General features: G+C 46.2%; 4 protein-coding genes across 9 annotated transcripts; 2 read left to right on the top strand and 2 right to left on the bottom strand.

Annotated features, from left to right (window-relative positions):
• The first annotated feature begins 6780 nt into the window (after positions 1 to 6780).
• Positions 6781 to 93810, top strand: RAD54L2 (RAD54 like 2). 2 transcript variants are annotated; one of them, XM_075831954.1, is made up of 23 exons: positions 6781 to 7184; positions 19124 to 19229; positions 71971 to 72225; positions 77264 to 77435; positions 77842 to 77993; positions 78087 to 78212; positions 78321 to 78556; positions 78652 to 78834; positions 81956 to 82089; positions 82211 to 82407; positions 82662 to 83004; positions 84027 to 84204; positions 84345 to 84563; positions 84909 to 85027; positions 86728 to 86846; positions 87282 to 87381; positions 87488 to 87693; positions 87776 to 87951; positions 88051 to 88247; positions 88340 to 88536; positions 88970 to 89059; positions 90186 to 90278; positions 90698 to 93810. In XM_075831954.1, exons 3-23 carry the CDS (start codon positions 72030 to 72032, stop codon positions 91489 to 91491), a joined length of 4227 nt encoding a protein of 1408 aa, XP_075688069.1. In that variant the 5' UTR covers positions 6781 to 7184; positions 19124 to 19229; positions 71971 to 72029; the 3' UTR covers positions 91492 to 93810. The 2 variants fall into 2 exon arrangements, with proteins under 2 accessions (XP_075688069.1, XP_075688068.1); XM_075831953.1 differs by lacking the exons at positions 6781 to 7184; positions 19124 to 19229 and adding an exon at positions 64467 to 64711.
• On the bottom strand, positions 20738 to 49024 carry RASSF1 (Ras association domain family member 1). 2 transcript variants are annotated; one of them, XM_075831961.1, is made up of 6 exons: positions 48230 to 49024; positions 32757 to 32881; positions 23252 to 23356; positions 22357 to 22651; positions 21455 to 21570; positions 20738 to 21359 (listed from the first exon to the last, which is right to left on the bottom strand). In XM_075831961.1, the coding sequence occupies exons 1-6, from the start codon at positions 48549 to 48551 to the stop codon at positions 21213 to 21215; spliced, it is 1110 nt and encodes a 369-aa protein (XP_075688076.1). In that variant the 5' UTR covers positions 48552 to 49024; the 3' UTR covers positions 20738 to 21212. The 2 variants fall into 2 exon arrangements, with proteins under 2 accessions (XP_075688076.1, XP_075688077.1); XM_075831962.1 differs by lacking the exons at positions 32757 to 32881; positions 48230 to 49024 and adding an exon at positions 26257 to 26524.
• ZMYND10 (zinc finger MYND-type containing 10) lies at positions 52193 to 61690 on the bottom strand. The gene is made up of 12 exons (XM_075831957.1): positions 61486 to 61690; positions 59038 to 59146; positions 58815 to 58931; positions 58669 to 58722; positions 57619 to 57768; positions 54853 to 54941; positions 54667 to 54767; positions 54370 to 54542; positions 54102 to 54227; positions 53618 to 53739; positions 53405 to 53530; positions 52193 to 52552 (listed from the first exon to the last, which is right to left on the bottom strand). The coding sequence occupies exons 1-12, from the start codon at positions 61575 to 61577 to the stop codon at positions 52462 to 52464; spliced, it is 1350 nt and encodes a 449-aa protein (XP_075688072.1). The 5' UTR covers positions 61578 to 61690; the 3' UTR covers positions 52193 to 52461.
• Positions 93811 to 95752: 1942 nt separating the features above from the next.
• On the top strand, positions 95753 to 120087 carry LOC142656931 (DDB1- and CUL4-associated factor 1-like). 4 transcript variants are annotated; one of them, XM_075831950.1, is made up of 24 exons: positions 95753 to 96098; positions 100910 to 101021; positions 101179 to 101255; positions 102074 to 102147; positions 102258 to 102371; positions 104932 to 105069; positions 106851 to 107321; positions 108896 to 108997; positions 109413 to 109571; positions 110247 to 110426; positions 111047 to 111256; positions 111465 to 111634; positions 113002 to 113126; positions 113222 to 114485; positions 114568 to 114766; positions 114867 to 114949; positions 115185 to 115269; positions 116354 to 116587; positions 117073 to 117166; positions 117249 to 117353; positions 117810 to 117883; positions 117966 to 118067; positions 118294 to 118561; positions 119884 to 120087. In XM_075831950.1, exons 2-24 carry the CDS (start codon positions 100912 to 100914, stop codon positions 119940 to 119942), a joined length of 4497 nt encoding a protein of 1498 aa, XP_075688065.1. In that variant the 5' UTR covers positions 95753 to 96098; positions 100910 to 100911; the 3' UTR covers positions 119943 to 120087. The 4 variants fall into 4 exon arrangements, with proteins under 4 accessions (XP_075688065.1, XP_075688063.1, XP_075688064.1 ...); XM_075831948.1 differs by lacking the exon at positions 95753 to 96098 and adding an exon at positions 99067 to 99150; XM_075831949.1 differs by lacking the exon at positions 95753 to 96098 and adding an exon at positions 99069 to 99176.
• The last annotated feature ends 8334 nt before the right edge of the window (positions 120088 to 128421 follow it).

Below are 128421 nucleotides of genomic sequence, written 5' to 3'. Positions count from 1 at the left end.
TATATTACACCCCCCTGTATATTATATATATATGTGTGTACAGAGCTGTCAGTGTATTACACCCCCCCTGTATATTATATATATGTGTACAGAGCTGTCAGTGTATTACACCCCCCCTGTATATTATATATATATGTGTACAGAGCTGTCAGTATATTACACCCCCCTGTATATTATATATATATGTGTGTACAGAGCTGTCAGCTATATTACACCCCCCTGTATATTATATATATGTGTGTACAGAGCTGTCAGTGTATTACACCCCCCTGTATATTATATATATATATTGTGTACAGAGCTGTCAGTGTATTACACCCCCCTGTATATTATATATATGTGTGTACAGAGCTGTCAGTATATTACACCCCCCTGTATATTATATATATATGTGTACAGAGCTGTCAGTATATTACACCCCCCTGTATATTATATATATATATATGTGTGTACAGAGCTGTCAGTATATTACACCCCCCTGTATATTATATATATATGTGTGTACAGAGCTGTCAGTGTATTACACCCCCCTGTATATTATATATATATGTGTGTACAGAGCTGTCAGTGTATTACACCCCCCCTGTATATTATATATATATATGTGTACAGAGCTGTCAGTGTATTACACCCCCCTGTATATTATATATATATGTGTACAGAGCTGTCAGTGTATTACACCCCCCTGTATATTATATATATATATATGTGTACAGAGCTGTCAGTGTATTACACCCCCCTGTATATTATATATATATATGTGTACAGAGCTGTCAGTATATTACACCCCCCCTGTATATTATATATATGTGTACAGAGCTGTCAGTGTATTACACCCCCCTGTATATTATATATATATATGTGTACAGAGCTGTCAGTGTATTACACCCCCCCTGTATATTATATATATGTGTGTGTACAGAGCTGTCAGTGTATTACACCCCCCTGTATATTATATATATATGTGTGTACAGAGCTGTCAGTGTATTACACCCCCCCTGTATATTATATATATATGTGTGTACAGAGCTGTCAGTGTATTACACCCCCCTGTATATTATATATATATGTGTGTACAGAGCTGTCAGTGTATTACACCCCCCCTGTATATTATATATATATGTGTGTACAGAGCTGTCAGTATATTACACCCCCCCTGTATATTATATATATATATGTGTACAGAGCTGTCAGTGTATTACACCCCCCTGTATATTATATATATATGTGTGTACAGAGCTGTCAGTATATTACACCCCCCCTGTATATTATATATATGTGTGTACAGAGCTGTCAGTATATTACACCCCCCTGTATATTATATATATGTGTGTACAGAGCTGTCAGTATATTACACCCCCCCTGTATATTATATATATATGTGTACAGAGCTGTCAGTATATTACACCCCCCTGTATATTATATATATGTGTGTACAGAGCTGTCAGTGTATTACACCCCCCTGTATATTATATATATATATATGTGTGTACAGAGCTGTCAGTATATTACACCCCCCTGTATATTATATATATGTGTGTACAGAGCTGTCAGTGTATTACACCCCCCTGTATATTATATATATATGTGTACAGAGCTGTCAGTGTATTACACCCCCCTGTATATTATATATATATATATGTGTGTGTACAGAGCTGTCAGTGTATTACACCCCCCCTGTATATTATATATATATATGTGTGTACAGAGCTGTCAGTGTATTACACCCCCCTGTATATTATATATATGTGTACAGAGCTGTCAGTATATTACACCCCCCCTGTATATTATATATATATGTGTGTACAGAGCTGTCAGTGTATTACACCCCCCTGTATATTATATATATATGTGTACAGAGCTGTCAGTGTATTACACCCCCCTGTATATTATATATATATGTGTACAGAGCTGTCAGTATATTACACCCCCCCTGTATATTATATATATATATGTGTACAGAGCTGTCAGTGTATTACACCCCCCTGTATATTATATATATATATGTGTACAGAGCTGTCAGTGTATTACACCCCCCTGTATATTATATATATATATATGTGTACAGAGCTGTCAGTATATTACACCCCCCTGTATATTATATATATATATATGTGTGTGTACAGAGCTGTCAGTGTATTACACCCCCCTGTATATTATATATATATATATATATGTGTGTGTACAGAGCTGTCAGTGTATTACACCCCCCTGTATATTATATATATATATGTGTGTACAGAGCTGTCAGTATATTACACCCCCCTGTATATTATATATATATATATGTACAGAGCTGTCAGTGTATTACACCCCCCTGTATATTATATATATATATATGTGTGTACAGAGCTGTCAGTGTATTACACCCCCCTGTATATTATATATATGTGTACAGAGCTGTCAGTGTATTACACCCCCCTGTATATTATATATATATGTGTACAGAGCTGTCAGTGTATTACACCCCCCTGTATATTATATATATATATGTGTGTACAGAGCTGTCAGTATTACACCCCCCCTGTATATTATATATATATGTGTACAGAGCTGTCAGTGTATTACACCCCCCCTGTATATTATATATATATGTGTACAGAGCTGTCAGTGTATTACACCCCCCTGTATATTATATATATGTGTGTACAGAGCTGTCAGTGTATTACACCCCCCCCCCTGTATATTATATATATATGTGTACAGAGCTGTCAGTGTATTACACCCCCCTGTATATTATATATATATGTGTACAGAGCTGTCAGTGTATTACACCCCCCCTGTATATTATATATATATGTGTACAGAGCTGTCAGTATATTACACCCCCCTGTATATTATATATATATGTGTACAGAGCTGTCAGTATATTACACCCCCCCTGTATATTATATATATATATGTGTGTACAGAGCTGTCAGTGTATTACACCCCCCTGTATATTATATATATATGTGTACAGAGCTGTCAGTATATTACACCCCCCTGTATATTATATATATATGTGTGTACAGAGCTGTCAGTGTATTACACCCCCCTGTATATTATATATATATGTGTACAGAGCTGTCAGTATATTACACCCCCCTGTATATTATATATATATGTGTGTACAGAGCTGTCAGTGTATTACACCCCCCCTGTATATTATATATATATGTGTACAGAGCTGTCAGTGTATTACACCCCCCCTGTATATTATATATATATGTGTGTACAGAGCTGTCAGTGTATTACACCCCCCCTGTATATTATATATATATGTGTGTACAGAGCTGTCAGTGTATTACACCCCCCTGTATATTATATATATATGTGTACAGAGCTGTCAGTATATTACACCCCCCTGTATATTATATATATATGTGTGTACAGAGCTGTCAGTGTATTACACCCCCCTGTATATTATATATATATGTGTACAGAGCTGTCAGTATATTACACCCCCCTGTATATTATATATATATGTGTGTACAGAGCTGTCAGTGTATTACACCCCCCCTGTATATTATATATATATGTGTACAGAGCTGTCAGTGTATTACACCCCCCTGTATATTATATATATATGTGTGTACAGAGCTGTCAGTGTATTACACCCCCCTGTATATTATATATATATGTGTGTGTACAGAGCTGTCAGTGTATTACACCCCCCTGTATATTATATATATATGTGTGTACAGAGCTGTCAGTGTATTACACCCCCCTGTATATTATATATATATGTGTACAGAGCTGTCAGTGTATTACACCCCCCTGTATATTATATATATATATATGTGTGTACAGAGCTGTCAGTGTATTACACCCCCCTGTATATTATATATATATGTGTACAGAGCTGTCAGTATATTACACCCCCCTGTATATTATATATATATGTGTACAGAGCTGTCAGTATATTACACCCCCCTGTATATTATATATATATGTGTACAGAGCTGTCAGTGTATTACACCCCCCTGTATATTATATATATATATGTGTGTACAGAGCTGTCAGTATATTACACCCCCCTGTATATTATATATATATGTGTGTACAGAGCTGTCAGTATATTACACCCCCCTGTATATTATATATATATGTGTACAGAGCTGTCAGTATATTACACCCCCCCTGTATATTATATATATATATGTGTACAGAGCTGTCAGTGTATTACACCCCCCCTGTATATTATATATATATGTGTGTACAGAGCTGTCAGTATATTACACCCCCCCCTGTATATTATATATATATGTGTACAGAGCTGTCAGTATATTACACCCCCCTGTATATTATATATATATGTGTACAGAGCTGTCAGTGTATTACACCCCCCTGTATATTATATATATATATGTGTACAGAGCTGTCAGTGTATTACACCCCCCTGTATATTATATATATATATATGTGTACAGAGCTGTCAGTGTATTACACCCCCCCTGTATATTATATATATATGTGTGTACAGAGCTGTCAGTATATTACACCCCCCCCTGTATATTATATATATATGTGTACAGAGCTGTCAGTATATTACACCCCCCCCTGTATATTATATATATATGTGTACAGAGCTGTCAGTATATTACACCCCCCCTGTATATTATATATATATATGTGTACAGAGCTGTCAGTGTATTACACCCCCCTGTATATTATATATATATGTGTGTACAGAGCTGTCAGTATATTACACCCCCCCCTGTATATTATATATATATGTGTACAGAGCTGTCAGTGTATTACACCCCCCTGTATATTATATATATATATATGTGTACAGAGCTGTCAGTGTATTACACCCCCCTGTATATTATATATATATATATATGTGTGTACAGAGCTGTCAGTATATTACACCCCCCCTGTATATTATATATATATGTGTACAGAGCTGTCAGTGTATTACACCCCCCTGTATATTATATATATATGTGTGTACAGAGCTGTCAGTGTATTACACCCCCCTGTATATTATATATATATATGTGTGTACAGAGCTGTCAGTATATTACACCCCCCTGTATATTATATATATATGTGTGTACAGAGCTGTCAGTGTATTACACCCCCCCTGTATATTATATATATATGTGTGTACAGAGCTGTCAGTATATTACACCCCCCCCTGTATATTATATATATATGTGTACAGAGCTGTCAGTGTATTACACCCCCCTGTATATTATATATATATATATGTGTACAGAGCTGTCAGTGTATTACACCCCCCTGTATATTATATATATATATATATATGTGTACAGAGCTGTCAGTATATTACACCCCCCCTGTATATTATATATATATGTGTACAGAGCTGTCAGTGTATTACACCCCCCTGTATATTATATATATGTGTACAGAGCTGTCAGTGTATTACACCCCCCTGTATATTATATATATGTGTACAGAGCTGTCAGTGTATTACACCCCCCTGTATATTATATATATATGTGTGTACAGAGCTGTCAGTGTATTACACCCCCCTGTATATTATATATATGTGTGTACAGAGCTGTCAGTGTATTACACCCCCCTGTATATTATATATATATGTGTACAGAGCTGTCAGTGTATTACACCCCCCTGTATATTATATATATATATATATGTGTGTACAGAGCTGTCAGTGTATTACACCCCCCCTGTATATTATATATATATGTGTACAGAACTGTCAGTGTATTACACCCCCCTGTATATTATATATATGTGTACAGAGCTGTCAGTATATTACACCCCCCCTGTATATTATATATATATATGTGTACAGAGCTGTCAGTGTATTACACCCCCCTGTATATTATATATATATATGTGTGTACAGAGCTGTCAGTGTATTACACCCCCCTGTATATTATATATATATGTGTGTACAGAGCTGTCAGTGTATTACACCCCCCCTGTATATTATATATATGTGTACAGAGCTGTCAGTGTATTACACCCCCCTGTATATTATATATATATGTGTACAGAGCTGTCAGTATATTACACCCCCCTGTATATTATATATATATGTGTACAGAGCTGTCAGTGTATTACACCCCCCCTGTATATTATATATATATGTGTACAGAGCTGTCAGTATATTACACCCCCCTGTATATTATATATATATATATGTGTACAGAGCTGTCAGTGTATTACACCCCCCCTGTATATTATATATATATGTGTACAGAGCTGTCAGTATATTACACCCCCCCTGTATATTATATATATATGTGTACAGAGCTGTCAGTGTATTACACCCCCCTGTATATTATATATATGTGTACAGAGCTGTCAGTGTATTACACCCCCCTGTATATTATATATATATATATATATATGTGTGTGTGTACCGAGCTGTCAGTGTATTATATTCCCCCCTGTATATTATATGGGCAGGGCGATCACGTTGTGTGGGTGTCACCTCGCTCCTCCCCCCTCCCGGGCCCTCAGCTCACCCGCGCCGGGTAAAGATGAACGGAGTGGCCTTGCGAACCCGGGCCACGCTCTGTTCGGTGTTGCTGCCGTTGCTCTCGGCTCCCTGTGATGAGAAAGGCCACAGACCTCGGGCTCTGGATCCGCTGCCGCCCATGACGGCTCTCACAGGTGATGTCACACTGCACGGTACACTCCGGGGCAGCCCCGAGGATCAACCCCCGGTACCTGCTGCCTCCTGTCAATCCGCTATCTCACTGCGTCACTTCCGGAACTAGATCGGAGCGTGATGTCTTCACAACCAATCACCGCTCAGCAAAGGGGTGGAACTTAGATCCAAAGTGAGGCTTAGATTTACAAGTGACAAGAAATGACCTCAGAGGGGGCCTGTCACATGACCCGTGTCCTATCATCTGTCATTGGCCTCATGTAATAACAGGTGATTCTGGAAACAGGCCATAGCAACCATTCAGATTCCAGCTTTCATGTTTCCTGTGCAGGTTATAAAATGAAAGGATAGATTATTGGTTGCTATGGACAACTGCTCCATGTTATATATTACACCCCTCACACATGGGGAAATTGATCAAAACCAGTGTCAGGTTGGTTTCAGAGGAGCGTCATGTCCATATTACAGCCGCCGTGTATAACACACCAACTGTGGTCTAAAGACCCGAACTAACACCTTTATATGGATCTGTGCATTATTATATAAGATCACACCACCTGTACACTGAATTGTACACTTTATGCCGGTAAGGTATGTGTGATGATGTTATGCGTCTGTGATGTCATGTGTCTGTGATGATGTGTCTGTGATGTCATGTGTCTGTGATGATGTCATGCGTCTGTGAAGATGTCATGCGTCTGTGATGATGTCATGCGTCTGTGATGATGTCAGGCGTCTGTGGTGATGTCATGCGTCTGTGATGTCAGGCGTCTGTGATGATGTCAGGAGTCTGCGATGATGTCATGCGTCTGTGATGATGTCATGCGTCTGTGATGATGTAGTGTCTGTGATGATGTCGTGACTGTGAAGATGTCAGGCGTCTGTGATGATGTCAGGCGTCTGTGATGATGTCATGAGTCTGATGATGTCGTGTCTGTGATGATGTCATGTGTCTGTGATGATGATGTGTCTGTGATGATGTTGTGTCTGTGATGATGTCAGGCGTCTGTGATGATGTCAGGCGTCTGTGATGATGTCGTGTCTGTGATGGTGTCAGGCGTCTGTGATGATGTCAGGAGTCTGTGATGATGTCAGGAGTCTGTGATGATGTCGTGTCTGTGATGATGTCGTGTCTGTGATGATGTCAGGCGTCTGTGATGATGTCAGGAGTCTGATGATGTTGTGTCTGTGATGATGTCAGGCGTCTGTGATGATGTCAGGAGTCTGTGATGATGTCAGGAGTCTGTGATGATGTCGTGTCTGTGATGATGTCAGGCGTCTGTGATGATGTCAGGAGTCTGTGATGATGTCGTGTCTGTGATGATGTCGTGTCTGTGATGGTGTCAGGCGTCTGTGATGATGTCATGTGTCTGTGATGATGTCATGTGTCTGTGATAATGTCAGGTGTCTGTGATGATGTCGGGCGTCTGTGATGATGTCGGGCGTTTGAGATGATGTCATGTGTCTGTGATGATGTCAGGAGTCTGCGATGATGTCAGGCGTCTGCGATGATGTCATGTGTCTGTGATGATGTCATGTGTCTGTGATGGTGTCAGGCGTCTGTGATGATGTCAGGAGTCTGTGATGATGTCAGGAGTCTGTGATGATGTCGTGTCTGTGATGATGTCAGGCGTCTGTGATGATGTCAGGAGTCTGTGATGATGTCGTGTCTGTGATGATGTCGTGTCTGTGATGGTGTCAGGCGTCTGTGATGATGTCATGTGTCTGTGATGATGTCAGGAGTCTGTGATGATGTCGTGTCTGTGATGATGTCGTGTCTGTGATGGTGTCAGGCGTCTGTGATGATGTCAGGCGTCTGTGATGATGTCAGGAGTCTGATGATGTTGTGTCTGTGATGGTGTCAGGCGTCTGTGATGATGTCAGGAGTCTGTGATGATGTCAGGAGTCTGTGATGATGTCGTGTCTGTGATGATGTCAGGCGTCTGTGATGATGTCAGGAGTCTGTGATGATGTCGTGTCTGTGATGATGTCGTGTCTGTGATGGTGTCAGGCGTCTGTGATGATGTCATGTGTCTGTGATGATGTCATGTGTCTGTGATAATGTCAGGTGTCTGTGATGATGTCGGGCGTCTGTGATGATGTCGGGCGTTTGAGATGATGTCATGTGTCTGTGATGATGTCAGGAGTCTGCGATGATGTCAGGCGTCTGCGATGATGTCATGTGTCTGTGATGATGTCATGTGTCTGTGATGGTGTCAGGCGTCTGTGATGATGTCAGGAGTCTGTGATGATGTCAGGAGTCTGTGATGATGTCGTGTCTGTGATGATGTCAGGCGTCTGTGATGATGTCAGGAGTCTGTGATGATGTCGTGTCTGTGATGGTGTCAGGCGTCTGTGATGATGTCATGTGTCTGTGATGATGTCATGTGTCTGTGATGATGTCATGTGTCTGTGATGATGTCAGGTGTCTGTGATGATGTCGGGCGTCTGTGATGATGTCGGGCGTTTGAGATGATGTCATGTGTCTGTGATGATGTCAGGAGTCTGCGATGATGTCAGGCGTCTGCGATGATGTCATGTGTCTGCGATGTCAGGCGTCTGCGATGATGTCATGTGTCTGTGATGATGTCATGTGTCTGTGACATCAGTGTTTGATATTTTGCAATTATCACAAACTAAAACTGATTTCCTTGCCCTTTGATTCTTAAATCACATAAGATTGTGTCATAAAACATTGCGTGTGATATGTCGCCCTGGTCTTCTAGGTTTCCCGCTGTTATATCCCGGTACACGGTGCTTGCTCCACATTGTAGTGTATGACCGATAGTGAAGGGTTAACCCCGCGGTGGCAGCCGTGCGATATAGAACGTGTGATGAAGGAGGTTTATATACATGTTATATACAGTAATGGAGGTCCAGGAGCGCTCGGCTTTCTGCTGATATAAACACCTCGTCTCCATGGTTCCCAGTTATTTTTATCCTTTATATAGACAACGCGGACGTATCCCAGAGCGCCACACAGAGCGCCGGTCCCTGCAGAACTTAACCCCTCGCAGGACCTGACCGGGCAGCCACTTATTACATGACACAAAATATTATATCCGTACGATTGTAGCACATAAAGTCTGTAAATACGAGTGCGACAAAAGAAGAAATCCTCTATTTATGTACAAATTATAATATTCAGGGTACGGGGGGGACAGTCATTATATGTATAGTTTATAATATTCAGGGGTACGGGATATATATACAGGAGGAGGTAGGGGTGATATATATACAGGAGGAGGGAGGGGTGATATATATATATCACCCCTCCCTCCTCCTGTATATATATCACCCCTCCCTCCTCCTGTATATATATCACCCCTCCCTCCTCCTGTATATATATCACCCCTCCCTCCTCCTGTATATATATATATATATATATATACATACACACAAACACAGGGGGAGGGAGAGGTGTATATATATACTAGTCCTCAATGTATTGGAAGATCATCAGAAAGTTCATTTATTCCAGTAATTCAGCTCATAAAGTGTCTTGTATATTCTATAGATTCATCACACACAGAGGGATCTCATATATTCTATAGATTCATCACACACAGAGGGATCTCGTATATTCTATAGATTCATCACACACAGAGGGATCTCGTATATTCTATAGATTCATCACACACAGAGGGATCTCGTATATTCTATAGATTCATAACACACAGAGGGATCTCGTATATTCTATAGATTCATCTCACACAGAGGGATCTCATATATTCTATAGATTCATTACACACAGAGGGATCTCCTATATTCTATAGATTCATCACACACAGAGGGATCTCGTATATTCTATAGATTCATCACACACAGAGGGATCTCGTATATTCTATAGATTCATCACACACAGAGGGATCTCATATATTCTATAGACTCATCACACACAGAGGGATCTCGTATATTCTATAGATTCATTACACACAGAGGGATCTCCTATATTCTATAGATTCATCACACACAGAGGGATCACATATATTCTATAGATTCATCTCACACAGAGGGATCTCCTATATTCTATAGATTCATCACACACAGAGGGATCTCATATATTCTATAGATTCATCACACCCAGAGGGATCTCATATATTCTATAGATTCATCACACACAGAGGGATCTCGTATATTCTATAGATTCATCACACACAGAGGGATCTCGTATATTCTATAGATTCATCACACACAGAGGGATCTCGTATATTCTATAGATTCATCACACACAGAGGGATCTCGTATATTCTATAGATTCATCACACACAGAGGGATCTCGTATATTCTATAGATTCATCACACACAGAGGGATCTCATATATTCTATAGATTCATCACACACAGGGATCTCATATATTCTATAGATTCATCACACCCAGAGGGATCTCGTATATTCTATAGATTCATCACACACAGAGGGATCTCGTATATTCTATAGATTCATCACACACAGAGGGATCTCGTATATTCTATAGATTCATCACACACAGAGGGATCTCGTATATTCTATAGATTCATCACACACAGAGGGATCTCGTATATTCTATAGATTCATCACACACAGAGGGATCTCATATATTCTATAGATTCATCACACACAGAGGGATCTCATATATTCTATAGATTCATCACACACAGAGGGATCTCGTATATTCTATAGATTCATCACACACAGAGGGATCTCGTATATTCTATAGATTCATCACACAGAGGGATCTCCTATATTCTATAGATTCATCACACACAGAGGGATCTCCTATATTCTATAGATTCATCACACACAGAGGGATCTCATATATTCTATAGATTCATCACACACAGAGGGATCTCGTATATTCTATAGATTCATCACACACAGAGGGATCTCATATATTCTATAGATTCATCACACACAGAGGGATCTCGTATATTCTATAGATTCATCACACAGAGGGATCTCCTATATTCTATAGATTCATCACACACAGAGGGATCTCCTATATTCTATAGATTCATCACACACAGAGGGATCTCATATATTCTATAGATTCATCACACACAGAGGGATCTCCTATATTCTATAGATTCATCACATACAGAGGGATCTCATATATTCTATAGATTCATCACACACAGAGGGATCTCACATATTCTATAGATTCATCACACACAGGGATCTCGTATATTCTATAGATTCATCACACAGAGGGATCTCGTATATTCTATAGATTCATCACACAGAGGGATCTCGTATATTCTATAGATTCATCACACACACACACACAGAGGGATCTCGTATATTCTATAGATTCATCACACACAGAGGGATCTCGTATATTCTATAGATTCATCACACACAGAGGGTTCTCATATATTCTATAGATTCATCACACACAGAGGGATCTCGTATATTTTATAGATTCATCACACACAGAGGGATCTCGTATATTTTATAGATTCATCACACACACACAGAGAGGGATCTCGTATATTCTATAGATTCATCACACACAGAGGGATCTCGTATATTCTATAGATTCATCACACACAGAGGGATCTCATATATTCGATAGATTCATCACACACAGAGGGATCTCGTATATTTTATAGATTCATCACACACAGAGGGATCTCGTATATTCTATAGATTCATTACACACAGAGGGATCTCATATATTCTATAGATTCATCACACACAGAGGGATCTCGTATATTCTATAGATTCATCACACACAGAGGGATCTCCTATATTCTATAGATTCATCACACACAGAGGGATCACATATATTCTATAGATTCATCACACAGAGGGATCTCGTTTATTCTATAGATTCATCACACACAGAGGGCTCTCATATATTCTATAGATTCATCACACACAGAGGGATCTCATATATTCTATAGATTCATCACACACAGAGGGATCTCATATATTCTATAGATTCATCACACACAGAGAGATCTCCTATATTCTATAGATTCATCACACACAGAGGGATCTCCTATATTCTATAGATTCATCACACACAGAGGGATCACATATATTCTATAGATTCATCACACAGAGGGATCTCCTATATTCTATAGATTCATCACACACAGAGGGATCTCCTATATTCTATAGATTCATCACACACAGAGGGATCTCGTATATTCTATAGATTCATCACACACAGAGGGATCTCGTATATTCTATAGATTCATCACACACAGAGGGATCTCCTATATTCTATAGATTCATCACACACAGAGGGATCACATATATTCTATAGATTCATCACACAGAGGGATCTCGTTTATTCTATAGATTCATCACACACAGAGGGCTCTCATATATTCTATAGATTCATCACACACAGAGGGATCTCATATATTCTATAGATTCATCACACACAGAGGGATCTCATATATTCTATAGATTCATCACACACAGAGAGATCTCATATATTCTATAGATTCATCACACACAGAGGGATCTCCTATATTCTATAGATTCATCACACACAGAGGGATCACATATATTCTATAGATTCATCACACAGAGGGATCTCCTATATTCTATAGATTCATCACACACAGAGGGATCTCCTATATTCTATAGATTCATCACACACAGAGGGATCTCGTATATTCTATAGATTCATCACACACAGAGGGATCTCGTATATTCTATAGATTCATCACACACAAAGGGATCTATTTACAGCAGTTTTCTCTTTTCATGTTAATAATTATGGGAACATTTACTGAAAACCCAAAATTTTGTGTCTCAGAAAATGAGAATATGGGGTGTTAGTTGCAGATTGTCGCCTCCTGGTGTGACCCTCTAATCAGCGAATCAACACAAAACACCTGCAAAGGTTTCCTAAGCCTTTATGCCTCATGCACACGACTGTAGCCAAGTGCACGGCCGTGATTTTCGGGTCGGCCAGCAGCGGAGCATTATTTTCTATGAGCCTGGACCGCAAAACACGGCCGTAATAAGACATGTCCGTTCTTTTTGCGGTCCAGGCTCTGCGGCAATGCACAGACCGTAGAAACCATAGAAATTAATGGGACCTCAATTCACCCATGAATTTTCGGGGGAATTGCGGCCGCAAAAGCATGTTCGTGTGCATGGGGCCTAAAATGCTCCCACAGTCGGGTTCAGTGGCTCCACAATCATGGGGAAGATGCTGACCTGACAGTCCAGAAGAGTCATTGACCCCTCCACAAGGAGGAGAAGCCACAAAAGGACATTGCTAAAGAAGCTGCTGTTCACACAGCGCTGTATCCAAGCAGATTAATGGAGGGGAAGGAAAAAGTGTGGTAGAAAAAGGTGCACAAGCAACAGGGGTAACCGCAGCCTGGGAAGGATTGTCAAGAATCTGGGGGAGATTCACGACATGGGAGAAAACTGTAACATCGACCACGTCAGAAGCGTCTTACCGGAGCGAAGGAGGAAAAGGACGGGTCTGCTGCTCGGTGTCCACAGTTCTGTTCTCAGAGGAAAGTAAATTTTGCATTTCATTTGGAAGGTCCCGGAGTCTGGAGGAAGAGTGGAGAGGTGTCATTCCAAGTGTCCTGCGCTCCAGTGTGAAGTGTCCGCAGTCAGTGATGGTTTGGGGGCCGTGTCATTGGCTGGTGCTGGTCACTGTGTTATATCAGGTCCGGAGTCAGCGCCGCGTCTAGCAGGACATTCCCAGCACTTCATGCTTCCCTCTGCTGACAGATTTATGGAGACGCTGATTTCATTTTCCAGCAGGACTTGGCACCTGCCCACACTGCCAAAAGTACCAACACCTGGTGTAATAACCACAGTATCACTGCGCCCGATTGGCCAGCAAACTCGCCCGACCTAAACTCCATAGAGAATCTACAGGGTATTGTCAGGAGGAAGATGAGACCCCAGACCCAACAATGCAGACGAGCTCAAGGCCGATATCAAAGCAACCTGGACTTCCATAACACCTCAGCAGTGCCACCGGCTGATCACCTCCATGCCATGCCGCATTGATACCACCTCAGCAGTGCCACCGGCTGATAACCTCCATGCCATGCCGCATTGATACCACCTCAGCAGTGCCACAGGCTGATCACCTCCATGCCACGCCGCATTGATAACACCTCAGAAGTGCCACAGGCTGATCACTTCCATGCCACGCCGCATTGATAACACCTCAGAAGTGCCACAGGCTGATCGCCTCCATGCCACGCCGCATTGATAACACCTCAGCAGTACCACAGGCTGATCACCTCCATGCCACGCCGCATTGATAACACCTCAGAAGTGCCACAGGCTGATCACTTCCATGCCACGCCGCATTGATAACACCTCAGAAGTGCCACAGGCTGATCGCCTCCATGCCACGCCGCATTGATAACACCTCAGCAGTGCCACAGGCTGATCGCCCCCATGCCACGCCGCATTGATAACACCTCAGCAGTGCCACAGGCTGATCGCCTCCATGCCACGCCGCATTGATTACACCTCAGCAGTGCCACAGGCTGATCGCCTCCATGCCATGCCGCATTGATACCACCTCAGCAGTGCCACAGGCTGATCACCTCCATGCCACGCCGCATTGATAACACCTCAGCAGTGCCACAGGCTGATCGCCTCCATGCCATGCCGCATTGATACCACCTCAGCAGTGCCACAGGCTGATCGCCTCCATGCCACGCCGCATTGATAACACCTCAGCAGTGCCACATGCTGATCGCCTCCATGCCACGCCGCATTGATAACACCTCGGCAGTGCCACCAGCTGATCCCCTCCATGCCACGCCACATTGATGACACCTCAGCAGTGCCACAGGCTGATCGCCTCCATGCCACGCCGCATTGATAACACCTCAGCAGTGCCACCAGCTGATCCCCTCCATGCCACGCCGCATTGATACCACCTCAGCAGTGCCACAGGCTGATCACCTTCATGTCACGCCGCATTGATATCACCTCAGCAGTGCCACAGGCTGATCGCCTCCATGCCACGCTGCAGTGATATCACCTCAGCAGTGCCACAGGCTGATCCCCTCCATGCCACACCGCATTGATACCACCTCAGCAGTGCCACAGGCTGATCACCTCCATGCCACGCCGCATTGATATCACCTCAGCAGTGCCACAGGCTGATCACCTCCATGCCATGTCGCATTGATAACCCCTTAGCAGTGCCACAGACTGATCACCCCCATGCCACGCCGCATTGATAACACCTCAGCAGTGCCACAGGCTGATCGCCCCCATGCCACGCAGCATTGATGCAGTAAATCATGCAGAGTCGGAGCCACGGCCAAGTATTGAGGGCAGATACTGGACAGACTTCTCAGTAGGACGACATTTCTGTATTAAAAATCATTTTTGGAATTGGGCTTATATAATATTCTCATTTTCTGAGACACTAAATTTTGGGTTTTCAGTAACTGTTCCCATAATCATCAACATTACAAGAAGAAACTGCTGGAAATAGATCCCTCTGTGTGTGATGAATCTATAGAATATATGAGATCCCTCTGTGTGTGATGAATCTATAGAATATATGAGATCCCTCTGTGTGTGATGAATCTATAGAATATACGAGATCCCTCTGTGTGTGATGAATCTATGGAATAGGAGATCCCTCTGTGTGTGATGAATCTATAGAATATGAGATCCCTCTGTGTGTGATGAATCTATAGAATATAGGAGATCCCTCTGTGTGTGATGAATCTATAGAATATATGAGATCCCTGTGTGTGATGAATCTATAGAATATATGAGATCCCTCTGTGTGTGATGAATCTATAGAATATAGGAGATCCCTCTGTGTGAGATGAATCTATAGAATATATGAGATCTCTCTGTGTGTGATGAATCTATAGAATATAGGAGATCCCTCTGTGTGTGATGAATCTATAGAATATATGAGATCCCTCTGTGTGTGATGAATCTATAGAATATATGAGATCCCTGTGTGTGATGAATCTATAGAATATATGAGAGCCCTCTGTGTGTGATGAATCTATAGAATATATGAGATCCCTCTGTGTGTGATGAATCTATAGAATATACGAGATCCCTCTGTGTGTGATGAATCTATAGAATATACGAGAGCCCTCTGTGTGTGATGAATCTATAGAATATAGGAGATCCCTCTGTGTGTGATGAATCTATAGAATATATGAGATCTCTCTGTGTGTGATGAATCTATAGAATATAGGAGATCCCTCTGTGTGTGATGAATCTATAGAATATATGTGATCCCTCTGTGTGTGATGAATCTATAGAATATAGGAGATGCCTCTGTGTGTGATGAATCTATAGAATATATGAGATCCCTCTGTGTGAGATGAATCTATAGAATATAGGAGATCCCTCTGTGTGTGGTGAATCTATAGAATATGAGATCCCTCTGTGTGTGATGAATCTATAGAATATACGAGATCCCTCTGTGTGTGGTGAATCTATAGAATATACGAGATCCCTGTGTGTGGTGAATCTATAGAATATGAGATCCCTCTGTGTGTGATGAATCTATAGAATATACGAGATCCCTCTGTGTGTGGTGAATCTATAGAATATACGAGATCCCTCTGTGTGTGATGAATCTATAGAATATACGAGATCCCTCTGTGTGTGATGAATCTATAGAATATATGAGATCCCTCTGTGTGTGATGAATCTATAGAATATATGAGATCCCTCTGTGTGATGAATCTATAGAATATATGAGATCCCTCTGTGTGTGATGAATCTATAGAATATATGAGATCCCTCTGTGTGTGATGAATCTATAGAATATATGAGATCCCTCTGTGTGTGATGAATCTATAGAATATACGAGATCCCTGTGTGTGGTGAATCTATAGAATATACGAGATCCCTCTGTGTGTGATGAATCTATAGAATATATGAGATCCCTCTGTGTGTGATGAATCTATAGAATATATGAGATCCCTCTGTGTGATGAATCTATAGAATATACGAGATCCCTCTGTGTGTGATGAATCTATAGAATATATGAGAGCCCTCTGTGTGTGATGAATCTATAGAATATAGGAGATCCCTCTGTGTGATGAATCTATAGAATATATGAGATCTCTCTGTGTGTGATGAATCTATAGAATATAGGAGATCCCTCTGTGTGTGATGAATCTATAGAATATATGTGATCCCTCTGTGTGTGATGAATCTATAGAATATAGGAGATGCCTCTGTGTGTGATGAATCTATAGAATATATGAGATCCCTCTGTGTGAGATGAATCTATAGAATATAGGAGATCCCTCTGTGTGTGATGAATCTATAGAATATATGAGATCCCTCTGTGTGTGGTGAATCTATAGAATATGAGATCCCTCTGTGTGTGATGAATCTATAGAATATACGAGATCCCTCTGTGTGTGGTGAATCTATAGAATATACGAGATCCCTCTGTGTGTGATGAATCTATAGAATATATGAGATCCCTCTGTGTGTGATGAATCTATAGAATATATGAGATCCCTCTGTGTGTGATGAATCTATAGAATATATGAGATCCCTCTGTGTGATGAATCTATAGAATATATGAGATCCCTCTGTGTGTGATGAATCTATAGAATATATGAGATCCCTCTGTGTGTGATGAATCTATAGAATATATGAGATCCCTCTGTGTGTGATGAATCTATAGAATATACGAGATCCCTGTGTGTGGTGAATCTATAGAATATACGAGATCCCTCTGTGTGTTATGAATCTATAGAATATACGAGAACCCTCTGTGTGTGATGAATCTATAGAATATATGAGATCCCTCTGTGTGTGATGAATCTATAGAATATACGAGATCCCTCTGTGTGAGATGAATCTATAGAATATACGAGATCCCTCTGTGTGTGATGAATCTATAGAATATACGAGATCCCTCTGTGTGTGATGAATCTATAGAATATACGAGATCCCTCTGTGTGAGATGAATCTATAGAATATATGAGATCCCTCTGTGTGTGATGAATCTATAGAATATATGAGATCCCTCTGTGTGTGATGAATCTATAGAATATACGAGACACTTTATGAGCTGAATTACTGGAGTAAATGAACTTTCTGATGATCTTCTAATTTATTGAGGACTGGTACGTAACATCCGGACATTCCGCCATGGTTTATGGTTCTGTAATTTGGTTTCAGGAGATCCGTGGTGAGGTCTGGATGTCAGATCAGGAATATGGACAGATAAATCCACGGGTACAATATGCCCTTAATAAATGGGAGGGGGAATTTATATCAGAATAAAGCTCCTGACCACCTGACATAAAACATGTATGGTCAGTAAGGGGGTCGTAGGTTTTTCTCACATTTTAGGTGCCAGTTACGGGCATGTTTGCTGATCCGCAGTACCTCTCATAGCCTGTGATGTGGGGGCGCTGTTCGTCCTTTCTGCTTCAACTTTTAAAGTTCTGAATAACTGATGTCTTTTTCGTCTCCCTAATATTTTATCTGGACATCGTTAATATTAAACTGCAGGTAAATCTATTAAGAAATCCTGCAACCCCCCAAAAAAAAAATTATTAAATGCCACCTTTTTATTTTCTTCAGGGATTAGGATTCAGATGAAATGAATAAACTTAACATGAGCTCTGCAGGAAGTGACTCACGCGAAGGCGGCTGCGTGCAATAACGAGGAATAAGTCAGCAGGAGAGGGTGAGTTGTTACTACGCATCGTTCCCCCGGGATGTTCCGCCGCCGACTGTCCTGATCTTTCTCAAACCAGTTCACAGCCTTTATCTAGAAATAATAAGATTCCTTCTACTGTAACGTGTTGCATCATTTCCTAGCGTCGTCTTACTTGTCCCAATATTGGCCGTGTGAACGAGCGCTGATAAATGAGACATCTGGTTGATCAGTGCAGATTTGCTCCTTTCACAAGATCAGATCAGTAATGTCTGGGGATGATCGCTCGTTACTCTGATCACTCGTCCTCATACATTTCCATCATGTCGGCAGCGCGTCGTTGTTTACACCGGGCAATGATCAGTAATGTCTGGGGATGATCGCTCGTTACTCCGATCACTCGTCCTCATACATTTCCATCATGTCGGCAGCGCGTCGTTGGTTACACGGGGCAATGATCAGTAATGTCTGGGGATGATCGCTCGTTACTCCGATCACTCGTCCTCATACATTTCCATCATGTCGGCAGCACGTCGTTGGTTACACCGGGCAATGATCAGTAATGTCTGGGGATGATCGCTCGTTACTCCGATCACTCGTCCTCATACATTTCAATCATGTTGGCAGCGCGTCGTTGGTTACACCGGGCAATGATCAGTAATGTCTGGGGATGATCGCTCGTTACTCCGATCACTCGTCCTCATATATTTCCATCATGTCGGCAGCGCGTCGTTGTTTACACCGGGCAATGATCAGTAATGTCTGGGGATGATCGCTCGTTACTCCGATCACTCGTCCTCATACATTTCCATCATGTCGGCAGCGCGTCGTTGGTTACACCGGGCAATGATCAGTAATGTCTGGGGATGATCGCTCGTTACTCCGATCACTCGTCCTCATACATTTTCATTATGTCGGCAGTGCGTCGTTGGTTACACCGGGCAATGATCAGTAATGTCTGGGGATGATCGCTCGTTACTCCGATCACTCGTCCTCATACATTTCCATCATGTCAGCAGCGCGTCGTTGTTTACACCGGGCAATGATCAGTAATGTCTGGGGATGATCGCTCGTTACTCCGATCACTCGTCCTCATACATTTCCATCATGTCGGCAGCGCGTCGTTGGTTACACCGGGCAATGATCAGTAATGTCTGGGGATGATCGCTCGTTACTCCGATCACTCGTCCTCATACATTTCCATCATGTCGGCAGCGCGTCGTTGTTTACACCAGGGGGTGGGATGTGCTGCCAACAACCATAATTTTTCTTGCTGCATAAACAATATGGTGTAAAAGGGCCTTTATACTCTAGTCACTTCCAGAGCTGCAGTCGCAACTCTACCGGTTGTCACTTGGTGACAGTCTTCAGGTGCATTTTTGGAAATGTACAGCATATGGTGTAAACACTACATCTCCCACAATGCACAGCAGCACAATATCTTCTGTCCAGACACTGAACCAGCAGGAGATGCAGAGATATTTGAAGTTCTGCATTCTTGGAGCCAATAGGAAACAATCAGCAACTCAAAACACAAATTAGCACAAGATTTTATTAAGTGCAAAGTAACACAAAGAAACATATAAAATCAGACGGGGACAAACATCCAGCGCAGGTACCCGGGCCCCCTCACCCGGAAGCAGCTCATTGGCTCAGCGACACCCCAGGTTCCTGCTGCTTAGAGGTCACAGCACTGCCTATGAAGGTCGTACCCAGAAGAAGCACAAGTCCAGGCTCCCTCGCAGGCCCACTTTGCGCCGGGACACTTTATTACGTCACCTTAGGGTCGTCGTTCACCCGCTTGGTGCATTGTCACCCGGACATTTGCAGCTACTCGTGTCCCATACAGACACTCGCTCTCCTCTCACTCACATGTATTCTGTGGGGGGAGGGGATCTCTGCCACCCCCCAGGCCGTAGCTCCCCCACACTCAGTCTCCAGTCACACCACGTCCTCTGGATCAGTCGTGCCGTCTTCATGCGCTCCTTTCCTTTTCGAGTTGCGCACTGCGGTTCAGCCCGGGGTACGTGACACCAGAGCCTCCTGCATCTGCTGCCGGCAGCGGGCGTAGCGTTGAACGATCTGCCGCATGTGCTCCTCCTCTTCCCGCTGGAGAATGCGCAGGAAGTTGTGCAGCTCCGGCATGCTGAACGCGTCCCACTGAGGAAGAGACGAGGGTCAGTGCAAGAAAACCACAAGATGTAGGAAGAGGAGAGAGGCGGCGCACGTGACGCCGCCACACAACACCAACTCACATTCACTTCCCCAGTTTCGTTCTCCTTCAGGATGAAGCTCAGAGTCTTCTCACACGGTCCAGAGAACAGGCGCAGCTTTAATGGGGTCTCATCATCCGAGACTTTTTTTAAGCAGACTGCAAGAAACGTCACAGCTATAAATAACGAGGAGCTAGAGGCGCGAAACCATTAAAAAGGCTTTTGTTTTTTTTAATAGTCAGTCAGTTTTTACTTTTTGAGATACAGCTGCTTTGTATCCGGTATATAGAGCAGCTGTATCCAACGCTGAGACCTGAATCCGGCAGATCAGCGGGACTGACGGGTGCAGTGACAGCGGGTCCTGCGTCTCTGACAGTTCATAACTTAGATGTGATGGATTACAGGTGGATCCTGCGTGTCAGAGACCCAGGACGCGCTGACACCGAACCCGTCATCTCGGCAGGACTGACGGGAACAGGTTTTAGCGAATACAGCAGCTCCAAATACAGGATACAAAGCAAGAGCGTCTCCAACAGTAAAGAGAATCTTTAATAAAAATGTATTTGAGAGTTGCACCAAATACACTGGTAGGTTTACATAGCGTTTAAAGGGCCGGTAACAGTTATAGCCCAGAGCTTATAATAGAGCTGGAGCGTAATAAGAGGAACACTACAGTCGCCCTCTCCCCGGCCTGACATGTCTGATAACAGGGAGCAACAGACGGTAATCAGCTGCACAGCACATGGAGAGGAGAGGCTGCCTTTACAGCGTGTATTTGAGGTCCCTTGTAGGTGAGGGGCCGTCTTTCTTGGTAATGCGCGGTGTATGCGCTGTCGGGGGCAGGGGACGGTGCCGCAGCCGCCTCCCGTATTATAGGACTGCAGCCACTAGTGACGTTTTGCTGCAAATGAAGGTTTATCGGAGGCGCCCGCGCGGACTCTCACCTTGACCCTCCTTCTCCGTCCTCTGGAACAAGGCGAATTTCCTGGGGTTATCCAGCACCGTGAATTTGCGCAGGAGCGCCTGGATGACCTCGCTGGCCGGGGTGCGGGAGCTGAGGTGCAGGTGCTTGGAAGCGTCCTTGGGGAGGTAGAAGGAGGTTCTGCGCTTCACTTGCTGGGATCGTGCGGCTGCTCTCCGCTCGTGAGCACAGGACGGCTTCTTAGCTGCCGGAACCGAAACCGGGCGGACGAGCTTCAGCTGGACCTTAATGAAGCCGGTGTAGGAGCCATCTTTATTCTGAAAACGATAGAGCAGGTTCAGGCGATTAGCGGGTTCATCGGGGTCCGATACCAGCGCCGTCCAACAACAGTGGTCCCTGGAGAGCCATCGGAAGTGTGCGAACCAATCGCTGTCACCTCTACTTGCGCGGCCCCCTCCCGGCAGCATCAGTCATCGCTTGCCCCCCCCTCCCAGCAGCGTCAGTCATCGCTTGCCCCCCCCTCCTCCCGGCAGCGTCAGTCATCGCTTGCCCCCCCCTCCTCCCGGCAGCGTCAGTCATCGCTTGCCCCCCCCCCTCCTCCCGGCAGCGTCAGTCATCGCTTGCCCCCCCCCTCCTCCCGGCAGCGTCAGTCATCGCTTGCCCCCCCCCTCCCTCCCGGCAGCGTCAGCCATCGCGTGGGCTCTCAGTCAGTGAACCCCCCCCCCCACCCACGGTCAGGCAGGCAGTGTCAGTGATCGTGTGGTCCCTCGTCAGGCAGCGTCAGTGATCGTGTGGGCTCTGTCAGTGAACCCCCCCCATCAGGCAGAGTCTCATCATGTGCCCCCCCCCCCCCCCCGTCAGGCAGCGTCGGTCGTCACGTGACGTCTATTACGGCTCGGCCCCCACGTTGGACGTACCGCGCTCATGAAGAGGTTACTCTTGATCTTGGAGTTATAATCCTTTATCATCTGCTCCGTCTCCTTCGGGCTCGGCGCCGGCGGCTGCTTCTCTGGTTTCTCATCCTGAAAAGACACGAGAGATTATGGGATGTGGCGACCCCCAGCAGCGCCCGTCTCACTATACACAGGGGCGTCTGAATTGTCGCTCTTGGGATGGGTTTTTGTTACAGTAACATCTGCGGCGACTTTCTCCTCTAGACATTTCCCGGGCACGGAGAACTTCTACGTTTTGATCTCTGCGCACATTGGGAGCGCCCGGCGCAGACGGATAATAACCAGCGCATTAACCCCGTCACGGTGGAGTAGATTCTGCTGCTACATTTTATAGTTCGGTGATAGGTCGGAGGGTCTGGGACAAGGTCTGAGGCCTCGGGATATAGAAGATAGTATGTCCGGGGAGGTCGGAGTCACTTTACGTTACGGCACTATGAGCAGTCCCCCTGTATAACGTTATTACACTATTGGCTCCTCTATGGTGAGCAGCAGAGTACAGGCCGCTACTTGGCAGCCTGCGAGTGATGGGTCTATTGCAGCCGGACCATCCCCAGTATCTTCTGCGTGTCTTGGGACGGATCTCCCCTCATGTGTAGCATTATATTAGGTTATTGCCCCTTCTGTACATTGGCCTCTCACTGGAGCGCCGCCGTACAAGGATTGACAGGTAATCCAGCGCTTTACTACTCTTACTGTAAAGAATCCCTTCCTATATAATAAAATGGACAAGGCGGATTCCCCTTCTTCGATGTTTGTTTCCAGGAGGTGAGGAGTTAATCTGCCAATAGGACCCTCTTATTGGACCGACAAGAAGACCTTTCATAGACACGGATGGAAAACAACCCAAAAACTCCAGGTCCTATCTGCTCCGGCCAGGACTGGGTGAGGAGGGCGACATTACCCTGTGACACCTCCTCTCTGTCCCACGTACCGGGGTCCACACTCCCTCCTCCTCCTGTAGATGGTGGGGGCTGGGAGCGATGAGATGCCGCCCTGTCAATGGAAACCCCTCCCTGACTCTCTGCACCCGGCCGCAGCTTAGCAGAGTCAGATTTGTGTTTGTGGTTCTCAGGACTCTGAATCCTTTACAGACAAACTCCGGAAATCTGAGAGGAAGGAAACCGCATACGGCGCTCGGCATGGACGCCACTTATTTGGTGCAATGTTCGATAGACCCACAGGGGTCACCCAACACCAGATCCACCGGGTGACAGAGATCAGAAATAATTAGGGGGCCCAGACACGTGGCGGGCACGCGGGGGCAGCGGTTTTTGGCCACATGTACAAGATGCGCAGGCAAAAAACGCATCATAAAGCCGTGATAATCTGTGGAAAAAACGCAGCTGCACGGCCGCTATAGAATATATATACACAAGCAACATAAATAAACCGTCAGACGTCCGGGGTCAGCGTGACGGAGCGTTCTGGAGAAATGACTAATAAGAACTCGGGTGACCGGGGTCCAGCGGACGTTATTTGGGCGCCCGTACACGATGCGCCAAATCTGGGGCAATGACATTGCTGCGGTTTTGTGGCAGTTACTGGTGAAGCGCACGGTGTACGGGCAGCATTACAGAAACCGGCTCCGGGCATTGAGGTGAATGTGATGCAAGAGATTCTGAATCTTTCAGTAATTAGTCACAGAAGAAGAACGTCAGCGCCGCGGAAAATGGATGTGGTGACGGCTGCCCAACCCCCGGCCTGCCCAACCCCGGCACCAGGATTCATCCATAGTAACTCCCAATATGTAATACCCAGACGATCCCCTCATAGCAGCAGCCCAGGTGCCCCCTCTTATACCCCTCCTGCCCGCTCTCATACCCGGTCTCTTCTGTTATACCCATCTGGTCACCACTTATACCCCTTCTGCTCTCTCCAATACTACCCATGCCCCCTCCTATACTGCCCATGCCCTCCTATACTGCCCATGCCCCCTCCTATACTACCCATGCCCCCTCCTATACTACCCATGCCCCCTCCTATACTACCCATGCCCCCTCCTATACTGCCCATGCCCCTCTTGCCCCCTCCTATACTGCCCATGCCCCCCCTATACTGCCCATGTCCCCTCTTGCCCCCTCCTATACTGTCCATGCCCCCCCTATACTGCCCATGTCCCCTCTTGCCTCCTCCTATACTACCCATGCCCCGCCTATACTGCCAATGCCCCTTATACTACCCATGCCCCCTCCTCCTATACTGCCCATGCCCCCTCTTATACCCATCTGGTCACCACTTATACACCCCTCCTGCCGCCGGTTGCAGATGTTTTATGGCACTAGTTGCCCCCCTGCAGATGTTTTATAGCACTAGTTGCCCCCCTGCCCCCTCTCGTGCCCCTCCTGCAGATGTTTTATAGCATTAGTTGCCCCCTGCCCCCTCTCGTGCCCCTCCTGCAGATGTTTTATAGCATTAGTTGCCCCCCTGCCCCCTCTCGTGCCCTCCAGCAGATGTTTTATAGCATTAGTTGCCCCCCTGCCCCCTCTCGTGCCCTCCTGCAGATGTTCTATAGCATTAGTTGCCCCCCTGCCCCCTCTCGTGCCCTCCAGCAGATGTTTTATAGCATTAGTTGCCCCCCTGCCCCCTCTCGTGCCCCTCCTGCAGATGTTTTACAGCATTAGTTGCCCCCCTGCCCCCTCTCGTGCCCCTCATGCAGATGTTTTATAGCATTAGTTGCCCCCCTGCCCCCTCTCGTGCCCCTCATGCAGATGTTTTATAGCATTAGTTGCCCCCCTGCCCCCTCTCGTGCCCCTCCTGCAGATGTTTTATAGCATTAGTTGCCCCCCTGCCCCCTCTCGTGCCCTCCTGCAGATGTTTTATAGCATTAGTTGCCCCTCCCGTGTACGGCGCTGCAGAATATGTTGGTGCTATAGAAATAGCGGCGATTACTGACGTAGTACAGCGGGGACATGAAGCATCTGGCGCTGGGGTTGGATGCGCCGCCGCCCGCTCCCCGCCCGTGGTCTGACCTGAGTCTTGGCCGGGGATCTCCGGGGCAGTATGGAGGTTTTTGCCGTATAGAAGAGCTCCAGCTCCGGGTCGGACTCCTCCTGGCTGCAGTATCCGCTGCTCGTGGTGCTGGTCCAGGTCCGCTCGAAGGTCGCGCTGTCTTTATCGCCTTTCCCCATCGTAGAACGACCACCGATAAACGAGCCGATAAATGATCCGGATTCCCGCAGCGTCCGCTCTGCTGCGCTCAAGTTGAATGTACACAAACTCTGCCAACTGTGCTGTGATTGGGGCGGGGGAGGGTTAACGATGACCTCACCCCCGGGCTCCACCCACATCCGGTCACAGGGCTCTCATCACCACGTGCTGCGGGATCAGGGCGGCTCTCTGCTCCCACGTGTAGGGTCCGTTCAGACATTGCGGTGCAGATAAAACTGCAACCGCATGGAAAAATGCACCAAGTCGCGGTAAAAACGCTTGAAGTTTTCGGATATGGTCTAAATGGCCCCTAAAACAACTTCTGAGGACGGGGATTAACATTTTTTTTCCACCTTTTCTTGCAGCAAAACTGCAACACAAAGCGTCTCTTGTAATTGCGTCCTTAGGCCTCATGCACACAACCGCAATTTTGATCCGTAATTACATATAATCTGCGGACACACTCATTTCTATTGGCCATGAACACCTTTCCGCATATTTACGGATTTGTGTCCGAGCCTCAGAAATGATCCGCGAGATGTATAACTTGTCCTATTCCGGTCCGCCATTGCGGCTCGAACTCGTCCATAGAAGTCTATGGGCGCGCAAAATTGTGGCTGGCTACAGGTGTGCGTCCATAGCCGTCCGTAATTGCGGGAGCGTTGTTACGCAGCGGCAGGGGATTCCCCAAGAAAATGGCGCCTGAGCGATCATGTGACCTCGTCAAGGGGTTGGGACATGTCGGTGACATCATTTGTTTTTTAAAGGATGTATCCTTAAATACGGACGCACTGCGGACTATGTGTGCGGACAGCGTTCCGGAGATGCGGATGACAACGGATCCGTATTTGTGGACAGTAAAAAACACTACGGTCGTGTGAATGAGGCCGAATACATTAAAGGGCCGGTGTCCTGTCCGAGAAGCTTCATCATCGTAGGACGAGAAGTTCCACAACCTTCTTATAGACCTTGTTTCAATTCTTTACCATTTTCCAGATCTCTGCTTGCTGTTGATGAATGGGAACAATCTTGCTTACATCCAGAGACTGAATGCTTCTCACAGCTGAGGGTTTGCTACAATTGTACCCTGCATATATAATCCTCTGCACAAGTCTCTTCTCTGTTTAGTGTATTAACCCCCGGGAGAGAGATTTGTGCTGCTGCTGTGTAAAGCCTATAATGATACACTGTAACAACTCCTCAGCTCTGAATGCTTCCATTCACTGGCAACAAGCAGGGATGTTGCTGATAAATTGATATCTAAAATATATTATGTTCACAGCAAATGCTCCCGATCGAGACACCAGACGTGTCCACAGGATATAACGGGACTGAATAGGCAGCAGACGCGGTGGGAACGATCACTGGTGTAAACATGGCAGCGATCACCCGACAGGACGGCAAACCCTCGCTTGTCTGCTGATTGGCTCATGTGGCCCAAAAAATGGTCGATCGTCAGCGGCGCGTCTCTCCGTGTAAACAGAAGACGAGATGTAAATATACGGGGATGAGCGATCGTAGAAACCGTCACCAAACTCCCGATCATTGCTCAGTTTACAGGGAGGAAAGGAGCGCCGACATGCCGTCATCGTGGATCAGCGCTCCTTACCCGTGGAAAACCTCCTCAAGAAAGCGGCAGAACTTGTCATTACGCAGCAGCTCCTTCTGTTCAGTGGCTCTGCCTGTGTGTCAGTCCTCACTGCGGTCCTGATGTTCTGTTCAGTGGCTCTGCCTGTGTGTCAGTCCTCACTGCGGTCCTGATGTTCTATTCAGTGGCTCTGCCTGTGTGTCAGTCCTCACTGCGGTCCTGATGTTCTGTTCAGTGGCTCTGCCTGTGTGTCAGTCCTCACTGCGGTCCTGATGTTCTGTTCAGTGGCTCTGCCTGTGTGTCAGTCCTCACTGCGGTCCTGATGTTCTGTTCAGTGGCTCTGCCTGTGTGTCAGTCCTCACTGCGGTCCTGATGTTCTATTCAGTGGCTCTGCCTGTGTGTCAGTCCTCACTGCGGTCCTGATGTTCTGTTCAGTGGCTCTGCCTGTGTGTCAGTCCTCACTGCGGTCCTGATGTTCTATTCATGATGCAGGAAATTCAGGCTGTCCCGCTCCTAGGTCCCTCCCGGTGAGGCCTCATGCACACGACCGTAGTGATGTGCACGGCCTTTGATTTTCAGGTCGGACGGCCGCGGAGTGTCACCCGCACATGGCCGCGTGCATCATTTCCTATGAGCCTGGACCGCAAAACGCGGCCGTAATAAGACATGTCCGATCTTTTTGCGGTCCAGGCTCCGGGGCAATGCATGGACTGTGGAAACCACGGTCGTGTACATGGGCCCATAGGAATGAATGGGGCCGCAATTCACCCGCAGATTTGCGGGTGAATTGTGGCCGCAAAAATACGTGTGTGTGCAGGAGGCCTTGGGGTCCATTCACACGTCGATAAAAAATGCAGCCGAGAAACGCATGGGTTTTTACCGTGATTTAATGTGTTTTTCGATGCGGTTGAGGTAGAAAAAAAAAAAGACGCTACCACATCAATAAACGCACTAAATCGCAGTAAAGTGCGGTTTTCGGATGCGGTTTTTCAATACAGTCCTAATTGCAGCTCACCGCGTGATTGGCCCCGGAGCAGTTACGGCCGTTCTCGCTCTTGTTCTGTAATCTCCGCTCTTTGTGCTTAGATTAATGTTGGCAGCGACTCCGGGTCACATGACCACATATCCTGAGGGGTGGGGGGTCTCCTGCCAGATGTGGGAACATCCTGCTCTTAATAGTTCCCTCCAGGGTCACCCCCCTCCCCCTCCTGTGCTGTAAAATTAGACATGTGACACAATCCGCGGCCATTGCTCAGCTTTACGGGACGCAGACGCGGTTTTTTATGGTCATACGGCGCCGACGAAAACTGCTTTATATTAATATTATAAAAAGAAGCAAATACGACCCCAAAATGTGAAGTCAATGGAGAAAATCAAGAGGAAAACGTCAGGGACGCAGCGGCTGGCGCCTCCGGGACACAGAATCCTCCATTGTTACACATGAGCCGCCATTTATAAATGTAAAACGCGTGAACGAAACAAAATGAACATAAATGTCAGAAAACGAATTTCTGTGTCACTAAAACGTAACAGATGCTGCGGGGAGCTAGAATTGTACGCGCAGTCATGTGATCTCCGCTGTCCGGTGATGGTTTATATTAGTGACGGGTTTACGTGATTGATTCTCTCGATGTCGGATGATGGGACTGAAGAAGTAACTTCACTGATAAGCAGCAACCGACGAGTCCAGCGGCCGCTTATCTCCCTACATAGAATGGACGCGCTAAGAACCGGATTTACAGGAGCTGCGAGTCCTGAGCAGCGGTGGAGGAGCATGGACTAGATGTACGTCAGATACTATTATAAGTGCGGAGGTTTAATGCGGGTATTCCCCTTTAAGGAGGCGGGGGACACAATTTTACATTCCACCTAATGCAGCGAATAGAGACCAGAAATATTAGAAGAACTCTCCGGGATAAGATGATACGCTGTTATACCTAGTGCAGGGCCTGGGGGCGGAGCATGACTCCTATCTATCAATCTCTGTGTCATGCTCCGCCCCCTCAGGTCCTGCACTAGGTATAACAGTGTATCAGCTTTTCATGGAGTGTTCCTTTAAAGAGGCGGTCACCAGTTTCCTACGTCCCGATCTAATGAACGCTTTGATGTTGTTTTTAAAAAACTTTTATTATTGACCAAGTTCTGATCGTTTTTACATTTATGCTCATTTTTTCTAAATGCCCAACTGGGCGTTGTTTTTAGTTTCACCAGGTGGGCGTTGTATAGAAAAGGAGTAGGACGCCGACCAATCAGCATCACTTCTCCTCATTCATGCCCAGCTTTATTAACAGCACAGCGTGATCTCGCGAGATCACGCTGTGACATCACTTACACCCGCAGGTCCTTCACCGGAGCGACAGGAGAATGGTGCATGTCATGAATAAATTTGGCGCATTTTACGTCTCCTTAGCCACGCCCCTTTTCAGAACTGTCGTGGAAGGTGTAAAAAGCATCTAAAACTCATAATACATTTGGTGAACGCCGTGTACACCATTTTTTGGTTCAATTGGTTCCCAAATTTTGGCACATTTTGCTTTGTAAAATCCAAACCCTCATTTTCAAGATCTCTGCTTTCTGTCAGTGAATGGAGACATTCTTGGTCTGGAATGCAAACGGATGGGTTGGAGAGAGCTCTGATAAACGAGCCCTGCATCTGTGTCAGTTGGACATCACAGGAGTTCAGTCTCTGGCTGTAAACAATAAATATTCCCATTCACTAACAGCAAGCAGAGATCAGGAAAAATCTAAATTGAAACACAAAGTCTAGTCTGAGGCCTTATGCACAAGACCGTCGTTTTTTTTGTTTGTGCGCTATCCATTCATTTCTAAGGAGCCGTGCACACGACCGTAATGTTTACAGATCCGCGTGGGGACCGCGAATCCAGGCCTCAAAAACGCAGAACAAGTCATTTTACGGTCCAGATTTGCGGCTCGACAAACTGGTGACATCATTTTTTTTTGGTGTATCTGATCACACACGGATGCGCTGCGGAGGGTTTTTTCCCGACAAGTGGACCACAACGGATCCGAGGTTTTGCGGCTCCAGTCGTGTGCATTAGGCCTAAAGCTGCAGAACACATAACGGCGGAGCAGCGCAGATTTACCGCAATGAAACATCCGAAAATCAAAACTAATTTTGATGGGAAAATTACCTTTTTGAAACCAAATACACAATACATGGCCGAAAGTGATTATTGAGTTCAGGTGTTGTAAACAGGAGCATAAAATCAGGCACACAGCCGTGCGACCTCCAGACACAAACATTGCCAGTAGTATGGACTGTACTGAAGATCTCAGTGTTAGGCCGGATTCACACGAAAACGCTGCGTTTTGCGAGCGCAAAAGGTACATGACAGCTCCGTGTGTCAGCCCCGTATGATGCATGTTTGTGTGATTTTCGCGCAGCCGCCATCATTATGACACTCTGTTTGTATGTTTGTAGCACGTGGTGCTTTTCTGTTTTCATTCATAGTTTTTACTGCTGTTGCGCGAATCACGCTCGTCCCAGGGAAGTGCGTCCGTGTGCTGCGCGTGATTTTCACGCACCCATTGACTTCAATGGGTGCGTGATGTGCGGAAAACGCACAAATATCGGACATGTCGTGAGTTTTACGCAGCGGACAGACACACGCTGCATGAAAATCACTGACAGTCTGCACGGCCCCATAGACTAACATAGGTCCGGGCGGGGCGCGTGAAAATCACGTGTGTAGCACGGACGTATTATACGTTCGTCTGAATAAGCCCTTAGGATGCCACCTTTACCCCAAGACAGTACATGAAATTTCTGCTCTGCTAGATCTGCCCTGGTCACCTGTAAGTGTTATTATTATCTGCTAGATCTGCCCCGATCACCTGTAAGTGATATTATTATTTACTAGATCTGCTCCAGTCATCTGTAAGTGTGATTATTATCTACTAGTTCTGACCCGGTCACCTGTAAGTGATATTATTATCTGCTAGATCTGCTCCAGTCATCTGTAAGTGTTGTTATTATTATCTTCTAGATCTGCTCCGTTCACCTGTGTTATTATTATCTACTAGATCTGACCCGGTCACCTGTAAGTGTTATTATTATCTACTAGATCTGCCCCAGTCACCTGTGTTATTATTATTATCTACTAGATCTGCCCCGGTCACCTGTGTTATTATTATTATCTACTAGATCTGCCCCGGTCACCTGTAAGTGTTAATACTATCTGCTAGATAGAGCTCCATAAAGACATGAGGTGAGGAGTTTGTTGTGGAGGAACTTGAGTGGCTGCACAAAAACTGGACTTCAACCCCATATAACATCATGGGATGAATTGGAACGGTGGTTGTGAGCCAGACCCTCTCCTCCAACATCAGTGTCTGACCTCATAAATGGGCACAACTTCCCACAAACACCCCAAAATCTTGTGTAAAGTCTTCCCAGAAGAGCGGGGCCAAAAGGGGGAACATCTCCATATTATCCCCATGGTTATAGAATGGGAAGTCCAGCGGTCTCATACAGGGGGGACGTCAGGGGTGCACATACTTTTGCCCACATAGGTTATATGCGTATGAGAAATGTCCTACTCCTTACTGCAGCATTTGTCGGGTTGGGGTACATTTTTGTTTATTTTCTTAGGACGCCACTAAAGAGGACGTGGCCATGAAGCTCCGCAGTGTCCTCTGGGTTAGTATTTGATGGGCGCTGCCCCCTGGGTAATAGGGCAGTGGCTGACGGGTCACTTTTATAGATCATCTTACCACATTAGTGTCTTTCTCCCAGGCCGTGTCTTGTGATAAGTCGCTGTCACTGTCGCCATCTTCTCCTCTGCTGCAGTCCAACCGGATGAGGGCTCGGCACCGGTAGTGACACGTGAAGCTGCAATCTATGAGACACAAAGGTGATACAGGTGAATAGTGAGGGTCCGACACCCCCAACACATGCACAGAAGACACCAATGTCCAGTGATGTTATGCACTTTGATCAGTAGCCACCAGATGGCGCTAGGTTGTCAGGATGCTGCTGGTAGGTGGAAGTGAGCAGCACAGAGGAATGTCCAGCCGGGTAACTCGCCCTGATAAGTTCTACATCCAATGCAGCGGAATCCTCCAGGACCAGACGCGTCTCGGCTTTGTTACGCACTCCGGCTGCACCGGTCACTGGGGACGTTCATGGTGGATAAAGATTTCATTGCAGTTTAGAAAATATTTTTAGAAAATCTTGAAAACCCCAATGACTTCATCTTATTTTTTTTTTAAACGTCTTTTTTTATCGCTGGATTCTTATTAAAAAAAATCCCCCGACTAAACCGCGAATCAAGGCCAGTGCGTGAATGGGATTGTGACATGGGACCTCGTCGCGACTATAAAATGTCCGGTCATTGGGTCATTTATCGGAAGAGACAAAGACGCCCAATAAGATTAGAATATGAGCGCGCCAGTAATCTGCCCCGGGAGATCGTGAAGAAACAGTGTCAGGCTATGTTCACACGGTGTTTTCAGCTGTTTTTCACGCCATAAACATCCCAAAAAACGGCTGACAAATCGGAAGCAGAACGCCTCCAAACACCTGCCCATTGATTTCAATGGGAAAAACTTCGTTCTGTTCCGTCGTGGCGTTTTTTATGGCCGTGAAATAGAAGGTCACTTCTTCAGCCATTTTTGGAGCCGTTTTTCATAGACTCTATAGAAAAAACGCTCCAAAAACGGCTGTAAAAAAAAGCGACTTTGATGAAAAAACTTCTGAAAATCAGGAGCGGTTATCCCTTGAAATCAGCTCCGTATTTTGAGATTTTTTTTAATTTGTGTGTGCACGTACCCTCACAGACTTGGTGAATCATGAGACAGACGGATTAAAAGACCCTGCCCCACATACACAGCTGTATACACCATCATACATACACAGCTGTATACACCATCATACATACACAGCTGTATACACCATCATACATACACATCTGTATACACCATCATACATACACATCTGTATACACCATTATAAATACACCTCTATATACACCATCATACATACACATCTATATACACCATCATACATACACATCTGTATACTCCATCATACATACACAGCTGTATACACCATCATACATACACAGCTGTATACATCATACATACACATCTGTATACACCATCATACATACACATCTGTATACACCATTATAAATACACCTCTATATACACCATCATACATACACATCTATATACACCATCATACATACACATCTGTATACTCCATCATACATACACAGCTGTATACACCATCATACATACACAGCTGTATACACCATCATACATACACATCTGTATACACCATCATACATACACAGCTGTATACACCATCATACATAAACATCTATATACACCATCATACATACACATCTGTATACACCATCATACATACACATCTGTATACACCATCATACATACACATATGTATACACCATCATACATACACAGCTGTATACACCATCATCCGTACACAGCTGTATACACCATCATACATACACATCTGTATACACCATTATAAATACACCTCTATATACACCATCATACATACACATCTGTATACACCATCATACATAAACATCTATATACACCATCATACATACACATCTGTATACACCATCATACATAAACATCTATATTTACCATCATACATACACAGCTGTATACACCATCATACATAAACATCTATATACACCATCATACATACACATCTGTATACACCATCATACATACACATCTGTATACACCATCATACATACACATCTGTATACACCATCATACATACACATCTGTATACACCATTATAAATACACCTCTATATACACCATCATACATACACATCTATATACACCATCATACATACACATCTGTATACTCCATCATACATACACAGCTGTATACACCATCATACATACACAGCTGTATACACCATCATACATACACATCTGTATACACCATCATACATACACATCTGTATACACCATTATAAATACACCTCTATATACACCATCATACATACACATCTATATACACCATCATACATACACATCTGTATACTCCATCATACATACACAGCTGTATACACCATCATACATACACAGCTGTATACACCATCATACATACACATCTGTATACACCATCATACATACACAGCTGTATACACCATCATACATAAACATCTATATACACCATCATACATACACATCTGTATACACCATCATACATACACATCTGTATACACCATCATACATACACATATGTATACACCATCATACATACACAGCTGTATACACCATCATCCGTACACAGCTGTATACACCATCATACATACACATCTGTATACACCATTATAAATACACCTCTATATACACCATCATACATACACATCTGTATACACCATCATACATAAACATCTATATACACCATCATACATACACATCTGTATACACCATCATACATAAACATCTATATTTACCATCATACATACACAGCTGTATACACCATCATACATAAACATCTATATACACCATCATACATACACATCTGTATACACCATCATACATACACATCTGTATACACCATCATACATACACAGCTGTATACACCATCATACATACACAGCTGTATACACCATCATACATACACATCTGTATACACCATCATACATACACATCTGTATACACCATCATACATACACAGCGGTATACACATCTATATACACCATCATACATACACATCTATATACACCATCATACATACACATCTGTATACACCATCATACATACACATCTGTATACACCATCATACATACACATCTATATACACCATCATACATACACATCTATATACACCATCATACATACACATCTGTATACACCATCATACATACACAACTATATACACCATCATACATACACAGCTGTATACACCATCATACATACACAGCGGTATACACATCTATATACACCATCATACATACACCATCATGCATACACATCTATATACACCATCATACATACACATCTATCTATATACACCATCATGCATACACATCTATCTATATACACCATCATACATACACATCTATATACACACCATCATACATACACATCTATATACACCATCATATATACACAGCTGTATACACCATCATACATACACATATATATACACCATCATACATACACATCTGTATACGTCATCATACATACACATCTGTATACACCATCATACATACACATCTGTATACACCATCATACATACAAATCTGTATACACCATCATACATACACATCTATACACATCTATATACACCATCATACATACACATCTGTATACACCATCATACATACACATCTATATACACCATCATACATGCACAGCTGTATACACATCTATATACACCATCATACATACACATCTATATACACCATCATACATACACATCTATATACTCCATCATACATACACATCTGTATACACCATCATACATACACAGCTGTTTACACCATTATACATACACAGCTGTATACACCATCATACATACACAGCTGTATACACCATCATACATACACATCTATATACACCATCATACATACACATCTATATACACCATCATACATACACATCTGTATACACCATCATACATACACATCTGTATACACCATCATACATACACAGCGGTATACGCATCTATATACACCATCATACATACACATCTATATACACCATCATGCATACACATCTATATACACCATCATACATACACATCTATATACACACCATCATACATACACCATCATACATACACAGCTGTATACACCATCATACATACACATCTATATACATCATCATACATACACATCTGTATACACCATCATACATACACATCTGTATACACCATCATACATACACATCTATATACACATCTGTATACACCATCATACATACACATCTATATACACCATCATACATGCACAGCTGTATACACATCTAAATACACCATCATACATACACATCTAAATACACCATCATACATACACATCTATATACACCATCATACATACACATCTATATACACCATCATACATACACATCTATATACACCATCATACATACACAGCTGTATAAACCATCATACATACACATCTATATACACCATCATACATACACATCTATATACACCATCATACATACACAGCTGTATACACCATCATACATACACATCTATATACACCATCATACATACACATCTGTATACACCATCATACATACACATCTATATACACCATCATACATGCACAGCTGTATACACATCTATATACACTATCATACATACACATCTGTATACACCATCATACATACACATCTGTATACACCATCATACATACACATCTATATACACCATCATATATACACATCTGTATACACCATCATACATACACATCTATATACACCATCATACATACACATCTATATACACCATCATACATACACATCTATATACACCATCATACATACACATCTGTATACTCCATCATACATACACATCTGTATACACCATCATACATACACAGCTGTATACACCATTATACATACACAGCTGTATACACCATCATACATACACATCTATATACACCATCATACATACACATCTATATACACCATCATACATACACATCTGTATACACTATCATACATACACAGCGGTATACACATCTATATACACCATCATGCATACACATCTATATACACCATCATGCATACACATCTATATACACCATCATAAATACACATCTATATACACCATCATACATACACATCTATATACTCCATCATACATACAGATCTGTATACACCATCATACATACACAGCGGTATACACATCTATATACACCATCATACATACACAGCTGTATACACCATCATACATACACAGCTTTATACACCATCATACATACACAGCTGTATACACCATCATACATACACATCTATATACACCATCATACATGCACAGCTGTATACACATCTATATACACCATCATACATACACATCTATATACACCATCATACATACACATCTATATACACCATCATACATACACAGCTGTATAAACCATCATACATATCTATATACACCATCATACATACACATCTATATACACCATCATACATACACAGCTGTATACACCATCATACATACACATCTGTATACACCATCATACATACACATCTATATACACCATCATACATGCACAGCTGTATACACCATCATACATGCACAGCTGTATACACATCTATATACACCATCATACATACACATCTATATACACCATCATACATACACATCTATATACACTATCATACATACACATCTGTATACACCATCATACATACACATCTGTATACACCATCATACATACACATATATATACACCATCATATATACACATCTGTATACACCATCATACATACACATCTATATACACCATCATACATACACATCTATATACACCATCATACATACACATCTATATACACCATCATACATACACATCTGTATACTCCATCATACATACACATCTGTATACACCATCATACATACACAGCTGTATACACCATTATACATACACAGCTGTATACACCATCATACATACACAGCTGTATACACCATCATACATACACATCTATATACACCATCATACATACACATCTATATACACCATCATACATACACATCTGTATACACTATCATACATACACAGCGGTATACACATCTATATACACCATCATGCATACACATCTATATACACCATCATGCATACACATCTATATACACCATCATACATGCACAGCTGTATACACATCTATATACACCATCATACATACACATCTATATACTCCATCATACATACAGATCTGTATACACCATCATACATACACAGCGGTATACACATCTATATACACCATCATACATACACAGCTGTATACACCATCATACATACACAGCTTTATACACCATCATACATACACATCTATATACACCATCATACATACACATCTGTATATACCATCATACATACACATCTATACACACCATGATACATACACATCTATATACACCATCATACATACACAGCTGTATACACCATCATACATACACAGCTGTATACACCATCATACATACACAGCTGTATACACCATCATACATACACATCTGTATACACCATCATACATACACATCTATATACACCATCATACATACACATCTATATACACCATCATACATACACATCATCATACATACACATCTATATACACCATCATACATACACATCTATATACACCATCATACATACACATCTATAAACACCATCATACATACACATCTATATACACCATCATACATACACATCTGTATACACCATTATAAATACACCTCTATATACACCATCATACATACACATCTGTATACACCATCATACATACACATCTGTATACACCATCATACAAACACATCTATATACACCATCATACATACACATCTATATACACCATCATACATACACATCTGTATACACCATCATACATACACATCTATATACACCATCATACATACACATCTGTATACACCATTATAAATACACCTCTATATACACCATCATACATACACCATCATACATACACATCTGTATACACCATCATACATACACATCTGTATACACCATCATACATACACATCTATATACACCATCATATATACACCATCATACATACACATCTATATACACCATCATACATACACATCTATATACACCATCATACATACACAGCTGTATACACCATCATACATACACATCTATATACACCATCATACATACACATCTATATACACCATCATACATACACATCTGTATACACCATCATACATACACAGCTGTATACACCATCATACATACACATCTGTATACACCATCATACATACACATCTATATACACCATCATACATACACATCTATATACACTATCATACATACACATCTGTATACACCATCATACATACACATCTGTATACACCATCATACATACACATCTATATACACCATCATATATACACATCTGTATACACCATCATACATACACATCTATATACACCATCATACATACACATCTATATACACCATCATACATACACATCTATATACACCATCATACATACACATCTGTATACTCCATCATACATACACATCTGTATACACCATCATACATACACAGCTGTATACACCATTATACATACACAGCTGTATACACCATCATACATACACATCTATATACACCATCATACATACACATCTATATACACCATCATACATACACATCTGTATACACTATCATACATACACAGCGGTATACACATCTATATACACCATCATGCATACACATCTATATACACCATCATGCATACACATCTATATACACCATCATAAATACACATCTATATACACCATCATACATACACATCTATATACTCCATCATACATACAGATCTGTATACACCATCATACATACACAGCGGTATACACATCTATATACACCATCATACATACACAGCTGTATACACCATCATACATACACAGCTTTATACACCATCATACATACACAGCTGTATACACCATCATACATACACATCTATATACACCATCATACATGCACAGCTGTATACACATCTATATACACCATCATACATACACATCTATATACACCATCATACATACACATCTATATACACCATCATACATACACAGCTGTATAAACCATCATACATATCTATATACACCATCATACATACACATCTATATACACCATCATACATACACAGCTGTATACACCATCATACATACACATCTGTATACACCATCATACATACACATCTATATACACCATCATACATGCACAGCTGTATACACCATCATACATGCACAGCTGTATACACATCTATATACACCATCATACATACACATCTATATACACCATCATACATACACATCTATATACACTATCATACATACACATCTGTATACACCATCATACATACACATCTGTATACACCATCATACATACACATATATATACACCATCATATATACACATCTGTATACACCATCATACATACACATCTATATACACCATCATACATACACATCTATATACACCATCATACATACACATCTATATACACCATCATACATACACATCTGTATACTCCATCATACATACACATCTGTATACACCATCATACATACACAGCTGTATACACCATTATACATACACAGCTGTATACACCATCATACATACACAGCTGTATACACCATCATACATACACATCTATATACACCATCATACATACACATCTGTATACACTATCATACATACACAGCGGTATACACATCTATATACACCATCATGCATACACATCTATATACACCATCATGCATACACATCTATATACACCATCATACATGCACAGCTGTATACACATCTATATACACCATCATACATACACATCTATATACTCCATCATACATACAGATCTGTATACACCATCATACATACACAGCGGTATACACATCTATATACACCATCATACATACACAGCTGTATACACCATCATACATACACAGCTTTATACACCATCATACATACACATCTATATACACCATCATACATACACATCTGTATATACCATCATACATACACATCTATACACACCATGATACATACACATCTATATACACCATCATACATACACAGCTGTATACACCATCATACATACACAGCTGTATACACCATCATACATACACAGCTGTATACACCATCATACATACACATCTGTATACACCATCATACATACACATCTATATACACCATCATACATACACATCTATATACACCATCATACATACACATCTATAAACACCATCATACATACACATCTATATACACCATCATACATACACATCTGTATACACCATTATAAATACACCTCTATATACACCATCATACATACACATCTGTATACACCATCATACATACACATCTGTATACACCATCATACAAACACATCTATATACACCATCATACATACACATCTATATACACCATCATACATACACATCTGTATACACCATCATACATACACATCTATATACACCATCATACATACACATCTGTATACACCATTATAAATACACCTCTATATACACCATCATACATACACCATCATACATACACATCTGTATACACCATCATACATACACATCTGTATACACCATCATACATACACATCTATATACACCATCATATATACACCATCATACATACACATCTATATACACCATCATACATACACATCTATATACACCATCATACATACACAGCTGTATACACCATCATACATACACATCTATATACACCATCATACATGTACATACAGTCATGGTAATAAATGTCTGTTTTGCCTTTTTTCTGATCGCCACTTATTTCAGAACACATGCAAATAAGTCCCACAGCGAGGCAGGGACTCCTAGCGTCATAAATAACTATTATACTAGGAGCCCGGCTCCCTGCAGTGTGTTCGGTCCGGGACTTGCGGCCGAAATACGTTCCGTCCTTTACGGACGCAATGTGCTCGTGTGAACCCAGCCTAATATCAGATTCTCTGACAGTATCACACATTATAGGATTAGATACACCGCGCAGCAGACAGTATCACACATGATAGGATTAGATACACGGCTCAGCAGACAGTATCACGCATGATAGGATTAGATACACCGCGCAGCAGACAGTATCACACATGATAGGATTAGATACACAGCTCAGCAGACAGTATCACACATGATAGGATTAGATACACGGCTCAGCAGACAGTATCACACATGATAGGATTAGATACACGGCTCAGCAGACAGTATCACACATGATAGCATTAGATACACAGCTCAGCAGACAGTATCACACATGATAGGATTAGATACACAGCTCAGCAGGCAGTATCACACATGATAGGATTAGATACACGGCTCAGCAGACAGTATCACACATGATAGCATTAGATACACAGCTCAGCAGACAGTATCACACATGATAGGATTAGATACACAGCTCAGCAGGCAGTATCACACATGATAGGATTAGATACACAGCGCAGCAGACAGTATCACACATGATAGGATTAGATACACGGCTCAGCAGACAGTATCACGCATGATAGGATTAGATACACCGCGCAGCAGACAGTATCACACATGATAGGATTAGATACACAGCTCAGCAGACAGTATCACACATGATAGGATTAGACACACAGCTCAGCAGACAGTATCACACATGATAGGATTAGATACACAGCTCAGCAGACAGTATCACACATGATAGGATTAGACACACAGCTCACCAGACAGTATCACACATGATAGGATTAGATACAGCTCAGCAGACAGTATCACACGTGATAGGATTAGATACAGTGGTAACAAACCCTCAGCTGTGAGAACTAATGGATTTGAACAGGTTTTCAGTCTCTGGATGTAAACAAGCATTTTATCATTTACTGACAGCAAACAGAGATCTTGCAAATGCAGAGAAATTAACAATTTAATAAACTATTAGAAACTGTCAGGACTCCTCGTACGGGTGAATTCACATGTAGCATATTTGTCCGCTGTGAATCTGAAGTTGTAGCATGTGTTACACGCTGCATTATAACTCTGCATCCTGCTGTGAATTGTTCTCGGTGTGGAATATGCACCAAATAGCTGCAATAAATGCGTCAGGTGTGACATCTATACACATCATATTCCCCCCTATGATCCTCTGCACAGGACGATCGTCGATGCTGCGGTGACACGTGGGTTTTTTTTTTGCCTCCGTTTCCTGCTGAAAAACAGAATCTTGACTTTATAGATTTCTTCAAGGTTTTCTGCGTTATGGAAAGAGGAAAAGGAAACGCCCACAAATCGTCATGATGTCACTCTTAAAGGGGAACGCCACCTTTAGGCCACAATCAGATGGATTTCATCCTTGCAATGCATGGGGCGAAATCTGTGCAAAATCCACTACGGGAAAAAGCCGCCACATTACGGGCTCGTCCACACGTAACGGAATTGCTGCAGAAAATGTTTGCACCAATTCCGCAGAAACTAGCAGAAATTCCGCTGTGGAAAAACGGCACCATCTCATGTGTTTTTGACGGCAGAAAATGGTGCGGATTTGGCGGCGTTTTTCTCAGTGTTGGGGGATGGCGACGTCTCCTCTGAAAAACGCAGCAATTCAGTCACTTTCCGCAGCAGGACGGACGTGCTACGGTCCGAAGAATACGCACGCGGGTCAATTTCTGCTCAGAAACTTTACAGAGCGCGTGGAAGACGTTTGTTAGATCTCTGCTGCTCCGTTATTCTGCTGCGTATTTTCCATCCGCAATTACAGACAGAAAATACGGAGCAATTCCGTTACATGTGCGTATTATAGAAGGGGGTCTATGAGCGGGGCCCCCACTGACTCCTAGAATGAAGGGGCCGCAGCAGACATTTCTGTAACTTTGGATCTGCGACACAGCGTTTTGTCTGACACATTATTGAAGTTAATGGCGATGCGTCACGTGTACGTAAACTGCGCCACTGAGTCAAGGCTGCGATACAAGGATGTCCGACCAGGGCTGTTGGGGGTATTGGTGCGGAGAGCGGCGGGGGTGGCCCTGCTCCTGGACCCCACCAGTGTCATGACATCACAGCATGTAACCAGCGGCGGACCTCCCTCCCCTTTAAACCCTTTGGCTCTGTTCACGCGCTCACTAAAAAGCGTCTGAAAATGCGGTGGAGCGTCAAGGGAAATCGGCTCCTGATATTTAGACATTTTTTTAAGTCACTCGCGATTTTCGCTGCGTTTTTTACGGCCATTTTTGTAGCTGTTTTTCTATGGAGTCAATGAAAAACGGCTCCAAAAACGTCCCAAGAAGTGACACGCACTTCTTTTTCGCGGGCATCTTTTTACGTGCTGTTTTTTTTTAAAATGAGGCGTAAAAAAACGCCCCGTCGGAACAGAACGCTGGATTTCCCATTGAAATCAATGCGCAGATGTTTGCAGGCGTTCTGCCTCCGTTTTTTCAGGCGTTTTTCGAGGCGTAAACGCCCTGAAATTCGCCTCCGAACACTCCATGTGAACATAACCTTAGGCCCTGTTCACACAGAATTTTTTGCAGGCTGAAAAATCGGCCTCAAAATTCCTTCAGGAAGTGCCGCAGGCGAAAACCGCTTTCTCTGCCTCCCACTGATGTCAATGCGAGGTCAGAGACGGAAACGCCTGATGAAAGAGCACGACGCTTCTTTTTCCCGGAAAAAAAATGCCCCGTCTCCCATTGAAATCATTCGGCGGTTTCCGTGTCAAAAAACTGTGTGTGAACATCTGGGTTTTCTCCTAATCATTATCACTTATCCACGGGAGAGACGATCAATATCTGATCGGTGGGGTCCGGTCGCTGGTACCCCCGCCAATCCCAAGAACAGGCTGACCCTGCCGTTCCTGGGAGCCCCATAGAAATGAATGGCGGCCAAGCAGCGGCACGATCAGATATTTATCACCTTCCCCTTTAAGGATCCGGCCATTTTTAGTTTTGCCTCCCAAGAGCCAGAACTTTTATTTTTCTGTCGACATTTGTGTTTGCGGAGCAGGTGTCGTTTTAATGTGTTAGATAATGTCCTGAAAATCTTTTATAAATTATTTTGTGCGGTGGAATGAGAAAATAAAGCAGCGATTCCCCCCGATGTTTTTTGGGTTTTGATTCCGGCGTTCACCGTGTGGTAAAAATGACAATTACGTTATCCTGCGGGTCAATACGATGACGGCGATAACACATTCATATGGTTTTTTTGCTTGAGTTTTGTCTCTCCGTATTCCGTGAAGTCTGCGCCCGGCGGCCTCCGTCAGGCCAGAGTAGCAGCGCCCACGCACAACCGCCGCTCCAGTCAAAATCCTCCTCACTGCAATTGTATAGTGAGGAGGATTGAGGGGTCGAGACCCCCTTTTTAGTGATCGGTGGGGCCCCAGCAATTCTACATTTATTTCCTCCCCTGTGGGAAAAGCCCGGACTCTGGCAGGACCTTATAGGACTAACATGGCAGACTGGATGACCTTCATTAGGAGCCTGGCTGCCATGACAACCCATCGCCACCCCGCGATTGCATGGGGGGCAGTGGGATGACAGAGGGTTTTTTTCGCCTATGTTTAAGGTGCTGCGGCATCTAAGTAGTTAAAAGGCTGGGATCAGAGTTATCTCCGATCCCGGCTGTTGGAGCCAGGACACCGGCAGCGTAGGAGCGGGCGAATCTCACGGGTCCGGGCCATACTCCCCCCCCCCCCCCCCCCCCCACATACAATATGACGTACATTTATGTCCTTGTGCGGGAAGGGGTTGATTGAACGAGAGACTTATTACAACTGGTGCGAGGGAAATGTGGAGCGGTCACCGGTAGCAACCAATCAGATTCTAGCACTCCTTTTTCATAGGTCCTTTTGAAAATTAAATAAGCGATTTGATTGGTTGCTGTGGGCGGCTGCGCCATTTTTCCTCTGTACCAGTTTTGATAAATCGTCCTCTTGCGCCGCGGCCTCCCGGGGTCTGAAAGCCGCTTTATTACCGCAAAATAGACTTCATAAAGTATCAGTTCTATAATTGTCCTGAGGATGGCGCCAGATCGACTACATAAGACAGGACACTACACCTACTGTATCTCTATTGTTCCCTGTTATCATCCATTGCAGGCCACCCACAGCTGCTTGCCCTTGGATGTGATCTAACGGTTTATTTCTTCCCTTTTTGTTAGAAGGGTCCCCTGAATAGAAGTCATATGATGTCCTGCGGCTGGGACCCCCAGCGATCAGCTGTAATCTGAGTGTTCTCCCTGCAGCGCCTCCACAGGGGAAATGGAGCATTACATAATTCTCATTGAAATCAATGTCTGTGTTGTATACAACATGCCGGGGCTCCAGAAAGGCGCCCTTTATAGCCGCTCTCCACTCTGGTTAATAGGTGAGGGTCATATATGGGGGACCCCCACTCTACTAACACAGGTTCTATAAAAAGATTTAAGATATGTTGGATTTTTTCATTTTTTTGTCTGTTCATCCTTTATAGTGGTTTGTCTAAGATCCTGCCAGCTGGTGAATGAGTATTATATTATATTTTATACTCCAGTCACATCCAGAGCTGCAGTCACAATTCTGCTGTACATTATGTCATAGACTCCAGTCACATCCAGAGCTGCAGTCACAATCACTCAGAATTGTGACTGTAGCTCCGGGTGTGAATGGAGGATAACACATGATGTAAGAGCATAATTGGAACTGCAGCTCTGGATGTGACTGGAGTATTACACATGACGTAACAGCAGAATAGTGACAACTTTTTAAGTGGATTTGAATTTTGGAATATTGTAAATTGTTAGAAAACAGAACTTTCCGTAAAAAGATTTAAACCCTCAGCATTAAATGACAAAATAAAACCATTAATTACCGCGCAGTGAACGGTCGTTGTCGTAGAATGTCGGAGGCGACTGCTCAACCGCTACAGGATTATAATGGGACACGTGTATTAATGGCGCCGTACGAACGCCACTTTACTAAGAGAGAATCAGATGCTTAAATTGCGCCAAATTTATCAAGACGGTGGCCGCAAAATAAGACAATTGGCGCAGCTCTGGGCGCACTAGCGACACTTCTCTTCCTCGTGCCCCGTCATGGCCATCATTCATGTCCTGCAGTATTCTGTGCGGCAGAACTAAATTCAAATTGGCGCACGTTTCATAAATACGGCGCACATGACCAGCGTAGATTTCCTAGGTTACATTACGTCACTTATCCGGCGCGTTTCGTTTTGTCAGAGTTGCCTGGTTGAGCCGTGCGATAGTCGTGAGGTCATGTGACGGTCGTATGCGTTTATTTTTATGTGATGTGAACGCCTCCCGTGACTTTTTTCCCCATGTGATGTGGTGAGAGCTGCGACCGGAGACGCGGCGGTTCTCATTAGACTTTCTTATGAGGTGTTTTCGTTTTAATGTTGCAGCTGGAGCCGGTGCTACGTCTGGGAACGGCTTTGATACCGTGAAGCCCCTCCCCCACGTGTAGTAACGGTGCAGCGGCGGAGAGCTTTGTACTCACTGGCGCAGCGCAGGCTCTTCCTGTAGATGCCCCAGATGAAGTCCCCGCAGAGGTCGCACCAGGTGTGCTGCGTGTGGGACGTGGGCTGGAAGTAATGGCCCTTCCCTGCTTTTCCCGGTGGCAGAGCCTCATCCTGTCCTGACACGACCCTCAGCCGCAGGCTCCGCTGTAGAATGAGGGGCGCTCTGCCCGGGGGGATCCTCACTGCATTCGTCCTCTCCAGGCGGTGACCTCCTTTAGGGTTCTTGGTCAGATCCAGCCCATCACATGGACTCAAGGTCTTCAGTTCAATCATCTCATAAGACGTCTCCTGCGAGGACATCCCATAAGCCTTGGGGTGATGCGTGAGGTCCCCAGGGTCAGGAGTGACCGTGACCTCTGACGCTCAGGACTTTTTGCTGGGTCTGTCTTCTGGGCGGAGGTCCCTCCTCTCCTCGCCCGTCTCTCAGTTCTGGCTTCCTTCCCCCCTCCCCTCGGTCACATTCTTCCGTCTCTCCTTCTTTACTTTCTTGTAGTTTGAATTTCTCATCATCGAGGGGAAGAAATCTTTATGTGGGTCCCTGAGGTCCTGCGTTGGGGCGGAGGTGGTGGAGTTTGTGGGGTCTCCTGGAATTCATGTCCTGGTCACCGCCGTCTGGTGATGGAGTGAAGATCAGTCTGTAATCTGAGCTGGCAGAGAAGGGGTTAAGGGAGCAGCTGCGGGGGAACCGGGGGAATCAAGCGGGAACCCGGTGATTCCTGAGAAGTCCCCAAAGATCCTGCAAAGTCAGGACAAAGAAGAGCAGAATTGGAGCAGAGGACGGCGCCAGCGGCCGGACAATTCAGACAATTCACTGGGGGGGGGGAGGGGATCTCGGCCGCTGCTTCACAAAATCTTGAGTTTTCATACAAAATAGCAAAACAAAAAAAGATTCATGAAGATCCGGATTGTCAGGGCGGCGGCGGCACGAGAATGAAGAGAAAAATGCTGAAAAGAGATGAACAAGCAGCAGCGGCGCCCCAGGCGGCAGGAACCGGGTCACCAATGTGGGGGCTGAGATACGGAGAGGGATCCAACATGGGGGCTGAGATACAGAGGGATCCAACATGGGGGCTGAGATACGGAGAGGGATCCAACGTGGGGGCTGAGATACAGAGAGGGATCCAACGTGGGGACTGAGATACGGAGAGGGATCCAACGTGGGGGCTGAGATACGGAGAGGGATCCAACATGGGGGCTGAGATACAGAGGGATCCAACATGAGGGCTGAGATACGGAGAGGGATCCAACGTGGGGGCTGAGATACGGAGAGGGATCCAACATGGGGGCTGAGTGTAGCGGGTGGCAGGGGCTGGTGTGGAGGGTGGCAGGGGCTGAGTGTAATGGGTGGCAGGGGCTGGCAGGGGCTGGTGTAGCGGGTGGCAGGGGTGGAGGGTGGCAGGGGCTGGTGTAGCGGGTGGCAGGGGCTGGTGTGGGGGGTGGCAGGGGCTGGTGTGGAGGGCGGCAGGGGCTAGTGTAGCGGGCGGCAGGGGCTGGTGTAGCGGGCGGCAGGGGCTGGTGTGCGGGTGGCAGGGGCTGATGTAGCGGGTGGCAGGGGCTGATGTAGCGGGTGGCAGGGGCTGGTGTGGCGGGTGGCAGGGGCTGGTGTGGGGGGTGGCAGGGGCTGGTGTGGGGGGCGGCAGGGGTTAGTGTAGCGGGTGGCAGGGGCTGGGGGGTGGCAGGAGCTGGTGTAACGGGTGGCAGGGGCTGGTGTGCGGGTGGCAGGGGCTGATGTAGCGGGTGGCAGGGGCTGGTGTAGCGGGTGGCAGGGGCTGGTGTGTGGGTGGCAGGGTCCGGTGTAGAGGGTGGCAGGAGCTGGCGGGGGGGTTGGTGTAGGTCCTGACATTCCCCTGGTCTGTGACGCGTCATCCTGCCATTCATCACAACCCCCACTATCCATGAATATCAGGAAGTGCCCCCCATTCTCCCTGCGGCCGCCCCTCTGGGATTTCATCAGTCATCTTTCTTTGCCTTTGAACTGAACTTCCTGTCACTTTATCTCGGGAGGGCGGCGTCCACAGATAATTACTGGGGGTCACAGCGCTCATCGCCCCAAAACCTGCTGTCAGGCAAATTTGGACGTCTTTCTTCCTGAATGTTTCCTCTTTAGTTAACAGACTATTCCCTCTAATTGAAAATAAATCCCAAGAATATCAGGAATCACTGAGGCGTGATCTTGTAGTTATATCTGATCCTGGGAAAGCTGTGTGATGAGCAATATGGCCGTCATTACAGCTCATCACAAGGGCTTGTCACCCAGCGGACTCAGATATCTACCTGCTTATACAGCAATAAAGAGGAGAGTGAGGGAACACGGCTCAACTATGCAGAGGTGACGTTCAGGAGTCAGGGAAAGCTGGGTATCGATATGCACAGAGTATTAAAGGGGAATCTCTGTAACTGAAGGACTGGGTTTCTCTTGGCGTCACTCTGATAAGACAAGGCTCGGCTGATCATGGGTTCTGGGTGTGATGTGTAGATTCCGTGTCGCCCGCTGCCGCCACATCCTATCATCGCGCGCCTGACTCTACGCCGGCAGGAAGCCACAATGAGGCGTTCGCTGGGACCTCGATACCTCGGCAGCATTTCTTATCAGGTCTCACAGAATGACGTCTCTAAGCTTCTACACCGGCGCTCTGCAGCTGTTGAGAAACTACAAGGCCCAGCATTCCCTGACCCTGCATGCTGGGAGTGGTAGTTTCACAAGTGCTTAGTCTCCGGTTACTTTTTTTAAACAAACCCTTTAGAGTCACAGACAAGGACACACAACCTGGCGCTTCTCTATCCAGCTGAGCGCGACTGAAAATGGCGCAGATACAATGGAAAATATGGAGGTAAAAACGGACGCCAAATTTATTGGCTTATTCCTATTTTCTATAGCAGAAGCTGCGGCGGTCACGCGTGGGGGCGTCCTCCTGCGTGCCAATCTGCAGAGCGGTCAGTGTCCGGAGGGGGGATGGCGCAGCACTGATATACATACACTACCGTTCAAAAGTTTGGGGTCACCCAAACAATTTTGTGTTTTCCATGAAAACTCCCACTTATATTTATCAAATGAGTTGCAAAATGACTAGAAAATACAGTCCAGACATTGACAAGGTTAGAAATAATGATTTTCTCCTTCAGACTTTGCTGCCAGTTGTGGACCTGTGAGGCGTCTATTTCTCACACTAGAGACTCTAATGTACTTGTCTTGTTGCTCAGTTGTGCAGCGGGGCCTCCCACTTCTCTTTCTACTCTGGTTAGAGCCTGTGTGTGCTGTCCTCTGAAGGGAGTAGTACACACCGTTGTAGGAAATCTTCAGTTTCTTGGCAATTTCTCGCATGGAATAGCCTTCATTTCTAAGAACAAGAATAGACTGTCGAGTTTCACATGAAAGCTCTCTTTTTCTAGCCATTTGGAGAGTTTAATCGAACCCACAAATGTAATGCTCCAGATTCTCAACTAGCTCAAAGGAAGGTCAGTTTTATAGCTCCTCTAAACAGCAAAACTGTTTACAGCGGTGCTAACATAATTGCACAAGGGTTTTCAAGTGTTTTCTAATCATCCATTAGCCTTCTAACACATTTAGCAAACACAATGTACCATTAGAGCACTGGAGTGACGGTTGCTGGAAATGGGCCTCTATACACCTATGTAGATATTGCATTAAAACCAGACGTTTGCAGCTAGATTAGTCATTTACCACATTAACAATGTATAGAGGGGATTTCTGATTCATTTCATGTTATCTTCATTGAAAAAAACTGGGCTTTTCTTGCAAAAATAAGGACATTTCTAAGTGACCCTAAACTTGTGAACGGTAGTGTGTGTGTATATATATATATACACAGCAGGTATCCAGCGCCATGTTTGTAAATGTACTTGCGCCATTTTCCTGCCGCACTTAGATGTAGACGTGAGTGAGAGGCGATTCATCTCGACAACAAACAATCCAAAATCTGTAACAATGGAGGCGTTTAATGCGGCGACCGCCACTCGTGTCACGTACAGAACAAGAACAAAATCCAAAATGTCGCCGTCTCCAGCCACAAGCAAAACACCGACCCGAATAAATAATTATAAGTGTAGCGGTCAGCGCTGTGGGCGGAGCTCTGTCATGCTGAGCGGATACAGTCGCACGTTATAGCTGCCCATGAACATAAATCTCCGGCAGTTTTCCTTTTGCGCTTTGTCGGCAGCGATGACGGGACGGGATCTCACGGTTACAGTTTCACATCTGAGTTTTCATTTCCTCCTTCACGGACTCGCTCACCAGATCGCAGGCTTTCCTATGTTTCTGCCAGTGATCCACCTGACATTGCCTGCGACGGAGAAGAGACGAGCGGAGAGCAATGAGCAAAGACAAGAAGGAGCAAAGACAAGAAGGAGCAAAGACAAGAAGGAGCAAAGACAACGGAGAGCACGGGTCAGCGGATAATGTTTCTACCTCTGAAATATACATTTATTATTCATCTGTTATTTATATAAAGCCAACATATTCCGCAGCGCTGTACAGAGGTCATCACTCACTGTCCCCTTAGGAGGAAACTAAAGTACCACAAGAAAACCCACGCAAACCATGTGCTGCCCATTATATAGAATTCATCTCTATAAACAGTGGAGTCACTGTGATCCTGAGTTACATCCTGTATTATACTCCAGAGCTGCACTCACTATTCTGCTGGTGGAGTCACTGTACATACATTACATTACTTATCCTGTACCGATCCTGAGTTACATCCTGTATTATACTCCAGAGCTGCACTCACTATTCTGCTGGTGGAGTCACTGTGTACATACATTACTTATCCTGTACTGATCCTGAGTTACATCCTGTATTATACTCCATAGCTGCACTCACTATTCTGCTGGTGGAGTCACTGTGTACATACATTACATTACTTATCCTGTACCGATCCTGAGTTACATCCTGTATTATACTCCAGAGCTGCACTCACTATTCTGCTGGTGGAGTCACTGTGTACATACATTACATTACTTATCCTGTACTGATCCTGAGTTACATCCTGTATTATACTCCAGAGCTGCACTCACTGGTATAGTACTGAATAGTGAGTGCACCCCTCCTGCATGATGTGTAAACTCGCTATAATTAGAAATATGTCACCTGTGATGTCACGGTCATACTTCTGGCTGTATCTCTCGGCACTCACCTGTTGCAGTACCATTCGCTCTGGCAGCGGGAGCAGCGTTTTGCGGCCTCTGCTCCACACGCTCCACACTTGGGTTTATCCGGGACTAGCGCTTCCATTACATCCATGTCATAGGTCTGCGCCCACCTGCCGGGAATGATGTACTCCGGGTTATTGTGCATCCCTGCAGGGGGGGCACATACATATACTGTGATCGCTGGGGGTGACACTGACCTCTGGGCCTGGTGACGCAGGTCATCATCACTGGGGGAGAATGAATGCTTCACCTGGTGCTTCGCTATTGCCTTCCATTTCCCAGAATTCTCTCTGATAATGGAGTCCCAGACTTCCGGAACCTGACAAAGATGATAAAATAACAGACAGAGCAACAGCGAAAGAATTAGCGCTGTATGGGGGAGGGGCATGTTCCTCTGAGAGCTGAACACAGCGCACGCACAAGTCTCCGTCCTGTCCTGGACTTCAAGCTGATACCTTCTAGTAAGCCTTCAGCTGTGTGAACAGGACTAGGTCAGGGTGGAATTTAAGTTGAATGTAAACAAGGATGTTCATATCCACTGACAGCAAGCAGAGATCTTGAAAATGGTGAGACATTGAATCACAAATGCCCACATTTCTGAAAATGTTTACACCCGTTTTTGGTGAAAACTGGGCATCGGAACGTGTGCCAAATTCGCTACTGAGACCCACGCTGTGGTACCTGCTCTATGATCAGCTCCTTCTTTGGCGCCGCCGGTTCGCTCACAGACAGATGACTCAGAAATCGCTGCAGCTCCGCTAAGTTTGGCAGTTGATCAATGAGGACTTCAGTGAGGTGAGAGCGGAGCTGAAACGACAGGTTAGGAGGACGGGTGATATATCGATCGCGGCCTGTGGAAAGTTATTGATTATCATTAGTCCTACTTGATAAGGACAGTGACAACCAGGCGTTGCGAATATTGAGAAGATGCGTCAGCAGGGGGCGCTACCTTGAGCAGTTGTCCTCTGGTGAAGCTGTTGATGTTGTATTTCCGCTGGCACTCCGGCCTCAGCAGCAGATTGTACAGGGAGATCCACACCTGACCGTCCAGCTTGGTCATCTTCTGCTGGTCCTCGGCCGGTACGGACACCCAGCGGCCGCTCTCGTACGTCTGCAGGTGACCTACAGCCAGGAGACAGTGAGGGGTCTTATATTTAGGTTGAGGGCTACATATTGTATGGAGAAGGTCATGTGACTGTAGAGCTACAACAGCCCCCATGGCCCTGGGGACTACGTCGGTCTGTACCTTTACTCCGCCGCCTCCAGGGGCAGCGGTGCAGCAGCTCCACCAGGACGCAGGGCAGGTTATGGGTATTGAGCAGTCGTGTGGTGACGCTCAGCGGGAGGCTGTAGATACAGGATGTATGTTAGTCTCAGCGTGATACACCCCCCCCCCCCGCCCCTCATCCCGTGTCCCCCCCCAGCTCCTCACCTGTCTGTGAGGTCCGTGATGTATCGTAAAACGGACAGACCCTTCACCGCAATGTCAAAGTCCAAGGCCTCGGCCTGCAGCTTCAGCTCCTGGGGAGGGTGGGATTAGAATCAGCCGCTCCTCTTATATCACTCCAGTACTATTATATCCTCCAGACATTACATCATATATGTGACTGATATCAGCCGCTCCTCTTATAACACTCCAGCACTATTATATCCTCCAGAGACATTACATCATATGTGTGACTGATATCAGCCGCTCCTCTTATATCACTCCAGTACTATTATATCCTCCAGAGACATTACATCATATGTGTGACTGATATCAGCCGCTCCTCTTATATCACTCCAGTACTATTATATCCTCCAGAGACATTACATCATATGTGTGACTGATATCAGCCGCTCCTCTTATATCACTCCAGCACTATTATATCCTCCAGAGACATTACATCATATGTGACTGATATCAGCCGCTCCTCTTATATCACTCCAGTACTATTATATCCTCCAGAGACATTACATCATATGTAACTGATATCAGCCGCTCCTCTTATATCACTCCAGCACTATTATATCCTCCAGAGACATTACATCATATGTGTGACTGATATCAGCCGCTCCTCTTATATCACTCCAGTACTATTATATCCTCCAGAGACATTACATCATATGTGACTGATATCAGCCGCTCCTCTTATATCACTCCAGTACTATTATATCCTCCAGAGACATTACATCATATGTGACTGATATCAGCCGCTCCTCTTATATCACTCCAGAACTATTATATCCTCCAGAGACATTACATCATATGTGACTGATATCAGCCGCTCCTCTTATATCACTCCAGAACTATTATATCCACCAGAGACATTACATCATATGTGACTGATATCAGCCGCTCTTCTTATATCACTCCAGTACTATTATATCCTCCAGACATTACATCATATGTGTGACTGATATCAGCCGCTCCTCTTATATCACTCCAGCACTATTATATCCTCCAGAGACATTACATCATATGTGTGACTGATATCAGCCGCTCCTCTTATATCACTCCAGCACTATTATATCCTCCAGAGACATTACATCATATGTGTGACTGATATCAGCCGCTCCTCTTATATCACTCCAGTACTATTATATCCTCCAGAGACATTACATCATGTGTGACTGATATCAGCCGCTCCTCTTATATCACTCCAGAACTATTATATCCTCCAGAGACATTACATCATATGTGACTGATATCAGCCGCTCCTCTTATATCACTCCAGTACTATTATATCCTCCAGACATTACATCATATGTGACTGATATCAGCCGCTCCTCCTATATCACTCCAGTACTATTATATCCTCCAGAGACATTACATCATATGTGTGACTGATATCAGCCGCTCCTCTTATATCACTCCAGTACTATTATATCCTCCAGAGACATTACATCATATGTGTGACTGATATCAGCCACTCCTCTTATATCACTCCAGTACTATTATATCCTCCCGAGACATTACATCATATGTGTGACTGATATCAGCCACTCCTCTTATATCACTCCAGCACTATTATATCCTCCAGAGACATTACATCATATGTGTGACTGATATCAGCCGCTCCTCTTATATCACTCCAGTACTATTATATCCTCCAGAGACATTACATCATATGTGACTGATATCAGCCGCTCCTCTTATATCACTCCAGTACTATTATATCCTCCAGTACTATTATATCCTCCAGACATTACATCATATGTGTGACTGACATCAGCCGCTCCTCTTATAACACTCCAGCACTATTATATCCTCCAGACATTACATCATATGTGACTGATATCAGCCGCTCCTCTTATATCACTCCAGTACTATTATATCCTCCAGAGACATTACATCATATGTGTGACTGATATCAGCCGCTCCTCTTATAACACTCCAGCACTATTATATCCTCCAGAGACATTACATCATATGTGACTGATATCAGCCGCTCCTCTTATAACACTGCAGCACTATTATATCCTCCAGAGACATTACATCATATGTGTGACTGATATCAGCCGCTCCTCTTATATCACTCCAGCACTATTATATCCTCCAGAGACATTACATCATATGTGTGACTGATATCAGCCGCTCCTCTTATAACACTCCAGCACTATTATATCCTCCAGAGACATTACATCATATGTGACTGATATCAGCCGCTCCTCTTATAACACTCCAGTACTATTATATCCTCCAGACATTACATCATATGTGTGACTGATATCAGCCGCTTTTCTTATATCACTCCAGTACTATTATATCCTCCAGAGACATTACATCATATGTGACTGATATCAGCCGCTCCTCTTATAACACTCCAGTACTATTATATCCTCCAGACATTACATCATATGTGTGACTGATATCAGCCGCTTTTCTTATATCACTCCAGTACTATTATATCCTCCAGAGACATTACATCATATGTGACTGATATCAGCCGCTCCTCTTATATCACTCCAGTACTATTATAAGCTCCGGACTATTATAATAACTGTACAGGCCAGAGTAAAACATTATAAACTCTGCATGATGTGCCGGTGTGGGTCTTTATATAGGTATAACTCACGGCTTCTTTGTGCGGACATGTGTAGGACCCTGTACAGACCTGCTAGGTGGCGGCTAAAGAAATGTTCGGCAGTAAAATGCAGCTTTTGTGTTGCGTTTCGCTCTCCTCGCTCGGGATCCGCAGTGAATTGTGTACTGTACCTCCAGTGATGAGGTCTCACTGCCAGAGCTCGGCAGCCTGTCCTGTCCCGGGATCTCCCCTGCAGAACAGCGCGACAGCAACAGCGTCAGCTTCCGGTGACAATAATCAACGAGATCCAGCGCCAGCTCCTCCGCAGATTCACACACGTCCTGGTACAGACAGAGGGTGACAATGAAGCCACACCATGAGCTGATATTATCAGTGCGGGCAAAGATCTTTCTGTAACTTTCTAATATACTCTAAATTTATCACCCATCTCTGCTTGCTGTCAGGGAATGGGAACATTCTATTTTCTTTTTAGAGCCTGACTGTCCTGTTCACACAGCTCATGGGTTTATTACATTGAGAGATGACTGCAGGCGGTGGGCAGGGAACTCCCAGCACAGGACTGTGGTATAACAGGACCTAAGAGCAGAGCCATCATTCTGACAGCTGCTGACATTGTAAACAATGGGCACAACACAGCTCCGGCCTCTACAGTATCATGGTGGTGGTGCAGCAGGACACGTCACCAGTACCACATTCAATTGTATAACTGATTCAGGGGCTTTCACATTGTAAACCGCAGACACACTGGGAGAACCGTCCTATTGTCCATGGCGACAAATACTGAGGCGCATTGTAGATGGCGCCGGACGCTCGCGGTCCTGTTACTAATAAGAACCCAGAAACTTCCATAGTTTAGTGCGAAGGTAAAACAGAGTCCAGGCTCCGGAGGTGAGCGCTTCCTATTCTGCTGAATCTCGGATGTGTATATAATACGCGGCGTCTGCAGTGATCGCCTCGCGGGTGGTTTATATCACCATTAAACATGTGATACGTGACAGGTCTGGACACCACGGGATGACTGAACGGAAACGCACACGAGGTTAGTACTACATTATATTGCACCTGTCATCGGAGCAGACCGCCGGCCGCCATTTTTCGGATTCTATTTTAAATAATTATTTTGTTTATGAAAACGTCACGAAGGTAAAATGATATAAATAATGAGATGGCGGTGCCCGGCGCTCAGGGGCGAGAGGCGCCATTGTCTCCTTGCGTCTCACCTTGTGGTAGAATATCGTTTCCAGGAGATTAATGATTGTCGCCTCGTGATGAACCTGCAGGAAACGGACAATGTTCAGTATGTGACGCTGCAGACCCGCCATCAGGGGGGCGCTCACGAGCCACCACATCATCTGTCCTCACTTACCACCATGTACAGGGGGAATGTGCTCCGGGGCCGGAAGTCCTGCAGCTGACAAATCACAGGGAGGACGTTCAGCCTCCAGATCTCAACACTGATCAACTGATGGATCAACGCGGGAACCTGAGAGAGGGAGAGAGGGAGAGACATCAATGTGGGGGAGGGGAGACAGCAGATAGATCAGAACATATATTCGTGTATATTCGGCCCATCATACTTATCGTGTTACCTTTCCATGTGTCACCAGTAAATCCTTTATCATTTCCTCCTGGCCAGCGGACGCGTTGAGGATAGCCTGCATGTTCAGCTTCTCTATGTACTCGTGCTGCTTATACCATCTGAACACAATAAACAAATCATAGAAAATGACAGGAAGACAACCTGAGGAATACAGTGTCAGTATAACCCATACATCTACATGTGACCACCATTATACAGGGCACCTATAGAACGTATCTCCATAAACATAATCACTGTGTACAATACTTATCCTGAGTGATATCCTGTATTATACTCCAGAGCTGCACTCACTATACTGCTGGTGGAGTCACTGTGTACATACATTACATTACTTATCCTGTACTGATCCTGAGTTATATCCTGTATTATACTCCAGAGCTGCACTCACTATTCTGCTGGTGGAGTCACTGTGTACATACATTACATTACTTATCCTGTACTGATCCTGAGTTACATCCTGTATTATACTCCAGAGCTGCACTCACTATTCTGCTGGTGGAGTCACTGTGTACATACATTACTTATCCTGTACTGATCCTGAGTTACATCCTGTATTATTCTCCAGAGCTGCACTCACTATTCTGCTGGTGGAGTCACTGTGTATATACATTACATTACTTATCCTGTACTGATCTTGAGTTATATCCTGTGTTATACTCCAGAGCTGCACTCACTATTCTGCTGGTGGAGTCACTGTGTACATACATTACATTACTTATCCTGAGTTACATCCTATATTATACTCCAGTGCTGCACTCACTATTCTGCTGGTGGAGTCACTGTGTACATACATTACATTACTTATCCTGCACTGATCCGGAGTTATATCCTGTATTATACTCCAGAGCTGCACTCACTATTCTGCTGGTGGAGTCACTGTGTACATACATTACATTACTTATCCTGTACTGATTCTGAGTTACATCCTGTATTATACTCCAGAGCTGCACTCACTATTCTGCTGGTGGAGTCACTGTGTACATACATTACATTACTTATCCTGTACTGATCCTGAGTTACATCCTGTATTATATTCCAGAGCTGCACTCACTATTCTGCTGGTGGAGTCACTGTGTACATACATTACATTACTTATCCTGTACGGATCCTGAGTTACATCCTGTGTTATACTCCAGAGCTGCACTCACTATTCTGCTGGTGGAGTCACTCTGTACATATATTACATTACTTATCCTGTACTGATCCTGAGTTACATCCTGTATTATACTCCAGAGCTGCACTCACTATTCTGCTGGTGGAGTCACTGTGTACATACATTACATTACTTATCCTGCACTGATCCGGAGTTATATCCTGTATTATACTCCAGAGCTGCACTCACTATTCTGCTGGTGGAGTCACTGTGTACATACATTACTTCTCCTGTACTGATCCTGAGTTACATCTTGTATTATACTCCAGAGCTGCACTCACTATTCTGCTGGTGGAGTCACTGTGTACATACATTACATTACTTATCCTGTACTGATCCTGAGTTACATCCTGTATTATACTCCAGAGCTGCACTTACTATTCTGCTGGTGCAGTCACTGTGTATATACATTATATTACTTATCCTGTACTGATCCTAACTTACATCCTGTATTATACTCCAGATCTGCACTCACTATTCTGCTGGTGGAGTCACTGTGTATATACATTACATTACTTATACTGTACTGACCTGAGTTATATCCTGTATTATACTCCAGAGCTGCACTCACTATTCTGCTGGTGGAGTCACTGTGTACATACATTACTTATCCTGTACTGATCCTGTGTTACATCCTGTATTATACTCCAGAGCTGCACTCATTATTCTGCTGGTGGAGTCACTGTGTATATACATTATATTACTTATCCTGTACTGATCCTGAGTTATATCCTGTATTATACTCCAGAGCTGCACTCACTATTCTGCAGGTGGAGTCACTGTGTACATACATTACATTACTTATCCTGTACTGATCCTGAGTTATATCCTGTATTATACTACAGAGCATCACTCACTATTCTGCTGGTGGAGTCACTGTGTACATACATTACATTACTTATCTTGTACTGATCCTGAGTTACATCCTGTATTATACTCCAGAGCTGCACTCACTATTTTGCTGGAGGAGTCACGGTGTACATACATTACATTACTTATCCTGAGTTATATCCTGTATTATACTCCAGAGCTGCACTCACTATTCTGCTGGTGGAGTCACTGTGTACATAAATTACTTATCCTGTACTGATCCTGAGTTACATCCTGTATTATACTCCAGAGCTGCACTCACTATTCTGCTGGTGGAGTCACTACGTGTTATTATTACTATTGTTAGTCCATCAGCTTAGGTTGGTTTTCGGGGCAGGGGAGGAGCAGCCTTCCTGTCCTGTATTAGTCAGTGACTACTATGTTGATGTAGTGACCGCTCCACCGGTATCTCACCCTCCTGAGGCCGTGTCTCGCAGGGGGAACCTCTGTAGACTCTTCACCATTCCCTCAGCTTCTCCATAAAGCAGCACCGCGCTCGGCTCCATCTCACACTGTGCTCCAAATGCGTTAAACTGTTACCATAGAAATACAACACACCACTTCTGAGCATGCGCAGCATCTGATGTCTCCACAACAACGGCCACTTCCTGTCCGCATGCGCAGTGCGGAGCTCTTTGTTTGCTGGTTTACGCTTGCGCGAAGGCGTTTCCTTGAAAAAGAATTGTGATTTGCAATGTGAGCGGAAGTTGATGTTGTTCCCTCTCTTCTCTGTGTCCCGGCTGTTTTGTAACGGCCGGAATAGCTCCGGGCGCCATGTTGGCACACCCTTTGCTTTGTTATGGTTCTTGTAATAGAATGGCACTGAGCTGGATGGGCCCCAAGGTTGTTGAATACATTTTCTTTTTAAGTAAATTTAGTAACTGATTATTTCTTATTATCACGATATTCATATTTGCAAATATATAAAATATGTGATTTACTGTCCTAAAGTTACTGAATTTCATTATGAATAAATACCAGGGACAATGAGCGGTGTATCTAATCCTATCATGTGTGATACTGTCTGCTGAGCTGTGTATCTAATCCTATCATGCGTGATACTGTCTGCTGAGCTGTGTATCTAATCCTATCATGTGTGATACTGTCTGCTGAGCTGTGTATCTAATCCTATCATGCGTGATACTGTCTGCTGAGCTGTGTATCTAATCCTATCATGCGTGATACTGTCTGCTGAGCTGTGTATCTAATCCTATCATGTGTGATACTGTCTGCTGAGCCGCTGTATCTAATCCTATCATGTGTGATACTGTCTCCTGAGCTGTGTATCTAATCCTATCATGTGATACTGTCTCCTGAGCTGTGTATCTAATCCTATCATGTGTGATACTGTCTGCTGAGCCGTGTATCTAATCCTATCATGTGATACTGTCTCCTGAGCTGTGTATCTAATCCTATCATGTGTGATACTGTCTGCTGAGCTGTGTATCTAATCCTATCATGTGTGATACTGTCTCCTGAGCTGTGTATCTAATCCTATCATGTGTGATACTGTCTCCTGAGCTGTGAATCTAATCCTATCATGTGTGATACTGTCTGCTGAGCTGTGTATATAATCCTATCATGTGTGATACTGTCTGCTGAGCTGTGTATCTAATCCTGCCATGTGTGATACTGTCTGCTGAGCCGTGTATCTAATCCTATCATGTGTGATACTGTCTGCTGAGCTGTGTATATAATCCTATCATGTGTGATACTGTCTGCTGAGCTGTGTATCTAATCCTATCATGTGATACTGTCTGCTGAGCTGTGTATCTAATCCTGTCAAGTGTAATACTGTCTCCTGAGCTGCTGTATCTAATCCTATCATGTGTGTTATAATGACATGTCTATGGATTATCTGGGTGGGGGTTATAATGACACGTCTATGGATTATCGGGAGGGGGGGGGGGTGTGTGTTATAATGACACATCTATGGATTATCGGGAGGGGGGGGGGGGTGTGTGTTATAATGACAGGTCTATGGATTATTGGGGGGTGTTCTAATGACACGTCTATGGATTATCGGGGGGTGTTCTAATGACACGTCTGGATTATCGGGGGGTGTTCTAATGACACGTCTGGATTATCGGGGGGTGTTCTAATGACACGTCTATGGATTATCGGGGGGTGTTCTAATGACACGTCTATGGATTATCGGGGGGTGTTATAATGACAGGTCTATGGATTATCGGGGGGGGGTTATAATGACACATCTATGGATTATCGGGGGGTGTTATAATGACACGTCTATGGATTATCTGGGGGGTGTTATAATGACACGTCTATGGATTATCGGGGGGTGTTATAATGACACGTCTATGGATTATCGGGGGGTGTTATAATGACACGTCTATGGATTATCGGGGGGTGTTATAATGACACGTCTATGGATTATCGGGGGGTGTTATAATGACACGTCTATGGATTATCGGGGGGTGTTATAATGACACGTCTATGGATTATCAGGGGGTGTTATAATGACACGTCTATGGATTATCTGGGGGGTTATAATGACACGTCTATGGATTATCGGGGGGTGTTATAATGACACGTCTATGGATTATCGGGGGGTGTTATAATGACACGTCTATGGATTATCGGGGGGGGGGGGGTGTTATAATGACACGTCAATGGATTATCGTGGATTATCTGGGGGGTGTGTTATAATGACACGTCTATGGATTATCGGGAGGTGTTATAATGACACGTCTATGGATTGTCGGTGGGGGGGGTGTTATAATGACACGTCTATGGATTGTCGGTGGGGGGGGTGTTATAATGACACGTCTATGGATTATTGGGGGGTTATAATGACACGTCTATGGATTATTGGGGGGTTATAATGACACGTCTATGGATTATTGGGGGGTTATAATGACACATCTATGGATTATTGGGGGGGGGGTGTGTGTTATAATGACTCGTCTGTGGATTATCTGGGGGGCGTTCTTATGACACGTCTATGGATTATCGGGGGGGTGTTCTAATTACACGTCTATGGATTATCGGGGGGGGGGGGTGTTATAATGACACGTCTATGGATTATTGGGGGGGGGTTATAATGACACCTATAGATTATCGGGGGGGGGGGTTATAATGACACGTCTATAGAGTATCGGGGGGGGGGTTATAATGACACATCTATAGATTATCGGGGGGGGGGGTTATAATGACACGTCTATAGATTATCGGGGGGGGGGTTATAATGACACGTCTATAGATTATCGGGGAGGGGGTTATAATGACACATCTATAGATTATCGGGGGGGGGGGTTGTAATGACACGTCTATAGATTATCGGGGGGGGGTTATAATGACACGTCTATAGATTATCGGGGAGGGGGGGGTTGTAATGACACGTCTATAGATTATCGGGGGGGGGGGTTGTAATGATAACTCTCTCCCCCAGAGTCCAGGGTGGGACCTGAGTCCCCTGAGGCGGAACCTTTCTTTCAGGTCGGAACGTTGTGTGCCGTGTCCGGTGTTCCCGGCGGGGCGGCGCTGAGCGGACAGGCCTGTAGGGACAGAGCGGAGGCGGGGAAGACTCTGAGAGGCCGGAACAGGAGTCCGGGAAACGGGGAACACCGGAGCTAGAGAGAAAGCCCGGGCTGAGGGCAGGACCGAGCCGTACAAGTGTGAGGTGAGTGCTCGCCCCTCCCCCGCAGTGTACACACCACTGCCCATAGGCGGCTCTAGAGGAGGAAATGTTATCATATACACGTGTGCATTATATAGGGGTCCCGGGACCCAGGACACAGCCCCTCCCCCAGGTCAGTGTGTATATGACCCGGGATCTATAGTGGATGATGGATCGGTGTGTATGTGACCCGGGATCTATAGTGGATGATGATGGATCGGTGTGTATGTGACCGTGGATCTATAGTGGATGATGGATCGGTGTGTATGTGGCCCTGGATATATAGTGGATGATGAGGGATCGGAGTGTATGTGACCCTGGATCTATAGTGGATGATGAGGGATCGGAGTGTATGTGACCCTGGATCTATAGTGGATGATGAGGGATCGGAGTATATGTGACCCTGGATCTATAGTGGCTGATGATGGATCGGTGTGTATGTGACCCTGGATCTATAGTGGATGATGATGGATCGGTGTGTATGTGACCCTGGATCTATAGTGGATGATGGATCGATGTGTATGTGACCCCGGATCTATAGTGGATGATGGATCGGTGTGTATGTGACCCCGGATCTATAGTGGATGATGATGGATCGGTGTGTGTGACCCTGGATCTGTAGTGGATGATGGATAGGTGTGTATGTGACCCGGAATCTATAGTGGATGATGGATCGGTGTGTCTGAGCCTGGCTATATAGTGGATGATGGATCGGTGTGTATGTGACCATGGATCTATAGTGGATGATGGATCGGTGTGTATGTGATCTGGGATCTATAGTGGATGATGATGGATCGGTGTGTATGTGACCCTGGATCTATAGTGGATGATGGATCGGTGTGTATGTGATCCGGGATCTATAGTGGATGATGATGGATCGGTGTGTATGTGACCCTGGATCTATAGTGGATGATGATGGATCGGTGTGTATGTGGCCCTGGATCTATAGTGGATGATGATGGATCGGTGTGTATGTGACCCTGGATCTATAGTGGATGATGATGGATAGGTGTGTATGTGACCCTGGATCTATAGTGGATGATGGATCGTGTGTATGTGACCCTGGATCTATAGTAGATGATTATGGATCGGTGTGTATGTGGCCCTGGATCTATAGTGGATGATGATGGATCGGTGTGTATGTGGCCCTGGATCTATAGTGGATGATGATGGATCGGTGTGTATGTGACCCTGGATCTATAGTGGATGATGGATCGGTGTGTATTTGACCCGGGATCTATAGTGGATGATGATGGATCGGTGTGTATGTGACCCTGGATCTATAGTGGATGATGATGGATCAGTGTGTATGTGACCCTGGATCTATGGTGGATCGGTGTGTATGTTACCCTTGATCTTTAGTGGATGGTGGATCGGTGTGTATGTGAGCCTGGATCTATAGTTTATGATGGATCGGTGTGTATATGGCCCTGGATATATAGTGGATGATGGATCGGTGTGTATGTGGCCCTGGATCTATAGTGGATGATGATGGATCGGTGTGTATGTGACCCTGGATCTATAGTGGATGGTGGATCAGTGTGTATGTGACCCGGGATCTATAGTGGATGATGATGGATCGGTGTGTATGTGACCCGGGATCTATAGTTGATGATGATGGATCGGTGTGTATGTGACCCTGGATCTATAGTGGATGATGGATCGGTGTGTATTTGACCTGGGATCTATAGTGGATGATGGATCGGTGTGTGTATGTGACCTGGGATCTATAGTGGATGATGATGGATCGGTGTGTATGTGACCCTGGATCTATAGTGGATGATGATGGATCAGTGTGTATGTGACCCTGGATCTATAGTGGATGGTGGATCGGTGTGTATGTTACCCTTGATCTTTAGTGGATGGTGGATCGGTGTGTATGTGAGCCTGGGTCTATAGTGGATGATGGATTGGTGTGTATGTGGCCCTGGATATATAGTGGATGATGGATCGGTGTGTATGTGACCCTGGATCTATAGTGGATGGTGGATCGGTGTGTATGTGACCCTGGATCTATAGTGGATGATGAGGGATCGGTGTGTATGTGACCCCGGATGTATGGTGGATCGGTGTGTATGTGGCCCCGGATGTATAGTGGATGATGGATCGGTGTGTATCTGAACCTGGATCTATAGTGGATGGTGGATCGGTGTGTATGTGACCCTGGATCTATAGTGGATGGTGGATCAGTGTGTATGTGACCCTGGATCTATAGTGGATGATGGATCGGTGTGTATGTGACCCGGGATCTATAGTGGATGATGATGGATCGGTGTGTATGTGACCCGGGATCTATAGTGGATGATGGATCGGTGTGTATTTGACCCGGGATCTATAGTGGATGATGGATCGGTGTGTGTATGTGACCTGGGATCTATAGTGGATGATGATGGATCGGTGTGTATGTGACCCTGGATCTATAGTGGATGATGATGGATCAGTGTGTATGTGACCCTGGATCTATAGTGGATGATGATGGATCAGTGTGTATGTGACCCTGGATCTATGGTGGATCGGTGTGTATGTTACCCTTGATCTTTAGTGGATGGTGGATCGGTGTGTATGTCAGCCTGGGTATATAGTGGATGATGGATCGGTGTGTATGTGGCCCAGGATATATAGTGGATGATGGATCGGTGTGTATGTGGCCCTGGATCTATAGTGGATGATGATGGATCGGTGTGTATGTGACCCTGGATCTATAGTGGATGATGGATCGGTGTGTATGTGACCCTGGATCTATAGTGGATGGTGGATCGGTGTGTATGTGACCCTGGATCTATAGTGGATGGTGGATCGGTGTGTGTATGTGACCCGGGATCTATAGTGGATGATGATGGATCGGTGTGTATGTGGCCCTGGATCTATAGTGGATGATGATGGATCGGTGTGTATGTGACCCTGGATCTATAGTGGATGGTGGATCGGTGTGTATGTGACCCTGGATCTATGGTGGATCGGTGTGTATGTGACCCTGGATCTATAGTGGATGGTGGATCGGTGTGTATGTGACCCTGGATCTATAGTGGATGGTGGATCGGTGTGTATGTGGCCCTGGATCTATAGTGGATGATGATGGATCGGTGAGTCCAGAACATTTAATAATCCAGCATCTCCAGGCTTTATCGTCTCTTCTCACTGCGCCAGGACGGACATCGTGCTCTTCTCTAGGTGACTGGTTGAATTTTCGGCTAAACTTCACCTACGGTGCTGAGTTAGCTGTTGCAGTGAATGCAAGCTGCTGCTCTATGTTATCAGCCTCACTTCCCGGGTATAAACGGTGAGTCTCGTCCTCAGAGACATGTAACGCGCATAGACACTGGAAGGATATTGCGATTGTAGTAATAGAGAGACAATGGCGGCTCCTTCAGGGACGCTGTCAGGTCACATGATGAGGATCCGATCATTACCAATAATTACCTGAAGCAATTACCTCGCGAAAGAGGCGCACCCTGGAAATGCTTCCCCCAGTCCCTGTGTCCCCATGTGCAGATTCACCCGGTAATTCTAGCATGTTAGAGAGGCTATATGGAGATGAAATGCTGCAAATGCTTTAAATTTTTCACCATTTCAACATCTCTGTTTTCTTTCAGTGAATAGGAACATTATAAAAAAAAATTCATCCAGGGGGTTTTATAAACCCAGGTGCTGACTTAATATTTCTCACACCGGAGGGTTTGTTACAATTGAATACAACCTAGGCAATGTTCTGTGGGCTAAACCGTTTCATGTTAATATGCAGACAGGCTGCTGATTTTCCGAGGAGTGTCTAAACTGATACATTTTTACAAACCCTGTGAGAAGCATCAGGTCAGGACATGGCTCCTGAATGTAAACTTTTTACTTTTTCTATTCTGATTGCAAATCGAGGTAAATGGTGAGAAATCGAAACACAAAGTGTATTAGGAAGTTGCAAAAATTTTTATGGTGATGGTGGCGGCAGCAATCATGAGGATGGTGTCGATGATGATGATGAGGATGATGGTGGTGGCTATGATGATGATGGTGGCGATGATGATGATGATGATGGCGGCGATGATGATGATGGCGGCGGCGATGATAGTGGTGGCTATGATGGTGGCGGCAGCTATGATGATGGTGGTGGTGGCTATGATGATGATGTTGGCGATGATGATGGTGGTGGCTATGATGATGGTGGTGGTGGCGGCAGCTATGATGGTGGTGGTGGCGATGATGATGATGATGATGATGATGATGATGATGATGGCGATGATGATGATGATGATGGTGGCGATGATGATGATGATGGTGGCGATGATGATGATGGTGGCGATGATGATGATGGTGGCGATGATGATGATGGTGGCGATGATGATGATGGTGGCGATGATGATGGTGGCGATGATGATGGTGGCGATGATGATGATGGTGGCGATGATGATGGTGGCGATGATGATGATGGTGGCGATGATGATGATGGTGGCGATGATGATGATGGTGGCGATGATGATGATGGTGGCGATGATGATGATGGTGGCGATGATGATGATGGTGGCGATGATGATGATGGTGGCGATGATGATGATGGTGGCGATGATGATGATGGTGGCTATGATGATGATGATGATCGCTATGATGATGATGATGATGGTCGCTATGATGATGATGGTGGTGGCTATGATGATGCTGATGATGATGATGGTGGTGGCGATGATGATGGTGGTGGCGGCGATGATGATGATGATGATGATGGTGGTGGCGATGATGATGATGGTGGCGATGATGATGATGGTGGTGGCGATGATGATGGTGGTGGCTATGATGATGATGGTGGTGGCTATGATGATGATGGTGGTGGCGATGATGGTGGTGGCTATGATGATGATGATGGTGGTGGCTATGATGATGATGATGGTGGCTATGATGATGATGGTGGCTATGATGATGATGGTGGCTATGATGATGGTGGTGGCTATGATGGTGGTGGTGGTGGTGGCTATGATGGTGGTGGTGGCTATGATGATGGTGGTGGTGGCTATGATGATGGTGGTGGTGGCGATGATGGTGGTGGTGGCTATGATGGTGGTGGTGGCTATGATGATGGTGGTGGTGGCTATGATGATGGTGGTGGTGGCTATGATGATGGTGGTGGTGGCTATGATGATGGTGGTGGTGGCTATGATGATGGTGGTGGTGGCTATGATGATGATGGTGGTTGCTATGATGATGATGATGGTGGCTATGATGATGGTGGTGGCTATGATGATGGTGGTGGCGATGATGATGATGGCTATGATGATGGTCGCTATGATGATGATGGTCGCTATGATGATGATGATGATGGTGGCTATGATGATGATGATGGTGGTGGCTATGATGATGGTGGTGGCGATGATGATGATGACGATGATGGTGGTGGCTATGATGATGGTGGTGGCTATGATGATGATGATGGCGATGATTATGGTGGTGGCGATGATGGTGGTGGTGGCTATGATGGTGGTGGTGGCTATGATGGCGATGATGATGATGATGGTGGTGGCGGCGATGATGGTGGTGGTGGCGGCTATGATGGTGGTGGTGGCGGCTATGATGATGATGATGATGATGGTGGCGATGATGATGATGATGGTGGTGGCGATGATGATGATGATGATGGTGGTGGCGATGATGATGATGGTGGTGGCGATGATGATGGTAGTGGCTATGATGATGATGATGATGATGGTGGTGGCTATGATGATGATGATGATGGTGGTGGCTATGATGATGATGATGATGGTGGTGGCTATGATGATGATGGTGGTGGTGGTGGCGATGATGATGATGATGATGATGGTGGCTATGTTGATGATGGTGGTGGCTATGTTGATGGTGGGGGTGGTGGTGGCTATGATGATGGTGGTGGTGGTGGTGGCTATGATGGTGGTGGCTATGATGGTGGTGGCGATGATGATGATGGCGATGATGATGGTGGTGGCGATGATGATGGTGGTGGCGATGATGATGGTGGTGGCGATGATGATGATGATGATGATGATGGTGGCTATGATGATGGTGGTGGTGGTTATGATGATGATGATGATGGTGGTGGCTATGATGATGATGGTTGTGGCTATGATGATGATGGTTGTGGCTATGATGATGATGGTGGTGACTATGATGATGATGGTGGTGGTGGCTATGATGATGATGGTGGTGGCTATGTTGATGGTGGGGGTGGTGGTGGCTATGATGATGGTGGTGGTGGCTATGATGGTGGTGGCGATGATGATGATGATGATGGTGGTGGCTATGATGGTGGCTATGATGATGATGGTGGCTATGATGATGATGGTGGCTATGATGATGATGGTGGCTATGATGATGATGATGGTGGCTATGATGATGATGGTGGCTATGATGATGGTGGTGGTGGCTATGATGATGATGGTGGTGGCTATGATGATGATGGTTGTGGCTATGATGATGATGATGATGATGGTGGTGGCTATGATGATGATGGTGGCTATGATGATGATGGTGGTGGCTATGATGATGATGATGGTGGTGGTGGTGGCTATGATGATGATGGTCGTGGTGGTGGCTATGATGATGATGATGATGATGGTGGTGGCGGTGATGGTGGTGGTGGTGGCTATGATGATGGTGGTGGTGGTGGCTATGATGGTGATGGTGGTGGTGGCTATGATGATGATGATGGTGGTGGCGGCTATGATGATGATGATGATGGTGGTGGTGGCTATGATCATGATGATGATGATGGTGGTGGCTATGATGATGGTGGCTATGATGATGATGGCGATGGTGGTGGTGGCTATGATGATGATGGTGGTGGCTATGATGATGATGGTGGTGGCTATGATGATGATGGTGGTGGCTATGATGATGATGATGGTGGCTATGATGATGATGATGGTGGCTATGATGATGATGGTGGCTATGATGATGATGGTGGCTATGATGATGATGGTGGTGGCTATGATGATGATGGTGGTGGCTATGATGATGATGATGGTGGCTATGATGATGGTGGTGGTGGCTATGATGATGGTGGTGGTGGCTATGATGATGATGATGGTGGTGGCTATGATGATGATGATGACGACGATGGTGGTGGTGGTGGCTATGATGATGATGATGATGATGGTGGTGGCTATGATGATGATGATGGTGGTGGTGGCTATGATGATGGTGGTGGTGGCTATGATGATGATGATGGTGGTGGTGTTGGCGGCTATGATGATGATGATGGTGTTGGCAGCTATGATGATGATGATGGTGTTCGTTTCCTTCCACAGCTCCCCATCTGTCAGAGCAGAATGCGCAGGTAACGTGTTGCTCTCTGGACTGATTTGCAATGTCTGACGCGTCCAAAACGCCAAGTGAGCCAGATCTGGACCCACAGGAGGAGGAGGAGGAGGAGGATGATGATGAGGAGGAGGAAGAAGAAGAAGAGGATGATGATGATGCAGAAGACGAGGAAGCAGACGAAGAGGATGGATTGGACGATGAGAATGATGGGGATGATGAAGATGATGCACAGGATAAGACTGGTGAGTGTCGGGGTGAACGCTGTCAGACGGGTGTGTTCAGTAAATGACTGCGGGTGGGGGGTTTATTTCGTTCTTGGAGAAATCTATTCTTGGAATATCAGGAAGTTTTATTTCAAGCACTTCCCCAATATGTATCTATTAATTTATTTTGGTTTTACGAATTCTTTGAATGAATTATCGCGGTGCTGAAAGCAGCACAGAGTATTTCAGGTGAAGACTGTACAGATTTTGTGGAAGGTAACATAGTGGAGGGGAGCAGGGGCCCCAGCAGCACAGAGGATTTCTTTATATCTGCTGCCTGTTGACATGCAGTATTTTTGATGAACACTTTCTTTGTGTCTGATGCTTTACACTGCAGTACAACTTGTTTCCACTATTCTGGGTTATGAAGGTTCTTATAATTTAATTGTGCTTCCATTTTGTATATTTGGGAACATTAATATTCTTGGGGTCTGTAAGTGACTCCTTTGTACATGTGATTGTGTTCTACTTTACATTTTCCCATCTGCAGACAGTCTACACCTATAGGACAGGTGCAGACAATCTACTGCTCCCTGTTATCAGCCGTTTCAGGCCGGGGAGAGGTATTGATTGTGTTGCTCCTCCCCCATGATCCCTACTTTATATCACATCTCCAGTGCTGAGATCCTCAAGAGACATTTACATCCTTGTCACATCCATCCACATGTAGCAGAGCTGAGTTTGTCCTTATACATTTTGATGTGGAAATAGGTGCGGTTTTTAATGCTGCAAATTTTTTGTGCGTTTTCGTATAAACTTGTCAAATACAATTCTGAAGCGGAAACGCAAAATAAATTGACACGCTGCGGATTCTGAATTGCGCACCCACGGAAAATTCCACCTCGTGTAGACGAGATTTCTCGTATCACATTGACTTTCATGGTCCTGTATTGCGCTGCGGATTTGTCACGGTAAATCCACGTGGCGAATCTGCACGTAATCCTCGTCGTGTGCACGGGGCCTCATGCCGCGCCCTCCGGGGATTAATTTGCGGCTTCTTAGCTTTGATTCCCCCGTATCTTGGCCATACCTCTTGTAGGTGCCGCGGGGGTTTCCTGGGTCGTCCAATTAATGGGGGGGGGGGACATTCTGCGCTGTTGTGTCGTATAAACCGAATCTACATATAGGAGATTGCTGCTGATGCTGGAAATCCTCAGTTTGTTGCGTGGGCCGTGCTGGTGCTTGTAGTGCCCCAGAAGTCTCAGTACCACAGATAAGAGGTTTAGGCTGTGATCGGGTGTCCGCTCTGCGCTCTCTGGTACTCGGGCAGATTTGCTGGAAATTATATCATGTCGTGGCCGGCAGATAAACCTGATTACATAAGGGGCAAAATAAGATTCATGTAGAGGAATATTCAGCCGTATTATCACTGTTATATTCCAGAACATTCTCGGGAGACCCAGCCCCCACCCTGTAATATAAACGCCGGGTGACATCTACGGGCAACAAATAAAAGGCAGCAAGAGAAATCCTGCTGGGAAAGAAGGTGTCAGGGTGTCAGGCAGACTGAGCTGAAAACCCATCCTTGTTTTATGTGCTTCATATTCAGTGAAAGATTCCCACTAAATATGTTCATCTGAGTGTGTCCCACGCTTACCCCGAAGAGGCACAGAAGGAGGTGACCCAGGCCCAGGATCCAGCAAAACTAAGAGACCCTGAACCATCGAATAACACCATAACATTCTGCTGCCTGCAGCCACCACTAGGGGGAGCTCACTACATACAGATATATACAGCTCCCATAGAGTTACATGATAACATTCTGCTGTCTGCAGCCACCACTAGGGGGAGCTCACTACATACAGATATATACAGCTCCCATAGAGTTACATGATAAAATGCTGCTGCCTGCAGCCACCACTAGAGGGATCTCACTACTAACATATATGTACAGCTCCCATAGAGTTACATGATAACATTCTGCTGCCTGCAGCCACCACTAGGGGGAGCTCTCTACATACATATATATACAGCTCCCATAGAGTTACATGATAACATTCTGCTGCCTGCAGCCACAACTAGAGGGAGCTCACTACATACAGATATATACAGCTCCCATAGAGTTACATGATAACATTCTGCTGCCTGCAGCCCCCACTAGGGGGAGCTCACTACATACAGATATATACAGCTCCCATAGAGGTACATGATAGCATTCTGCTGCCTGCAGCCACCACTAGGGGGAGCTCACTATATACAGATATATACAGCTTCCATAGAGTTACATGATATCTGCTGCCTGCAGTCACCACTAGGGGGAGCTCACTACATACAGATATATACAGCTCCCATAGAGTTACATGATAACATTCTGCTGCCTGCAGCCACCACTAGAGGGAGCTCACTACATACAGATATATACAGCTCCCATAGAGTTACATGATAATATTCTGCTGTCTGCAGCCACCACCAGGGGGAGCTCACTACATACAGATATATACAGCTCCTATAGAGTTACATGATAACATTCTGCTGCCTGCAGCCACCACTAGGGGAGCTCACTACATACAGATATATACAGCTCCCATAGAGGTACATGATAGAATTCTGCTGCCTGCAGCCACCACTAGGGGGAGATCACTACATACAGATATATACAGCTCCCATAGAGTTACATAATAATATCTGCTGTCTGCAGCCACCACTAGGGGGAGCTCACTACATACAGATATATACAGCTCCAATAGAGGTACATGATAGCATTCTGCTGCCTGCAGCCACCACTTGGGGGAGCTCACTACATACAGATATATACAGCTCCCATAGAGTTACATGATAACATTCTGCTACCTGCAGCCACCACTAGGGGGAGCTCACTACATACTGATATATACAGCTCCCATAGAGGTACATGATAGCATTCTGCTGCCTGCAGCCACCACTAGGGGGAGATCACTACATACAGATATATACAGCTCCCATAGAGTTACATGATAATATCTGCTGTCTGCAGCCACCACTAGGGGGAGCTCACTACATACAGATATATACAGCTCCAATAGAGGTACATGATAGCATTCTGCTGCCTGCAGCCACCACTTGGGGGAGCTCACTACATACAGATATATACAGCTCCCATAGAGTTACATGATAACATTCTGCTACCTGCAGCCACCACTAGGGGGAGCTCACTACATACTGATATATACAGCTCCCATAGAGTTACATGATAATATCTGCTGTCTGCAGCCACCACTTGGGGGAGCTCACTACATACAGATATATACAGCTCCCATAGAGTTACATGATATCTGCTGTCTGCAGCCACCACTAGGGGGAGCTCACTACATACAGATATATACAGCTCCCATAGAGTTACATGATAACATTCTGCTGCCTGCAGCCACTACTAGAGGGAGCTCACTACATACAGATATATACAGCTCCCATAGAGATACATGATAACATTCTGCTACCTGCAGTCACCACTAGGGGGAGCTCACTATATACAGATATATACAGCTCCCATAGAGGTACATGATAGCATTCTGCTGCCTGCAGCCACCACTAGGGGGAGCTCACTATATACAGATATATACAGCTTCCATAGAGTTACATGATATCTGCTGCCTGCAGTCACCACTAGGGGGAGCTCACTACATACAGATATATACAGCTCCCATAGAGTTACATGATAACATTCTGCTGCCTGCAGCCACCACTAGAGGGAGCTCACTACATACAGATATATACAGCTCCCATAGAGTTACATGATAATATTCTGCTGTCTGCAGCCACCACCAGGGGGAGCTCACTACATACAGATATATACAGCTCCTATAGAGTTACATGATAACATTCTGCTGCCTGCAGCCACCACTAGGGGAGCTCACTACATACAGATATATACAGCTCCCATAGAGTTACATGATAACATTCTGCTGCCTGCAGTCACCACTAGGGGGAGCTCACTACATACAGATATATACAGCTCCCATAGAGTTACATGATAATATCTGCTGTCTGCAGCCACCACTAGGGGGAGCTCACTACATACAGATATATACAGCTCCAATAGAGGTACATGATAGCATTCTGCTGCCTGCAGCCACCACTTGGGGGAGCTCACTACATACAGATATATACAGCTCCCATAGAGGTACATGATAGCATTCTGCTGCCTGCAGCCACCACTAGGGGGAGATCACTACATACAGATATATACAGCTCCAATAGAGGTACATGATAGCATTCTGCTGCCTGCAGCCACCACTTGGGGGAGCTCACTACATACAGATATATACAGCTCCCATAGAGTTACATGATAACATTCTGCTACCTGCAGCCACCACTAGGGGGAGCTCACTACATACTGATATATACAGCTGCCATAGAGGTACATGATAGCATTCTGCTGCCTGCAGCCACCACTAGGGGGCGTTCGCTACATAAAGATATACAGCTCTCATTGAACTCAATCATTTGTCTTTAGTGAACTCCTCTGCTCCCCCTAGTGGTGGCTATCATCCAGCGAATAAAAGGGGAAAAAAAAGCAGGGACTGCCGGCCGCCACCAGTAGTTTAAATACAGGGATCACAAAAAATATTTATTCAACGTACAACACGTTTTGAAGTTGTTCTGAGGTTTTAACCTGATGACGAGATCAGAACAACTTCAAAACGTGTTGTACGTTGAATAAATATTTTTTGTGATCCCTGTATTTAAACTACTGGTGGCGGCCGGCAGTCCCTGCTTTTTTTCGCTGGATAATCTCTTTTGCTCTCGAATACGATGTCTGCAGGTGGAGCATCAACCACGGTGATTGGAGGACCGGCGGCTGCTCCCTCTGCTTAGAGGATTCTTGTTATCCGATGTTTATACGTGTTACACTGTGGGGCGCTTTCCCTTTGATTTGCCTAGTGGCGGCTATGCAGGGGGTTTGGCGCTTTGTATCTCTTGGCTGTAATTGCTCAGGGGTTTGCAGCCCCGGTATATTCTGCAGGGGGCACAGTTACATGGATCCTCTCCCCGTGGTCTCTCGTCTTCACTTATGAATGTCTGTTCTTTCTTCTTTCAGAAAAGTCTGAGAGCGCCGAAGTTGGTGCAGAAAACTCTGAGCGCAGCGCCGGAGCGGAGGACGAATGGAAATGCTCATCTACCTCAGGGCAGAGCGGAAAAGAGGAGACGACTTCTGAGGAGGCCAATCAGACGCACTCACTGAAGACCGCCAACTTCAGGAGGAACATCAGGTGCGGCTGCGCAGGGGCTGTCTGGTGTCAGAGCGCCGGGTCCGCTGCATTTATTTCCTTGTTCATCCTCCAGTCTTGTCAGTTTCTGGATGATTGGGAAGTCGTGTGCCGGATTACTGGGTGCAGGCCGTAAGCTGTTATTCCGTGTCATGTGCCCAGTTCACCCCTGTATTTTCTGGCCCATTCGCCCGGCGCCCTGAAGTGACATGTGGGTCTCGGATTGTTCGTGATTGAGTTTTATGGCCGTGCTCCTAATCCTGTGCCTGGTAGAATATGACGGTGTGTGGAGGGGGTCACGGTGCAGCGTCCGGTTATATCAGTGCTGCGATATTGGGGAGGTTGTACCGCGCTCCCGCTCCTGTGTGTAACGTGCTGTGATTAATGCCGTTGTCTCTTTGTGCCGCAGGAAGCTGCTCCGCGAGGATCAGTTGGAAGCCGTGACCAAGACCGCGCAACAGGAGGAGCTGGAAAGACGTAAACGTCTGGAACAGCAGAGGAAGGATTATCCCCTACCCCTGATCCCCACCCTGCCCGCTCTCCCTCTAGACTTCCTCAATGGTACGGGCATCAGATAACGCGCTTATATGGGGCTGGGAAGGAGCGGGTAAAGCTGCCCTGCAGCAGCTGAGTGATATGTCATGTGCTTTACAGAAGAGCTGGAGCTCAGGACGGCGGATGTGGCACAACTTGTGGGGAACCAGGAGATTATCTGCCTGGACAGCAGCAGTGGGGACAGCGACGACGAGTCACAGAGGACGGTCCTGTGTGCCAAGGACGGTAAGAACATGAGGGAGATTGGAATTGATCATTACACACTGGGGATTCTAACTCTCATCATCACTCTTATACCTGCCATCATCCCTCTCTTCCCATATCCCGTTACAGAGGTGATTGAGCTGAGCTCGGGGGAGGAGGAGTCGCTGCAGATTGTGGACAGCGGAGATTCCACTAATGAAGGCGATGACGTTGATCTCGGCGGTGAGAACGCCGGCTCCCACGTCAACGATGCTGTAAACCTGCCAGACGCCTTCGGACAGGTCCTTGTCAATATTAACCACCCGCCCAACGAAAAGGACATTTTCTTGTCCCCACAATTGGCCCGAGCTGTGAAACCACATCAGGTGGGTGATCGATGGTCTCACGTCCGCGCCTGATCCCCCCCCCCCCTCCTGCTCATCCATGTAACGCCCCCCCTCCTGCTGTTCTCTCTTTTCAGATTGGGGGCATCCGCTTCCTATATGACAATCTCGTGGAGTCTCTGGAGAGGTTTCCCAGCAGCAGTGGCTTTGGCTGTATCCTGGCGCACAGCATGGGTTTGGGCAAGACCCTTCAGGTCATCTCATTCCTGGACGTTCTATTCCAGCACACGCCGGCCAAGAATGTGCTTGCGATTGTACCGGTAAGAATTTGTCATCATCGGGGGGTTGTGGTGGTGCAGACCAGTGGACCGTACAATATAGGATTAATCCTGCCTTTAATAAGTGGAGTCACTGTGTACATATAATACATTACTTATCCTGTATTATACTCCAGAGCTGCACTCACTATTCTGCTGGTGGAGTCACTGTGTACATACATTACTTATCCTGTACTGATCCTGAGATACATCCTGTATTATACTCCAGAGCTGCACTCACTATTCTGCTGGTGGAGTCACTGTGTACATACATTACATTACTTATCCTGTACTGATCCTGAGTTATATCCTGTATTATACTCCAGAGCTGTACTCACTATTCTGCTGGTGGAGTCACTGTGTACATATATTACTTATCCTGTACTGATTCTGAATTATATCCTGTATTATACTCCAGAGCTGCACTCACTATTCTGCTGGTGGAGTCACTGTGTACATACATTACATTACTTATCCTGTACTGATCCTGAGTTATATCCTGTATTATACTCCAGAGCTGCTCTCACTATTCTGCTGGTGGAGTCACTGTGTACATACATTACATTACTTATCCTGTACTGATCCTGAGTTACATCCTGTATTATACTCCAGAGCTGCACTCACTATTCTGCTGGTGGAGTCACTGTGTACATACATTACACTACTTACCCTGTACTGATCCTGAGTTATATCCTGTATTATACTCCAGAGCTGCACTCACTATTCTGCTGGTGGAGTCACTGTGTACATACATTACATTACTTATCCTGTACTGATCCTGAGTTACATCCTGTATTATACTCCAGAGCTGCACTCACTATTCTGCTGGTGGGGTCACTGTGTACATACATTACATTACTTATCCTGCACTGATCCTGAGTTATATCCTGTATTATACTCCAGAGCTGCACTCACTAGTCTGCTGGTGGGGTCACTGTGTACATACATTACATTACTTATCCTGTACTGATCCTGAGTTACATCCTGTATTATACTCCAGAGCTGCACTCACTATTCTGCTGGTGGAGTCACTGTGTACATACATTACATTACTTATCCTGTACTGATCCTGAGTTATATCCTGTATTATACTCCAGAGCTGCACTCACTATTCTGCTGGCGGAGACACTGTGTACATACATTACATTACTTATCCTGTATTATACTCCAGAGCTGCGCTCACTATTCTGCTGGTGGAGTCACTGTGTACATACATTACTTATCCTGTACTGATCCTGAGTTACATCCTGTATTATACTCCAGAGCTGCACTCACTATTCTGCTGGTGGGGTCACTGTGTACATACATTACATTACTTATCCTGTACTGATCCTGAGTTACATCCTGTATTATACTCCAGAGCTGCACTCACTATTCTGCTGGTGGAGTCACTGTGTACATACATTACTTATCCTGTGCTGATCCTGAGTTACATCCTGTATTATACTCCAGAGCTGCACTCACTATTCTGCTGGTGGAGTCACTGTGTACATACATTACATTACTTATCCTGTACTGATCCTGAGGTACATCCTGTATTATACTCCAGAGCTGCACTCACTATTCTGCTGGTGGAGTCACTGTGTACATACATTACATTACTTATCCTGTGCTGATCCTGAGTTACATCCTGTATTATACTCCAGAGCTGCACTCACTATTCTGCTGGTGGAGTCACTGTGTACATACATTACATTACTTATCCTGTACTGATCCTGAGTTACATCCTGTATTATACTCCAGAGCTGCACTCACTATTCTGCTGGTGGGGTCACTGTGTACATACATTACATTACTTATCCTGTACTGATCCTGAGTTATATCCTGTATTATACTCCAGAGCTGCACTCACTATTCTGCTGGTAGAGTCACTGTGTACATACATTACATTACTTATCCTGTACTGATCCTGAGTTATATCCTGTATTATACTCCAGAGCTGCACTCACTATTCTGCTGGTGGGGTCACTGTGTACATACATTACATTACTTATCCTGTACTGATCCTGAGTTATATCCTGTATTATACTCCAGAGCTGCACTCACTATTCTGCTGGTGGGGTCACTGTGTACATACATTACATTACTTATCCTGTACTGATCCTGAGTTATATCCTGTATTATACTCCAGAGCTGCACTCACTATTCTGCTGGTGGAGTCACTGTGTACATACATTACATTACTTATCCTGTACTGATCCTGAGTTACATCCTGTATTATACTCCACAGCTACACTCACTATTCTGCTGGTGTAGTCACTGTGTACATACATTACATTACTTATCCTGTACTGATCCTGAGTTACATCCTGTATTATACTCCAGAGCTGTACTCACTATTCTGCTGGTGGAGTCACTGTGTACATACATTACATTACTTATCCTGTACTGATCCTGAGTAACATCCTGTATTATACTCCAGAGCTACACTCACTATTCTGCTGGTGTAGTCACTGTGTACATACATGACATTACTTATCCTGTACTGATCCTGAGTTATATCCTGTATTATACTCCAGAGCTGCACTCACTATTCTGCTGGTGGAGTCACTGTGTACATACATTACATTACTTATCCTGTACTGATCCTGAGTTACATCCTGTATTATACTCCAGAGCTGTACTCACTATTCTGCTGGTGTAGTCACTGTGTATATACATTACATATCCTGTACTGATCCTGAGTTACATCCTGTATTATACTCCAGAGCTGCACTCACTATTCTGCTGGTGGAGTCACTGTGTACATACATGACATTACTTTTCTTACTGCATTCTGGGTAGTGGGGTCTTTATTCCAGTCTCTGTACGTTCATCTGATGTAGGAAAAACTAACTTCATATCTGCTTTTTAGGATTTCAGCTCAGTTGTTAGACGGTTGTTTGTTTAATATCTTACCGACTGTTTCCTGTAGCAACCAGCAGAATATTGAGTGCAGCTCTGGAGTATAATACGCTCGTGTATTTACAAAGGGACAATACGTTTGTTTGTAGGTTAATTCTATATGTGATCTGCTGTTCAAAGGAGAACTTATGCATTGTGTGAACGTGGCTGATCAGGCTCTGGTGCCGCATGCCGTGGGCGTCCTCCATGTTGGTTCTCACCTGCTTCTTTCCCTCCTCAGGTGAACACTCTGCAGAATTGGCTCGCTGAGTTTAACATGTGGCTTCCGGCTCCCGAAACGTTACCTCCTGACCACAACCCTGAGTTTCTCCGGCCTCGGTCCTTTAAGGTTCACACCATGAACGATGAGCACAAGTGCGTGTCCGCAGGCCGCGGGGGGTTCCGGCTCTTGACGTTACGGCGTTTCCAATTCAGTTTATTGGGTGAATGTAATAATTATTATTTGATTGATTTTTATATATTTTTTTCCCTCCAGAACAACCGCTGCTCGAGCCAAAGTTGTGAATAGCTGGGCGTCCAATGGGGGCGTCCTATTAATGGGGTATGAGATGTACCGGCTCCTGTCGCTCAAGAAATCCTTCACTGTGGGCCGAAAGAAAAGGAGCAAGAAAGCAGCCGGACCCGTGATCATCGACCTGGACGAGGAGGATCGCCAACAAGAGATGCTAAAAGGTTGGTGTTCCCAGCGCTGATAATGGCGCCGCACGAACCGCATCATACGCCGAAGCCTTGCTGGCAGCTTTATGCAAAAGACATCCAAGAAATATTTGTAGGACGGATTGTAAGGAGAACGCGTCGCCGAGCTGAAAAAAACGGATTGTATTTCCGTGCAAATTTTGTTTTTTAACTGAACTGCAGCGACCAAAATATAAATACGTGAATGTCATCGGTGTAATTTATTGCTAATCTCCCCTCCCCCTTCATAGGGATTGAAAAGGCTTTGTCGCGGCCGGGCCCGGACGTGGTCATCTGTGATGAAGGACATCGTATAAAGAACTGTCACGCCAGCACGTCCCAGGCCCTGAAGAACATTCGGTCCCGGCGGAGGGTGGTGTTGACCGGATACCCCCTGCAGAACAACCTCATTGAGTACTGGTGCATGGTGGACTTTGTGCGGCCGGACTTTCTGGGCACGAGGCAGGAGTTCAGTAACATGTTTGAGAGGCCGATTCTCAATGGACAGTGCGCCGACAGCACGCCGCAGGACAAACGCCTCATGCGGTATCGCAGCCACGTCCTCCACAGCCTCCTGGAAGGCTTCGTGCAGAGGTAAGAGCAGCGCAAATACGTCTCCTAGGGGTGTAAGACCGTACAGTAAGGGCTAGTTCACACGGCGCTTTGCAGGCGGGTCCCGCTGTAAAATCCGCCGCAAAACTATTCCTGTCATTGGCAGGAAGATTCCTCCTTCCATTGACTTCAATGGGAGGTTCCGGTGGAATCCGCCTGAAGGATGAGCAGGATGATGCTTTGTCCGGCGTGCTGAAAAAAATCAGCGGGAAAAATAAGCGTCTGACTCCCATTGAAATCTACGGATTCCGCCTGTAAAATTCCTACATGTGAACATAGTCTAAGGACTGGTTCATACGGAGCTTTTCGTAGGCAGGAAAAATCTGCCTCAAAATTCCTTCTGGAATTTTTAGGGAAGATTTTGACCTGCCTGTGCATTTTTGCCGCGGATTAGTGGCATTTTTCGCCCATGGGCATAAAACGGCACAAAAAATTTTTTTCAATGGAAGGTCAGAGGCGGAACCACGGCAAAAAAAGGACTTGCTTCTTTTTCCCCGTGAGTGGCAAAAAAAACCCACGCCTCTGCCTCCCTTTGAAATCAATGGAAGGTGATTTTGGCCGTATTTTGTTGCTGATTCCGACGCGGTTTCTGTGTCAAAATCCGTGCCAAACATTTCTGTGAACTGGGTCTAAACACACACACACACACACACACACACACACACACACACACAAAGTACACACACATACAAAGTACACACACACACAAAGTACACACACATATATATATACACAAAGCACACGCACATACGTACAAAATACACACACACTTGCCTTATAATCCGGCACTAGATGTGTGACGATGCTGAGGATCCTGTTATGAGCTACCAATGTATAGGCATCACCACACACACACACACCTATACACACACGTTGCAGATTTTCAGGACCTTCGTGCTGTGTGGACTTGTTCTTACACTACCGCTGCACCGTTCCAATGGGAAACCTCCTACGATGTTTGTCTGTCCTGTGTGTAATTCTTGTGTTCTCTGTTTTCACCTTAGACGCGGGCACACGGTTTTGAAGGTCCAGCTCCCTTCTAAAGAAGAACATGTGATCTTGGTTCGCCTGTCCCCAATACAGAGGGCCCTGTACACGGAGTTCATGAACCGGTTCCGGGATGCAGGGAATAGCGGCTGGCTCGGCCTCAATCCCCTGAAAGCTTTCTGTGTGTGCTGCAAGGTGAGTGCCGTGTCCGGTGTTACCTACAATCCTCCGTCAGTCTCTGGCGGTTGCTGCTGATGATGATGATGGCGTCCTTCACCCACACGCCTGCCATCCTCCGCACGATGCGTCACCCTAAATACTTGTTTTTTCTTCAGATTTGGAATCACCCGGATGTGCTGTACGAGGCGCTCCAGAAGGAGAACTTGGCCAATGAGCAGGATTTGGATGTCGATGATCTCGGAACCAACGCTCGATGCCAGTCCCAGGGTCCAAAGGTCAAAGTGGAAACTGAGGCTGCCAACAGCAAGCTGCTACAGGGCATGGGCTTCAACCCCAGCCAGGAGAAAGCCAATCAAGTGGTTACGTATGAATGGGTGAGTGTCTGAACCCCCTGATCTGCCCCCTCCATTAACCCCATACTTGCTGCTGCAGGAAGCAGCTCCCCCACATGGCGATGATATTACACACAATTACTACGGTTCCTCGCAGCAGACGACAATCGCTGATCGCCGTGAGGTTTCCAGGTTTGCTTTGTCATTGTGTCCAGAAGACGGGGTTCTACAATTCCTGTGCTAGGACCCCGTCATTTCTCCAATGTTATTTCCTGACCTCTTTATGACCTGTCAGGAGGCGACAGAACGAGGAAAAGCCTCTGAATTGTGACGTTGACCGTGACCTCCGTCCTGTCCGAGCACCAACAATGTCTTCCTTCTCTCCAGGCCAAGGAGATTCTGTGCGACTACCAAACCGGCTTATTGCCAAACTCCCCGAAGATGGTGATTCTGTTTCACCTGATTGAGGAAAGCATGAAACTGGGCGACAAGATCCTGGTGTTCAGGTGTGTGATACACGGGGTGTACGGTGATCCTGGGGGTGAGGTGCGGTGTGATACACGGGCTGTACGGTGCGGTGTTGCTGGGTGATACGTGGGCTGGTGCGGTGTTGCTGGGTGATACGTGGGCTGGTGCGGTGTTGCTGGGTGATACGTGGGCTGGTGCGGTGTTGCTGGGTGATACGTGGGCTGGTGCGGTGCTGCTGGGTGATACGTGGGCTGGTGCGGTGTTGCTGGGTGATACGTGGGCTGGTGCGGTGCTGCTGGGTGATACGTGGGCTGGTGCGGTGTTGCTGGGTGATACGTGGGCTGGTGCGGTGTTGCTGGGTGATACGTGGGCTGGTGCGGTGCTGCTGGGTGATACGTGGGCTGGTGCGGTGCTGCTGGGTGATACGTGGGCTGGTGCGGTGTTGCTGGGTGATACGTGGGCTGGTGCGGTGTTGCTGGGTGATACGTGGGCTGGTGCGGTGTTGCTGGGTGATACGTGGGCTGGTGCGGTGTTGCTGGGTGATACGTGGGCTGGTGCGGTGTTGCTGGGTGATACGTGGGCTGGTGCGGTGTTGCTGGGTGATACGTGGGCTGGTGCGGTGTTGCTGGGTGATACGTGGGCTGGTGCGGTGTTGCTGGGTGATACGTGGGCTGGTGCGGTGTTGCTGGGTGATACGTGGGCTGGTGCGGTGTTGCTGGGTGATACGTGGGCTGGTGCGGTGTTGCTGGGTGATACGTGGGCTGGTGCGGTGTTGCTGGGTGATACGTGGGCTGGTGCGGTGTTGCTGGGTGATACGTGGGCTGGTGCGGTGTTGCTGGGTGATACGTGGGCTGGTGCGGTGTTGCTGGGTGATACGTGGGCTGGTGCGGTGTTGCTGGGTGATACGCGGGCTGGTGCGGTGTTGCTGGGTGATACGTGGGCTGGTGCGGTGTTGCTGGGTGATACGTGGGTTGGTGCGGTGTTGCTGGGTGATACGTGGGCTGGTGCGGTGTTGCTGGGTGATACGTGGGCTGGTGCGGTGTTGCTGGGTGATACGTGGGCTGGTGCGGTGTTGCTGGGTGATACGTGGGCTGGTGCGGTGTTGCTGGGTGATACGTGGGCTGGTGCGGTGTTGCTGGGTGATACGTGGGCTGGTGCGGTGTTGCTGGGTGATACGTGGGCTGGTGCGGTGTTGCTGGGTGATACGTGGGCTGGTGCGGTGTTGCTGGGTGATACGTGGGCTGGTGCGGTGTTGCTGGGTGATACGTGGGCTGGTGCAGTGTTCACTCCTTGTAAGGCCCTGTTCACACCACGTTTACAATGCACTTGCAGCGTGTGCACCAGGAAAGCTCCCGACTTACATGTTAAACGTGTCCATGGGGCTCCATTAGCCCAACAGAGGCCAAATGAATTGTGTTCCGGCCTCTGTCGAGATGGCGTACGTTGGAATACTATTTTATTAGCTTTTCCATACAACAAGATGCCACAAAAACCGCGACCAGCGCTGTATATACACGTTGTATTTTTGCATTGGAGCCTATGGGTAATGTACGGCACTGTATGGCACTGTATGGCACTGTACGGCACTGTATGGCACTGTATGGCACTGTACGGCACGGGTCTCAGGCATCTGTTAAACATTTATTCCATGAGGTTTTTATTCGCTTTTGCCGGCGTATACATTAAATGTGGCCAAAAATGCAATGTGAATGGAGCCTAACGCACTGTCCTCCTCCAGTCAGAGCTTGTCTACACTTTCCATCATTGAAGATTTTTTAGCGAAGAGATCAATGCCGATCACACCTGGTAGCGAAAGTCAGGAGCGGAACACGTGGATCCGAAATATCCACTATTACAGTGAGTAGAATAAGGAGGACTCCACCGTCACATGACTGTTAACCCTTGTGCTGCTGAATTATGCAAATTAGATTGAAAAATAACAGTGCACCAGTTTTATAATACCCATTGTGACACTTGACGGCGTGCTGGGGGGGGGGTGTTAACGCCAGCGGCCCTCCCCAGATCACCTTACCCGTTCCCTGCTTATCTTGACCCAGGCAGCACAAGAGCCGGTCACTGTCATTAACCCTCCGTTCACTGGTCATAAAACAAGATGCCGCGTAGCCTGTTCTGCTGACATCTTGTGGCCAATGTGGAAACTGCAGCATTTATTTTTGCAGCTTTATGTCCTCCCCTCCCGCACACCTTTAGTGTCTGGTTTATGTCATTCAGAACCCTCTGTAATGTCCCTTTTTACAGTAATATATATATTTGTTCTTCTCCTTTTATAAGGGTTGGATGGGAGCACTTCAGCCTCAGAAAGGGAGCGATTAATAAACCAGTTCAATGACCCTGCTAATGAGAATGTCTGGCTGTTCTTACTGTCCACACGGTGAGTGGGGGAGGGGTGTGTGTCGGTACAAATGACGTTGAGTGGTGATTGAATTTGTGAGGATATTGTCATCAGTCCACGTCTGACATCAGCAGTTTTCTTCCAGTGCCGGCTGCCTGGGTGTCAACCTGATAGGCGCTAACCGGGTGGTCGTGTTCGATGCTTCGTGGAACCCGTGTCATGATGCCCAGGCCGTGTGTCGCGTGTACAGATACGGGCAGAGGAAACCTTGCCACATTTACCGTCTTGTGTCTGACTTCACCTTAGAGAGGAAGATTTACGATCGCCAGATCACCAAGCAGGGGATGTCAGGTGAGTGTGAAGCCGAGCGGGCGGCGTTGTTTTATGCCGCGTGTTCAGATGGCGATGTAACTGGCGCCGCGTCTCTACTCAGATCGTGTAGTCGATGATCTCAATCCAGAAGTGAATTTCACCCGGAGGGAGGTGGAGAATCTGCTGCATTTTGTGGAGGAGGAGCCGGACCTGTCCCGCCAGCACGTGGACCCCTCTAAATTCCATGAGACTGTGCTGCAGAAGGCATGTGTAATATACCCCAACCTCATCACCAAGGTAACTGCTCCCCCGAACACGGCGGCACCGACACCTGGTGAATGACGGATCTCGATGTTGCCTTCACATTGGATGTCTGTGTGATTTTCCGTCTTGCAGGATCCCTTCCAACATGAATCTCTTCTCCTGGATCGTAAGGAACAAAAGCTGACGCTGGCTGAGAAGAAAGCGGCAAAGCGCAGTTATGAGGAGGAGAAGAGGGCGTCTGTGCCCTACACCCGGCCGTCCTATACCCAATACTACCCAGCACCGGACCACAACCTGGCAAACCTCCCGGCGTTCACCCAGAGGAACTGGTGAGGGAGCAGGCGCTGACCCGGGGAGTGGCAGCTTTTGTAGGAGGTCTATAGAATATTAAGTGCAATTATTATTATTTTTTCTATACCAGGCGGCCATTGCTGAAGACGGATGAGCGGCCTGTGGCCAGTGTCCGACCTCTGCAGACCACGCCGATCCCTATGATGCCGCGGCACATGCCTGTCGGCCATGCTGGGTCTGCGTCCGGCTCTGTCCCCTCCTTTAACTTCCCAGTAAACTACCTGCAGAGGGCGGGGGTCCTTGTCCAGAAGGTTGTCACCACCACAGGCAAGTACCATAACCAGAGGCGTGCAGCTCCTCCAGCCTATATGTAATAAGTGACTGCACAGGAGACGTCCCTCCAGGATAAGACGCCGTCCGCACTTAAATTGTCATCTCCGTTGGTTTCTCTACAAATTGGTAAAAACGATGGATGTCGTCCCATTGACTTCAATATCAAAAACTACAGATGGGAAAACATTTTCCTTTTCTGCATTTAACTCAATGGGACAATTAATGGGATTACAGACGAGACATCCCCCGCCCCCAGATCTGTCGTCCCCCTGATTACCATATAACCCCCCTCCCCCAAATACGATGAATAATCAGGACGACGCATCCGTTTGGAGACGGGGTCTGTCATGTGTATTGGTCGTTCTGGTGTGTGAGACGAGTGCGCTGTCTGACTGATCCCAGAGGTTCTTTATTATCTTTCCTGTAGATATTGTTATACCTGGAATGACGACATCCACGGACGTTCAGGCGCGAATCAGCGCAGGCGAGAGCATTCACGTTATCCGGGGCACAAAAGGTGAGGAGTCTGGAGTGTGAGAGACACTGGCACTTTACCATTGACTGCCCTATATCCCCCAGCTACTTTCTAATAGACTTTGTGCTTCAGTTCTTTACCATTTTCAAGATCTCTGCTTGCTGTCAGTCGATGGCAACATTCATTGTTTACATCCAGCAGCTGAAACCTCTCTGGACCTAGTCCTGCTTACACAGCTGATACATTTCACTTGCACTAATACATTGTCACAAACTCCCAGCTGTATGTGCAGAACTAGGTCAGGACAAATTTTCAGCCTTTGGAGGTAAGCAATAAATGTTCCTATTCACTTACCGCAAACAGAGATCTTAAAAATGTTGCACACCTTTTAAAGAGGAGCGGTCACTAGGTCAGAGGAGTTGAACTGGTTTACTGACCTGAATAGATCTCTCCCTGATTCCAGCGCTGGCTTTGTTTTTTGTCCTGGATCCCCCAGTTCCAGAGATACGGCCCCGTTGTGTTGGCTCCCTCTATGCTAATTTGCTGTAATTAACCAACCGGGGCGTGAACTACCCTCAAGCTGCCTCGCGCTGATTGGTCCTTATCAGAGGCGGGGAAGTTAGCTCCACCCCGCTGGTTAACTACAGCAAATTAGCATATGGAGAGCCAATACAATGGGGCCATATCTAGAACGGCGGGAAAAAATAAAACCCGCGCTGGAATGAGGGCGACAGCGTTATTCAGGTCGGTAAACCCAGTTCCGTTTATATGACCTCGTGACAGGTTCTCTATAATAAATTTGGTGGCGCCTGCTATGAGCACTTTAACTTTAATCCAGTTTCTGGCGTAATTTATGGTAAATATGACGTTCCGTTGGAGGCCCCGCCGCTCCTGCTAAGCCCCGCCCTCTTTTAGTTCCACTTTCGTAAAGTGGCGAGCGAAGTAAAGTCACAAATCTTAGGACAACTAATTTTGCTCCTTTTTTTTCCCGCCAGAAAACTTGTGTGAACCTTTTAATATATTCCACACTATTTTTTTGAAAGTCGCGACATGTCTTTGTTAAACAAGGATGAGGCGTTATTTACTGCACCGGCCCTTTAATTGTTCACGTTTTCTTCATTTTCTGTTTACGGCAATATCACGCCGCTGATCTCCCTTGTAATTACAGGAACGTACATTCGTACCAGCGATGGGCGGATATTCGCCATCAGGTCAAGCAGCAAACAGAAGAGCTCTGAATCGCGGCGCTCTGCGCAGTTAGGTAATGTGCTGCCGCCCTATAAGCAGCGTCAGAAAACCGTCCAATGGCGATCTTCCTGTCCAGTCTGAATGTGACGTTTCCTGACGAGAAGCCCTGCCCATATATCCCTCTGTGAGGGACCGAGCCCTCTGTGAGGGACCGAGCCGTCCATGTAAGACCTGGGCAGCCATACATCTACTTCATGCTGCCGCAGGGGAAATGTGTGGCGAGCCGGATCCCTGGCGGCTGCGATCTCATAGGGATTGTCTCTGATGAAGCTTCCCCTCCCCCTTTCATCTTTTGCTCTATCATTGTGTCTGTGCGGTAATTGGACCGGTTCGCCCCGATCTCTGCCCTTTTATTCGGGGGCTGTTGCTTTATCTTTGTTTTCACGGCCCGCGCTGCGTTGACCGTTTTCTTATCTCTGTTTTTATCCACAGGTGCCCAGGGACACGGCCCGGGCCAGGCTGGAGCTTATTTGAGTAATGGGCGTCATACGTCTAGCCCGCCTTCCCAAGACAACGAGGAGCCTTCACGACCAATGTCTCCTGACAGCCCGGAGATTCTGAGCGAGCTGCAGCAATATGCAGAAGCGGCGGTTTCTCGCAGCTCTCACGGCACCCCTCAACTTCCGAACCCCAACATTCAGCATCAAGGTCTGATTCAAGCGCCCAAAACACAGTCCAGAAAGCGCAAGGAGCGACCTGACCAATCCAGCCAGTGGTCGTCCAGTAAGCGGCACCCCTTCAGCCAGCTGCCGTACCCCGGTTTGGCAGGCTTTGGCATCACCCCCTCCTCATTGAACCACAGCTTATCAAGGGCAGCGAACTCTCTGTATATGGGGGCCGGCGGTGGCGCCTCCCACTTCCAGCTGCCCTCCTTGCTGTCGGACGCACCGTTAGGCCTCTCGATGGCTCCTGACCCTCTACTGAACCCCACCTCGGGCACCTCCTCAGCCCCCTCCAGTGTGCCCCCTTACCTTCTGCCCCCTTCTTTGTCTTTGCCCTACACGCAGCCATTACCAGCTCAGACACGAATGTTTGCCCCATTTCCATCTTCAATGCTGAGCCGAGGACTCTCCAGTAACAGCGCAGCATCGACCTACCCTGGCTACCTCTCCTCCCAGTCCGGCTACCAACCTGCGTCCCACTCCCTTCCACTGGGCGAGGGAGAGCTGGACTCCAGCGAGGAGGACGGGAGAGATGACGACGTGGTGGAGGTAACTGGGAAGTGAGGACTTTTGTCATGTTGCCACCTGGACTGTGCCTCCCCCCGCTCCGCTGCGTCACGGCGCCGGATCTACAGTAGTGGGGGGTAAACGCTGCAGCGCCCTGAATAAGCGCTGCCGGGCGAACAAGCACAGATTCATCATTGTCATTCCACAGGGAAGGGGCAGGACGGAGGGTTTGACGTCCCCTCCCCGAGAACTCCTCATGACGACCGCCCTGATGTCAGTTGTTGGACTTCCAGATAAACTTTCCTTCCTAAACCCTTTCTTACAGCCGAACGGCACGTGGGATTATCTCAGACGTTGACCTGCGCAGAGAGTCCACGATGGTCACACGTCCGCCATCACAGAGCAGCGGATTCAGTCAGAGCTGCGCCACTGTCCTCTTTAGCGGGGTGTAGTCCGCATTAGGAGGGGATGGGAGACTGATCTCTGGCGTGGAGCGCTGCGCAGAGTTCAGGTCAGTCCGCCGGTTACCTGCGTGGAGCGCTGCGCAGAGTTCAGGTCAGTCCGCCGGTTACCCGCGTGGAGCGCTGCGCAGAGTTCAGGTCAGTCCGCCGGTTACCCGCGTGGCATCAGAAAGTGACGTTCTACAGTCACAGGAAGTGGCATTTAAATTAGTTGCAGATTAAATTTTTTCGACAGGTTGGGAAACACCATCCACTGTAGTCCCGGCAGTGAAGGGGTTAATACGCTCCGCTCCTTCAGGTATTTTACTGTATTTCTTTTAACTATTATTTTTTTTTTGTTCGGGTTTTCCCTCCGTCGCATGATATAAAGTACAGATACGCAAAACAAATTTATAGGGGAAGTCGTGTCGACGCAGTGTTACATGGGGGAGGGGGAGTCACACTGCGAATGCCAAGTAGAAATTAGTCATTGAATTGAACTATTATTAAATATAAAAAATTATATTGGGGGTGGGGGGGGGAGCAACATCTGTAAATGGTTTGTCGTCCGTCCAGTAGGCAAATCTGGGGTGTTAAAAACATTTTCCCGAAAACCTAGAAAAAAAAATGTTCAAGCCATTGAGTCTCTTCTGTCACGTTGTTAGGCCTCGGCCGGGTCCGTAATCAATGCCCGTCATTGGGGGCACAGCCGGCCGCTGACAGTCACCCGCATTTTCAGACTGTAAAAAGCTAAATATAAGACGTCCTATCTTTCTACGGCCCGGACGTCTTCCCGTACACATACAGAAAGGGCTCCGTAATTATGGACGATTTTTACGGTCGTGTACATGGCGCCTTAGGTCCGCTATTTGGGGGACGGCCGCTGCCTGCATTTTCGGGCCGTTCTATACAAAGTACGGGAGAACGGCCCGTAAAATACGAAAAGTAGGACATGCTCCATAATTCCCGGCACGCACACCCATCCGTAGCGATACAGAACGGTGTCCGTGGCCAATAGAACTGAATGGATCCGCAATTCCGGAGATTTTTTATGGTCGTGCACACGGGGCCTTAATCGTTGGATTCAGTTGAGTTTCTCCGTCATATCGGCTGCTGGGAAAAGGTGACGGTCGCGCCGCTGTTACAGAAGCGGACAGAAGAGGACGATGCCAGGTGTAAGGCCGGCCGGGGAAATGTTCTGGTCGCGTCGCTGCTCTTCCGGACTTGGCAGATTTTCCCCGTTGCGCTCTATCGCGCCTCCCCCACTCGTTGTTTTAAGGGGTAAATTGCAAACGATCAAATGTCTGTAAACGCGTCATTAAATCTTACAATGTCCACTGCGGTGAGAAGAGGATGCGTCATGGCGTCTCGTACGATGCTGCAATGTGACCAATCAACGGACGCGCTACCTCTAGTTAACCCCCTCCCTGCTGCAGCTCTTCACGAGGTGGTGTTAGAGGGAACGTAGATGCTCAGGATTATCCCACAGCGAGGTGTGAGTTGTTTGGGGCCCCGGGCTCCTCTCCGTCATAACATCCGGCACAAATTCGCCAAATGAGATAATTGCCCCCGTTGCGTCTGCGCAGGACAACCCCCCTCCCCAAGTATTCACCAGGGAGTAGCGGCACTTGTACCTCGTGCCCCCGTGATGTCAGCAGCTCCTGACGAGTGGCTGGGCCTTATGTGATGAGCCTGCCCTGCGAGGACGTGACGTGCCCGGTGGGGAGCGCTGGCGGACCTCGGCGGGGTGTCAGGACGGTTATTCATCTATTTGTTTATAGATATCTATTTATTTCTATGGTCTCGTGCCCCATGTCAACAACCTATATATATGGAAAAAAATGAGATTGACCAGTTACTCAAGGCCGTCATGCTGGGGAGGTAATGAATATCCGCCATTTTTGTTTTCTTTTTTTTGTAAAATAAATGTTAAATCAAAAAAAAGTTATTTATTGTGGTAATAATACGAATATATAAAGTTCCATCTGGAAAGTAAATCCGTTTTCCCTCAGTCCCGTCAGCAGCACAACATATGGGGGACCTCCGCCCTGACAGCTGATCAGACATCACAGGGAGGGAGCGCTGGGCCGCTGACGGGACTGAGGGAAAACCCATTCACATTCTAAGGGCCTGTTCACATCACCGTTCGCTTTCCGTTGCGGGGTTCCGTCGGGTGAACAACGGAAAGTGAAACCACAGCTACCATTTCAGTCACCATTGATATCAATGGTGACGGAAACATCGCTAATGGTTTCCATTTGTCAGCATTCCAGATTTCCGTTTTAACGACGAAATCAATAGCGCAGTCAACTCCGCTATTGATTCCGTAGGAAAAACGGAAATCTGCTGGAATGGTGACGAACGGAGGCCATTAGCGATGTTTCCGTCACCATTGATTTGCATGGGTCCGTGTGCGGTCAGATATTTCAGCGGACAGCGCACTGCCGTCATTTACGTTGGTCTGAATGAGGCCTCGGGGTATGTTCACACGCAGTGTTTTCAGGGCATAAACGCCTATAAACATCTGCCCATTGAAATCAATTGGAAAAATAGCATATCGTTCATATGTGGCGTTTTTTCACGGCGGTTTTAAAAAACGGAGTATAAAAAGACGTAAGGCCCTGTTCACACAGAGTATTTTGACGTGGAAACTGCTCTGAAAAAAACGTCCGAAAATGCCTCCCTTTGATTTCAATGGAAGGCGGAGGCGGCTTTCTCCAGCGAGCAGTAAAACTGCCTCGCGGCAGAAAGAAGGGACATGCCCGATCTTCGCGCGTTTACGCCTCTGACCGCCCATTGACATCAATGGGAGGCAGAGAAGCGCATTAAGCTGAGTTTTTTGCCCGTAGCACCCAATGAGTGCGAGCGAAAAACGCTGTGAAAATCGCGGCAAACGCTGTGCAGGACGGTCAAAATCTGCCTCAAAATCCCAAACGGAATTTTGAGGCAGAATTTTCCTCCTGCAAAAAAACTCAGTGAACGAGGCCATAAAAGAAGTCGCGTGTCATTTCTTGAGGTGGTTTTTGGAGCTGATTTTTCACTGGAAAACACCTCAAAAGACGCCTGAAACTCAAGAGCTGTTTTCCCTTTTCCCTTGAAAACCCGCTCTGTATTTTCAGACATTTTTGCGCACTGCGTGTGAACAGAGCCTTACACGTTCCTATCCGCAGCGCACGCCGGGGGGGGGGGGGGGGGGCGGCGGCGGGCGGGCGCAGATCTCACGTTACTGCCGAGGCCTCTCGTTTCTGTAGATCTTTCCCATGAATGATGAAAGTTGTAGGATTGCGCTGAGAGGCCATATTACACTCATAAGACGGGGGTCCAGGACAGGACGGTGCAGAGGGGATGGCGCCAGATTAAGAAAACTCCACTGAGATATCTGCAGAAGAGATGTCCGGCCGGGAACGAGAGGCCGAATAACGGCAGAGACTTCCGCCTGACCTATAATAACCTGGAACGTGGCGCCTATTCGCCCTCCACGCAGGAGCGTCGCTGGGGTGGTTTCCTTCACAGGGTCGGCTTGGCCTGTGTGAATATTCAATAGTGGAAGGACCAGGAACCTTCTCCAACCCCCGGCTACAAGGAGGCAGCAGAACGACTGACTCTGGATGGGTCTCATCCTCCCGCAGTAAATTAAGAAGTGGAGGCCCAAAGCTGCACTACTGAGAGATACTGATGACATGGCCTGCTGTCAGGTGCAGTGTTGTCATGGAAACACCATCCACATCAATGTCCTTCCAGACAAACATGCTCTGATGTGGATGCTGATTTGACACGAGGTCTCCATGACAACACCGTGCCTGACTAGAATAGAAGACGACACCCATGCTAGCACATTATTGGATCTATTGCTCAACTTGATGCATTCTTATTGGCTGTCATTGCTTTATAGTGCCCAGCCAATCAGCTGCAGTGATTTTGTGTTCAGCCTATCACAAAAAGGAAACAAAATGCTGATTGGCTAACACAGCCAATCACAACGTGGCCACGAGTATTGCATCGTTTTCCCCAGTCACAACATGGCCACAAATATTTCCTCGGGTCCGCCAGTCACAACATGGCCGCCGACCGTCCAGTTTACTACGTCACGATAGGACTACACTACCCACTATGCTGTGCGCTCTTGGGGCCGGGCGGTCTGTGGAGGGAAAGAAGACGCGCAGGCCGGTGACGTGTGAAGCGTGCGACAGAAGACCCAAGAGCGTGAGAGTCGGAGGCCGAGAGGTGAGAGACCGGAGCCGGGGCACATAAGAGACTGGGGGAGTAGAGCGACCGAGACACGAGGGGGAGGGATCGGAGCCGAGTGGAGATAAGAGAGCGGGAAGAACGGAGCCGTGGGGAGCAGAGTCTGAGGAAGAAGCAGTCACAATACAGAAGAGACAGGTTCTGGGATAGAGACAGTCACAATACAGGAGAAGAGACGTGTTCTGAGGTAGAGACAGTCACAATACAGGAGAAGAGACAGGTTCTGAGGTAGAGACAGTCACAATACAGGAGAAGAGACAGGTTCTGAGGTAGAGACAGTCACAATACAGGAGAAGAGACATGTTCTGGGATAGAGACAGTCACAATACAGGAGAAGAGACCGGTTCTGGGGTAGAGACAGTCACAATACAGGAGAAGAGACATGTTCTGAGGTAGAGACCGCTACAATACAGGAGAAGAGACGTGTTCTGAGGTAGAGACAGTCACAATACAGGAGAAGAGACAGGTTCTGAGGTAGAGACAGTCACAATACAGGAGAAGAGACAGGTTCTGGGGTAGAGAGTCACAATACAGGAGAAGAGACATGTTCTGAGGTAGAGACCGCTACAATATAGGAGAAGAGACAGGTTGTGGGGTAGAGACCGTCACAATACAGGAGAAGAGACAGGTTCTGGGATAGAGACAGTCACAATACAGGAGAAGAGACAGGTTCTGGGGTAGAGACAGTCACAATACAGGAGAAGAGACATGTTCTGAGGTAGAGACCGCTACAATACAGGAGAAGAGACCGGTTCTGAGGTAGAGACCGCTACAATACAGGAGAAGAGACATGTTCTGGGGTAGAGACAGTCGCAATACAGGAGAAGAGACCGGTTCTGGGGTAGAGACAGTCACAATACAGGAGAAGAGACAGGTTCTGGGATAGAGACAGTCACAATACAGGAGAAGAGACAGGTTCTGGGGTAGAGACAGTCACAATACAGGAGAAGAGACATGTTCTGAGGTAGAGACCGCTACAATACAGGAGAAGACAGGTTCTGAGGTAGAGACCGCTACAATACAGGAGAAGAGACCGGTTCTGAGGTAGAGACCGCTACAATACAGGAGAAGAGACATGTTCTGGGGTAGAGACAGTCGCAATACAGGAGAAGAGACCGGTTCTGGGGTAGAGACAGTCACAATACAGGAGAAGAGACATGTTCTGGGGTAGAGACCGCTACAATACAGGAGAAGAGACAGGTTCTGAGGTAGAGACAGTCACAATACAGGAGAAGAGACAGGTTCTGAGGTAGAGACCGCTACAATATAGGAGAAGAGACAGGTTGTGGGGTAGAGACAGTCACAATACAGGAGAAGAGACAGGTTCTGAGGTAGAGACAGTCACAATACAGGAGAAGACAGGTTCTGAGGTAGAGACCGCTACAATACAGGAGAAGAGACCGGTTCTAAGGTAGAGACAGTCACAAAACAGGAGAAGAGACAGACAGTCACAATACAGGAGAAGAGACAGGTTCTGGGGTAGAGAGTCACAATACAGGAGAAGACATGTTCTGGGGTAGAGACAGTCACAATACAGGAGAAGAGACCGGTTCTGGGGTAGAGACCGCTACAATACAGGAGAAGAGACAGGTTCTGTGGTAGAGACAGTCACAATACAGGAGAAGACAGGTTCTGGGGTAGAGACCGCTACAATACAGGAGAAGAGACAGGTTCTGGGGTAGAGACCGCTACAATACAGGAGAAGAGACAGGTTCTGTGGTAGAGACAGTCACAATACAGTTGAAGAGACAGGTTCTGGGGTAGAGACAGTCACAATACAGGAGAAGAGACAGGTTCTGAGGTAGAGACAGTCACAATACAGGAGAAGAGACCGGTTCTGAGGTAGAGACAGTCACAATACAGGAGAAGAGACCGGTTCTGAGGTAGAGACAGTCACAATACAGGAGAAGAGACCGGTTCTGAGGTAGAGACAGTCACAATACAGGAGAAGAGACCGGTTCTGAGGTAGAGACAGTCACAATACAGGAGAAGAGACAGGTTCTGGGGTAGAGACAGTCACAATACAGGAGAAGAGACAGGTTCTGGGGTAAAGACAGTCACAATACAGGAGAAGAGACAGGTTCTGGGGTAGAGACAGTCACAATACAGGAGAAGAGACCGGTTCTGGGGTAGAGACAGTCACAATACAGGAGAAGAGACAGGTTCTGGGGTAGAGACCTGTTCTGGGGTAGAGACCGCTACAATACAGGAGAAGAGACAGGTTCTGGGGTAGAGACAGTAACAATACAGGAGAAGAGACCGGTTCTGGGGTAGAGACAGTCACAATACAGGAGAAGAGACATGTTCTGGGGTAGAGACCGCTACAATACAGGAGAAGAGACAGGTTCTGGGGTAAAGACAGTCACAATACAGGAGAAGAGACCGGTTCTGAGGTAGAGACAGTCACAATACAGGAGAAGAGACAGGTTCTGGGGTAGAGACAGTCACAATACAGGAGAAGAGACCGGTTCTGAGGTAGAGACAGTCACAATACAGGAGAAGAGACAGGTTCTGGGGTAGAGACAGTCACAATACAGGAGAAGAGACAGGTTCTGGGGTAGAGACCTGTTCTGGGGTAGAGACCGCTACAATACAGGAGAAGAGACAGGTTCTGGGGTAGAGACAGTAACAATACAGGAGAAGAGACCGGTTCTGGGGTAGAGACAGTCACAATACAGGAGAAGAGACATGTTCTGGGGTAGAGAGTCACAATACAGGAGAAGAGACATGTTCTGAGGTAGAGACCGCTACAATACAGGAGAAGAGACCGGTTCTGGGGTAGAGACAGTCACAATACAGGAGAAGAGACATGTTCTGGGGTAGAGACCGCTACAATACAGGAGAAGAGACAGGTTCTGGGGTAAAGACAGTCACAATACAGGAGAAGAGACCGGTTCTGGGGTAGAGAGGACTGGGGTTGGATTCTGTGAGGTCACAATAAGGTGACGGTCTCGGTGTCTCGGACGCCACATGGAGCAGCACCGAGGATGTTGGGGCCGCAGCCGCCAGTATAGACCGCACATAGATGCAGGTAGAGAGTGTCGGCCACAGCGCTGGGTGAGTCCGGCTCTGAAGACGTGGGTGACACCTCGTGCCATTCCAGATGTTGTAGGACTACAAGTCCCAGCATAACTTCCTTGACACTAGGGGGGGTATATGGTTGGGTCATACCACTACTACTGTGGGGAGAGGGGGTGCTGAGAGATGCACCTCAAATCTAATAAGATGCAGAGACCCCCTCCACCCGGAAAAGTTTATCAGCTAGGAATCCAAAACCCACCTCCGGGTCGTGGCCGCCATGTTTCCTCTGCTTGACAGTCGAGGTCGTTTCTACGCAACTGCGAGAAAATGTGCAGGAATGTGATCGTCCGTTCACGGGGGTTTTTGTTTGTCATTTTTTGCTTCAATATTAAGTTTTTAGTGTTAAATTTACGAAGCTAAAAAATGATGGGTCCGTCCTGCGGCTTTATATTTACATCTTGTGAACGTTCTCCAAACCGTCACCTGCGCTCAGACCTTCATTCTAGAGATCAGGGGGGTCTCGGCATCTGAATCCCTCCCCCACCACACAATCGCCTGTGGTACGTAGGATGCGATGACTTGCGGTCGTCCCCCGGGTCAGGACGTTGCGGTCCTCTGCTATAACTCAGGGTGATGCGCGGGCAGCGTCCTCTCTGTGCACGTACATTATAATATACAACGCTTTTACTTTTTACACTTTTTGTACATTTTTGGATAATATTATAAACCAACAGAAATGAACACACAGCCCTCATAGGGTTAATCTTCTGCCTGCGGGCTCATTCCGGGTTTTTTTTTTTGTCGCCCGGAATGATATTTCCTCGAATCCTTCATGTTGATGATCTCGTTTGCTGCATTCCCAGTTTTTTTTTCCTTGTCCCGATGCCATGTGCTCGCGTGTTACATGAGTCCCACCTTTCCCCGGCCCTGAACTCATGGTTTCACTTCTCTCCCCCACGTGTCCGGTGTAGTTGGCGCCACCTAGAGGATGTCCGGGACATTGGACACTCTGCATTGACAGCTGCCCCTTCCCCTTCACCTTTTGGTGAAATGCAATCTATTGTTCTCTGTTATCAGACATGTCAGGCTGGGGGAGGATGACTGTAGGACAGGTGAATGCAATCTATTGTTCTCTATTATCAGACATGTCGGGCTGGGGGAGGAGGATGACTGTAGGACAGGTGAATACAATCTATTGTTCTCTGTTATCAGCCACTATAGTGTTCTTCAATGGGAGGAGTGAAATGAATTTATTAGACCTGATATATATATGTGTGTTATGTTCTCTCTCGCGCTACTAAAGGGGGTTTTACACGGGGAGATCATCGGGCAGACCATTAGTTCATATAACGCTTGTTGCCGATAATTGCCGTGTAAACAGATCAGCGATCAGCAGATAAACGAGCAAACGCCGGATCATCTGCCGGTCGTATCGTTTTAAAAAAGTGAAATATTCTGGTTGTCGGCAGCGCATCTTGATGTGTAAACCGGGAGACGCGCTGCCGACGTGATAAAGTATGAGGACGAGAGATCGGGGTAATGAGCGCTCCTCCCCATCCACAGCTCCGTGTGACAGGAGCAAACGAGCGCCGGTCAACAATGTCTCTGATTGGCGCTCGCTGCACCGGTTGAGTGTCGGCTGGTGTAAAAGGCCCTTAAGTCTCGGCGTCCTTCCTTCTTACCGTGACTGATAACGGATCTTGTGTGACAGATGATAATAGATATATTTGGAGTCGGTGAAGTTCTTACCATTATTTCATACATTACAGACATGGCGTCCACGGGGGCTCACGTCGACTCTAAAGCAGAGCTGACCTCCCTGTTGGAACAGTGGGAAACGGGACTAGGCAGCGGGCAGGACATGGTGCCCATATTAACCAGGTGAGAGAACCGGAAGAGCTGCAGGGGGCCTGATAAACCTGAAATTATGGGAACTGGTTCGTCACAGATGGAGAAATATTTCTGTGTCCTGAATCTCATAATAAACTGAGCTGTGGAAAAGCATTGAATTAAAAAAAATTTCCCGTTTTAACCCTAGGATGTCCGAACTGATTGAAAAAGAAACAGAGGAATATCGTAAGGGAGACCCCGACCCCTTTGATGACCGACACCCAGGTCAGTGAACGTTTATTATTACATTTAGCAGTTTCTTGTGCACACCTGAATGGACAGCAGTAAATCTGCCATATACGCCATCAGCTGTCCATGTGTAGATAACGCTGGAAGATCCTCCTGCAGAATCTTCACTGTGCGCTCTCCTTACAACAGGTCACCTGTTAGTTATTAGGTGCCATAAATCAAGAAGCTGCACAGTGAATATGGAAACAAAGGAGGCAGAGCCGGAGCTTTGTGAAGAATTACAGACCTCAGCCAGGAAGCAGGAGGATCTGCTGGCTCTGCCTGTCTAATCCAGCCGTCTCCAACGTGGCTCTCCGGCTGTTGCAAAACTACAACTCTCAGCCTCCAGCTGTAAGGAACCTGGCTGGGTCACACCTACGCTTCTCTCTGTGGGAGGATGGGGGATATTGTGATGGTATAAGAACAACTGTTATTCTGTGCCTGCACCTAAATATGTGGGTTTTGGGTTTAGTTAGAGGTTTGCTCCATATTATTGACCCCTTCCTACACCTCGGTGTCCATGTACATTTTATGTTCCCACATTGAGACGTACATGTGAACCTGCAGCAAGTCACATAACTACTACAAATAAACACGTATGGCACCGCCCTAGCTGTGACAACCCATACAATAACATTAACCATTTATTTACTTATATTCTTCCAACAAATATGTTACCAAAATTGCTGCTAAAAAAACAACTTATCCCGCAAGAACGTAGGTGATGGAAAGCTGAGGGTGAAAAGGAACAAATCTTCTTGTCTTTGGCTGCGTGGAGTTGTTAATTAGTTTTTTTATAATATTGTATTTTCCAGGTCGTGCAAACCCGGAGTGCATGCTGGGACACCTCCTGCGTATTCTCTTCAAGAACGATGACTGCATGAATGCCGTGAGTGTCTGGATGGGGGAATTCTCTATTTTAGCAGCAATAACGATTTTTTTTGTATATTTTTATTTCTGTTTCTACTGTGTGATGTATTGTCTTTCTCTTCCCACTAGCTGATTAACGCCTACGTCATGACAAGCCGCGAGCCCCAACTCAACACAGCGGCCTGCCGACTATTGCTGGACATAATGCCGGGGCTTGAGACCGCTGTGGTGTTCCAAGAGAAGGTTTGTGCGTTCTGACCTTCGCTGTCATGAGAAAGTCGGCCAAGCCAGGGTTTTGCAGTGAAATATAATGTACAAATCTGTTCACTGATTTATTTTTATTTATTTTTTAATATATTTAAATACCCCCCCCCCCCCATTTAATCATCTAGTCACCCACCATTTATCAACATTCAGTTTCATCTGCCACCTTCCTGCCCAGGCTGCATCTTATCAAAGCTTCCTACAAAATGTGTCATCAACAAAAACTGAGACTTTAATTCTATCCCATCCGCAAGGTATATATTAAATAGATGAAAAAGTATTGGCCCTACATCCTTGTGGTCTCCACTGCTCCAGTCCGGATCCTTGTGGTCTCCTCTGCTCCCAGTCCGGATCCTTGTGGTCCCTACTGCTCCCAGTACGGATCCTTGTGGTCTCTACTGCTCCCAGTCCGGGTCCTTGTGGTCTCTACTGCTCCCAGTACGGATCCTTGTGGTCCCTACTGCTCCCAGTACGGATCCTTGTGGTCCCTACTGCTCCCAGTACGGATCCTTGTGGTCTCTACTGCTCCCAGTACGGATCCTTGTGGTCTCTACTGCTCCCAGTACGGATCCTTGTGGTCTCTACTGCTCCCAGTACGGATCCTTGTGGTCTCTACTGCTCCCAGTACGGATCCTTGTGGTCTCTACTGCTCCCAGTACGGATCCTTGTGGTCTCTACTGCTCCCAGTACGGATCCTTGTGGTCTCTACTGCTCCCAGTACGGATCCTTGTGGTCTCTACTGCTCCCAGTACGGATCCTTGTGGTCTCTACTGCTCCCAGTACGGATCCTTGTGGTCTCTACTGCTCCCAGTACGGATCCTTGTGGTCTCTACTGCTCCCAGTACGGATCCTTGTGGTCTCTACTGCTCCCAGTCCGGATCCTTGTGGTGTCCACTGCTCCCAGTCCGGATCCTTGTGGTGTCCACTGCTCCCAGTCCGGATCCTTGTGGTGTCCACTGCTCCCAGTCCGGATCCTTGTGGTGTCCACTGCTCCCAGTCCGGATCCTTGTGGTGTCCACTGCTCCCAGTCCGGATCCTTGTGGTCTCCACTGCTCCCGTACGGATCCTTGTGGTCTCTACTGCTCCCAGTACGGATCCTTGTGGTCTCTACTGCTCCCAGTACGGATCCTTGTGGTCTCTACTGCTCCCAGTACGGATCCTTGTGGTCTCTACTGCTCCCAGTACGGATCCTTGTGGTCTCTACTGCTCCCAGTCCGGATCCTTGTGGTCTCTACTGCTCCCAGTCCGGATCCTTGTGGTCTCTACTGCTCCCAGTCCGGATCCTTGTGGTCTCTACTGCTCCCAGTCCGGATCCTTGTGGTCTCTACTGCTCCCAGTCCGGATCCTTGTGGTCTCTACTGCTCCCAGTCCGGATCCTTGTGGTCTCTACTGCTCCCAGTCCGGATCCTTGTGGTCTCTACTGCTCCCAGTCCGGATCCTTGTGGTCTCTACTGCTCCCAGTCCGGATCCTTGTGGTCTCTACTGCTCCCAGTCCGGATCCTTGTGGTCTCTACTGCTCCCAGTCCGGATCCTTGTGGTCTCTACTGCTCCCAGTCCGGATCCTTGTGGTCTCTACTGCTCCCAGTCCGGATCCTTGTGGTCTCTACTGCTCCCAGTCCGGATCCTTGTGGTCTCTACTGCTCCCAGTCCGGATCCTTGTGGTCTCTACTGCTCCCAGTCCGGATCCTTGTGGTCTCTACTGCTCCCAGTCCGGATCCTTGTGGTCTCTACTGCTCCCAGTCCGGATCCTTGTGGTCTCTACTGCTCCCAGTCCGGATCCTTGTGGTCTCTACTGCTCCCAGTCCGGATCCTTGTGGTCTCTACTGCTCCCAGTCCGGATCCTTGTGGTCTCCACTGCTCCCAGTCCGGATCCTTGTGGTCTCCACTGCTCCCAGTCCGGATCCTTGTGGTCTCCACTGCTCCCAGTCCGGATCCTTGTGGTCTCCACTGCTCCCAGTCCGGATCCTTGTGGTCTCCACTGCTCCCAGTCCGGATCCTTGTGGTCTCCACTGCTCCCAGTCCGGATCCTTGTGGTCTCCACTGCTCCCAGTCCGGATCCTTGTGGTCTCCACTGCTCCCAGTCCGGATCCTTGTGGTCTCCACTGCTCCCAGTCCGGATCCTTGTGGTCTCCACTGCTGACGTTAGCCCATGTTGACTATCTACAATTCACAATGACTTTTTGTGTCCCTTAACCATTTTTTTACCCATTTACATACATTGTCACCCAGTCCGTATCTTCAGTGCAAGGCTATTGTAAGGTACAGTATTAAATGCTTTTACAAAATTTAGCAATATCACGTCCGCATGACCCAGATCCAGGTTTGCAGTTACCTCCATATAGAAAGCGAACATGTTAGTTACACACGACGTGTTTTCCATGAGAAAGTAAACCACAAACTTTTAAATCAACTCCCCCAGTGTTTACTGATAGAAAGCAGATGCATCCCCTTCTGCTCCTTTGTATTGGGAGATTCTATTTCTTCCTAATGTCATATTTATATAATTTTCAGCGGATTACAATGTTTGTTGCATTATTAGGAAGGAATTGTCGAAAACCTTTTCAAGTGGGCACGGGAAGCCGAGCAGCCCCTCCGCACCTACGCTATTGGGCTGCTGGGAGGAGCCATGGAGAATCAAGATATTGCTGCAAATTATCGCGATGAGAACTCACAGATGGTAAGATCAGTAAATGTCTATAAACTTCTAAAGTAGCTTACCCTATGTAGGGAGGGTACTAAACTATCTGCGCACCTAGTCTAAACACATTACATTATTTATCCTGTACTGATCCTGAGTTATATCCTGTATGATACTCCAGAGCTGCACTCACTATTCTGCTGGTGGAGTCACTGTGTACATACATTACTTATCCTGTACTGATCCTGAGTTATATCCTGTATGATACTCCAGAGCTGCACTCACTATTCTGCTGGTGGGGTCACTGTGTACATACATTACATATCCTGTACTGATCCTGAGTTACATCCTGTATTATACTGCAGAGCTGCACTCACTATTCTACTGGTGGAGTCACTGTGTACATACATTACATTACTTATCCTGTACTGATCCTGAGTTACATCCTGTATTATACTCCAGAGCTGCACTCACTATTCTGCTGGTGGAGTCACTGTGTACATACATTACATTACTTATCCTGCACTGATCCTGAGTTACATCCTGTATTATACCCCAGAGCTGCACTCACTATTCTGCTGGTGGAGTCACTGTACATACATTACATTACTTATCCTGTACTGATCCTGAGTTACATCCTGTATTATACTCCAGAGCTGCACTCACTATTCTGCTGGTGGAGTCACTGTACATACATTACTTATCTTGTACTGATCCTGAGTTACATCCTGTATTATACTCCAGAGCTGCACTCACTATTCTGCTGGTGGAGTCACTGTGTACATACATTACATTACTTATCCTGTACTGATCCTGAGTTACATCCTGTATTATACTCCAGAGCTGCACTCACTATTCTGCTGGTGGAGTCACTGTGTACATACATTACATTACTTATCCTGTACTGATCCTGAGTTACATCCTGTATTATACTCCAGAGCTGCACTCACTATTCTGCTGGTGGAGTCACTGTGTACATACATTACATTACTTATCCTGTACTGATCCTGAGTTACATCCTGTATTATACTCCAGAGCTGCACTCACTATTCTGCTGGTGGAGTCACTGTGTACATACATTACATTACTTATCCTGTACTGATCCTGAGTTACATCCTGTATTATACTCCAGAGCTGCACTCACTATTCTGCTGGTGGAGTCACTGTGTACATACATTACATTACTTATCCTGTACTGATCCTGAGTTACATCCTGTATTATACTCCAGAGCTGCACTCACTATTTTGCTGGTAGAGTCACTGTGTAAATACATTACATTACTTATCCTGTACTGATCCTGAGTTACATCCTGTATTATACTCCAGAGCTGCACTCACTATTCTGCTGGTGGAGTCACTGTGTACATACATTACATTACTTATCCTGTACTGATCCTGAGTTATATCCTGTATTATACTCCAGAGCTGCACTCTCTATTCTGCTGGTGGAGTCACTGTGTACATACATTACATTACTTATCCTGTACTGATCCTGAGTTACGTCCTGTATTATACTCCAGAGCTGCACTCACTTTTCTGCTTGTCGGGTGAAGTGGATCTTTGTGTCTATAATCTTGTCAACAGTTATAATAGTAACCAGCAGAATTGTGACTGCAGCTCTGAAGAGCAATGCAGGCTGCCCCATGGTCGGCACTTTGTCTATGCAGCGGCTTGAAATCTCTTTATCAGAAAAACAGATCTGCAACAACTATAAAGATAATGAAGAAATTAATCGTCAAAGAATTTTTGATCTGTTCAGTTTAAAAACCAATCCATAACTTGTGTCCCCTGCATTTAGTTCCTCTGACTTCTTTCTGCAGGTTGCACTTGTTTTGCGCAGACTGCGTGATCTTCAGTCCCGGGAATCATCTAACAAACTGGAGTGCAAGCGTCCAAGTCTGCGGAAACCCCTTGGTGAGCCGCTGCTGCCGCTGGATGAAGAGGCTGTGGACATGGACTATGGAGAGAACGCACTTGATACAAGATCAAAGGCGGAAAATCTTGATCTTTCTTTCCAGGCAGAGACATCTCCAGGTCTTGGGGTCGTGGTTAATTCTGATGGCACTGGACCGCCACGGAGAACAAAACCGGACACTGAAACTCACCGCAAGGTGAAACAGAAACTGAGCTATTCTGAGACTGAGCGAGCGACAAGCGAACTTTCCAACAGCAGCTGGTCAGAGATGTCTGTCTGGGTTATTGGCACCAACTACAACTTGTCACCCCTGACCCCATCCATCGAACAGCGGCTGATCCTACAGTACCTCACGCCACTTGGAGAATACCAGGAGGTGAGGAGCAGCTGCCGGTTATCTGACAAGAGACTGACGAAGCTGCATACAAGAGTAATCTAATATACGAGACTATCTGACTCCTTGTCTTTCACATTTCAGACTTCCCAAATTCTAGAATCTCCTAATTATCCTCCCAGTATATAGAGATCTTTTGGGGCCCCGGCAGTCGGGGAGGGTTAGAGCGGAGAGGGGATGTCTCCCTGGCAGACCTTGTGCGTCTATTACAAGGATGGGGCCGTGTATTACTAGATTGGGGGAGAGAGATCGACTTTTTTCACCCTTGTGTTACAAAGGTTTTGTCCAAACTGACCCCTTTCTGACTCTTTAGTGCTCACAGGTAGACCAGTCAGTATTTGGAGGGTAATGTGCTCATTCTCCCCTATCAAGGCACATACCTATTGTGGAATATGGTGCAAAGTGCTAGAAAACACCCAGTTCGCCGGGAAATGCCCATAAATCGGTTGCACAAAAGCCGCATCCCTTTTACCGGCACTGAAGTGTGGTGCGATAAGGTCTTGACGCGTGGTGCGATGAGGTCTTGACGCGTGGCGCGATGAGGTCTTGACGCGTGGCGCGATGAGGTCTTGACGCGTGGCGCGATGAGGTCTTGACGCGTGGCGCGATGAGGTCTTGACGCGTGGCGCGATGAGGTCTTGACGCGTGGCGCGATGAGGTCTTGACGCGTGGCGCGATGAGGTCTTGACGCGTGGCGCGATGAGGTCTTGACGCGTGGCGCGATGAGGTCTTGACGCGTGGTGCGATGAGGTCGTGGCGCGATGGGGTCTTGACGCGTGGTGCAATGAGGTCTTGACGCGTGTTGCGATCGGGTCTTGGCGCGTGGTGCGATCTGGTCCTGACGCGTGGTGTTAATGCCGTTCTTTTATAATGCAGTGAGAACTTAAGTCATTACATTATAAACACCTCCCATTATGTTTTATCATGAAGATTGGGCAAATCCGTTTTACAGGTTTGAGATTGTTTTGACGTATTTAAGAGGATAATTGGAGAATCCATTTCCCATTGAATTCTATGGACTGGCGTTTGGACCAATTCACTCGTCTCTTTTCTCTTATTTCCTGCGGCATCAGCAGATAATGTTATTTGTTATTAGTGAATTCTGGTGTAATAGAGGGGGGTCCTCTTCAGGATCGTCATCTCTTGGTCAGATTTGAGAGCGGTTACATAGGTCGTCCATAGAGAGAGACACTGTCTTGTATTACACAGACAACACATTGATATGAATTAACATTGTGTAATACTTAATTTTCCCTGTTGTGGCGCTGCAGGGAAACTGAACACTTATTGCCAGGTTTCCCCACTGATTATAGCTGATCGCTGGAGGTCCCAGCAGGAAGACACTCTGTGATCTGCTTATTATCAAGGAGCCCTTCTTATAATAAGGTATTGACCAAAGTGGGGAACCCTATAATTTTTACCCTGGGCCTCCACATCTATAAACAGCAGGGGGTATAAGGGACATGAGGCTCCCGGCAGCGTCCTTGTTCTCTTTCATGTAATAGGTCTGTGTCTTCCACGGTTCAGCTTTGTCATCTCTTGTCTTTCTTTTCCAGCTGCTCCCGATATTCATGCAGATTGGATCCCGAGAGCTCATGATGTATTACATCGATCTGAAGCGAACAAACGACGTTCTTCTCACATTCGAGGCCCTGAAGGTAAATTCTGCTCGTTATAGAGATTGTGTCCCGCTCTGTTGTTTGCATTATGTTCTGTTATCAGCCATTCACTTTGTCAGTGGGAAGACGGATCAATAAAAAGGCTTTGGCTGCATTCAGTCCCTCCCGTCCTTCACCTCCATCGTCCAATGACTTTGATAGACCCACATTTTTATTTTTTTTCTTTGCACCAGACGTGCAACTTTTTCTGTGTTGTAAATGTCATTATCTGTCACAAGAGATGATGCGGCTGCATTATGAGACCAAATATGTGCAAAATGAAAATCCTTTAAAATCGGTCAGATCCCCAGCGATGGGAGGAAACTGAGAAACGGCTGCAGAGGGTTTTGGCTCGGCGTCCGCTATTGTTTTCTTCTGTCTTACCTGTGTGTTGTTTTTCTTTTTCATTGCGCAGCATTTGGCTTCTCTTCTCCTTCACAATAAGTTTGCTGCGGAGTTCGTCGCTCATGGTGGTGTGCAGAAACTGCTCGAGATTCCCCGTCCTTCCATGGCAGCTACTGGGGTGTCCATGTGTCTGTACTACTTGTCCTACAATCAGGATGCTATGGAACGGGTGAGTGCTGCAATGTCGTGTAATTGACAAAACAAGACACTGTAACAAGCTCTCATATGTCCGACGTGATTAGCGTGGCTTTTAGTCTCTGAATGTAAACCATGAATATCCCCATTCGTTGAAAGCAAGCAGAGATTTTGAAAATGAGAAATTTAAACCTGAAGTATATTAGAAAGTTACTTCCATTTTCTTACAGAAGACTGGCTGCTGCCATGACAAAGCGGCCAGCCGCTATTACTTCAACAAGCGCTCGTCCATGCAGTATATCCAGCACGGCTCAGTGCCTGAAGAAGGTCGTATCGACCGAAACGTTGCACTAAAAATTTACCTTTTTCAAATTGGTGTGCCGGATACTCTCTTTTCATACTCATCGTTTGGGTTGGGCCCCTATCCGTGCAAAACCACTTCCACCCTGTATCTGGTGCTATCTGAACCTACACACCCTTTGACTGCTCTGAGGTCACATATTATGCATTGGACTTGGGCCATTTGAGTTTGTATAGAAGACGTTTATAATTCATGTGATTGTCCTGATCTCCACTAATAAAAAATATCAGTGAATTCTGCATAATACATCTCCTCCCTAATGTTCTAGCTCAGGTAGCTCCAGGTACACTCTACGAGGTGGTGACATCTCGTCAGAGGGGATTTTAACCATTTCTGCTCCTGTCCTAGGTCTGCATGCATCCACACAAGGTGCTCGCGGATGTGGTAAACTACACGCTGTGGCTCATGGAGTGCTCCCATGCGTCAGGCTGCTGCCACGCCACCATGTTTTTCTCCATCTGCTTCTCCTTCCGTGCTGTTTTGGAGCTGTTTGACAACCAGGATGGATTACGGCGGCTGGTAAACCTGGTAAGTGAAGCCAGAGACGGGCGAGCGGTATATTCGTTATCGGTGAGCTTTGTTTGTTGTGGGATAGTTTATGATCTTTACCTGGTACCTGCCGGGTCATCACTGAGAAGCTCGACTGCTGTGCCCTTGGAAGACCCCTCCACACAGACGCCACTTCCATCTCTAGTAGAAAGACACCTGCTGGAGAACACAAGGAACTGCGCTGCCAGTGGAACAAATGGTCTTAAACCCCATGCACACGACTGTAATTTTGTTCCAGAATTACGGATCCCTAATTACCGATCAAAATACGTTCATTTCTATGGCCCACGGACACCTTCCTGGTTATTTACGGGAAGGTGTCCGGGCTGTAGAAAGACTCCGTAAAGAGTAGGACATGTTTTGAATTTACAGACTGTTCTCCTATACTTTTATAATGGGAGGACGGCCCGCAAATGCGGGTGTCTGCGACCGTCCGTGCCCGTAATCACGGACCATCCGTGTGCAGGGTGCCTTACCTGGATGATGAGAGGGACGCTACATGTTATGTCGGGGGAACCGTGTGGGAATAACATTTTGTTTTAATTGTGATTTGAGAAAGCAGAACTCCTCATTCTGTATAATCTATTTTCCTTGTACAGATCAGTACTCTGGAGATCCTGAACTTAGAAGACCAGGGCGCTCTACTGAGTGATGATGAGATATTTGCAAGTCGACAAACCGGAAAACATACTTGCATGGCCTTACGCAGATACTTTGAAGCTCACCTCGCCGCTAAGGTGGAACAAGTAAAGCAGTCGTTGCAGCGCACAGAAGGAGGCCTGCCGATCCATCCGCCACCTCCTTACAAGGTCAGCGGGAGTTTATGCCTCGTGTGTTTTCAGCTTTTAGGTGCTACGAGTCGTCACTGCTCCTTTCTCCTCCGTGTTCTGTATATTAGATGTTTGGGCCAGGATTTCCCAGCATTGTGTGTGGTTTGCAGCTGCTTGTAGTCACCGCTTACTGAAGCTTTGCTTTATTTTCTGGTTTCCAATTTAAATTCCTCCTTTTTTTTTTTAGGCCTGTACATACACCCGAGAGCAGAATGTGGAGATGATGGAATATCTGATAGCATTCGGCCCTTCTCAGCTGTACTGGGAACCTGCAGAGGTGTTCCTTAAACTGTCCTGCGTGCAGCTGCTCCTCCAGCTCATCTCAATCGCCTGCAGCTGGAAGACGTATTACGCCAGGTGAGTGCGATGCACGCGGCCCGTCTGACATCTGCATAATCTTTGTGTCCTAAATTCACTGTATAATTTGATATAAATATAATTGTGCTCCCACAATATGAAAGATTTAGAAGGTTTACTGAAGTGACAACTGAGTAAAATATACCTTTTAATAGTAACTCGTTTTAAAAACAAGGGTAATACACCACTGTGAAATGAGCCCCACCGTGAAAATTAAAAAATGTATTAAACAGAAAACACTGAGTCATTATGATAGATATATCTCAGTGTTTGTAACAATAATTTGTCTGGAACCAGCATATATCCTGGGCACAACAATAGTACAATCCCCAAAAGAAGCACCAGTGTCCGAAATAAATCACCGGATCTCCTAGCGCTGGGTGTAACACAATGTTACTGTCCCCTATGCAGACATTCCATATACAATAAACGACCCTACGCGTTTCAGATACTCATCCTCAGGGGTCCGTATCTTGGTAACTCTGGCCTCATCACCAGCGATAATAATATTCAACAGCAGATATTCTGCTGTGCGTCACGGGAAGATGCACGTATCGATGTCAACGGCATGACATCGCTGGTGATGAGGCCAGAGTTACCAAGATACGGACCCCTGAGGATGAGTATCTGAAACGCGTAGGGTCGTTTATTGTATATGGAATGTCTGCATAGGGGACAGTAACATTGTGTTACACCCAGCGCTAGGAGATCCGGTGATTTATTTCGGACACTGGTGCTTCTTTTGGGGATTGTACTATTGTTGTGCCCAGGATATATGCTGGTTCCAGACAAATTATTGTTACAAACACTGAGATATATCTATCATAATGACTCAGTGTTTTCTGTTTAATACATTTTTTAATTTTCACGGTGGGGCTCATTTCACAGTGGTGTATTACCCTTGTTTTTAAAACGAGTTACTATTAAAAGGTATATTTTACTCAGTTGTCACTTCAGTGAACCTTCTTAATCTTTGTGTCCTGTTGCATCCTGTATTAATGGTAAACTTTATTAAAAAAATAAAACTGTTCCCTTTGAACCGGGTGCAAAAAACGTGATGTGATGAGAGCCTCAGGATAGTCCGTTCATTTTTGATTGTTGGAGGTCCGACCCCTGGCACCTGCATCTTTATTCAGAACTAAGGGGCCGTGGCGCTTCAGTGTTTATCCAGGCGCAGCGGCTCGTCTGTACGTGTGCCTGATACTGCAGCTTAGCCCCATGCTTGTTACATGACCTATGGCATCATAGACATAACAATTTCTAATGACAGACATCGGTCAGCTTGGCAGAATATCCTATGATCACCTATACAAAGCTTGTGTTGTTTGTCGTGACTTACACTGGAACATCTCATTCTCTCCACACAGAAATGACACGGTCCGCTATGCTCTGGACGTCCTCTCTATCCTCACAGTGGTGCCAAAAATTCAGCTGCAGTTGGCAGAGCAGGTGGATGTTTTGGATGAGGCGGGCTCCACGGTCTCCACTGCAGGTAAGAAGAGGAAGGTGATGTAATAGCAATGATTTGTCTTCAGTGTGAGATCAGTATCTCTTGCTGCCCACTTCACTGCCTTTCTTTTTCTTTAGGGATGAGCATTGTCTTGGGCGTGGCTGAGGGAGAGTTTTTCACCCATGATGCAGAGATCCAGAAATCGGCCTTGCAGATCATCATCAATTGCGTATGTGCCCCAGAAATTCGTATCTCCAGCATTGGCAAATATGTCTCCGGAACCCCGCGGAGGCGGACCCCCATCTCTCAAACTTTCCAGCCACACGTACGTGGGGGGAGCGGGGAGCCGACACTGACCAAGATGTGGAATGTTGTTCAGTGTAATAATGGCATCAAGGTGCTTCTCTCTCTGCTGTCGGTGAGGATGCCCATAACAGATGCTGACCAGATTCGGGCTCTGTCCTGTAAAGCGTTGGTTGGTCTTGGTCGTAGCAGTTCTGTGAGGCAGATCATCAGCAAGCTTCCCTTATTCAGCAGCGGTCAAATCCAGCAGCTAATGAAGGAGCCGATCCTCCAGGATAAGCGCAGCGAACACGTCCGCTTCTGCAAGTTTGCAGCGGAACTCATTGAAAGGGTCTCGGGGAAGCCCCTGCTCATGGGCAGTGATGTCTCATTGGCGCGACTACAGAAAGCAGATGTGGTGGCCCAGTCTCGTATCTCCTTCCCAGAGAAGGAACTCTTGCTGTTAATTCGCAACCATCTCATTTCCAAGGGGCTACAGGAAACGGCAACTGCTTTGACTCGAGAGGCTGACCTGCCTATGACTGCTGCATCGCACTCCTCATCCTTCCTGCCAGCAGCCACCACTCAACCGCCAGCTACCGCTTCACCTGTTACCCTGCCACGGACACCACGCATCCCTGCCCGCCTGTCTACCAGCTCTTTGTGCCCTCACCCACCATCTCGCAGCCAGCTGCCGCCTCAGTTGTCATCGCCTGTCCATGTCTCTACAGGTTCCCCTCTAATTGGTCGTATCAGTTTTGTACGAGAACGCCAGTCACCCTGCAATGGGAAGAGATCGCGTGTTCTGAGACAAAAGTCTGACCACGGTGCTTACAGCCAGAGCCCCGCAATCAGAAAACAGCTGGAGCGCCACGTGCCTTCCCCACCCACTTTGGACAGTATCATGACGGAATACTTACGAGAACAGCACGCTCGTTGTAAGAACCCAGTTGCCATTTGCCCTCCCTTCTCCCTTTTTACTCCCCATCAATGTCCAGAGCCCAAGCAACGCAGACAAGCACCAACCAATTGCACTTCACGGCTGACTCGCCGTGCCGCCTTCCCAAAATATGGGGGTGTGGATGGCGGCTGCTTTGACCGACACCTTATATTCAGCAGGTGAGATTCATATGGGAGCAGAGCTATGATTTTTCCATGGGATCAAGACTGTATTCACCACGCGTTTCCTCTCTTCTTCCAGGTTTCGTCCAATTTCTGTTTTCAGAGAAGCCAATGAAGATGAGAGCGGGTTCACATGTTGTGCGTTTTCAGCGCGAGAACGTTTCTTGATGTTGGGCACCTGCACAGGGCAACTCAAGCTGTATAATGTGTTTAGCGGTCAGGAAGAAGCGAGTTACAATTGCCACAACTCCGCCATAACACACCTGGAGCCGTCACGTGTAAGTACCCACTCCTACCGCGAACTCCAGCAAATCTGACTGCTCGTTATCTTCTCCCCGTGTCTCCGGCTCTAGTTACATAATGTTTCTGTATTTACAGGATGGGACCCTTCTTCTGACTGCCGCCACTTGGAGCCAGCCGCTCTCTGCATTATGGGGCATGAAGTCGGTCTTTGACATGAAGTGAGTCGTGGCAGATGTGGGACTCGGCTGGAAGGAGGAGGAGGTCTGAAGACGCCTCTAAAAAATGCAATGTTTACTAACGCAATTAAAAAAAACCGCGTGTGGCTTTTAAAAACCGCCCGTGCTTTTTCCATTGCATTTTTTCCGCTGCAGTGCATGAAAAAAAAAAGCAGCGGAATCCCATCCGAAGTGTCACTTCATCCTTGGCCTCACATTTGTTTTATTTTATTTACAGGCATTCATTTACAGAGGATCATTATGTGGAGTTCAGCAAACTGTCCCAGGACCGCGTCATCGGCACGAAGGAAGAAACCGCTCATGTGAGTTATACGGAAACGTCACTACACCAGCGCTAGAGACCGGTCAGCCTCATCCATACATTATACGCTGGTGGACAGGGCCTTGACTATTCAATGCTTGGTGTCAGTAATGGCATCGCTTCTGCCTGATAACATTACGGCTGGGCAGACATACGGCACATGCTGCGCCCCCACCCCTTGGAAGATTATTACCAAGACGGCAAGAATTCTTCCGCTGTAACCGTGAATGTCATTTAAGGGACGGTCTTAATCACTGTCAATTAAAGTTCTGCAACTTTCTCAATTCCTTACATATGTTCAATTTTTCTGCTTACTGTCAGTGAATAGAAACATGTTTGTTTACCTGCAGAGGATGAACTGTAATGGTCCTGCTTACAGCTGAGCATGTGTTACAATTGTATCAGTCTAGATAATCCTTTGTGATCTAAACACAGCAACTGCACAAACCTCTCTCCTCTTCTGATAATTTGTTCCAATGTATCAGTGCAGCTAAAATGTATCAGTCTGCAGACCAGGATGTTTACATCACAGAGGATTGTTCAGACTGGACACAACTGTAACTGACTGAAAAGTAGTAGATCAATAATAGATTTCAGCTCAACAGCAAGCAGAGATTTTAACAATGGAAGTATTGAAGCATACAGTGTGTTCCAAAGTTGCAAAACTTTACAGTCTACAGTTATTTATAGAGTAACTGGGAAACTCTCTAAGGCTGGGGCTGTACAATGATTCTTATACTAACCCCGGCTGCGACAGATTGCTTTTTATAAGACCGACAACCCGCCGTTGGTTTGGGTTTGGTCTTGCAGGATGGTCGCAGCGGGTCGGAGCAGAATGAGGTAAGTATATTATGTTTTTTGGTTTTACATTTTGTGTCTAATAGACTGAACGTTATAACCTGGAGAATCCTTTTTACACTCGCACACTTGTAGGTTCTTCATGTGTTTCTGCGGCTCTGAAATAAACTCCCTCCGACCACCTCACGCCAGTAAACACCTTATAGCAGATTGTGAGGGACGACTAATGTTCTATACACGATGACCCCTGGCGACTGTCACTTATTATCCTGCCGTGTCTCCTGCAGATTTATGACATTCAGACAGGACAGAAGTTGCTGACTTTATACAACCCGGATCTGGCCAACAACTACAAGCGTAACTGTGCCACCTTCAACCCCACTGACGACCTGGTGCTGAATGACGGGGTTCTGTGGGACGTGCGCTCCGCTCATGCCATTCACAAGTTTGACAAGTTCAACATGAACATCAGTGGGGTTTTCCATCCGAACGGCCTGGAGGTCATAGTCAACACGGAGATTGTATCCTCTGCCGAAAAATAACATGGGGCTCATAAAAAAATTTAGCTGCTCCCTCCTCGCCTGGGTCACTGCAGCGCTGCATGTACGATAAAGGGGGGGGGGGGTGGTTTAAAGGTTGCTTTTATCTTCCTATTAACTGACAGCAAGTGGAGATATTGAAAATCAAACACAAACACTGTTCCTGCTGAAGATTGTCCTGGTAGAAATCTTCAGCAGGAATTGTGTTTTTGTGCTTCATCTTCAATATCTCTGCTTACTGTCAGTAAATTACATTCAGAGGAGGAATGCACTACCTGGACTGGATTCAATTGCAACTCTGGGAAGTATTTAGGTGAGGAAAGGTTGTCAGTCTTTGGATGTGAACAGTGAATGTTTCCTTTCACTGACAGAAATCAGAGATCTTAAAAAAATGGAGAGAAATTGAGGAACAAAGTGTATTAGAGGATATGTTATAAATGTGTTAGTTTCCATAACTGTCGGCTCAGTGGGACCTGCGAACCTTCCACCTCCTCAACACCGTGCCAGATCTGGACCAGTGCCGCGTGGTCTTCAATAACACGGGGACTGTGATGTATGGAGGTGAGCGTCCTGTCATGTGGCCTCGGCCTGCGCTCCGCGGCCCTTCCTCTTATAATGATGATTTTCTATGTCTTTTCCGCAGCCATGCTGCAGGCTGATGACGAGGACGACCTCCTGGAGGAGAGGATGAAGAGTCCATTTGGTTCCTCTTTCCGCACATTTAACGCCACAGATTATAAACCCATTGGTGAGTCTTGGGCAAATTTTCAGAAGCAAAACTCCGGTGTCTAAAAACGCAAACATTTCCGCACCTCGGTTCCCAAAAATGGAATGTTTTACGGAAATGTGCCAACCATTAGGCAGTGCCAGCGGGGTCTCCAGCAATACCATGATGGACATGACTTACTTTATAGAGTTTCATCTACATAACTCCACCCCGGGATCCAGAACCCATGTAAAAAAAAAATCCTATAACCAGCAGAAACGTGACCAGGGAGCACAATTTTGTAGATCAGTTCCTGCCACTAGATGGCGCACCAGTAATGACCTGCCCCCTCCTGGGCTGTAGTGGGTTCGAGCCTGGTTGCTGCCTATAGGCTCCGTGATCTTCGGTAGATCAGTAATATTCACTCTCGCTTGTTTCCTCTGCTTGCTGTCGTATTACTGATCTTGTATGATGACCGCGTTGTCGTTTACTCTTCAGCCACCATTGATGTGAAGCGGAATATATTCGACCTGTGCACAGACACAAAAGACTGCTACTTGGCTGTCATTGAGGTGAGGGCCTCCCTGTGTGTGGCCGGTGGTGATACGTGGGAAACATTCATCATTAAATTCTCTGCGTATTCTTTCCGTCCAGAATCAAGGAACGATGGATTCTCTGAACATGGACACCGTCTGCCGGCTCTATGAGGTTGGTAGGCAGCGACTGGCAGAGGATGAAGATGAGGAGGAAGATCAGGTGAGGGAGCGAGTCCGCTGCAGATCGGGGTCCAGTTACTAGTGATGGGTGAAATAATGAAAAGGCAGCGGGTCAGCGAATCCCCTTCCGTGGCACAGTGTCCCAGTCTTTATTGTCTTATATTTGGGGGGGGGGGGGGTTTCTGTGACCGGAGATCCGTTGGTTGACAATTCACTGGTGAGTTTTGATTGGTGGAAGTTACTGATTAACAGCTCTTGACTTTCAGGAAGAGGAAGAACAAGAGGATGAGGAGGATGATGACGACGACGATGACTCTGATGATCTTGGTCCCCTGCTGGATGCGGAGCTGGAGGAAGAGGAGGAGGTGGGTGAGCAGGCGGGTGAGGACGGAGAGAACGACTTCTCCCCCTCTGATGATGAAGAACTTGCAAACTTGCTGGAAGAGGAAGAAGATGACGGTGAAGATGGAGATGAGGATGGTCCTGATGAAGACTCGGACATTGACCCAGAAGTGGAGATGATACTGGGAGACTGTAAGTTGTGAACGTTGTGTATGTGGCCCTCTCCATAGTTGTGACATTTCCCATCACACATTTGCAAATAGAGAATTCTGCCATCTCTGTGATGTCACCGCTGCTCTCTAGTGAATGGATAAACTGCATTCTTTGTCACCGCTGTTCTCTAGTGAATGGATAGGCTGCATTCTCTGACGTCACCGCTGCTCTCTAGTGATAGGCTTCTTTCTCCATGACGTCACCGCTGCTCTCTAGTGATAGGCTTCATTCTCAGTGACGTCACCGCTGCTCTCTAGTGATAGGCTGCATTCTCAGTGACGTCACCGCTGCTCTCTAGTGATAGGCTTCATTCTCTGTGACGTCACCGCTGCTCTCTAGTGATAGGCTGCATTCTCAGTGACGTCACCGCTGCTCTCTAGTGATAGGCTTCTTTCTCAGTGACGTCACCGCTGCTCTCTATTGATAGGCTGCATTCTCAGTGACGGCACCGCTGCTCTCTAGTGATAGGCTTCATTCTCTGTGACGTCACCGCTGCTCTCTAGTGATAGGCTGCATTCTCAGTGACGTCACCGCTGCTCTCTAGTGATAGGCTTCTTTCTCAGTGACGTCACCGCTGCTCTCTATTGATAGGCTGCATTCTCAGTGACGGCACCGCTGCTCTCTAGTGATAGGCTGCATTCTCAGTGACGTCACCGCTGCTCTCTAGTGATAGGCTTCATTCTCTGTGACGTCACCGCTGCTCTCTAGTGATAGGCTTCATTCTCAGTGACGTCACCGCTGCTCTCTAGTGATAGGCTGCATTCTCAGTGACGTCACCGCTGCTCTCTAGTGATAGGCTTCATTCTCTGTGACGTCACCGCTGCTCTCTAGTGATAGGCTGCATTCTCAGTGACGTCACCGCTGCTCTCTAGTGATAGGCTTCTTTCTCAGTGACGTCACCGCTGCTCTCTATTGATAGGCTGCATTCTCAGTGACGGCACCGCTGCTCTCTAGTGATAGGCTTCATTCTCTGTGACGTCACCGCTGCTCTCTAGTGATAGGCTGCATTCTCAGTGACGTCACCGCTGCTCTCTAGTGATAGGCTTCTTTCTCAGTGACGTCACCGCTGCTCTCTATTGATAGGCTGCATTCTCAGTGACGGCACCGCTGCTCTCTAGTGATAGGCTTCATTCTCTGTGACGTCACCGCTGCTCTCTAGTGATAGGCTTCTTTCTCAGTGATGTCACCGCTGCTCTCTAGTGATAGGCTGCATTCTCAGTGATGTCACCGCTGCTCTCTAGTGATAGGCGGCATTCTCAGTGATGTCCCGATTCTGCTGACATTTGTGTTTCCTTCCACAGCCGACAGTTCAGACAACTCTGATCTAGAAGACGACATTATTCTGGCGTTGAATGAGTGAGGAGTTGGGGGCGTCCGGTGCTCACAGGGTCTTTTCCTTCTTGGAGACGGAAGGTCAGAGCTGCGGTTTGCGATGGCGCTTTGTCAGGTTGTAGGATGGCGCATTGACGGACGTCTGCACTTGTAATAAACACGTTCTCCCTGTTGTCCGGCGACTTTCGCTTCGCCTCTGTTCAGACTCCAAGACTGACTGACTTTTTTTTTTTTTTTCTTTTGTAAAACAGAGCTCTTAAAGGAATAGTTTTATAGAAAAAGATAAAATCTACAACCAAAAAAAAAGACGACTGGGCCGTGTCCCCTCCTCCCCCGTGGCAAAAAAAATCTTTTTTTTATTTTCTTTGTGTCTTGTTTTTGAGTTTTTTGCACAGGATTACTGAAGGGGAGGGGGAGGGGGAGGGGGGGTGGGTGTTTTTTTTCTTCTTAACTTTGGTCAGCAAAGTATTTTTATGACAGAATTGTAATATATTCCATAGGAAATGTGTATTTTTTTTTTCTTTTAAATTGTGTGTATTTTTGGGAAGAGGCCGGCAGTCCGCGCGGTGACCGATGACCAGAGATCAACGGGTCTGATGAATTTATTTTAATGGGAATCCTGCGTCGTTTCTGGGGTTGGGGGAGGGGCAGCCGCAGTTATCCGGTTTCCTGCTCATCGTATTCCGCGGATCATCCGTCAGTATTACAGTGATTGGGCCCGGAGAGGGTTTAGGGTGAGGTAGACCCCACCCTGGTTGGCATCATGTATTGTGATCTCATCAATTCTGTACCCTCCCCCAATGATCATTTGTTCGTATGAAATTCTTCTCTGATGACGTTTCCCAGAAATCACAAACCAGAAATCATCGTTTCTTTTCTGTAAAGTGTATTTATTTAAGAAAATAAATAATAAAAGTCACCGCCTGTCGTTGTTCAGTGTCATTGGCTGAGCCCCAACAAACTGGGGAAACCCCTGCGTTCACACGCTGCACATTTAATGGGGCGTGCCCCTCCTCCATAGACTGTGGCGTTCCTGCTGCAGCACAGCTTTGCCTTCATTGACTTATCTTGCTTGTCCAGAACTAGATATACATTGCTTCTTCTTTACTTAAACAGCGCCACACCTGTCCACAGGTTGGATCTGGTAACGCAGGTCAGCTTCATTGAAGTCAATAGGGCTGAGCTGCAATACCACATACAACCTGTGGGCAGGTGTGGCGCTGTTTTAGCAAGAAAGCCGCCGTGTTTCTAATTCTGGACGACCGCTTCAAGAAACCGGAGCGATTTTATATCCGTTACTATAACATGAAGTTGTGACTTGAGCGCCGCCGGTGTGTCGTGTCATCATCGTTACCAGGATGTATCTATGTATTTATATGGCAGCACGGATCATGTGTGACGTCTCGTGCGTGTGACCGTTTTGTTGCCACCAATAAGATACAATGTTACATTTTGTTATTGGTGGCTCTGATGCGGTTTTACAAAGACGACACTTCAGAATTTGCCTAGGACCTCGTTGTCTTGCATCGCCGTGTAGAGACTGCGCCGCTGTACGGTTCTGAACGACAATCCTACAGAAACGTCCTGAATTATTTCCAGCAGAGAAGCTGGGGTGCCGTTCTGATGTCTGGGGAGCGACGCTCTGCTGTCTGGGGAGCGACGCTCTGCTGTCTGGGGAGCGACGCTCTGCTGTCTGGGGAGCGACGCTCTGCTGTCTGGGGAGCGACGCTCTGCTGTCTGGGGAGCGACGCTCTGATGTCTGGGGAGCGACGCTCTGATGTCTGGGGAGCGACGCTCTGATGTCTGGTGTTCGACGCTCTGATGTCTGGGGCGCGACGCTCTGCTGTCTGGGGAGCGACGCTCTGCTGTCTGGGGAGCGACGCTCTGCTGTCTGGGGAGCGACGCTCTGCTGTCTGGGGAGCGACGCTCTGCTGTCTGGGGAGCGACGCTCTGCTGTCTGGGGCGCGACGCTCTGCTGTCTGGGGCGCGACGCTCTGCTGTCTGGGGCGCGCCGTTCTGATGTCTGGGGAGCGCCGTTCTGATGTCTGGGGAGCGCCGCTCTGCTGTCTGGGGAGCGACGCTCTGCTGTCTGGGGAGCGACGCTCTGATGTCTGGGGAGCGACGCTCTGATGTCTGGGTAGCGACGCTCTGATGTCTGGGGAGCGACGCTCTGATGTCTGGGGAGCGACGCTCTGATGTCTGGGGAGCGACGCTCTGATGTCTGGTGTTCGACGCTCTGATGTCTGGGGCGCGACGCTCTGCTGTCTGGGGAGCGACGCTCTGCTGTCTGGGGAGCGACGCTCTGCTGTCTGGGGTGCGACGCTCTGCTGTCTGGGGTGCGACGCTCTGCTGTCTGGGGTGCGACGCTCTGATGTCTGGGGAGCGACGCTCTGATGTCTGGGGAGCGACGCTCTGATGTCGGGTGCGACGCTCTGCTGTCGGGTGCGACGCACTGATGTCTGGGGAGCGACGCTCTGATGTCTGGGGAGCGACGCTCTGATGTCTGGGGAGCGACGCTCTGATGTCTGGGGAGCGACGCTCTGATGTCTGGGGAGCGACGCTCTGATGTCTGGGGAGCGACGCTCTGATGTCTGGGGAGCGACGCTCTGCTGTCTGGGGAGCGACGCTCTGCTGTCTGGGGAGCGACGCTCTGCTGTCTGGGGAGCGACGCTCTGCTGTCTGGGGAGCGACGCTCTGATGTCTGGGGAGCGACGCTCTGATGCCTGGGGAGCGACGCTCTGATGCCTGGGGAGCGCCGCTCTGATGTCTGGGGTGTGATGCTCTGCTGTCTGGGGAGCGCCACTCTGATTTCTGGGGTGATGTTGCATTTCATGGGGGCAGTCAGGACAGATCTGTAATAGAATCATTTTCTTACAGTCCGGCTCGGCCTGTGGATAAAGGAGACCGGACCTCGTACTGACCGGAGACGGTTTTCAGGCCATGTGAATGACACCTGATTAATTGGATCTTGTATTACACCCCCCCCCCCTCCCCCACCAGGTGCATTTTACCGTGTTTGAAATCATGCAAACCAGAAGAAGTGAATGGAAATAATCCCGGCTGCAGTGATACTTTCCCCCATAAAACCCGTCGTCCGATATTCAGCCATTCACTCGTTTTATCAGGTAGTAATAAAGCAGAGTGATGGACACGCTCACGGCTCCCAGGACGTCACTCAGCTTTCTTACATTCCTGAATGGAAAACAGGTCTAGTTCTGCAGCAGCCCATCCCCCGCTCCCATGTTGCTACATAACGAGGCAGAGAGCCGGGTGACCATTGCTGTGATGATGATGATGATGATGAGGGGCGCAGAGGTCGTCACCCAGTTCAGTGACTTAGAATTAATGGGGATTGTGAACAGCAGCAACAGACGCAGAAGCACCAAAAACACACCAAGTCTAAGGCCTAATTCACACGAGCGTATTTCACTTCCGTGATACGCGTGTGAAAATAACGCACGTCGCACGGACCTATGCAAGTCAATGGGGCCATTCAGACATTGTGTTTTTCACTCAGCGTGTGTCCGTTGTGTGAAACTCACCATGTCCTACACTTGTGCGTTTTTTGTGCATCACGCACCCATTGAGGTCAATGGGTGCGTAAAAAACACGGACGCACATCCATGTGCTGTGCCTGATTCACGCAACAGATACTAAAGAAATGATGAGAAAAAGAAAAATACTTTGTTTATTTTGCAGATGTAAAAAACGCAGACAAGCCCCATGTCACACGGAACCGCAACGCAGGAAAAACACTTTTTTTTACGCGCGCAAAACGGACACATTCGTGTGAATAAGGCCTAAAAGTCCAGAACAAAAATCAAGTGGAAATTCAGAAGAGCAAAAGGAGAAAATACAACAAACGCCAAACAAACTATCAGTATCCGAATCATTAAAGCCAGACAATGTAGGGTTATGTGTAGGCACAGATGAGCACGTATGTGTGTATGTGTATATACACACACACACACACACACACACACACACACAGGTGAGATTCAAATTTTTAACAGGTTCCCTGTTTTGCGGACAAGGATACACCACAAAACAACGTGACACCCCCAACGCGTATATCGCAACTTTCTTGGCTACTGTGCCAGAACCGAGCTCAGTACATATATACAGCACCAGAACAAAGCTCAGTACATATATACAACACCAGAACAAAGCTCAGTACATATATACATCCCCAGAACCAAGCTCAGTACATATATACATCCCCAGAACCAAGCTCAGTACATATATACATCCCCAGAACCAAGCTCAGTACATATATACATCCCCAGAACCAAGCTCAGTACATATATACATCCCCAGAACCAAGCTCAGTACATATATACATCCCCAGAACCAAGCTCAGTACATATATACATCCCCAGAACCAAGCTCAGTACATATATACATCCCCAGAACCAAGCTCAGTACATATATACATCCCCAGAACCAAGCTCAGTACATATATACATCCCCAGAACCAAGCTCAGTACATATATACATCCCCAGAACCAAGCTCAGTACATATATACATCCCCAGAACCAAGCTCAGTACAAATATACAGCACCAGAACAAAGCTCAGTACATATATACAGCATAAAAAAAACAAGCTTTGTACATAAATACAGCACCAAAACCAAGCTCAGTACTGTATATGTACTGAGCTTTGTTTTGGTATTGTATACATGTACATGTACTGAGCTTTGTTCTGGTGCTGTATATATGTACTGAGCTTTGTTCTGGTGCTGTATATATGTACTGAGCTTTGTTCTGGTGCTGTATATATGTACTGAGCTTTGTTCTGGTGCTGTATATATGTACTGAGCTTTGTTCTGGTGCTGTATATATGTACTGAGCTTTGTTCTGGTGCTGTATATATGTACTGAGCTTTGTTCTGGTGCTGTATATATGTACTGAGCTTTGTTCTGGTGCTGTATATATGTACTGAGCTTTGTTCTGGTGCTGTATATATGTACTGAGCTTTGTTCTGGTGCTGTATATATGTACTGAGCTTTGTTCTGGTGCTGTATATATGTACTGAGCTTTGTTCTGGTGCTGTATATATGTACTGAGCTTTGTTCTGGTGCTGTATATATGTACTGAGCTTTGTTCTGGTGCTGTATATATGTACTGAGCTTTGTTCTGGTGCTGTATATATGTACTGAGCTTTGTTCTGGTGCTGTATATATGTACTGAGCTTTGTTCTGGTGCTGTATATATGTACTGAGCTTTGTTCTGGTGCTGTATATATGTACTGAGCTTTGTTCTGGTGCTGTATATATGTACTGAGCTTGGTTCTGGTGCTGTATATATGTACTGAGCTTGGTTCTGGTGCTGTATATATGTACTGAGCTTGGTTCTGGTGCTGTATATATGTACTGAGCTTGGTTCTGCTGTTGTATATATGTACTGAGCTTGGTTCTGCTGTTGTATATATGTACTGAGCTTGGTTCTGGTGCTGTATATATGTACTGAGCTTGGTTCTGGTGCTGTATATATGTACTGAGCTTGGTTCTGGTGCTGTATATATGTACTGAGCTTGGTTCTGCTGTTGTATATATGTACTGAGCTTGGTTCTGCTGTTGTATATATGTACTGAGCTTGGTTCTGCTGTTGTATATATGTACTGAGCTTGGTTCTGCTGTTGTATATATGTACTGAGCTTGGTTCTGCTGTTGTATATATGTACTGAGCTTGGTTCTGCTGTATATATATGTACTGAGCTTGGTTCTAGTGTTGTATATATGTTATGACCTTCTCTTTGGTGGTGTTTATATGTATTCAGCTTGGTGAACCGAGCTCAGTACATAAATACAGCACAAGTACAAATGCAGCTCAGTACAGAGATCAATTGTAAATTCAGTTTAACTCCTGTCATATAGGTTTGTACGGCATAAAACTACAGCTCCCAGTATAGCCTGAATGATGTTAAGGATATGCTGGGAGTTGTGGTTTCACAAAAAAAGAACGATAGTACTGATCAGTCGCAGGGAGAATAAACATTTACATTTAGTGACTCACTGGTGACAACTTCTCAGATTCGAGTCGTTCTTTTTCTATTTTCTTTGATCCCCTATGATGACTTCGGCCGGCCACGAATCATTTCTACTGTTTTCCGCTCAGACTTCTTCAGTGCCTCACTTTTCCAACATTTACACACCTATAAACGAAGATCAAATTCTTATGGTGCCGCACTCTATGCTCCTAAATATAATCGTATCATACACTGTGCCCCCGAATATAATACTATACACTGCGCTCCTGTATAGAATAGTACTATACACTGCCCCCGAATATAATACTATACACTGCGCTCCTGTATAGAATAGTACTATACACTGTACTCCTGAATATAATAGTACTATACACTGTACTCCTGAATATAATAGTACTATACACTGTACTCCTGAATATAATAGTATTATACACTGTACCCCTGAATATAATAGTACTATACACTGCGCTCCTGAATATAATAGTACTATACACTGTGCTCCTGAATATAATAGTACTATACACTGTTCTCCTGAATATAATAGTATTATACACTGCGCTCCTGATTATAATAATACTATACACTGTGGCCCTGAATATAATAGTACTATACACTGCGCCCCTGAATATAATAGTACTATACACTGCACTCCTGAATATAATAGTACTATACACTGCGCTCCTGAATATAATAGTACTATACACTGCGCTCCTGAATATAATAGTATTATACACTGCGCTCCTGAATATAATAGTACTATACACTGCGCTCCTGAATATAATAGTACTATACACTGCGCTCCTGAATATAATAGTACTATACACTGCGCTCCTGAATATAATAGTACTATACACTGCGCTCCTGAATATAATAGTACTATACACTGTACTCCTGAATCTAATAGCACTATACACTGTGCTCCTGAATATAATAGTACTATACACTGCGCTCCTGTATATAATAGCACTATACACTGCGCTCCTGAATATAATAGTACTATACACTGTACTCCTGAATATAATAGTACTATACGCTGTGCTCCTGAATATAATAGTACTATACACGGTACTCCTGAATATAATAGTACTATACACTGTACTCCTGAATATAATAGTACTATACACTGCGCTCCTGAATATAATAGTACTATACGCTGTGCTCCTGAATATAATAGTACTATACACTGTGCTCCTGAATATAATAGTACTATACACTGCACTCCTGAATATAATAGCACTATACACTGTGCTCCTGAATATAATAGTACTATACACTGCACTCCTGAATATAATAGTACTATACACTGTACTCCTGAATATAATAGTACTATACACTGTACTCCTGAATATAATAGTACTATACGCTGTACTCCTGAATATAATAGTACTATACACTGTGCTCCTGAATATAATAGTACTATACACTGTACTCCTGAATATAATAGTACTATACACTGCGCTCCTGAATATAATAGTACTATACACTGCACTCCTGAATATAATAGCACTATACACTGTGCTCCTGAATATAATAGTACTATACACTGCGCTCCTGAATATAATAGTACTATACACTGTGCTCCTGAATATAATAGTACTATACACTGTGCTCCTGAATATAATAGTACTATACACTGCGCTCCTGTATATAATAGTACTATACACTGTACTCCTGAATATAATAGTACTATACACTGCGCTCCTGAATATAATAGTACTATACACTGCGCTCCTGTATATAATAGTACTATACACTGTACTCCTGAATATAATAGCACTATACACTGCGCTCCTGAATATAATAGTACTATACACTGCGCTCCTGTATATAATAGTACTATACACTGTGCTCCTGAATATAATAGTACTATACACCGCGCTCCTGAATATAATAGCACTATACACTGCGCTCCTGAATATAATAGTACTATACACTGTACTCCTGAATATAATAGTACTATACGCTGTGCTCCTGAATATAATAGTACTATACACTGTACTCCTGAATATAATAGTACTATACACTGTACTCCTGAATATAATAGTACTATACACTGTGCTCCTGAATATAATAGTACTATACGCTGTGCTCCTGAATATAATAGTACTATACACTGTACTCCTGAATATAATAGTACTATACACTGCACTCCTGAATATAATAGTACTATACACTGCACTCCTGAATATAATAGTACTATACACTGCGCTCCTGAATATAATAGTACTATACACTGTACTCCTGAATATAATAGTACTATACACTGTGCTCCTGAATATAATAGTACTATACACTGGACTCCTGAATATAATAGTACTATACACTGTACTCCTGAATATAATAGTACTATACACTGTGCTCCTGAATATAATAGTACTATACACTGTGCCCCTGAATATAATAGTACTATACACTGTACTCCTGAATATAATAGTACTATACACTGCACTCCTGAATATAATAGTACTATACACTGCGCTCCTGAATATAATAGTACTATACACTGTACTCCTGAAT

This window comes from Rhinoderma darwinii, chromosome 7 (genome assembly GCF_050947455.1).
Source record: "Rhinoderma darwinii isolate aRhiDar2 chromosome 7, aRhiDar2.hap1, whole genome shotgun sequence".
Lineage (NCBI taxonomy): Eukaryota > Metazoa > Chordata > Amphibia > Anura > Rhinodermatidae > Rhinoderma > Rhinoderma darwinii.
The sequence above is the reverse complement of the archived record's forward strand: the minus strand, read 5'-3'. Positions and strand labels throughout refer to the sequence as shown.

Coding starts and splice junctions, on each gene's coding strand:
- RASSF1 (XM_075831961.1), bottom strand. CDS start 48,551: ATGTCCTCGCAGGAGACGTCTTATGAGATGATTGAACTGAAGACCTTG. Junction 22,652..23,251: donor GTAACCTCTTCATGAGCGCG/GTACGTCCAACG, acceptor TATCGTTTTCAG/AATAAAGATGGCTCCTACAC. Junction 21,360..21,454: donor ACGAAACTGGGGAAGTGAAT/GTGAGTTGGTGT, acceptor TCTCTTCCTCAG/TGGGACGCGTTCAGCATGCC.
- ZMYND10 (XM_075831957.1), bottom strand. CDS start 61,577: ATGGAGCCGAGCGCGGTGCTGCTTTATGGAGAAGCTGAGGGAATGGTG. Junction 54,228..54,369: donor CCAGAGGACAACTGCTCAAG/GTAGCGCCCCCT, acceptor CTGTCGTTTCAG/CTCCGCTCTCACCTCACTGA. Junction 52,553..53,404: donor AGCGAATGGTACTGCAACAG/GTGAGTGCCGAG, acceptor TCTCCGTCGCAG/GCAATGTCAGGTGGATCACT.
- RAD54L2 (XM_075831954.1), top strand. CDS start 72,030: ATGTCTGACGCGTCCAAAACGCCAAGTGAGCCAGATCTGGACCCACAG. Junction 72,226..77,263: donor TGATGCACAGGATAAGACTG/GTGAGTGTCGGG, acceptor TTCTTCTTTCAG/AAAAGTCTGAGAGCGCCGAA. Junction 90,279..90,697: donor GCGGCGCTCTGCGCAGTTAG/GTAATGTGCTGC, acceptor TTTTATCCACAG/GTGCCCAGGGACACGGCCCG.
- LOC142656931 (XM_075831948.1), top strand. CDS start 99,090: ATGGAGCAGCACCGAGGATGTTGGGGCCGCAGCCGCCAGTATAGACCG. Junction 101,256..102,073: donor CTTTGATGACCGACACCCAG/GTCAGTGAACGT, acceptor TGTATTTTCCAG/GTCGTGCAAACCCGGAGTGC. Junction 114,950..115,184: donor AAGTCGGTCTTTGACATGAA/GTGAGTCGTGGC, acceptor TTTTATTTACAG/GCATTCATTTACAGAGGATC.